The sequence below is a fragment of the Onychostruthus taczanowskii genome, unplaced genomic scaffold (genome assembly GCF_017590055.1).
Source record: "Onychostruthus taczanowskii isolate IOZ18803 unplaced genomic scaffold, ASM1759005v1 scaffold16, whole genome shotgun sequence".
Taxonomy (NCBI): Eukaryota; Metazoa; Chordata; class Aves; order Passeriformes; family Passeridae; genus Onychostruthus; species Onychostruthus taczanowskii.
The window spans coordinates 10,106,345-10,250,523 of NW_024498795.1; the positions used below are offsets into that span (position 1 = coordinate 10,106,345).

At 40.7% G+C, this 144,179-nt stretch overlaps 1 protein-coding gene and 1 long non-coding RNA gene across 3 annotated transcripts; one reads left to right on the plus strand and one right to left on the minus strand.

Moving 5' to 3' along the window:
- The first annotated feature begins 2,593 nt into the window (after positions 1-2,593).
- MIB1 (MIB E3 ubiquitin protein ligase 1) lies at positions 2,594-81,624 on the plus strand. Its single transcript, XM_041399365.1, has 21 exons — positions 2,594-3,105; positions 12,293-12,464; positions 15,123-15,252; positions 17,025-17,129; positions 24,287-24,353; positions 25,152-25,356; positions 26,803-26,986; positions 27,331-27,475; positions 28,610-28,743; positions 29,739-29,846; positions 33,565-33,762; positions 36,154-36,305; positions 55,283-55,415; positions 55,793-55,879; positions 58,585-58,746; positions 63,561-63,742; positions 64,970-65,162; positions 67,389-67,467; positions 69,094-69,207; positions 70,337-70,437; positions 75,170-81,624. Exons 1-21 carry the CDS (start codon positions 2,877-2,879, stop codon positions 75,308-75,310), a joined length of 3,021 nt encoding a protein of 1,006 aa, XP_041255299.1. The 5' UTR covers positions 2,594-2,876; the 3' UTR covers positions 75,311-81,624.
- On the minus strand, positions 37,138-47,748 carry LOC121333213. Of its 2 annotated transcripts, XR_005952253.1 has the most exons (4): positions 47,128-47,748; positions 46,835-47,026; positions 45,200-45,447; positions 37,138-41,068 (listed from the first exon to the last, which is right to left on the minus strand). It is a non-coding gene; the product is annotated as an uncharacterized LOC121333213 (long non-coding RNA). The 2 variants fall into 2 exon arrangements; XR_005952252.1 differs by lacking the exon at positions 37,138-41,068 and having other exon boundaries at positions 41,566-45,447.
- Positions 81,625-144,179: the final 62,555 nt, after the last annotated feature.

A 144,179-nucleotide genomic window follows, 5' to 3' on the forward strand; every position in this document is an offset into this window, starting at 1 on the left:
ATCAAGATAGGACCACTAACTGTCCAACTTAACTTGAAAATCTTTCCCCAAAGCTATATCCTTTTTCTATGCCCTGATGTCACTTTTTAAATCTCCATCTGAAAACATGTGTTTACTTATTTTGAAGGTTAATTCAAATAAAATATTTAAGAGCTAAATATCTTTTTTTCTTTACTAGTTGGTTAAACAGGTGCACAGAATATGGAATATAAAGTATGATTCAAAGAGATAATACAATAAAATATTTGGGATTCTGGAAAACTGAGTCATGTAGCCAATGACAATTTTGCACTTTCCACAACTTTGTGGCCATATAGGAGTAGAAATGACAGGAGGTTAGAGTGCAGAAATCAGTCAGGTACTCATTGGCAAGTGAATGCATCAGACCAGTCTATCCAACCTTTATTTTCTATCACTCAAATAAAGTAGTACATGGCTTTGTATTTTGAGCTGGCAAAGAAATCCCTGTCAGCTGTTGAGGGAACAGTCTCATTCAGTCCAATAGATGCTGGGTTCCATGTGTGTGTTCCATGTTCTTGTTTGTCTAAGACACCTCTGAAATGATCCAGGCATCTTTAGATATTCTTTTTTTTTTTATTGCAAGTTTTTGCAAGTAAATCATCTGATAGAAAAAGCAGGTGAGTAGAAGGAGAGGCAGGGGTTATTGTAATAGACAGAGCATGAGTTGTCAGAAGGATTATTGGGAGAGAAAAAGCTCCAGGATAATATCTACCCACATGCATTGCTGCTGAACTGCAGCAGCAGATTCTCTTTAGGTCTGTAATTTAGGATATAGCTTTTGTGGAAAAATTAATGTAAGGAATGAACTTCTCAGATTCTCTCCAGGAGAACTAATTCTGATCTCAGACTTTATTAGTTATTTCTGGTATACCTTTCCTGATTATAAAAAGCCTTTTTTATCTAACTGTACCAGAGAGTAATAGAAAAACATACTCTGGGTTATCCTCTAGGCATGTGTGAACCTTGTACTTGTCCATAACTATCAATTCACGAAAAAGTAGAATGAGGGAGATGGGCAAATTATTCTCACAAGAGCCCAGCTAGATCCTTTGACATACCAAGAAACCTCCAGAATTTCTGAGAAACTCTGCCATGTACCAATGTAATAAGCTAGTACAAGCTATGGATAGCTTCTGCACAGGGAGAAGCATCTGCCATAAACCCCACACTGCCTGGCAACTGCATGGTATCTGTTGGGCTTTTAAGGTTTTCTCTGCAGGAGCAGAAATCGGACACTGCTTGGGATTGCCCATTGTCTGGACACAACATCATGTTTGAGGTAACGTTCTTTAGCCTTAGCAGGGGTTAAGAAGGAATAAATTATGTGAGGAATGTGGTGGCCTGGTGGTTACATGTTCATGTTATTCTGCTGTGTTATACCTTTTGTAAAAAACTACACAAAAGAAGTCAGGAGATGACCTCATAGACTCTTCTAGCTGTATTAATAACCACAAAGGTGGAAGAAAGCACAGAAACAGTAAAAATACCCAGAACATAAGGTAGCTGGGCTGCCTTTTTTCAGCCATATCCCTGTTGACTAAGAAATAGTTTTCTTTTGTCTGTTTCAGACTTGTCTGTCCTTTAGGATAGATGCTTTAAAAAAGGTATAATAAAAAAAAAAAAAGAAGAGACAAAAGCAATGGAGGACCATTTTTGAAGTGAAGAATCACATTCTATAAAAGATTAGCAAGTTTGTGTGGAATTGAAGGAAACCCATAAGCATCATGAGAGTGCTAATGAAGAGGGTGCTTTATGAAGAATTGCATTGCAGGTATAGGCTCAAAGTTTGAGCAGGTCATCCCCTGTGAAGGATCCTCTGAGGTGGGAAGGGTAGATGGAGGTACTGATTCCTCCCTCTGGCAGACTGGAGCACCTGAACACCAGCTTAAAATGCTCCTGGGTACAAAAGTATGGCCCCACCGACCTCACCTCGCTAGTACACAAGCATCACATCCACAGTTTGAAAAGAAAAATGGGATGTGAGGTCACAAAAGTAAATAAAAAAATGAGAAAAAACAGCACACAGGTTTAGAATCATGGAATTGTAGACTCATAAAATGCCCCATTTGGGGCATTGGAAGTGTTCAAGGTTGCATTGGATGAGGATTTGAACAACCGGGTCTATTGGAAGATGTCCCTGCACATGGCAGGGGGGTTGGAACCAGATGATCATCAAAGAGCTTTCCAACCCAAACCATTCAATAATTCTATGGTTTACCTAAGGTAGATCGCTCATGACTTAGTTGCTACAATTGAATTGATAATGCCTCTGCCACTGAAGCACAGGCGATAGAGCACCCTGTGGATGGACAAGGAGACGGGCGGGTCGGCCACCGCATCATCACCTCAGGGCCGGGCGGGGCGGCGCCACAGCCCTCGGCGGCAGGACGCCGCGATTCCAGAAGGAATAGCCGGCCTGGGGACCCGGAGAAGCCTCAGGCAGCCCTCCCGGCAGGGACGACCAGCCCCGGTTCGCTCCTCCGCTCCCGGCCCTTCCCGCGGGCACCGCCCCGGGGCCGGGCCGGGCCGGGCGCGCATGCGCGCCGCGGCGGGGCGGGGGCGGCCCCGCCGGTCTCCCTGGAACCGGCGCCGTCGCGGCCGCAGGTCCCGGATGTAGCGGCGGGAGCGGGGCCGGCGGTGGGCGCCGCTGGGGCCGGGGAATGGGCGCGTAGGGAACGACTTAGGAAGGAGGGGTGCGAGCGAGCGAGCGAGCAAGCAAGCAAGCAAGCAAGCAAAGAGAAGAGCCGGACGGAGATTCCCGCCCGGCGCCCGAGGTAGCCGCCCCCATCGGGGTCCCCCTCCGCCGCCTGCGGGCTGCGCGCCCGCTCCATCCGCCCCAGGGCTCCGCCGCCGGGATGAGCAGCTCGCGGAACAACCGGGTGATGGTGGAAGGAGTCGGGGCCCGGGTGGTCCGCGGCCCGGACTGGAAGTGGGGGAAGCAGGATGGCGGCGAGGGCCATGTGGGCACCGTGCGCAGCTTCGAGAGCCCCGAGGAGGTGGTCGTGGTGTGGGACAACGGCACCGCCGCCAACTACCGCTGCTCCGGGGCCTACGACCTCCGCATCCTCGACAGCGCGCCCACCGGTGAGCGGGGAGGGAATGGAGGCACCTCCGCCTCCACGGCGCTGGGTCCGGGGGCAGCACCCCGGGGTGCGGGGGGTCCCGTCCCGGGGAGCGGATTGCGCCCTTCCTCCCCCTTTTAGAGGTGCGCCTTTGCCTTGGGTTTGGGCGGGGGGAATCAGGCACCCTCCCCCTCCCCGCGCGTGGGTGTCTGTCTGTGCGGTCCGTGTGTCTGTGTGTGTACACGCAAACTTGGGACAAATCTGCAGCGCGGGGCCGCGGGGACAGAAGTTGTCCCGGGACTGCTGAATTGGGGTAGACAAAGCAGAAGTGGTCTGCCACAGACAGCAGGCTCCTGTTGTGCTGGGGAAGAGGTGGAGGGAGGGAGCCAGGAGGGTGATACATCAAGGTTTAGGTTTGCTTGCACACCCCGATCCCCACTTCTTTAATTCATATTTCAGAGCGGTTTTGTAAAATACTGGCAGTCATCCTAATATAGGGATAATTGCAGAAGAGATGTGTACTACCTTTTTTCTAAAGGTTACACTAAGGGGTTGAAATACTGTGGTTTTGTGCCTATAATCTGCACATTGCCATTTATCTGTATTGCCAGAGCTGCTCTAAAATAGTAGAGGTACTGGGAGGAAAAGAAGTGCATGAGTTCATTCTTTTCGTTACTTAGCTGCTTGATATTTATGCTTTAAATCCTGTCATTTTGGACAATGGAATTTGATCTGTACTGACATTATGCGGCAGTGTTAGTGTTGCAAACACTGCAGGGAAATGTTCATTTTAGCACCTGTTTTTACAGTGAAAACTTACAAAGGAAAATGTAGATATTGTTAAGTTTCATCAGAAATATCATGAGGTGACTTTTGGGCCGGTCAGGATTGCCTCAGTAATGTGGTGTTTGCACTGATTTGTTGAGGCACTTGAGCTGTACTCTTTTGTAATGTGTCTTTCACTGGAACGTGATGGAGAGACCATCTTTGTGCCAGCTACGTGTAGTGTTACAGCAAGGAAAATTATAGCAGTAGTTGAAGCTAAAAGACTTTTGAGGAGACAGAATCCTGGAATTCATTCTAACTAATTACAAAATACTTTGCTAAGGAAGGAACCCCAAATATTGCATGGTTACCCTTTGAGATGGATTTAATTTTTCAGTGACTGGGTATCTTCCTCTCTGCTGGTGTGATGATGATGGTTTTTTTGAAAATCCTTTTGCAATGGACTTTAAAACAAGAAAGAGGAGTCTTTCAAGTTGTCAGTCCTTGTCTCGGAGGTGTTTATGCTTAGAAACTTTTACCTATGTTTGATGTCCTGTAGAAACCAGTGGGACTTGCTTCTGCTTAGAACTGAAGCATATGCATAAATGTTGCATATGAGCCTCGAATGCTCATTGTTCTAGTCCTGCCTGACATATTTGCAAGCAGATGGTGTCCTCTTAACTGTATCTGGAAGCTTAGACTTAATATTCAGTTTTAAAACTGTCATGTTTTTGTTTCCATTTTTTGCTTTATTACTTTTGATTTTAATTTTTGTTTATACTTTTGTATTAAAATTTTAACTTCTGTTTTAGATAAAACTGTGTATATTGTGTCACACACATTGCTGTTGTCAGGCTTAGCAAAATGGTATTTCTCTTCCTGAGGTTTCTGGCAAGCATCATCTTCATCCTCACGGAACTGTAGTGTGGAAGTACCTAGGGTTGCTTTCTGCTAGAGGGAGTTACTTTTGAGGTCTTTATTCCCTGGAGATAGGAAGAGTAGAATTCTGCAAAGCAGTTGTAACAAAAGAGCAAAGTTAATAGAGTTTAAGGTGCTGTCAGTTTGGACTGGAGTCCTCCGTTTACTGCTGACTCACTTTGTAGTCTTGTCTAAGTCACTCCTTTTCTTCACCTTTTGGTAATGATTTGGTTTTTTCATGGTGGTGACTGTGCATTGTTTAGAGTAAGTGACTCTGACTTTGGATCATAGTTTGATGCTTCTCTAGGGACATTAATGTAAGGGGGAATAGGTAACAGGAATTTCTTGTGTTAGCATTAATGATGATGTTGAGCAAGGAAGTGTTATGAAGCATGGAGTGGCTTTTTGTTTGATGATACTTAGTGGAGTGTGTGTCATGGCTCTTATAGTTTAAAATGAAAAAAAATCTCTGGTTCATGAATTTACAGTCACAATGTAAGTTTATGGGGAAAATAAATAAAAAAGTAAAACAGTAAAACTAAAAATTAATTATTGCTGGGAGTTAATTCTATTATGTATTCAAAACCAGTCTTGATTGTAAGTTCTTAGAAGTGGTGCTTGCAGCCGGAGTTGCTCTTTAAGTTTGAGACCTGTGCAGCCAGGAGCAGTAGTGGTACATCAGGAACTTAGAGTGTTGTAAAAGTCATGTTTGAAGGTCATTCTATTAAAAAAAAAAAAAAAAAAAAAAAAAAAGGCAAGTTGAGTTTGATTCATGTATGTGCATATGTGTATGCCACAACTATGCTTCGCAAACTTAAACTGTTCTTGTCTTTCATTGGTTGTAGGCTATTACCAGCATTGTGACACTATGTTAACATCTTAGAAAACTTTAATAACCTTAGTGCTAAGATACTAGGGTGGTCTTCTTAAAATAAAAACTCATTTTCATGAAGAATGTCTTATAAACTCTTTGCTCCAGATGTAATCATCGGGGTTATGAGGAACTTGTGATATGAAGTTTGGGTTGTTTTGGATATGTCTACCAGGCCTGCTGTATTAGCTGCCCTTTGGTGTGGTCATATTTACATTGCCCACATTGCTTTAAGTGAGACAGAGCATTTGAGAGGGATTGGTAAACCAAGGATTTGAAAAGAATCAAAATTTCACATGGAAGTAAAACTTCAGGTAGGTCTTGCGTAGCTGGCTCCTCAGTGGAGAAAGTGGTCAGATGTGATGCATCAGTAGTGCAGTGTGGTTGCTCAATTACTTGCAGATAAATCCTGGTTTTTTTTCTGTGAAGTACACTTTTGTCAGGATCTGTGAGTCTTGAGTGTCCCTCTTTTTTGATAGTGTTCTGGAAAAGAAACAGGAGTCATTTTCTGAGTTGCTGAAGAGAAGCAAGAAAGTTATAAATCCAAGCTTTTTATTTAGAAAGGAAGGCAGCCTTTTACCTGAGCTAAAGGCCAGACAAGTAGCACGTTTGTAGAGAGCACATCTGGCTATGTTCACATAATAGCCATGAGCAGTACAGAAACTTTTTCTGTTTATTCTCTTTCTGAAGATTTGCTTTCTATAGAGCAGAATTCATTTGTCATTCATTTCCTTTTTTATACAGTTGGTTCAAAGTAACAATATCATTTTCCTGCTGAAAGAATTTACCAAATTGTGTTTGAATAAGGGGAGGTGGCGGAGGGGCTGGAGTCAGGAAATGGAAATCTTGATACAGAATTCTCCCCCAGCTGGAGTGTGCATCAGTGCAGTGTGGAAAGCATAATTCTGTGCTGTATTCTGGTAATGCTGAAAATCTGGGTGTTACCTGCGGAAGATGAGTGGCTTTCTGTATTGTATTAATAGGTTTTTGTACCTGAAAAGGGGCATAATTGATCATGAAGTCAAACATGTGAAAGCATTTTAAAAGACAGAGTACCTGTGATTTATCCTGCGTATTTGTTTATTTGTTCTTGCTTTTAGAACATCAAATGTAATTTACGGCAAGTTGTCTTAGTCACAATTTTTTTAGTGGCTGTTTGTAAATACCTACAGGAGCCCTCAGAAATTAAAAAAATTAATGGCTTCCTGAGTAGTAGTACTTGGGAGGCCTGTTTTTTTAAATAAACGTGTTCTTTGTTCTCCCTGCCCTTCCCCCATGTCTCCTACACGATAATCCTCTCCCTTCCTGTGTATCTTGTGATTCCCTTACCAGATAGGACACATGCTTTAGCAAGTCTGGCATTTTGTATCTGTAATAATAATTGGTCAGCTGGCTACTTCCAGATGGTGTATTTAGTAGATGAGTTATTTTTGTGGGAACACTCATTCATGCAGTTTTTCAGAATCTAACTGGTTATCTCTAAGAATTTTTTGTTTCCAATTTACCTGAAGTCTGGCCCTAATGAAAAAATGGTTTGGGGTGAAGGAATAGGAATCACAAAACATTGTTACTGCTTTTTAAATTGGGGTGTATATAAATCAATTTTTAAAGTTGTTTATGGTATCCCTTACCTGATGGTAGTATTGTCATTATGGTATGAAGGGATTTTACTTCATTACAGTTTTGTAGAGAGTAATGACTCCATTGGAAATCAGATTTTGATTGTTCTGAGAAGTGAAATCACTACTGGTGTCTTCTGTTTAACAGTGAGTGAATGTGGATACCCCTTGTACATCTGATTTTACTGTTAAAATCCTTTTATTGGACAGCTGTATATTGCCATCTAATTATCTTCAGTACAAAAAAACCTATTTGTAGCAAATTCAAATAGCAATTTGAGCAACACTGCTTTTATTTCCTTTCACAGCTGTAAGAGTGAGCATGGGTTTCAAAAATTTGTGAAGGCCTGTGAAATTGATGCATAAATGAGTGGTGACAGAGGAATGGTGGGCTAGGTAATCCAGGGAGGATTTGGGAAGAGATGAGAAAAATTAAAATAAGGTATGGCATTAACGTAGAAAACTAGTATGAATTTCAAATAGTAAAAAGCATTAATGACAAGTGGGCATCAGGAATATTGGATTTTATGGTGTACTAAAGGTGAAGGGACATAAGGAAATGGCAGTTATTTGAAGGAAGGTGAAAGTACCCTTCTCATTACCTGGTTTGTTTTGGTTTGTAAAGTGTATATGGCACAAAACCTGTTTCATTTTGAAATAGCCTTGTCCTAGGAAATTTTGAAGAATATTTAGAAGTTTAATTTTTTCATTATCTCAGTTTGGAGAGCTAAAGTGCTCTAGCTCTCTTTTTAGAGAGCTAGAGCTTTTGGTGCACAGCTGGTCAGCTGTAGGCTGCTGTTTGAATTTTGAAGTTTTTATGGCACTTTAATTTATTCCAGTAGTTTAATGAAGGCTTTTTTTTTTCTAATATAAACTTTGCAACATTTGTGTTTCTCAAGCTTTCTTAAACAGCCTTGAAGAGGGGAAGAGTTTATGTTGCAGATTTTGCTTTTGGGTCAGGATTTTAGTTTGGCTCCAGAGCCTACACTTGATGCAGTCTCCTGGTCATTCTTATGTACTGTGCTTTGATTTACATCATGGATGGTTTGGGAGTGCATAAACTGCTTTGCTTTTCAGTAAAAGTAAATTGAAATACATTATATAATCTCAGTGCTGATGAGCCTTCAGTCCACTGGGGTAGAACCAAGCTAGTCTGAAACACTGGACATAATGTCTCCGTCCTTCCCCCTGAGTATCTGTAGTGCCACCGTCAGGTCCCCGGTGCTGAGTTTTGGTGTGTGGATGGTTTACCAGCAGATGGACACCTCAGTGCAGGTTGTCCTTGTGCCACCCTTGGAGGGCCACAGTGGAGCAGGGACCCTCACTGCAGCACATGGGGGAGCCCATGCTCAAAGAGTGTTTTCCTGAAGGAGTAAAGCTTGTGGAGAAGACCCATGATGGGGGAAAAGTATGAGGAGCTGTTGTGGACTGGCCCTCTGTTCCCCATCTGCACCAAAAGGGTTGTCAAGCACTGGAACAGGCAGCCTGGAGGAGTGGTTGAATAACCATCCCTGCAAGTATTTAGAAGATGTGTAGGCATGGTGCTTAGGGACGTGGTTTAGTGGTGATCTGGGTGGTGTTAAGTTAATGGCTGGACTGGAGGGTCTTCAGGGCTTTTACCAACCAAAAAGATTGTGATTTTAATCTGCCCTGGGAAGAAGCAGGGAGATAGAGGAGTTTGGAATGAAGGAATGCAGTTATCTCTGCAAAGACAGTGAAATGTAGGGAGAGGGTGTTTTAGTTTTTGTTTTCCTCACCATCCTCTTTTTTTTTTAATTAGCTATAAATTTTCCCCAAGTCAAATCTCTTTTGCCTGTGATGCTGTTTGGTAAATAATTTCACTTTTAGCTTGACCTAAGCTGTTTCATTTTGTTTTCACTCTTTGTCCTGTAGAGAAGGTAGACTGCTAACGTGGACACCTGGCAACCAGGCAAGGTCAGCCTACTACCCTTGTGCACCTATAATATCTAGTTGAACTTAAATTCTTTCAATCTTCTTTAACATGTATTATTGATCTAAATAATTTTGTTCGTATTGTGACCATGAATCAGAGTTTAGTATCACATTATGTGATCAGTAGTAGCGCCTTGTTTTACCCTTTTTTTTAGAAGATGAAGTTCATGGTCTCTTAGTCCACTGTCACCAGAAGCATACAAATTTGCTTCTTCCTCCAGATCTCTGATGCAGTGGTTAGACATTCTGTAACAGGATTACTTGCCTGCTCCTGCCCTGCCATTCTTTGTTTCTCATGGCAGTAGTGTTGTGCAGCACCTCAAAGAATGGGATTGGGAAACCAGTTCAGCTGAATCTTTTTCCTCCTGGCTGTTTTCCAGCCTGGTATGTTTCTTGATGCAGTTTGCATCCCAGCTTTGCAACAACCTTTTGCTCCCATAATGGAAAGAATGGAGCAGCATGGTCAGGTGAGGCATGCGCCGAAGTGGGTGTTGCTGCTGGAATCATGTGTCAGGGAATGAATGAAGAAAGGCCGTATCTATCAGGGTGGTGTTTAGGGATCTGTGAGGTACAGAAACGTCCCTTTAGATCAGACACTTCAAGTACAGACATGCACTGTTCTTTTTTTAAGTCCCAGACACTGTGGTCAGTAAAATGACTTGAGTCAAATATCTTTGTACAATTTTTTTCTTGATCTTTCATAAGAAATTTTACTGAGCTTTGCATAGCTGCTTTTGCCTCACAGGCAAGAAGTGTTTAGTTTTTGTTTGAGTTTACAGTGAGATGACCTATTCAGTATCACATGATTCCTGATTATACCTCCCTATTGCCGTTTTTCCTGCTGTTTGGTCAAGTGGAAGAATCCTACTGCACCCAATTCCTTAGTCCCTTCACATTTAGAATAAATGTATTTTTTGGCTAAAAGCCTTTCCAAAAGTTCAGCAGGAATTAAAAAAGAATCTAATCAAGAGATGTGTAACTTCTGTTTCTATGTGAAATACAAATTTAGCAATCAGTTAGAAAGAACACCAAAACAAACACTGCCGCTCAACCCCAAGCACTGTAACTAGTTAGTCTTGTATCTCGGTGCTTTTAGTGCATCCACTCTTGAAGACTTCGGCTTTGAAACCAACAGAGTAGTAAAATGCTCTAATACAATCCCTAGAGCAAGAGGTACCTCGTCATAGTGAGATTCAAGTGAAAGGCTGCAAGTACGTTGCAAAGAATCTTAAGGGCGTCTGGTACAGGATGAGAATGAGGTGGCACTCAGTCGGGAGAAGAGAAGGCTCAGGGTGATCTTGAGCGTGTATATAAATACCCGATGAATGTTGTAAAGAGCATGGAGCCAGGCTCTTTTCAGTGCTGTCACGTGATAAGGCAAGAGACAATGGGCACAAATTGAAATACAGGAATTTCCACTGAAACAGAAGAAACTTTTTTTTTTTTTTTTCCTAGGACTGGTTGTGTGTGCTGTGTTGTGGAGTCTGTTCTTGGTGATGCTCAAAACCGTGACTGGATATGGTCCCAGGCAGCCAGCTCTAGCTTTGAGCAGTGGTTGTTGGAAGAGACAATTTCCAAACATTACTTCCAACCTTAGCTATTACGTATTTTTGTGAAAAGATCAAACAAGAAGGCATTTCCTTCAGTTTTGCCTTTCCAACTGTTGATTTTTCTTTGCTACAAATGGCTCAGCTGTTGGGTGTAAGTGACTAATAGCTTTGTAGTGAATTTGGCATTCATTTCTGAAAGCATCCCTGCTGGAGGGAGCAAAATCCGTTCTTTTTCCTCACTTAATTTCAAATTGATCTTGAATTTTTTTAAGGGGAAGTGACTGGGAAAATTCTGTGTCCTGTAGTTTCTTAGTGTAGGGGGATAGAATATAAGAAAATAAAGATAGTGCAGAAAGTAATCTCACCTCTAAGAATTTGCAGCTGGGCCAATTACCAAAGATTAGGAACAGGCCTGACTTTAACAGGCCACAGTTGTGACCAATGAGAAGAAAAGTGCTATAAAAGAGTGAGTCGGCTAGTTGAGAAGGAACTGGAATCAGCTGGCTACTTTATGGAGAAGAAAGAGTTAGTGCTCTGAGGAGCTGCGGGGGAGAAAACACCAAGAAGGTGTGAAACTTTCGTGATAAGGAGACAACAGTATGGAACTTTTGCAATAACATGAGAATGTCTTAGTGCTCATTTCTGTCTAGTGCTACAGACTGAATGCTAGTGCTTCTCTCTTCTATTGCTCAAATTTTTTCCAAACAGCAGAATTTTTTTTTTGTCTTTTTTTTTTTTTTTTTTAATAAACTTGTGTTCACTGTATTTAGAATGGGTGGATGGAAACTTTGTGACTGATCATTTTCACTCTGCTGTAGCTTGGCAGAGCTGTAAGGCTAAAGTCTTGGGATCAGTTTTTGTGGAAGGTTTGGCAGAGCTCATGCTGGTGGGTTACATCTGGTCTGTCTCTGGCACGTTCTTTTTAGAAACAAAACCAGAATAACAGTAAAATGCTTCAAAAATGGTAACAGATTTTCATGAAGCTAGTGGCATCTATCCAAGAGAGCTTAATTTTTTTTTCCTGTATAAAAAAGAATAGAGACAAGCACTTAAATTTTCCAGTGTACAAAATGTCTAAGTCAAACTGGTAATTTTTAGGCTGCCACACACAGTTGAGCACAGTAGCCTTTGTGATATAACGTGTTTTAATACCTGTAGTCCAGAGATAAAATTCTAGATTGCCCTGTGTATTTTGATAAACCCATTTCTGACCCTTTAACTTGTAGTTAAAAGATTTCTCATTTTCTTTCTCTCATTTGTATCAATGGAAGGAAGCAGACATAGCGTTCTCAGCTTTTTAAGCTGAGAGAAGATAATGGACTTTGCCTTGTATCTCCGGTTGGCACTCTGTTCCTGAAATATTCTGTCTTTTCCCCTCAGTGATATAGGCTGATAGGGTATAAGCAGCCCCTTTCTTTATTGTTAAATTTCTAGTATATGGTTTCAAATTATAGTGATGTGCAACAGAAGTCTGTGTAGTGACGCAGCAAAGTTTTTAGTTTTTTTTTTTCTTTTTTTGTTTTCCTTCCACAGGTATCAAGCATGATGGGACTATGTGTGATACTTGTCGACAACAGCCTATCATTGGCATCCGATGGAAATGTGCTGAATGCACAAATTATGACTTGTGCACTGTTTGCTATCATGGGGACAAGCATCACTTGAGGCATCGTTTTTACAGAATTACCACACCGGGAAGTGAAAGGTAAAACATAACTTTTTCCTTGTGAAATCAAGTAGAAACAGGTATTTCTGGTTAACTTTGAAACTGAACATTTGCTTACTGAAATTTGGATTAGGTAAGAGAGTGGCTTGAGGTTAGATTGTGTTTCTGGGAGACTGATAGCTAGGATAAGTCTTTGGATCTTGGAAAACATGGAAATTTTAGGAAGAACAGAGTACAGGAAAAAGTTAGGATATGATTATTCCGTTTTGCTTAATCCCCTTGAGGCTTTCCTAGTTTTTGTGTTCTCATACTGCCTTTACAGTACAAAGGCAATTACGTTTATACTATGTGTAATCACAAAAATATTTGTCAATGAATTCTGAATGCGAAGGTTTTATTAGGTTCAGTGGTGGTGTGGACAGACTAAGGAAAAATACCCTCTTTGAAGGTTATGGAAAACAGAATGATCTGGACTTGGATTTGAACTGCTCACTACAGGAAGCAGACAAAAGATGTTATGAAGGGTTGTTCTACTCTTGCCTCGGTTTTCATGTTCTTAAGAATCTATTGTCATCTCTCAGTGGAGAACTCTGAACAAAATTGCATTTAGGGTGTTCTTATATAGGTGTTCTTGACTTTAAATAACTTGTCTCAGTCCAAAGCCCCTCTTTGTCATGATTTATCTACCAATTAAGTGAGAGCAGTGATATTTGCCTGCTGCTAACTACTTGGAGAGCTATGGAAAAACACTGTGTAAAGGCTACACGCTATGGTGTCACCTCTGTGATGTTTCCTGAATGGTCTTTCATTAAATCCTCACAGTCTTTTTTTTTAGATATGGTACTCTTTGAATGTGACGTGTGTAAGACAACACTTATATCTTCTTGGAGAAGTTAGATTTACAAGTATGCTGTAAATTAGTAGTGTGCTTTAATCAGCTCTTTTACAGTTAAGGGAGGTGGCTGGAGCACACAGCCTGAGGTCTCAAATGAATGTCTTAAGAGTCTGTGTTTACTTTCTCAAGTGCTTGCTTAAAGGTTTTAACTGTGGCTCAGATGCCCAAGTCAGTGGCTTAATCAAAACATAAGAACTTTTTGTTGGTTTTTTTTTTTTTTTTTGGAGGCTCACACCAGTAGCTTTAGGTACCAAATGGGTATCATAAACTTAATCTCAATTGCAATGTTGAATGCAGAACAAGACTTAGAAGTTGGACTTGGAGATGCTGCCTTAATGCAGTTAAAGGAGAATAGGTGACAAAATACATATGTTTTCTATTTATTTGTTTTTTTGAAGTCTTCTTGCTTTTGAGAATGTTTGCCAGACTTTTTTCCTTCTTAAGCTGAGGTTTCCTTTGTACTTTCCAGAGGTAGGTTATGGTGAATACAGTACGAGTTTTAGTTTTGAAGATAGATTGTACACTGTGTAAAATACTGCTGGAAATTTTTTGCATCTTATCATTTTCTTCCTTTCTTTGTTTACTCTCACTGAGCTCTTATCTAGAAAGCAGCTTCTTCTGCCAAGGAGCTGTTTCTATTGGATCAAGCTTAGCTGAGAAAAAATGATGGAAGCTAACTATTTTAGGGAGGAGAAAAGGGCAAAACAGTGCTGTTGAATTTGAGGGATGTCTCACAGGAAAAATGGCAAGAGACCTGTAAGAAAGTTTTGATGGAGGGAAGCATAAGCTCTTACTATTTTATTTTCGGGTCTGGGATATTTTATGGGTGGCATAATAAAGTAATGTATGTGGGTTTTTGTCTCAAATTTGTAGGTGTTGAGAACTTCTTAAGAGGCTTCTCTAAATAAGATGACTTTGTGTTTTTGATAACTTTTATTTTTCTTACAAAAAAAAAGGCCAATATTTTTATGTGCTCTTTGCATTGATTGTAACAGTTGAACTTTTTCCTTGTGTGCCATCTGCTGGATGTTAAAAGTTAGCAGGATGCTGAGAATTTTCCTGAAGTGGTCAGGAAATATTCCAAATGTCAGCTGAAAAATTCTTTTGTCTGGCAACATGTTCCTGGCATGAAGTAAGAAGCCTTGTTACGTGAAAATTGGTGGCTTTTGAGATGATTATTTCTATTATTTCTAGTTAAATAATCGTGAACTGTTCTGTTTAGGCTTATCTACTTCAGTCCTGTTGATGTCAGAAGGAAAAGAAGAGGTTTGCTTTGAAAAAAACACATAATATGACTGAAAAAATGGATGCTACTATATTGGCTTAAATTTGCCAAGACATGCTATAGGAAACATGTAGAAAAACTGAGGGAAGAGGGAAAAGAGATGCTCTTAGTAGCATAATTCTGAATAAAAGTAACAGGGCAGTTGTGGAGCAGAAGTATTGGCTTAGAGTGCATCTAAGAGAAACAGAGATGTGTTTATTTGGCTCTGCATGTACATTAATGATTTTAATAATATAAGTATAGATCTGTGTGTAAGCATTTACAAGATGAATGCTGATAGTAGGAAGTCTGGAGAAAAATTGTTAGAATTAAAAAAACTAATTATAAGCATTCAATAAATCAGATTTTGGAAGTTCGAGGGGCTTTGTCTTGTGTACTGCTTGTGTGATTCATGCATTGAAATCTGCAGTTGTGAGTTGTTTTTGTTTTAAGATGCTCTCCTTCCCATCCCCAAAGATTTGTTTTGGACTTCCTTTATTATGTTGACATTTGTGGGTTCTTCTCTTAATAACTTCAGGGTATTGTTGGAGTCTCGACGTAAATCAAAGAAAATTACAGCAAGAGGAATCTTTGCAGGTGCCAGGGTGGTGCGAGGAGTTGACTGGCAATGGGAAGACCAAGATGGTGGCAATGGGCGTAGAGGAAAGGTAAAAATAAAACTGGTTTAAATAAGAAGCTGCACCTCTTTTTGCTCATGTAATGGCCTCAGTGGCCTTTTTAATTGTAGAGCAAAAATGCAATCATGAAAGCTCCTATTTTAATTGGCTGAGCACTTTTTAATCTTATTTTGTAATACTTAAGCATTTAGAGAGGAGGGGGTGTACACCATAGCCAGTTATTTTACATTTAAATTTGCATTTTTTACAATATCAGCACAAATTTTTTTTAATTATTTTTTTTGTCGTGGCTAAGATTTACTTGTAGCAACATTAAGATCTTGAACATATTTCAGCATTACTAGAGAACTGGTGTAAAACCAGAGCTATCAAGAGTAGCTGTTTCTAGTCATCACTGCATTCTGTAATCTTACTGCCTGTGGCCAGCACATTTGTGTATCTCTTGCTCTTGGTTTTTGGTGCTGGTACCCTAGGGCTTTTGACATGATGATTATAGGGATTTCTCCATTTTAAAATTAAAAAGCCTTGCAAGTTTTGGGTGTGGCTAGTTACGTTACTGGCTTAGGACAGTCTCGGAGTGCTTTTGATGCAGTTTTATAGTAAAAATATTTGTATGGAATGATAAGTTACTAATCATAATATTTGTTTATTTTGCTTTTATAACTCCCATGTACCTTGAGAACTAATGCAGGTTTGTTATAAGTATGAACATACAACAGGCAGTGTAAAATACGTTATGACTTTTATCACCAAATTTGAGAATTGGATGCCCTGATATCTTGGTGACCTGGTGTTATTTGTTGAATTTATTTTTTTATACACTTAAACAGCATTTAAAGGAGAGTGACAAGTTCCTGGCTATGATATTTAGCATATTTTATATTCTTGTTTAGTTTATTTTGTATCCTAGACTTTTATGGAAGCCTCAGGACTTTTGGAGATGTCATTTTGAAATTTACTGAAAGGAAATAGTAAGCTTAAATCTCTTAAAGCAAGGGATATTTAAATGCAGCTTTTTTCATGTCTCTTATTTGCTCCTTCCCATGTCAAGATACATTGAAATCTCTGAAAATTTGCAAAATAAGGGTCTTATCCTGTACAGTCTGCTTTGTGTACTAAGTTTGTATTAGGGAGATTGTTTACCTGTGTGTCTGGAAATATGTATAAATGCATATAAATGTTTTTAAATGTGGAAAGGTAGGTAGTAGCTAGCAGAAACATTGTTTTAATAAATATAAATAAGAGTGAAAGTAAATTCTGTAAGCTGATTTTTTTTTTCCATTTTTTAAATAATGGAAGTGTTTTCAGAATTTGGTGCATGGCCTCCTGATGTCAGAAATGTCAGGGAAAGGCATTTTCAGTCTCCTTTTGTACTGTTGTTAGACATACTGGCTCTGGAAATAAAACTCTTAACATAGTGCACAGCCACCAGGCTAATGCAAGTTAAACCAGATGTATTGAAGCAATTAGAATAGTTTTCATCCTGTTTTTCTTAGTTAAATGCTGCTTCTAGTAAGAACATATCAGTGCAGTTCAGATTTTGTTCTCTGCTTGTGTAGTTAGATAACCTCCAAATATACAAAAGAAAAATAGGCCTACAAAGTATATATTCAGAATGCTGTCTTAACACACCCAGGGAACACTTGCATCAAGCAGGAAACAGCTTCAGAACAAATTTTAACAAGCTGAGTCAAACTACAATATCATTAATTGTTTTGAAGAGATGAATAAATTTTTAAGTTCGAATTGTGCTTCTGAGTCTTTTCTCTAGAAACCATTTTCTTATTTTCACAACTGAATAGGTAACTGAAATCCAAGATTGGAGTGCCTCGAGTCCACATAGCGCAGCATATGTTCTTTGGGACAATGGTGCTAAAAACCTTTACAGAGTTGGCTTCGAGGGCATGGTAAGTATAAAAGAAGACAAAGGGTAAAATGCATGATGGGGGAAGGGCAGTAAGAATAACTTGTGCTTTATGGTCCTGCTTTTGTAATATGCTTTGTCAGTTTGCATGCTGGTAGGCAGGTCATTGTGAATCCAGCTGTAAGGGTCATGCATATGTATTAGTAAGAAAGTCTGATCTGGGAATTTATTAAATGTGGATAACTACAAGTTAAGAGCTGCTTTCTGCCTCAGTAAATATTTGCATCACACACATTTATCTTTCTCTGCTACTGTTGTGTTTAGATTAAAATTCAGAAAAGAACTGCAAGCATAGTTAAAAACTTTTTTAAAAACCCTGTTCTTCAACTTCTGAACTCTTCAGTTGACTTCAAATTTTGGTGTGATTAGTGCAAGATTTGCAGTTTCTTAATTACTGTCAATACTTGGAATGCTATTGAGAGCAATTTTATTTTTGTAAATGGAAAGGTGTTGAATTAAATTATGACCTTAATTTGCTTTAGTGGTAAATTTTTCTGTTTCCTTTTGAAGCTTCTCCAGCAACTTCAGCTTTAGAGAGAAAATGGGTCAGACTTTAGCCTAAGTGCCTTCTGTTGCTGGGTTTTCTTATCCTAATGTGGGTCAAGGAAAGGTTACTTTGATTATCAGCTGCTTAAAATGCTTAAAATTAGCATTTTCTCTGCATGATTTTTGTTTGATTGTGAAGGGGAAAACCATGTTAATTTAACATTGAAGTGTCATCTTGTCAGATGTGTAACAGTAATAAAATGTTAAACAATGACCAGTTACTTTTTGAATGTAAACTATTTGACCTTATAGCCTCAATTACAGTTACTTTTTATACTTAAAATATAAATAAATACCACTTTTGCAAACACATATTTTAGTCTTGTAGTTTAAAAGAGTAAACTAATTTAGTGTAGGTCAGTTTTTCTGATGCTTTAAGATCGTAGGGGTAAAATGAGTCAGTATTAAATTATGTGCCTCATGGTGTCCCCCAGTTCTAAAGAAAATTCTCTATATACTGGCAAAAATGAATGTATGTTGTATTTTGTAGTATAATGTTACATCAATGTTTGGTGTCTTCTCTCTTGTGATACACGGAAAGGTAATAGTTACAAAATCTAGATGGAATGAGATACACATCAACTGATTTTTTTGTTGTTGTGGTTGTTATGACTTCAGTTGCTATGTTAAAATTTTTGGGCTACATAGTAAAAGTGCTGTGGAATCATTGAAGATTCCTTCTGGTCTCATGAAAAAAGTACATTTGAGATAAGTTATATTCTGCTTTGAAATAGTTATTCCATTAATAAAAGAACAATATTATTTTTAAATCAACTACACTGTGTTTCCAAACTTTTGCCACCTTTGAAAGTGTTAAATATTTCTAGAGAACTCCATTATGTACTGTAGCTGTAAATTTGAAGGGGTGATGGTGGCCCTTCATACAAGTTTTGTAAAAATAGAAATATTTGGTGAATTTAAAAAAAAAGCCTGTTAAACTGTGTGTGAGACTACGTATATGGATGTTGTTTTTAGGGTTATAGAGAAACAAATATGTACATGTTGATGTACAGAAAGGATAATTGGAGTCTGTGTAAGTAGCGCTTACCGGATTGTAATCCATTCCTACACTAATTTTATCTTTGGTGTTTTCAAAAAATGCAGTTTTCAGTTCAGACAGAATGGATTCTTGGATATCTATGATAGTCATTTGAATGTAATGCTTGATTTTATAACTGATTAATGATTTATTAAGTGTACAATTCATTATTATTGTTTACTACTATTTACGCACCGTTATATAAAGCTGAGCCTGTCAGAAAGTTCACATAAAGTTGGGGCAAACTTGTTTTGGTACTTGGAAGTTGGTTTAAAAGGTCCAGTGAATGTGGAATCAACAATACTGAAGAGTGTGTAGCCATATAAATACAGCTGGGAAGAGACCCTGACTTGCAAATGGGTAACACTTGACTCATGCTAATGGAGCTGATTAAAGAAACACAGCTCATTATTGTAAGTCAGTGTTGTTGTTTGATAGCTTATAGGCTGCATCTGGTCCTCAAAATTAATCTATTTGGCCTGCCAGCTTTGGAGAGATGAGGTTTGGCTGGTTGGGCAGCAGGTGCTGACTGAAAACATGCATTTATTTCTGGTCAGATACTTGGAGGTTTTATTTGTGTTTCCTGTGTTTACATATGAAGTGGCTGAGAAGTGCATCTTGCCTCTGGGTTTTTTTTTTTTTTTTGGTTTTTTTTTTTTTTTTTTTTTTTTTTTGTGCTGTAAAACATTTAAGTCTGGGGGTTTCTGTTGCTACAGGCCACAAATTCCTGAATTGAAGTCTGTGTTTATGATGTATTAGGTCAGATAAAATGCTTGCTACATCCTCGGTAAGAATGAACTACGGTTGGCTTGTATGGTTCATTATGCTACTGACATTTTTTACTTATATGTATTCAGAGTCCTGAGCCAAACTGAGCTGTCAACCAAATAACCTGCTTTGGGCATTTTTTAATTTCTAACAATGTGTGAACGTAGCCTTTTGCAACAAAGAGAGGTCATATGGAATTAAAAAGTTAGTGGGAAGGTTGTGATTTTGCTTTTGGGACTTGTGGCTGGATTTTATTTCTTTGTATCACATGAGCTGAGGGTGTAAAGCTGGTGACTTCCCTTGGTTTTCAGTGGAAAATAGTTCCAACTACAGGCATGTCCTAAATCAATTTCATCATTTAGGAATCAGTTTCTTTCGGAATTTCTTTTCTCTGTACCGCTTGCCTTGTTTTGCTGCGATTATCCTTTCCTAGTTTCTCATTTTGGAGGATCGTGCTTTACTCTGAAACAAGTAGCTGTAATTATCATCCATCATTGTCACAGTGATGTGTATTCCGTCTGTTTTGGTGTACTTTTTTCCACAAATTCCAAATAGTGCATAATGGAAGTTGAGATTTCCTGCCTCTAGGTGATGGATAATTAATGTCTGTTCATCAACTTTTATTTGGATTACCCCTGAAGTTACTAGTCTTAAAATCCTCTAAAGAATTTTCAAATTTCTTGTTACCGCTTCCTTTTTTAAATAAAAGCAAGGTAAATATCTCAGTATACTAGGCATTGTATGTGAGTGTTACAAAATATATGCCTTCCACTGTAGTTAAAACTGTCAGATCTGTAATGTCAGTCAGATCTTCAGTTCTCTGGTCATTTATCTTGAGTGTTTATTTGCGTTTGTCAGCAGACTTTGTTTTGCTTCTTTTTGATGTAGTCACATTTCTCCTGTAGTCTCAGTCAAGTCAAGTTTTCAATCTTTGTGTTGTGAAGAAAAATATTTCCACTAAGCAGAAATGTATTTTCTGATAATTTTCCAATTTTGTTATAGTATTAACTGACAAGGAGAACTATCTTCCTTTTTTTAAAAGAAGTTACACACGCAAAGCTTTTATAAGTGCCTATAATGAAGAGTAAGATTACAAGCCATTCACCCAGTGTTTGCCTGAGGTCTGGGTTCCTCTGTAAGAAACTCTTATTACTGTTTCTGTGCTTCACACCTTTTTGTTATTTCAATCTCTTTCTCTACCATCTTCTACCTTCTCTATTTATTGCTTCACTTTTCCTAGCTTCTCAAAACCGAGAAGGATTTGAGCATTTCTTATAAACATTTCGCTAAAACACACAGATTTTTCCGGTCTCTTGTTGCCTTAATCTGGTGACAAAGCAGCATGCACTGAACTTTTTTCCATTTGCCTCCAAAGGGCTGATTTCCTTGCCAAAAGCTGTTGTGAGTTTCAAGACTTAAAGTGACCTTTACTGTGTATATCTAGTGCTACCTTGAACAAATGCAGCTATGGCACTCTTCCTGCTGGTGTATCTGTAAGATCAGTATTAATTTCTCCCGTGATATTTGCTGCTGATGTTAGATGCTGCATCAGTGCATCTGGATCAAACATTTGTCTTTTTCTCAGCAGCACAGCTCATTTTCTTACCAAGTCTGTAGATCCTCCCTCCCTGGTGCCTCCATTGAAGGATGGCATTCCATATTGATTGGAATAACTTAAAAGTTATTTCTGTAGTCAGCTGCTCCTTCAGCTTTGTTTTCCTCCTCAAGGTTAGGGATAATGATGCTTTTATACCATCTGGCAGCACTGCTGACTTTGCTCTACATTTTCTCATTCTCTGAAGTTTTATGAAGATGAAATTGTTGCTGTTTATTTCCATTGGTATAATTGGATGGTATGTCAAAGTACATTTACTGTATTTCCTATTTGACTGGGCAAGTTGTGATTTCTATGTAATACAATCACATGCTGCTGGAATGCAGAGTTTTTGGGAGTTCAAGTGTGGGTGCTATAAGAGCAGAGTTCTCCATTGTAGGCAAAGACCATTATTACCCATTGCTCATGTGCATCAGCTGTTACTACTGACCTGCAAGTTGTGCGGTGCAATGTCTGATTTGCATGCTTTTCCTTGAGTTCTGAGTGATTGCCTGCTTAACTGGGCTTTCTGTCTCTAATTGTACACAAATTCTACAAGATCTATAGCTCATTTTTCTGTTTCCTGACAGAATCCTACTTGGGGTTTATCAAATGATTTCTCCATCAAGTCATTGTAGAAAAGCTGATTTGTTCATCTCCACCATGTATTTACATTACACACAGCCTCACAGTTGTTACTTCTTTTTCTGGTGGTGTCACTGTGAGTCTGAAACTTGTATTCTAACATCCCTTGTTTTGGTACTTTCCCCTTTACACTTTTACGTGTCATCTCCAAACAATCTGCTATTTTGATTGATTTTGAAGTCTCAGGATGACTCATAACTTCTAGAAATCCCAGTGTGCTTCTCTGGAGTGCAAAGCCTGGTGCATCCAGGCTCCATCCGTTTGCGGTTTTGTTCCATGTGCACTAGGGGGGCCTCTTGCCATGCAGTCCTCAGAGTAGGGTGACCAGGAGCTTACCATCATCCCTGATTTTTTACTTCAATTCTTATTTTCCTTTTCTGAGAAGTATAACAGCCAAGTGGTAGAAGGAAAATTGTCGTTGCTTACCCAGCTTTTGTGGCACTGAAATACAACTAAGAGCAATTTTCTGCCTTAAAACTGCAGAATCTTGTTTGGGTTTGATTATATTTTAAGGCATTTGCAGGCCTTTATCATGGTGATAGTACTTTTCTTAGTAGTGCTGTTTGCCACGTTGCCAAAGGCACTCTGCTATTATACAGGATATAAGTTTATTTTGTGCTACCTTAATATCTGTCATTGTCATTTCTTTGTGTGTTTTGGGTCCTCCATTATTTTGTTGAACGTTTCTGGGAAAGAAGAAAAGACATGTTCCCTTGCTTTTCTGCTATAGTTAGATCATACTCTTGTTTTATTCTTTAGCAATATAACATTGACTACATCATGTAAGAGAAAGAAAGACAGTTGTGAAGCTGAGGTTGGACACCAATCTACCACTTTGTCTTTCAACCAAGCATATCATTATACTCCAGAAATAACTGTGTGCAGGTCACAGTGCAGGCAGGATAAAATACAAGTGCAGGTTTCTGAGTTTTGGTTTGTTTGTTTTTTTTTTTCTGTAAAATTTAGGGTAGCGTAACAGGCTTCCTAGTAATGTCGGTTGCAAAATAGTAATTAGTCTTTTAATGAACATTTTGTTTCTTCTGCTAGGTTTTAGTCATCAGCCTGCTCAGTGCATTAACACTTCCTGTAACACAAGCAATCTTTCACCCTGATTTTGCCTGGCAGGGAGGAGAGCCTTTGGACTCTCCTGTGCTCTATTCTTAGTGTTCTGAAGAATGTGACAGCAGCTCTTGCATGTGCACCCCTCCTTGTCTCCTTCACAGACAGCTGCTTGTTGCCTGACACGGAGGGTTTGTATTCAGTGGTTGAGAGGCAGTGCTCCCGGGCACATTGACTCTCCCTCGTTCCGGGGAATGAATGAGTTTGCCATCTGGGACGGGCCGCGCAGCCCCTTTGTCTGCGGCCGAGCTAAACCCAGCACCTGCCCACCGGGTGGCAGCATCCTGCCGCAGGCCTGCTGCTGCTGCTGTGCTCAGCAAGCTTGCTCTGCTTCCTCAGGGGATTTGAAGAGCGCCTAAAATCTCATTGCTTTCTTCTGGCTGTCTTCATCGTTTTTCCAAAGTGATGGTACATTCTTCATAGACCGGGACATACGCTGAATTTTGTATTGTTTCTGCTTACCAGTTGCCAAGGGTGGCATTGTGCTCATGAGAGCCTTGATGATTTGGAAGAGTTCAGAGTTTTCATTTTAATCTTTTTGCCGGAGGACAGTCTGTCAGTAAATCTCAGGCAGGGGTAAAAGAATTGTTCAAGTATGTTAAGTTGTGGTTAATTATATTATTACCACCACCTGTCCCCTACTTCCTCCCCCATGCCATAGAATATTCTGACACATTTTGCAGTTTCTGATCTCCTTGCCAACTTATTTTGCACACAAAAATGCCCTTTGTTTAGTGAGAATTATTTTATAAGGAACAATGGCAGATGATAGCTATTTGGAATTAAGCATTACACATAAAGGAAAGGAGAATTATAGAAAATCCGCTGGCTTTATCAATAGGAGTTGGTTGCCACACTTGAAGGTTCTTTCTGATAATATGAAATAGTTTTATGAAGGATGAGCTCTAAAACTTTTCTCTTTAAAAATGACATGTTTAGCTCAGTGTAGTATTTTGTTGGCTTTTTTGAAGTAATACTCTTTTGCATATTCTTAATTAAGAAGTTTTTATTTTACAGAATCTGAGTGGCAAGTTTTCTTCCAAGTTAAACATGGATCTGTCAAAAAGTGTTGGGAAGAGTGGGCAGCACTGGCAGGCATTAAATGATGTTTCCTTGCTTGTGTTCACAGAATTCTTTTTTAAAAGGAAAAATAACTGAATAGAACAATGCAAAGGTGCTTTGTGTTAATTCCTGTCTTTGAACTAAAAATTTCTCATCCTTTATAGCCTCTTATATTTATAAAGGTTATTAAAGTCTTGAGAATGTCAAGGCTGATAGATTGGAAAGTATTTGAGATTATGTGCATTATGGGACATGTTTTTTGTGCACATCATTTTCAGCCTTTCTTAATTAAATATTTCAGTTCTAGTTTCACTGACCTGGAGACTCGGTCACTGAGGACTAAAGTTTTCTCAATCTCTCTCCGTAGTCTGACCTAAAATGTGTTCAAGATGCAAAAGGAGGCTCTTTTTACAGAGACCATTGTCCTGTGTTAGGTAAGCTGAAGTAAATTCATGTTGATTTGTATTAATTATGTTTACTCTGGATTTCCCTTTCCTTACTAAATGTCATCCAAAAGTACTGTCCTTACTAGTGAAATGTAAATAGTAACATTTCTATGTACTTATGATAAATTGTCATGCTTTTCTAAATTGTATTTGGTATCAGTGTGCCAAGGGGATGGCAAGGGAGCTTTTAAGTGTTCATTAAGTTATAAATTGTGTTGTGTGTCCTGTGCAGTGTATTTCTGAAAAGCCAAACATAGCTGTTCATTCTTACAGAACTGGCTTAAATACTAAGAGATGTAATAAATCTAACTCCTTGCACAAAAGCACTGTTGTTTTATTGACACCAGAGCTTTTATGTGTCCAGATGTCTAACACCATATGATAGCTTTTAAGATCCCAGTTAGAGCCCATAGTGGAACTTGTCACAAATATTTAGCATTTGCCAGTGTCACTGCTATTTGCCTTGAAAACTCAACCAGAAACAAACAGTTCTGTTGCCAGAGGTTCCAGAGATTTTTTTTTTTTATGTGTTGGCCACTATGGTTGCAGAGACATTGGTTTGGAGTCATCATCCCTGAAAGTGTTGAAAACATGTCGATAGGGGCTTGGAATAGGGTTCAGTGGTGAACACGGTGGTGGTGCTTGGTTGGTGGTTGGACTTGAAAATCTCCAAGGTCTTTTCCAACCTTAACAATTCTATGGGTCTCAGAAATTGACTTCAGTTCTTCAAATGGCTTGGAAAATTAGTATGGTGATGTAAACTTTTTTTTTCTTACTCCCTGTCAGGTGAGCAAAATGGTAACAGGAACCCTGGTGGGCTGCAAATAGGTGACCTTGTGAACATTGACCTTGACTTGGAAATTGTGCAGTCTTTGCAGCATGGTCATGGAGGATGGACTGATGGCATGTTTGAAACTTTAACAACAACTGGAACTGTGTGTGGCATCGATGAGGACCATGACATTGTAGTACAATATCCAAGTGGCAACAGGTTTGTTCTATAGCCTTGATCATTGCTTCTCACAAACTTCTCTTGCCTTCAGTGATTGTGATTACTTGGTGCCAGAAGCTTTCTCTTCTCATTTTGTGTCTGTTGAGGTTTCCTTTTAGATGTGTAACGAGGACTTCGCTTTGAGGATGCTTTAGTAGGAAAAGGAATTTTGCTGTGCCTCTCACTTGTGAAAATTTATATTCAAAATAAGAAATTACATTCTAGACTATCTTATTTGCAAAATGCAGTGTTTTAAGCAGTAGCTTTCTTTTTAATGAAAAACTATCTATCCCATGGTTTCAAGAGGCAAGGTAATAGCAATTCATTGTGGGTTTTCAGGAAAGTAGTTTAAGAGGACATGTGACAAATTTCGGGGGGATCGTGTCTAAACTAGAGTCACCTTGGCATGGTCCATAGCTAGCCTTTTATTATTCAAAGGAATCTTAATTTATGTAAATACAGACCAAGAATAGGAGGTATTGGGGAAGCCAAAACCACTCCCTGCAAGCAATTTAGGTTTGAATTTTGCTTAGCTGCATCCATGTTAACAAGACTCAAACCCAGCTGTACAGTGAGGTTTGAATCTAATATGGCCACATGGTTTTCTGTTCTCTTGCTCTCAAGTATTGGGCTTATCTTTAAAAAGTAGCAGGTGAATGGAATATCATTTCAGTTGTATATGGAGTTTGACCTGTTCAGTTTGTCCAGAAATAATTAACAGTGTACTGTTCATTCAGAATATCCCTCAAGATATTGTTTGCTAGTATTGCTAAGTAATGCAGAACAAAGCTGTTTTCCCATCTTAAGGGATGCAAGGCTTTTCTTCTGGAAGTCATGTCAGCAGAGTCAATGACAGGAGCTGCTCTGTCCTCTCGTCTCCTCCCTGACTAAACAGTGTAATGCCTCTAAATCAATAAAATTTAAACTACAAATAAGATAGTTTGAAAATTGAGGTATATCTGGGACATCCATTTAATTGAAAAGTATTGTTAAAACTTAATGTTGCATCTTTTGACATGGGGGGAAGGGCCAAAATTCTGTGTTCTTATGTTGTTTCCTGACACTTCAACGCTTGTGAGACAGCTTGGGTCTGCTGCTTTTCAACCAGTTATTTTCTATCCCTGGAAAAATAAAGCAACAGTATAGCTACTTGCAGGACTTCTACATTGTTGTCAGCTTGCTTCCCCTTAGGCAGGATATTTCTTAATTGCTTTTACAAATGTATATCTCTGAAGCTTATCCTTGAAATTAATTAGTGATCCACAATTAACAAATTAATGAGGCAAGTTTATGGAGAAAAAATGGATAACAGCAAATATAGTATCTATTGTATCCAGTCGCAGAAAGTTTGTAGGCATACAAGCAGAAACTTACCCAACAGATAATTTTTAAACATATATTTTGCTTTGTGTATTTCATATTTACTTTAAACAATTCATTGTTTAGGTGGACATTTAATCCAGCTGTTCTCACCAAGGCCAACGTTGTCCGAAGTGGAGATGCTGCTCAAGGTGCAGAAGGAGGAACCTCTCAATTCCAAGTGGGTGACCTCGTTCAAGTATGTTACGACCTGGAGCGAATCAAGCTTCTCCAGAGAGGTCACGGGGAGTGGGCCGAGGCAATGCTTCCAGTGAGTAGCTGTGTGTTTGCATTCATGGAATGGTCAAGCTTGTACAGTATTTCTAGTCATGTACCTGTACATTATTGGTATGTACCTGTATTATTGGTATTGTACCTGTACAGTATTGGTAATGTGCCTGGAGGCTGCAGCAGTCTAGAAGGGATTTTCTTTTAAGTTTTCATCAAACGCAGTGTAATACTTGATCAGGTGCAGCAATCTGCTTACCTAGTGAAACCTATATAAAAGTAGTAGTGATTGTGCTGTTAAACAATGGACTTCATAAAATTTATATCATATTAAAAGATTTAGAAATCTGAATGTTTTATTTACATTTGATGTTTTCTTTGATTCAGACCTTAGGTAAAGTTGGTCGGGTTCAGCAGATCTATTCAGACAGTGACTTAAAGGTAGAGGTTTGTGGGACATCTTGGACCTATAATCCAGCAGCTGTCTCGAAGGTGGCATCAGCAGGATCTGCTATAAGTAATGCATCTGGTGGTAAGTTTGAAGAATAACTAGTAATATTGTCATATGTATAGCAAGTAATTGTGTTAATTAAAACATTGTTATTAGATATTAATACATTGTTTGTAGGCAAGGTTAATAATAGCCTTGGAATTTGGGTAATTCAAGTTTTATATAGGAAAGATAGGAAAAAAGCTTGCAGTCAATATGGAGATGTTATATTGATCAGATGCTTCTGTTTGGTCACAGTGCGGGTGTGTCTTTGGAGGTCTGCTCTAAGGATTTCAAAATGGTTGGAAGGGACATCAGATGGAAATAGGGCCTAAGGCATGGCATGGCAGTTACTGGCAGTAACAAGAAACCTCCTTGTTTAATAGGTGGTTTAAGGTAGCAGGCACAGGTGAGGGATCTGTGGCAGGTGGTTATTTATTATAATTCAAGGTATTTATTTCTTTAAAATTTCTGTCTTAAAATTTAGTCAGACATCCTGTGACTAATGACAGTAGCATTTTTTTGGTGTCTATGTAATCACACTTCAGTTTTGTTGAACATGCTGTCATTTATATCATAACAAGGCAGAAAGACTGTCCAGAGTGTTTTGTGTTCTGTTGGCAGTTTTCAATTGAAACTAGAATTTTTCCTTTTTTTAGTCATAGCTAGTTACTCTTTCTTCTTCACATATTTGCTTTAATGCCAAGAAAACTTTTGCATAGTTTTCTAGATTTTTTCCTAAGGAGGCATAGATGCCATGAGTTTTCTCAATAAAGAATCGAGTACAGTGGCCATAAAACTATCTAGAAGAGTAATACAACTTAGTGTTTCAAATCACAGAAGACAGCCTATACCTGATGTTAGTAAGTCTGTAACAGTAATACACAAGTTCATGTTTTTACCTTGCTCTATCCTTTTGTATTTTGCAGAAGAAAAGCTATTTATGGTTCAATCATCTTTGTTTTGAAGTGGCTAATGTGGCAGTCTCCACTGTCTAAAGGGTACTAGGGTGCAGCTCTTATTTCAAACTCAGTCATTTTACAGCTGCTATTTTATGGTAGTTTGTGTATTACTATGTACATGGCCTTAGAAACAAAACAAATGTAGCTGGGGTTTTTTTCTGTTCTTGTGTAATTAGAATTGTAGTCTTAGTTGTCCTTTGGTTAACAATTACAGAGAGATTGTCCCAGCTATTGAAAAAATTATTTGAAACCCAAGAGTCTGGAGATCTCAATGAAGAATTGGTTAAAGCTGCTGCCAATGGAGATGTTGCTAAAGTGGAAGACCTGCTAAAGAGGCCAGATGTAGATGTGAGTGTTCTGTTTTGGGAGTATCTCTTTTTGGGGCCTCTAGTGTTAAAGGAAGTGCAGCTGTTCTGAATATTCCTTGCCAGTTGGTAGTGTGTAGAAGTAATACAGCTAGTTCCAGTGCCTCTTCTTCCATTTGTTGTCCTGTAAAATGTGTGTGGGCTGTGTGAACACAGAGATGTACATACTTTATTGCTGGAGAGATTTTGTAGTCTTTTGTCTGCTATGAATTAAGATACTTCTCAACCTCTGGCTGCCAGAGTTGGTGCAGAGAACCAAACATTCACAATTACTGAAGGGTCTTCAAATTCTTCTTTTTTCAAGGGGGATGGAGGAAGGAGGGTAGATTTTTCAGGATGCTTTTGCTGCTATTGTGAGTTTGTTTTATTAACTCACAAGGTAGATCATCTAATGTGTTCTCTGTGACATTTCTTTTACCAACTTGTTTAATACTGAAAAGTCTAAAAGAAAGTGCTTGATAATTATAGAAGTTAATTTAGGGAACATGTTTTAAAGTTCTAAAGCAGTAGTAATGCTTGCAGATTAGAGTCTGAACTTCTTTGGTACTGGGCACTGATTTTTAACTTAAGATTTTACAAAACATGTGTTTTTGTTCAGACTCTCCTGTTGTTACCGTAAATTTGGCAAGGAAGTTACATGTACCATTGAGCAGAGGACAGGTGTAAATCTGAGACTTGTTCTCAAAAATGTTTCCTTTACAGGAGTCACCCAAAGATTAATGTTTTTAATTCATGTATCATTAATGTCTTCTAATGTTTGTTGAAAATCTATTTCTTCCTCTTTCCTTCAGTCTAGCTAATATAGAAATGAAATAGAGAAAACCTAGGTCATCTATATACGCTAAGAAGGCATCTTAAAATAGTTCATTTGATTCTGTGTTGTGTGCTGTTGCTTGAAGTTTTTTACTGCTAAACAGCCTCACAGGTGTGTGCAGGTGTGTGTGTCTTGAAACTCACCTGCAAGTGTTGGCATTCCAGGTGAATGGGCAATGTGCTGGACACACAGCTATGCAAGCTGCAAGCCAGAACGGCCACGTTGACATTTTGAAGTTGCTTCTGAAACAGAACGTGGATGTAGAAGCAGAGGTAACCTAAAATTTTCAAAATATGCTTTTTGTGTTCTTAAACTTTGTTACATGCACAACAATTCTACTCGACTTGCCTTCTTTTCATAAATGCCAAAGTGAAAAACTGCTTTTATTACTGTGACGGTGTACCCAAATTAGACTCTTACTAACAATATTATAAAGGGCCAATATCTAATTCTTTAACGCTTCTTGTTAAATGGAATATAACAACTAACATGATAGAGCTATGTAAGCCAGTATGCAATGAAGCCCCTTCTTTTCCTTTGGTTTCATTTCAAAGTAGAATGCAATGGGAACTCTGCCTGTGGCATTGAGGGGAAAAAGATGTTTTTTAGATGCTGCATCTCCAACTTCAGATACTTGCTATGCTTCTTATATATACAAAGTTCAGTTAGGAGAAATATTTCAATTCTTAACTAAAACAAGCAGAAGGTAACAGCAGTATCTTTGGGTAGAAACTGCCAGCTCTGTGTCTTTTTCAGTGCCTTTTTGTTAAACCTCACTAAAAATGGAAGTTTGGGTTTAGGTTTAAACCTCTTGTTTAGGTGTTTTAGAATAATTGTTCTTGACAGTTGTCAGTCAGCATACTGTGATATTGGCATTTTGAATTGTTGTTTACTCAATTATTTGCACAGAATACACTGCTACTGCAGCCATGTCTCATGTTGCACAAGGCAAGAGGCCCAAGAAGCATCTGTCAAATTTGATTTATTAAGAATCAAAACTGAAGACCAGCGAGATGCTGAGAAATTAATTATGCACCCAGTTGTTGTTTGCGTAACAGAAAAATAATTTCATATGCTTGGGCACCTAGCATTATATTGTATTTGATATACAGAAGTTATAGAATGCTAAAGCATTAATGAGGCAATGTTCTTGGAATAAAAATTGTTTTATATTTACAGATACACTATTAATTTATAAAGGTTTCATGCTGGCTTAGATGGATGCAATATATACTTGCTGTGGTCTGATTTCTGTGAAATAACTTCATGTTAGAAGTAGTGCTTTCACTGCAGTACAAAGTAAATACTGTTAAAATCAGGCTGAACTGCTTTTCATCTGTACTGTGATGTTCAGAGCTGCCATGTTAATCTGGTGGACTGAAGGGAGCATTGAAGAGATAGGTAGAAGCACTAGTTAAACAGTTTGAAGACAATACACCTGGTAATCTGATAGCACTAGAATTGTGAAGAGTTTAATATTTGCTCAGGCTTCAGAAGCACCATTACACTAGCATAAAAAATTGTCAGGGATTTTACTCGACTTTTAAAGCCATCTTCACATAACTGTGTTGCTGAAGTGAGGATGGTTTTCCCACTTGATTCTATAATTGCCTTGGTTATTGAAATATTAACAATTTTCATAATATCATTAGATTTGTAATTATATCTTTCAAACTTTAAAAATGTAAGCAATTTATCAATTTTTATATATATGCATATATATAATGTTTATAAATGTAATTGTTCATAAAATGCAAAGGTCAGCAGAGCCATCCCATTAAGTAGAGAGCAGAAATGTAGTCCATTTACTTCACTGTTCTGGGCTGAGGCATGGAAGCAAGCAATGGATAAAAATCCTTACTTTCCTGGCTTTGTAGCTAATTTGGATATTTTTGCACTTACAGTCATTACTTCAGAGTATATACATTCATGATGACATTTTCTGGGAATATCCTCATTGTTGTCTCCTGTCTTTCTTAATGTAGAGTACAAGTGGCCTCTGTTTAGTCAGAGAACAGTTGATTATTGGCATAGCTCAAAAACCCTGTAGATATTGCATAGTAAGAATATGTAACAATCTAGGCTGAAGACATTAATGGTTGTCAGTTATTATATTAACAGTATTATATTATACTCTTGGCATGTATGGAAATGTAGTGTTTTTAATATTTAGATTTATATCTAAATGTAAATGTAAGTCTTAAGGACAGATTATTTACTAGCTGCTAGCTTTTTCTAGATGAATTATTGCTATTGGGTAGGATTTAGTTTCTGAGATGATTTGTTTTGATGCTGAGCTAAAAAAAGGCCTGTGTGATCTTGGACCTCTGCTCATTAAAGTAGGAATTCTGTAAATTAAGACTTAATAAAATCAGGTGATTGTGTCTTAAAGTTGAAATATGGTAGAACTAAAACATTCAATAATTATATGGGGTTTCCTCCATAAATATCTTGGTGTACTTTTCAGACTGCAACTATGAAAAGACAAATTACCATGCCTCTGTGAAACCAAGTACTCTGTAAATACAAGTCTTCTAGCAGTTTAGGACTACTGCCACACTCTTGATTAGGTTTGCCTCATAGTGATCCTTATAACCAGATGAAAAATATAGAGAAGGTCCCCTTTCTGATCCTTTCTCCTTTCCAAATGGGCAAGTTTTGGCTTCTTTTCACTGTTGGTTCATGTTAGATGAGCCTGAGAAGGAATCCTGCAATCTGAGAAGGTAATTTAGTAGCATGAGTTGATTTGGAAGGAATAAAAGTATCTTTCCAAAAAGTTGTTTAAGCTGCTATGTAGTGCCCTGACTATCTTGAAAACCATATCCATTTTTTCAAAAAGATACATTTCATAATTAGGGGATAAGTCTTCTTCCACCATTTTGAATGCTATAACATCTCATTGTGCAAATACAGTTTGTGCGAAGAGCTATTAATTTTTGCATAGGTTTATATTATTTTAGAGATATGCAATACATAATAAAAAATGCTTTAGAAGGATGTTGCTGAAAAAGCAAATTGATGAGAAACCTAAGCTAACTCAGGAGAGACAGTGCACCCTTGATCAGTCATGATTTTATTTTACAATTTTCAGTGTTTCTCTGTTTTCAAAACTGAATCATACAGATGTATGGTTACATTAAACTATGCAGAAATACCCAGCTAGAAACTAGCTTATGAAAATTATTTCATCCTGTAAACTTCCATTTTACTTCTATCTTTTGTATGCTGTCACTAATGCTGAAATCACTTGATTGATATTTTAACATATTCCATGTTGTACAGTCAACTTCTATGAATGTTAAAATAGCCTAAACTGACAAATTTGACTTTCACATTTTAATTCTCAATTTGTGTGAAACTGGAACAAACTGAATCAGAGTTTTAACACTGTGAATCATCAACACAGAATCAAAACTTCTAGTTAATGTCAGTATCAGTCACAAATTTCCTTTGGAAAAGGTTTATTAAGTGAAAACTATGACACATAATAAATCCTCATAAATACTAACCTAATTATACGAACAAGAAAATACTCATGTCTTGCACTGTGGTTTGGAATCTGTAACACTTCCCGGGTTACAGGAACAACTACCCTGGGGATATTAAGTGTAATACTGTTTGGGCATTGGATTTCATCTGTGGGGTTTTTGGTTCTTTTGTTTTGGATATATTCTTGACAGTGGTTGTTTTGTAGTAGGAACCCGAATGAAGCCATTTGAGTTTGATGAACAAACCACACAAAGATTCAGGGCAAGAGTTATATGCTGTAGAATATCATATGTTGTAGAGCATGTGTGTTTATGTATGAAGTGATTCTTCATCCTCTGTTGCTGCAGTTTGAGAAATGATTTAAATAGGTGCTTTAACAGTGTTGTGGTAGTCTTGTTTTTCTTATTGCATCAAATATGGACAGTTGTTAGTTGAAGTAATCCTGTTTAAATGCAAAGGAAATGTGAAATATACCAGGTTAAATGACTGTTTCCACTTTAGGACAAGGATGGAGACAGGGCTGTCCATCATGCTGCCTTCGGTGACGAGGGTGCTGTGATTGAGGTTTTGCACCGAGGCAGCGCAGATCTGAATGCTCGCAACAAGCGCAGGCAGACTCCACTCCACATTGCTGTCAACAAAGGTCATCTGCAAGTTGTCAAGACTTTACTGGACTTTGGCTGCCACCCCAGTCTTCAGGTAAAGTAAATTTTAATGTAGGGTCACTTTTCAGCTACTGAATTGTGTGATTTGCTGCATGTAGGTGATAGAAAAATTATGGTAAGTGGGACTGAAAGGAGCAGAGCTTGTAATGTTGTCTGTCTCAACCTTTACCCAACCATGTGATCACCTGTAACAAAAATGCTGTTAAGTCTGTTTTTCTTGACAGCTAGATAGACACCTCGTTTATTCTATAGTAGATGCTAATTGGTATTTTCACAGTCTGTAGTTATTTCTAGTTGTTAACTTTCCTTCCTGTTTAATTACTCCTATATCGAACCCACAACTCTGTGCTCCTGCAAGCTACAGTTTAGCAGGCTGACGATACTGTGGAATGTTTTGTTGAAAGAAGTCTTTTATTTTTTCTCCAAAATAGATTTATCATTGATAGAACTATCTAGTCCAATTCACTTTCAAATATTCAGCTTTTTATCTAGAAAGCGCTCATGTGTAGGATCTCAAGTACTGTAATTTCATAGGGAATTTCATCTGTAATAAAGGTGATGGAAGCATTGGAATAAGTGCAATGTCCTGTTTAGAAGGTAAAGTGGAAATATGCTTTCAGATAAGCAGATATCCACACTGCTGAAGGCAGCTACATGAACTGTTTTAGGAAATCAAATGAGAATGGTAAATTTGAAGAGATTGACATCAGAAAAAGTTGTAGTGGCCTGGGCAAATCAAGATATGCAGTAACAAGACATTGCCTCCTTGCTTTGCCATGTCAGTAATGAGGTTTTTTTGGGGCTGTATATCCACATAAAATAAATGGGCAAACACTTTTTTGAAATTAATTAGCATAGTGATTGTTTATTTATCATCTCCTACGGGACTCTTAAGGTTCTCTCTTGATCTTGCTGAGCTTGAGCTGTTATATCCATCCAGATCCTGTTTAGTGTTTGTTGAACAGTAGGTATAAAATGGAGCCTGATATGCTGAGACGAGTGAAGGGTGATTGTAAGTCACGTAGGAGCTATGGGTAGCCAAAGTGGATTTGCCTGAGTTTAAATTACAGAATTTTGTTTCAGTTGAAAAAGTCGGTAGAATGGTGCAAGGATGCTCCATCTGGAAAATGTAATTGGCCATTGAAAAAAAATGAACTTTCAGATTCAGCATGTGTGCTGAGGAACTGTGATGTGCAAATGTGAGTAGGTGATTGATTTTGTCAATGAAAGCACAGAGGAGTAAGACTGAGGCATGACTGGGATTTAACTGGCCAGCACCCTACTTCTGTGGCCACTTCACTGTGTAAACAGAAACATATGGTAGTTTGTAAACAGGAAATATGATCATTTAGACCAAATAAAAGATACATGATTTAGTTCAGGCAAATTGGTTCACACTGGTTCAAGTGCCATATTCTGGCACTTTTTGTTTGGCAGGTTTTGATTCTCACTGTAAAGATCTGTTTTCGTACTAGTGTATTGCTAAAATGTTCAGTTTCTGTGTTAGCTTGCAGTTGAGTCAGTGTTGGTGACAAGAAACTTCCTGACTTATATGGTGCAAGAATTTTACTGGAAGCATAAATCTGGAGATTTTGCCTATGTAGCTGCAAATAAGCTTAAATTGATGTGTTTTCTCGCTGTTAGTGTAGGGCATTTCTCTTCAGTCCAACCAAATTGAGTCCTTGAGTAAGTAGTGTACAAAATGCTTCTAGGAGTAAAAAGTATTTTTTCCTCATTTGGGATACTTGAAAAATAAAACATTAAGCTAAAAGTATAAATTCTTTGCCTATTCAATTGTGCTGTCAAGTATTATCATGCACCTTGTGTAATATAAATTTTGTGTTAGCCATAACAAGTTAAAAGTTTAATATTGCTTTATGGCATTGGCTTTTGCTTCATGGAAAATTATATGCTTCAGTTAAAACAACAGATATCCCTACTTTTAGTACCTGGACTACATTTTATTTTGATTTGCCTATGCTTTAATTTCGCATTTTGGTATTGTCTTCTACATGGTTAATTTCTGGCTAAACTTAGCATTTATTACTCAAAATTCCATGCCTCCTTCTGCCTGTCTAGTCTTCCCTCTGTCACATTAGTTTTTGTTGCTGCCCTGTTATTCATAAATTGTAATTTGGGCATCCAACTCCATCTGGATGAGCAGCATAGAGAAGTCATTATCTACTACACTGTCTTCTACAAAGCACAATTCTGGCAGCAGTGTGTCCGTGTAATGGTGGAGCTCAGCGTGGGGATTCCCACTGAAGCAAGATGAGAAGCAGCTTGCTCTGAGCTCTGCAGTATAGTAGCACTCAGGTTTTGAAGAGCTGTTTTGTATTTATGCAGTCAGTTTTCCTAGTGATATTTTAACATCTTTATAATGTAGATGCATGCAAAAATTGACATAAACTGTTTTTGGTTTTAGGATTCTGAAGGAGACACTCCACTTCATGATGCAATAAGTAAAAAGCGTGATGATATCCTTGCTGTACTCTTAGAAGCTGGAGCAGATGTTACTATCACCAACAACAATGGGTTTAATGCTCTTCATCATGCTGCACTAAGAGGAAACCCTAGGTACAGATTTCTTTTTAAAGATTTTTTTTTATTTGTATTTAAAAGGAAAACAAGTACATATGAGGGTGGAACTATGGTATTCTTTCTGAAGATCCTTAAATCTGCATGTAGTTGTATTTCTTAAATGTTGATGTTGCTTAGCTATGCATCTTTCTAATGTTTGGAAGCCCTTACTAGAATGAAGCTAGGAGTCTGCTCAGTTTAATGCCTGTATCCAGATAACTCCAAATTGTATTGTCTTCTACATGGTTAATTTCTGGCTAAACTTAGCATTTATTACTCAAAATTCCATGCCTCCTTCTGCCTGTCTAGTCTTCCCTCTGTCACATTAGTTTTTGTTGCTGCCCTGTTATTCATAAATTGTAATTTGGGCATCCAACTCCATCTGGATGAGCAGCATAGAGAAGTCATTATCTACCACAGTGTCTTCAGTACTATGGGGTACAAAGCACAGTTCTGGCAGCAGTGTGTCTGTGTAATGGTGGAGCTCAGCGTGGGGATTCCCACTGAAGCAAGATGAGAAGCAGCTTGCTCTGAGCTCTGCAGTATAGTAGCACTCAGGTTTTGAAGAGCTGTTTTGTGTTTATGCAGTCAGTTTTCCTAGTGATATTTTAACATCTTTATAATGTAGATGCATGCAAAAATTGACATAAACTGTTTTTGGTTTTAGGATTCTGAAGGAGACACTCCACTTCATGATGCAATAAGTAAAAAGCGTGATGATATCCTTGCTGTACTCTTAGAAGCTGGAGCAGATGTTACTATCACCAACAACAATGGGTTTAATGCTCTTCATCATGCTGCACTAAGAGGAAACCCTAGGTACAGATTTCTTTTTAAAGATTTTTTTTTTATTGTATTTAAAAGGAAAACAAGTACATATGAGGGTAGAACTATGGTATTCTTTCTGAAGATCCTTAAATCTGCATGTAGTTGTATTTCTTAAATGTTCATGTTGCTTAGCTATGCATCTTTCTAATGTTTGGAAGCCCTTACTAGAATGAAGCTAGGAGTCTGCTCAGTTTAATGCCTGTATCCAGATAACTCCAAATTCCTGAGAAATCTCCTGTCATGGCTATAAACTTTTGCCAATAAAAGTTTTGATAAGTAAGTTAGTAAGATCTTGAAGATGGAATCTTGACACAGGATAAAAATAGTAAATACTGCTATATTTCCCTTCTTGAGTATTGGAATTGATAAAGGAATTTGATATTTTTAGAAATACTTATTTGTGGGTAATTATTAAGTAAACCATACAGTTCTAAAGCACTCTTAGGATTATTGCATTAGATTATATTTGTCAGTATTTGAAACAGTTAATTATATTTCCATAGAAGTATATCTGGAAGGAATTTTGTATTTCAGCTTTTGTATAGCAGCTCAACTGAAAAAAAATTTAAGGCAGTTTATTTTATAACTGTACTTTATACATCTACATTCAATTTTCAGTTAAGGGGGCTTTTGAAAACTCCTGTGTAGATAGAACTTCAAAGAAAAGTTGTGTTGGTGGTTCCTTATTACATTGTGGATAAATGGTATTTTTCAAGGCTGTCATGCCAACAAGACTTCAATAATACTTTATCCTCAGGTGAAGTATGTAGTATAGCTTACACATAAGAAGAAATGTCTGTGTTTCCTTGTTTACTACTAAATTTGGCTTTTCAGTTGAGAGAAGTTGGAGAAATAAGGCTGTAAATTTGTATAAATTCCGCCCATTATTAATATATGGGATTAAAATCTAGGTTAGTCTCTTAGAACATAGCTATCAAGATTGATGGTTAAAAAGTAAACATAATTAATTATCTACGTTTGTGGAATGGTATCATTACATGAGGTAAAAGTAGTGGCTGAAAGTGTTGATAAGACAAATAAATGTTTACCATTTTCTTCAGTACTCATAAAAGGTCTTTATGAGAACGTGTCAAGGACCAAGTGAAGGGAGCTTATTTTTGGCATTCAGAAGACAATTCTTTCAAGTCTCATTTGGTAACTTCTTCCTCTAAAGTGAATTCTTCCTACTTCTATAACAGCATTAGCCAGCAGCACAGTTTCCTGTCTTACTCTGGTGGGGTATTTTTTGGTGTTGGTTTTTTTTGGTTTGGTTTTTGTTTAGTTTGTTTTTTTTTTTTTTTTGCAATGCTCTTCCTCGGCTCTTGTGGTAGCTGGTTTGTGTGACCATAATCTCGAGATGTTAGGGAAGGTGTATGGGTGGGAACATGTTTTTCATAGGCATGTGCTGGAGATTTTTCTGTGGGTAAGTATTTTAGAAGTGACAGACCGTTCATTTGATGGAGGGATCTGTGTCGTAGTTCAGACTGGATCAGTTTGATGGTTGGTAGAATGAGAAGTATAGTGCAGTTTTAACCAGAATCCTTCCTCCTTTACAAAAGTTTTTATTAGAAATGTTGGAAAATGTTTTGGGTATTAGGGATTTGAATGCTGTGTGGGTTCCCTCTGTACATGGGGTTTCACTTGTATCTAAAACAGATATTTAATATTCTTTTTTGGTTGCAGTTCCATCTGAGCACTGCTTAAGCATGCAGAAAAGTAATTTTGTCTCCCATCACAGAAGGAGCAATTTCATCTAAAATATCTATGCTATAGATACATATAGTAGTTTCATCTAAAATATCTACAATGCTCAAAGCATTAGATATTTTACCCATCAGCCTGGGAAGAAATAATTGAAAATGAAACCAAAATAAATCTATTTTGATTTCTCCCCCCAGCTAAAAATTGTCATAATAGTTTCATTCATCTAGGAGTTGAGTTTTATATTCCTCAAGACTTCAGTGATCCTCCTTTGTTTCATTGCTGATTTTGTAGTTCTGCCACTTGCCTGTTTCTGAATGAAACCAAAGTTTTTGTGTTTGCCACTTTGTTTTTCTAATCTGATATAGAACAATGGCTACTACTGATCTGTTAAATGCACTAAGCACAAGCTATTTAAGACACTGTTAAAAATAACCCTCTCATCTTTAGCTTGTTATTACTGTGGGTCACAGACAGTATGTAATAAGTTCTGCTTGAAACCTTTCTTTAGACCTGTCTTTCCTCATCTAAGCTTCCTCGCTCCACCTAAACTGGAGTTTTTGTGACTTCAGGATGTGGTGCATAATGTTAATACAATGTATTAAATTCTCCTTATATTCAAATATATGGATACATAATATAATTTCTATATTATTTCATAAAAGTTAAACATGTATTCACATGTGTATATAAATGTGTATGCATTTGTGTGCATAGCTGTAATTCTAAAAATTAAAAATGTGCTATGCATGCAAGAATTAATGAAGTTCACATACATTGTCCTTGTTGGGGATAATAAAATAAATGCATGTGTTAAGTCCATGAGTACCACAATAAATGGAGGTGGATTTCTTTAGTAATTTTTCTAATTATGTTAAATAGGTATTTGGAACCAATTTCATTTTCAGAGCAAAACCTCTTGTTTCTTGAGTTCTGACCTTTATAAATAATAGGGAGATAAATGTCCCAAGAAAAAAAACCTACAACTTATACTGAGAAGAACATTCCAACGTTTTTAATTTTTCATATGAAAACAAATACATTCCATTTTGAATGTTTGAATATTGGATAAATATGATAAGAAAGATGGTGATTTATGTCAAATAGCTTAGATTTTCTCAGCACTTTATCTGCTGAGAAAGTATCTGACTCCACTGCCTGGGAGTCTTCCATGGCAGTTTGGCTGTGTTTTCCACAAGTCAAGGTACAGTGTGTTTCAGAGAGCATCCTATTCTTAGTAGAATATTTCTCCTTTTCATGTTTTGCTTCTCTTTGTACCTTGTGAATTGGTACAGAAAGAGCTTTTGGTTTTTGTGCTGATGTATAATGTTGAAATGTAGAAGGAATGTTAGTTTATGCTGTAGGTATCTTTAAACTTGTGCATGGGAGATAGAGCTAAAAAGAAATTTTAAATTAAGTATGGGGAAGTTAAACTTTTATTTAATACTTGGTTTCTTGTTTGTGATTTTTAACTGAGTCAGTCATATTAAAAGTGCATTTATTTTGGACTTTTTTCAAAGTACTGTGAGCCTCAAAGCTTGGCAGACTTTGCCTCTTCACTGTTAATAAGATTTTTTTTCAGACAGAAAAAAGGAGAGTAAAATTTGAAAATACTGTACAGATTGGTTATTTTTGCCATGTTATCATCTCTTGCTTATGTTTGATCTATTCGCATACCTGTGACTTCAGATTTTGAGCTGAAGACATGACTGTGAAGTGTAGGCGTATTTTATATCCGTTGCCCCAGTTAGTTTTAGATTTGCATTGTATCTTGTGAAGAGAGCTTTATTCACTCTGCAGCTAGCATCTTAAATAGAGGCTGGTCTTGGAGCTGACCTGACTTCACACACGTGGATGGTTAGTTCTTCAGAGTAATAAATTCTGCTGGACTTTAAATCAAAAAATTAAAGTCCTGGAGCAAGGTACAGATTTTAGGTATTGCTGCTCTCCAATAGCAAGAAGTATGTCATCTTTATGTTCATAAACTGGCAAGCAGGAGATTGTGGTTTAAAATAGAATTGTAATTTTCCCCCATGGTTTTCTTATTATTTAGGAGATCTCAACTTTTTTTAATTTGCAGATGGTTTGAACGGGTTGACAGTGAAATTTATAACTGTAGCATAATTGAGAACTGGGGTTTCTCACTTCTACGTAGTGTTAATGAGTGTCTTCAGGAAGTGTCTGCAGGACTCATGGGCTGTGTTGTCATGGAGGTCTCAGAGAGACAAATTCTGAGGAAATGAGAGTGGTACAATTATTTTCTAAACCAGTCAAAGTGGTTTTTTGCTTTTGTATTTGCAGTTCTGACAGTCAATGTAGGTTAAGCTGAGTGCAGAGAGCCTGTTTTTAAAACCTCTTATTAAAGTATTCTGTCAGAAAATGCTTTGGAAGAATACTTTTGTTCAAGTTCGTTTGGAGGAAGAGTATAATCTCCATGAGCAGATCTATTATTAGGTGGCAGATTAGCCTGTAGCTGTTGAGGTCAGTAACAAATTCATTATCTTCAAGTGGTAAATAATGTGCCTGACAGATACAAAATGGCAAATACAGTCCCTGCCCTGTGGAGTTTCCTTCCTTGTACAACATAGAAAAGGGGAGAGGGGTGCCCAGAAAGTAAACCTGCCCTGCCACTACTGTTCATGATTGTTTCTTTTTGGTTTTAGGGTTTTTTTGATCAGTTCTGCTAGAAAGGGCACCAGACTTGAGGAAGAATACAAGAGACAATAAATCATTGGGAAGTGTTTATTTCACTGCTTACCTCTCTTCTTTATAAATGTTGTAAGAGATTATTTTTACTGCATATGGACAAAATGTTAAATACCAGTAGCTATTTATTTACAAATACAAACTTGAAATTTTGGAGTACAGAATTTGCTACACTCCTGGTTACCTTCCATCTTCAGGCTGCCTAGAAGTTGAGCTGGACTGAAGAGAGGACTACATAATTGCTCTGAGCAGGTTTCGTGTCCAGGTTTAACAACATGAGAAATCCTGTAGTGATCAATGCATAGCTACAGCTGGTTGAAGGGGACCAAATCCATTGAACAGTTGATTTGGTTCCATTTTACCAGCTTTAGCAAAGCATTGGAGTGCAGGAAGCTTATAATTCAGTAACACATTTTAAAGCACATGAGCAGTGGACAAAGAACACGCGGCTTTCTTCTGTGTTACACAGTTTGTTTCTTGTCAATGCAAGCTTTTAACTCTTTCCTAATTTGGAGATGGCACAATTAGAAGCCGTATACCAGAAAGGCCTGTACAGATTTGTTCTGTCCTTGAGTATTTCCTTGAGGATCTTTGGATGAATTTCACATCAAATCATAGCTACAGTTTAAACTTTTTCCTGTCTAGTGTAATCAGATTTTAGAATGGGTTAGAAACTGTGGTCTTAAAGTTTTTATCAGAAATAGATAGAGCTCCCCTACTTCTTTATGTTAAACTTTACTGGGGTAGAACGTTTCAGTTTCCTTGTCACCCTCTTCCCCCCCCCTTTCCCTCATTCATTTTCTGGCAGGTTCCCTTTTGCAGCTGCTTTTATGCTGTAGTTGGTTAGCACAAATATAAATGCCAAGTGCTTTCAATTCCATTGCTATATCTCTGGTTAGTATTAACTTTTTAGGAATGATTATATAATATAGCAGGATAAATTTAATTTTTTTACCTTGCTAGCATATGTAAAAATGTTTAATGCCAGAAAAACACAGCTTTTAAAGATTTATCTGGGGTTGCATCTGATTTCTTCTAAACTAAAGTCCTTAATACAAAATTGTGTGAGCTCACAGCTTTTTTTTTTTTTTTATGTCATACTGAATTCTGAGATTTTACTGCAGTGGAAATCGGGACAACTTTAGTTCAAACCATTCTCTAGTAATGAGTATGTCAAGGATAGTCGACATGTGTTTGTTGCATAGTCTGATGATGGTGAGAAGATTTATGTAAATATATTCCCCAACACTATGTATCCTAATAGAAACGTGGCAGGTGTGTCACTTGGACTTAAGCATCAAGATGGCTATAAAATGAGTTTCTATTTTTACCAGTTATAGAGGAACTGTTTCACAGATACAGCTGCTCAAGTGCGCTTTTGGATGGCAATACAGTTTCATGTACTGGCCATATCGGGACAAAAAACGGCTGTGGAAAAAAAGCCGTGTAGCATTTGATAATGTCAGCATCTGTTATCCCTGTCAGTCACACAGTTGAAATGTTTGAGTTACAACTGTGTCAGCAGATGCCCAAAGTTCAACGTGTGCTCGGTTAAAATTGAACAGCTGATCTAAGTGATGGATGTGACATTTTAGAGTGACTGGGTATGTATTCTTAGAGATATGCTAACATGAACTAGCAGGAAGCAATGTCAACATATAATTTTAACTTTTGTATCACTCTGAACTGTCATTTTGTGTCAGAATAACATTGCAATGTTATACAAGGGAGAACACAATATGATAAATTGTTACCAAAAACCTCTCGGATAAATTAAAGCTGTTAAAAAATCTGTCCCATTTTATAGAAGAAGCTAAATCAATAGACGCAGAGTACAGGAACTCATCAGGAAAAGAAGAAAATGCTTAGCAATTAACCCCTAAGTGAAACTGCTAGTTATACCAAATTGCTTCTGTGAGCATGATTGAGTTTAGTAGCCTTGCTTTATTCAGAAAAGCTACTGCAGTTTGATTTGTTTCCCACTATAAACCAGGTTTTAATTTAGATGTTAAGATACTGTAGCCTTCATGTCAAAATATTTGCTCATAAAAGAAAGAGCTTTTAAAAAAATACTGAAACTTTGCTTTCTTAAGCAGGTAAGGTAATATTTCTGCTTGTATATATATTAGTAAGTAGTTTCAAGTGTTAAAAATATCAGGCTGTGTATATTATTAGCTGTTTGAGAATTATGTGAGTATTTAAAAATAAGTCCTCCATCTAAAAATTGTATGTTACCTTTATTTTTCTTGTTTGTTTTGGTTGGAGTTTTTTTCCTCACAGACGTTTTAGTAAGCAAAGGGCTACAGTTAGAATCTTTAACCTGGGCCAAATGTTCCTACTTATCATGGACATATCCTATTTAATAACTGCTTTTAGAAGGCTGCTGTCATGAATAGAAATGGCTGGATTGATGAGTGGGGAGTTTTTTTCCTCACATTTCTCCCTAGTTCCTGGATTTGATGTTGAATATCTTTACTTAGGGATGGTATGCATCAGTGTATTTTAATTAATACCACTTTTAGACCTTGAAACTATTGAGGGACTCTTCCTCATGTAGTTCTTAAAAAATTTTTATGGCAAATTTTCTTAAATTTGGATTTAAAATAAATTCAGCTAATTGGAAAATAGTATTTAAGATAACTTACCTTTTAGGCTGTAGTTGTCATTTGTGTTTTCATTTAGGAATCTGTCAATAGCTTTAATCCGCTGACTAGCAGCTCTGGCCTAGAAATCTCTGTATTGTCACTTTCTGTGCATAAACCTGACACTGCACTTTGTATCGAAGAGCTCAGTGAGCATAATAAGTGCTGATTTGGAGAAAATTCTAACTTAAGTCTTATTAAATTGCAGAAGTTATACTCAGTTATTTTGGCTATCATTTTTTGTAGCTCACACTGTAATTTCTTAGCTGTTAATACTTGTCTCAGTTGCAACCTGTGGATTAAATGTTCTATGGTAGATGCAAATTTAAGTACCACCATCTGAAGTACACAGAACAGGCTGTGATTATTAGAACATTGGCTTGTTTTTATGAGATGCATTCTGATAACTAGGCTTTTGAGTTTAGTTTAAGATCTATGAAGTGAGGAGTACTGGTAAGGATGAATTTTGCAGCTATGCTGCAGTCTTAATTGGTGCATTTCAAGGTTTCGTTTCCAGCCTTGCTTTAATTTCTGTTTGCAGCTAATATTCTGCTTATCAGCTGTTAACAATTCTTCCTACCCACTTTTATAGTCACTTAATTTAATGTTTTGTGATTTGTTACTAACAAGTATGAGTTATTTTGGCAATACCAGCTGACCCTTAGCAAGCCAATTTGTCACATGAATGTCATTCAAACAAGAGGGAAACCTGTTTCTTCCAGCAGCTGTTTAGTTTCCTCTTACTGGTCGTTCCTTGCCTGCCAAAAATACATACTTCTTTACATTCCATAGCATTGTATGTTCATATGGGTACATAAAGAAGTATGTGCTCTGAGCAGGTACACATAGAGTTGCTTGACTGCCTGTCAGATGAACCTAGAAAGTATTTTGCTGCTTTGTTTTGCTGTCATTAGGTGAAACTAGCTGACAGTTGTTTGGAAGGACAACAGTTCTGATAAACTGATGGTAGAAAATAAACTTGCTATCCTAACCGAACTTTGCAATGCAATTTACCTGCACAGTGTCTTAAAGCTGGGCATAGTTCATTGTTTTGGGATGGCACTGATGTTAGAAGTGCTTTTCCATATTTTTGCAGCCTCTTGCTCTTCTAAGTGACCGTGTTTAAGTAGCGAGTTGAATCACTGGTAGGTTTGCAATGTCTTTTCTTAGAATTCATAGTTGTAGTCCACTGTAAAAACTTCAGCTTCCTCACAGGTCTTCTAGCAGATTTTCATGCTGGGGTACAGTTTGCATCTAGTGTCCTAAAGGGAAGCATAGACTGATATAAAATAGCAGCTATAAACTTATTTTCTTACCCCAAATCCCTTTTCTATGCTTTTTTGTATCCCATCCATCATTCTGCAAACTCTTTGCAGGTTTATATTTATTTACATTGTATTTCAGAGTGATTTAAAAAAAAACAAAACAAAAAATAAAGCAAAACAAACAAAAAAAACCCACAAAAAGCCCAACCCAAACACAAAAGCACATGTCACCAGTGATCCTGCTTATCCTAAAGATGATGACATTGAATTAAGAAAACAACCTCTAACTGCTGTGACAGGATTTGGATTGTTAGGCCGAAGGTCACATGTGAAAGCTAATACCTATTCAACACTTCTGCAAGCAGCTTTTCTTGTTTTTTAAAACTGGCACTCACCTTCAGTCAAAGTCTTGTCCACCCTTGAAATTTTTATGACAGCTAAAATAATTAACTAAAAAAAATTAATCCAAACCAAACAAAAAACCCTCATAGAAACAAAGCCCAAGTTTAACCCTGTTTTGTAAGATTTCGTGCAACTTGGTTTGGAATGGTGGTTAAATATTTGATGTGCAGTACAGCTTTGACTTCTGAGGGACTGTCGGATATAGCTCATGGCTGCTTAATATGTATTTCAGGAGTTGGTTTGGGTTACAGTAAAGACTAAGCTTTGTCTCTGTAGCATTAAAAGGTTAATTTGAAAGAAGCTGAATAATTAGTAACTGTAATAGTTGTAAGGAAAGCTGAGAGCAGAGGAAGTAAGAATTTCTGCAGCTCATGACAAAAACCTAGTGCAGCTGATAGAGAGCAAATCAGAGTGTAGCAGTAGCTAGCACAGTAGTACAAGGAGAATCAGCAATGCAGCATTAGAATCACAGCAGTCACATTCTAGTTTTTAAGTAGGCTGTTTTCATGTACGTCTGATACAAAGCACCTTGAAAATTTTGCCGAGACCTATTTGAGAACTCAGCATTACACTACCACACTGTTTATTAGGTTTTCTTTTTCAAGTTTGTACATTTTTAGTTGTGCATAGGAAGATAAGAATATATTTCAATGAAATGAACAACCAGTTAGTGGCATTGCAATTTATTAGTTTATCTTCTTTAAAAAGAATTCTTCCTGCTAAGCAAGTTGGGATTTGGATTTTTTGGCTTCTTCCTTTTTATTTTTGCTATGAAATTTGGACTAACAGTTGTTTTCTTTCAACCTACTCTTTACACTACAAATGCTTGGTACTTTAGCACACTCAAAATTAAGCTGTTCCCAGAGTAGAGGGATTAATACAACAATTAAAAAAACAGTCTAGTAAATAAGATATACATGCAGAAAGTCATAGGCATCCTTTAAACGTGCAGAATAATGCAGGTCTCCTGATGTTCTGTTACCTGTAAGCTTAGTATCATGCAGCATTTGCAGTTGGAAGAGAGGTAATGACCTAGAGACACATCAGCAGCAGCCATCTCATCCTGAGTGCTCTCACTCTATTCGCTGAATCAGCTCTTCGTTACATGGGAGGGGGAGGCAAGGGGGGGCGAATGTCGGTGCATACAGTACCTCACCACCTTAAATAGATAAAACTTAAAAGAAAAAAAAAAGGCATGAAGATGGGTGCCTAATTGGCACCTTCTTCCTTTCTTTTGAATGCTAAAATATGGATGATGTTGTATAGAAATTATACCTTATGTCTGCTGGACTGAGAGTTAAGACTCCAAGGATAGATGCTAGGAAGCCAAGGGAAGGTGAACTTAGCCCACTGTCAGATGAAGATAATCACAGGCAAAAAGAAAAATAAAAACCCAACAAAAGACCAAAACCAAGCCCCCAAAAGTTGGAGTTGCTTCCAAAAAAAAAAAATTGGAAAAAGGCACCAAAAAAATAGCGATCGTCTCCCCCCTCCCCCGGCAAATATTGGTTTCTTCTAGTTCCTTAGATATTGCACTGCATCTTTTCTTGCTTGAGGTTATGTTTCCAGGCTTAACTGTAGGCAGGTCTGTGTTGAAGCTACTTTCCATCTTCAGAGGTCAAGTCTGCTCGCGAGGTCAGGGCTCCCGCACACACACTACAGAAGTCACCAACCGTATTTCCCACTTAGAGGGCACGAGCAAAACTGTTACGGCTTTATAGGCAGCTAAGCATTTGAAACATGCACTCCCAGGCAAACAGGCTCTCTTGTGCCTCTCTCTTCCCTGACCATATTTAGTCAACCATTGCAAAAAATAGTCTCTCAGCTGTCGATTGTCGATCCGGCAGCGAAGGGAGCCTCTATCCGGCTCTCTGCCTATTGATTGTGCAGCCTGCACTTCCACCGCCGCTTAGCCATTTGTCCCCAGGTTTTTTTAGCACTGCCAAATAAAGCTCTCTCTCATGTTTCCAGTTAGATTTCCCAGGTTTTCACTGAGCTTGCGCTGCTACTAGTAAACCCTGATGAGGTTGTCACTATACTTAGAAACGTTTGGGGGGGGGGGGGGGGGGGGGGGGGGGAGGAGGAGTGGGAGAGGGGAAAAAAAAGGCAGCCCTGCTAGTAACAAGGCAGGGACTTCACGCAGATATAGAACAATAAATATCCTGCGCTGCCATGGCAGGTTGTGTAACCTGGTTTCTTGATCACTGAAAAATGCCGTGACTAACGTGTCGATTAACCCAAGGTCTGAGCAGCCTCGGTCTAAGTTTTCAATTGCAAATCATACAGTTATTTTATAAATAAGAAGTCAGTGCCCGTTTGTAGCCCCACATTTCCCTATTCAAATCAAGTTAGAAATTATTTGAAAAAACTTGAATTAGTAAATGCATATCATTCCATACCATTATGTTTAATAATGCCATAGTATTTTGTTTCTAATGCCTATGCATAGAATTGCATCTAAAGAAAATAAATGCATGTGTTAATTAGATGCTACTGTTCTTTTAAAAAGTGAATTGTTTAAAAGAAAAGAAAAAAAGATGAAATCAAGGGAACAGCTCATTGCATTAATCTTTCATGTTTACAAAATTGGCTCATGGCAGGACTAATAACTGCACATTCAAAAATATGAGGAGAGATTTTTCATATTCATGGGGACTATATGCAATGTTTTCTTTAAAAAAGAATAACTGAAATTTAGCATTTAAATACAGCTGTCAGGAACCCAAATACTTCAATATTTTCTCTGTATATTGCAGACAAACGCTTTGCTTGGGAGCAGGAAGGATGAAAAAGGTGAAAATATCTCCATCTAAAATCAAACAAACTTAATAAATCAAAATACCATTCAATTAACATTGATGTGATTAGTAGTTAGAAAGTTCAGTATGGTAAGGTACAGAGTGAATTGCAAAGTCCTGAGCAGACCAGTATCTTGGATTTATACTTCCCTTGGTGCTTCTTTTTGTGTTGATTTTGTCCTGTGCTTGGTAACTGCTTACCCTGTAACTTCTGTTGCTTTCTGCCTCAAGTCACATTTTTTATTTTCTCTTTGTGTTCATAATTATTCACTGAAGACTAAGTGTTGTGCAATACATTCTTGTGAATTCCATGTAAATGTATATACCTCATTGTTTCTTTGGCTACATGTGTCTTGAAATTGATTTTTTGAAAGCAAGAGATGTTTGAAAATCTAAGAAGCAAAAAGAAGGAAACAGCCTCCTACTTAAACTTTTACTAACTAGACCATTGGTCAGAAACTAATTCTGTCTGAAACTCTAAATTCAAGGTACAGTGTGCTCAGTAGTACCAGTCTAAGGTAATAATCTCTTCCTGTTGCTTGTTCCTGAAACATAGATACTTCCTTCTTCATTCTTCCAGTGGTTCTCTCTGTACTGCACAGTGTGCATGCTGTGAATCAGATCAGGGAGCTGATTTGGCTTGAAGTTGAGTGCTGACGTGCACTTACGATCTTATGGTTGCCAAAAATAGCGCTGTCCTGCTCCTGTGTTACTTCTTGCACTATGTTGGTACAAATGTTTCTTTGGCTTCACAGTGAGCAGGCTTGGAGTACTATTCCATATGAGAAATAATCCAGCAGAAGGGGATGACCTTTCAGATGCTGTGTTGGGACCACTTTGTGGGAGCTTTTTTTGAGCAGAGGTGGTAGTCAACAGTACAAGAAAGGGATTTAGTAAAATTTGGTTTTTCTTCTGTTAGGTTGTAAAATGCATGTCGGACTGCACAGTCTTGAAAGAAAACTTTGCCATGGAAGCTCTCTTAAATCTGAGCTGTTCCTTCAACTGCTTGAGGCTCTGACAGGAGGCAGGTGAATGGGTTTAGCTGAGCCAGGGTTAGGAGTCTGGAGAGGAGGAGGTGGAGGTGGTGTGTGTGTGTGTATGTGGAGAATACTTCAAGCCAGGATTACTGTAAAATACATTATGAAACCATGTCACACTGAGACAGTGGAAACCTGAGCTGAGGGAGGAGAAAGGCATGAAAGTAGAAAAACCTGTAATAGAAAGTGCAGTGAATCATTACAACCTGTGGTGATAGGATTGCTGATAAGTTTATGCTGATCTAAGACTTTGCTTCTGGAAAGGGCTGTCTGCCCTCCCTGCAGCTCTGGCTTTGTCATTCCTTTACTCCTATTGCTTCTAGGGATCATGAAGTTGCGGGGTAGGTTGGATTATCTCATTGATCTGTCTGAAAGCAAACTTGCCAAATCAGGAGTCTGGCAGGTTGTTTCACTTGCTAGAAAATGATGTGTCTGTACAGCTAACATAATGTAGGAGCTGAAGTGCAGGGGAAAAAAGTGGGATTGTGTCTTTCAGTAGCAATTTAAGTTAAATGTGCTTATGCAGATTGTGAAGTAGCCTTTCTAATTTTTTCTGCTTAAGTATTTGTTTCTATAAAGCCTTAACAAACAAACCATGAAAGGCCATACAAACAAACCCACCCCACCACTATCCCATGAACCCTCAACCTTCTTCATTTACCTCATTCTGCAGTCAAATTGCAGTTGGTGACAGAGAATCTTCTCTAGTTTTTGTTCATGTTTTTTTAAAACAGGGTGCAAGGATGCTTTTGCAGTTAAGACTGCTAAATCTGGAATTGTTTTTATACAATGAGGTGTTGGCTTCATCTTGTTTACAAGGACTTGTAGATTTTCCAAATAGATCTGTTATTGTATGTTGCATTCTCAGGTAATTCTGATGAGCATCTGTAAAAATTCTGTGAGCAAAGTACTACTTAAAACCCAACATTTTATATGTAGGTCGGTAATGAATAATACACCATATGCTGACTTCTCATTATAAGAATAATATTTTTTTGTATGTCTAATGTTGGTAACTGGTGTTGAAACAAGTGCTCTATGTGGCTAAAAGTAAATTAGTGTGTTGTTCAGATCTGTGACTTATCTTACGTTGCAAATACACAGTTCATGCTGCTGAATTTCCGTGGCAAGGGTTGGAATGAGGTGATCTGTAAGGTCTCTTCTAACCCAAATGATTCTGTGGTCCTATATATGTTAAGCTGTGGTTCCAGATTATCTAAAACCTGAACTAAAAAGAAAAAAAAAAGAAAGTATTATTCATGTGGCAAGATAAAATAAAGATGCATGCAACAGCAGCATTTGCTGTTACTCTTCTACATCTCAAATTAAATGTAGCACCATATTGGTGGATCTTCCTTTGACCAAATCACTTGTAATTATTAGAGTCTGGGCTGTCATTTTATGGAGATGAATTACGTTGGGCAGTGTAATCAGTGTGCTCCCATCAGCTGCACCTGGGAAAGCAGCAGCTACCTCCATCTCAGCCCCCATGCACACATCAGCTTTCTCAGTCCTTTTTGACTGAGCACGTGTTTATCTCCTAAAAAAAGAAGCAAAAGTTTATTTATCCCTATTAAAGTTTTACAGATAACTCCCTCAACAATTCTCACTGGAGTTTTTATCTTCTTGTTCTATTAGAAATTTTCAGAAGTTGCTACAGGGCATCCAGGTAAAAAAGGCCCAAAATCTTTTTATGAGCTTCCCACTAAACTGAAAATACTGCAGACCAACAAATACCAAAGCTTGCCTGTTACAAATTTTTTTTATTGATGATGCTTTAGTAATAATGTACAAATAGTATAGTGATGGCATAAGTTCAGTGTTTCACTTAAGAGTTTTAAGCATTTCATCAGTAATCTTTGCAGCTCCTCAGACAGCCATGTAATCTGTTACAGTTAAATACACTGAAGATAATAGTTTGAAAATTTTTCTTTAGGTATTTTCATGATCAGGATTGCTAATAGTATTGGTGATTTCTCGATCTTTGCAGTATGACTGCAGTGAAAGTAGTCCGTGGTTTGTTTAATGTATACAAGATAAAAGCAAGTTTTTACAACTATGTTGTGGTCTTCAAAACAGAGCAATACAACCCAGCTTCTTCTGTAATACTTCATGGGGAAGAGTGAATCATGAATTGCTGTGTAATTGGCAACATTAATTCTCTAATGTGACTTTTTATGATGTATGCCTGTTCCAGTGAGTGCTGCTCTGAATGGTAGCCACTTAGCTGTCAAAATTTTGGCAGTAGCTCTAGAAAATCCTGTAAAAATTGAAAGAAACTACCTCTCATCTAATGAGGAGGAGGGTGCAGCCACTAAGCTGAGTTTACCATTGTAGCATATTAATATCTTGCAGAATTTTAAGGTGCCATTCCATGAAACAGTCCTAGCCTGCTGTCCCATAATATAGCATGATCTGAAAGAGTTAGTCTTTTTCTGAATAAGAAGAAACAACTGAGTAGTGGTTCCTGGCGCTTCGATAATTTGCTGTGAACAGTAAGAAAAATCTATTCCATAGATATGCTGTTTAATTGTTTTGGTGGTCCTTCTGTTTTTCCAGTAAGACCAATGCACCTTAAAAGCATTCAGAAATATTAACAGGCATCTCATTTCTGTGAAAGCAAGGTACCTCCAAATATTTTTCAGTCAAACCTCAGATAAAAATTTTTGTGGTGTAAGACAGCAAACTAAAGATTTGCAAGAGGATCTGGTAAGGATAACATTCACACAAATATTAAGATGAGTGATTTTTCTTCACAGCATACAAAATGCTGAGTCAGTTGGTATCTTACTTTTTGTTTCAAAGATGAGGTATATTAAAGAAATGTTAGTAGTATTTCTCAAGTACATTTATGTATTGAGGAATCTGATGAAGTGTGTCAATGTACTGTAGATTTTGTTTATCTATAGAATTGGCAATTTTTTTATTTCCTTACTGAAGAAAAGGATACAAAATATCATTGAGTTGGTTAGGACAGTTTCTTGTTTCATTACTAGAGCTACTTTGGAGACATGCTGGCTATAATTAGTATTGATGCCCTTCCATAGTGTTCCTCAAGTTGTAGTTGCAGTTTTAAGAAAAATGTGTTGGTGGTTTGTTTGTTTGTTTTGTTAGGTTATTGTTGCCCCACCTTTTCCGGGTTGCTCACAGTCATATTGCTTCTGTCAGTCATAGGGAATTTTCAGGAATTTTTATTGTGTTTTTTAGACTATCCAAAGTAGAAAAGAGCTTTATGAGGTTTTTAGAAGCACTGAGCCTGGCAGGTGAGGATAAAGAGCTTACATGACATGATGCCCTGTGGGAAGCCACTGTAGAAGGCTTGTTGTGCTGTTGGTACTGTATTGTATCAGCCTAGCATTCTGAAGAGCTGGTGTGATGGTGTGCCCAGATACCAAGCAAACCATAGTGCTCCAGACATGCTCCCCTAAAGCAGCTAAACACAGTTCTGATGGTGCCAAGATTTGAAAATACAGAATCATTGCATTACAAAATAGACTATGTTTATCAGTACAACTGATACTGGTTAATTTTGCCACATTTCATAAAGCTTTGATAACTTGAGTTTTACCAAATTATATCATTAATTTTGAAAAACCCTGCATAAATGAACCTCTCAATGAAGTAATGTTGCCATTGTTCATTTTTTTCTGAAGGATTCTAGTCTTTTCTTCCGAGAACCTGAGAAATCTGTAGAAGGTGTTATGAATAGAAGCTGAGCAGTGGCTCACAATGAGCAATGTACAATCTGTTAAGTGTTGTTGACTTTTATTGCTGTGTTATAAGTGATTTGGACTGTGAGGAAATGAGAAAAGCTATCTGCCAGGAAAACAAAAAATCCTAAAAGGCTGAGAATGGCTTCTGTCCACTCTGAGGAGGACAAACATCCAGAACAGCCTGGCTATGGATGCTCCATGTAGCAGTTGGTTTCCTATGGGTTTGTATGACCTTGTGGCTTGAAAACGCAGTAGGTTAGTTGGGATTCCTTTAGACCCTCTGATTTTCGGGACAAAAAAGTGTCACTTAATACACCATTCTGGCAGCTGCAGCATAAGTGTGAAACCAGAGGTTTATGTTGTGCATTGAGTAGCAGGTGAACATGGAGATGTTTATTAAGCAGAGTCTTTTATGGGAGCATCTGAGCAGTGTGTAGGAAGGATTGCACTTCCTTACTGGTACAGTAGTCTACCTCACAGACTTCTCTTCTTTCAAGGAGGGCTTATTAGGGTGGGCTGTGCCCAGACACAGCTTTTAGGTTTTTTTTTATAGGAAACTCACTGGCTTGTTCTAAAAGAGAGCTTGGGAGTGAATAGCACTTCACCTCAGTGTGGATGTTCAAGGCAACAGATGATTGGAATCAATTGGGATTCAAACCTTCATAATTCATACCTTATGAGGGTATTTTTAAGTAAAAGCTGAGAGGTTCAATTTATGAGGCTTTTTCTGAGGATTATTGAGATCCCACATTTTTGATACCAGAACTCTAATGAGGAGCTGTTTAATTCAGATAGATTATCTGCCTTGCAAGGCACTGTGTGACTGAGTGGTTCCACTTGCATTAGCAAGGATTACTTGGATTTTAAAAGTTTGAATTTTGTGTAGAAGCCCTGTTTCTCCTGTAGATATCATGTTCCTTCAACAGTAGGGAAACATCAGATGACAGAAGAGGTTTCTTGGCACAGGATTGTAGCAGTTTCTGGTTTTGTGTTTGTCTTTTAAAAACTGTCATAAGGGAGCTGCATATGCTGTTTATAAAGATAAGACAATAAGGGGTTTAAGTTTGGTAACTTATGTATTCCAAATGCTAAGTGAAGACATGTAAGCTTAAGAAAACTGTATTTCTCAGAGAATACAAGATTGAGCAATTTGTTTATCTAGTGTTGTATTGTTAATATCCTTGTATTGTTAATATCCTTAACTGAAGGTTAACTTTGGACTTCATGGATTTTAGTCTGCTTTAATACTTGTAGTAATCCAGTTGCTTTTCTTTCACCCTACCCCCTGACTACCAGACACTGCCATGGTATGTTATACTCAACCATTATATGTTAAGAGACTATCCCACTAGTATTCACGTCACAGTTTCAGCATTTATTTTGGCTGTGCTTAAGAGATTTTCCTCCATTTTCTTTCTCAGAAACTGAGTTTTAACTGTTGCAGCCCATGGCATCAGTTTATAAAGTGATGATTTTAAAGAAATCTAATGTAGTGGAACTTGGTCATAAATACTTAAGTAAAGGACGCTATAAAGATTTTGAGGGAGAAAATTCTTTTGTCTACATTTTAGAGTTTGTTTGAATGCTTCTTTAATGTAATTTTTACTGCTAGATAGCATTTTTCTAAAAAAAAACCCTGATCCTCACACTGTTCTAGGCATTGTGTAGTTTGTTTGTGTGCTTTAATGAGAAGAAAGTGAACATGAAATTATTCTGCTTTGAAACTGTTGGTATAGCTTTTCACCCACTCTCTCTGTTTGAAAAAAAAGATAAAAATTATTTTAGCCACTACTGCATAGTTCTGAGAATTAATGTTGTTCTCCTGTTGTCATTCAGCATATGTTGTAGGAGTGTTTATGCCATCTCTGCTTATTTTTTTCAGCGCAATGCGTGTGTTGTTGTCCAAGTTACCACGACCGTGGATTGTTGATGAGAAAAAAGATGATGGTTACACTGCCTTACATCTGGCAGCTCTTAATAATCATGTGGAAGTGGCTGAACTTTTGGTGCATCAGGTAGGACTCTTTTCTCAGAAGGATTTAAATGTCATGCTTTGGTTAACCATCTGATGTGAAAATAGTTGGCTGCTTTACGCCTGCAGTCGCAATGCAGAAGCAGTGGAGGAGGGAAGGACGTGTTGAACTTTAAAGGTCAAATTTGCCTTTGAGATTGTTACAATGGTCTAATGGTGCAGAGGGACTGAAAAATTGGATACCTAGTTTCATTCAACAGATCAACATCTGTACAGTGAATAATTGAAGTATTTAATCACTTCTGTTCTCAAATCCCCTAACTAGGAATTGTGTTCAGGGTCATAGTGTCCTAATGGACTGCCTTGTCTGCAGATAAATTGCTGGGGTGATAATGCTGTAATGTTTTGAATATCTTGCAGGGCAATGCTAACCTGGATATCCAGAATGTTAACCAGCAAACTGCTCTTCATCTTGCTGTTGAACGACAGCATACACAAATTGTTAGGGTAAGTATCTGATTTGCAGTAAGCCATATGGTTAATGGCATTTGACTGAAGCTGATGGTGGCTGTTAAAATATGAATACTTCATGAACATTTAAAAAATTATTTGACAACATATAGTCACTGCATGTTTGTTTGATTGGATTTTGTTTAATTCAGAAGCCTGCCAGCTTGCACAGAAGGTCAGTCAGCAATATGAACGCCACTTGAGGCATACTAAATTTTTGTACATGTACATTATGGTTTCCTCTGTGTGGTTGCCAATTCCAGCATGCCTTCTTGTTTAGTAAGGAAGAATGTGTTTGGCTGTTACTTGTCTGAATCTTGTGGTGCTGGAAGGGGATCTTCAAATAGCATTTCTGATGCCTCCTGCTGTATGAGTAATTGTTCTTGCTCATAGCTTTTGCAAATTGTAGCACAAAACATCTTTTATGACCTAAACTACTTTTCTTTCTCTGAGTGTTTGACATTCCCTGCTCTTAGCTTGGGAGACCTATAAGCAGTGAACAGTAGTACCCTATTGGTGAAAGGAATGCTGTCCTGGTTTTTTGCTTGCATGGTTGCAAAAGTGAATGCTTCAACTTAAAGCTTTTTTGCTAGCACAGGAAGTGTGATGAGTCTGGCATAGCTTGCTGTTTCTGGCCTGTGTGGACTCTCATAGAGGACCTGTGTGACTTTTTGCCTTGCTGCTGTGGGCTTTTGAGGCTCAGAGAGAGCACTCACTGGTCTCAGAGTGAATACATCAACTTGGCCTTGGCCTTTGATGTAATATTTTTTCTTTATAGAGTCATCTTGTATGGAAAACTGTCTCTTATTCAGGCCTACACAGAATTGTCCCCCCTATGCAGACCTGTGTTCTGTTAAGCATTATTTAGCCATAAAGTTTCTCCCTCTCTGAGGGCTGATGGGTGTGATCCCATTACAGTGAAACATGTGATACGGCCCTATATCTGGAACTGCTTGCTACCAGAAGAATGATTTCCTAGAGTCAGTGTCACTTGCATCCTGCAAGCTATTTGGCAGCTGTGTTTGGTGAACTCTTGTGCCCTTCTGGAATTTACACAGTACCTGGGAATACAATATGAATGTAGCAGAAGAGCAGGAAGGTAGGCATGTAGAAGAAATAGCATGTGTGTTTCACTGACATGCTTATAGCTGAGAACGTTTAAGTGAATGACCCTGTAGAGTATCCGTTTTTTCAGAACTGGATTAACTTTAAGAAGTCCTAAAATAGCTCATGTAGCCATGCAAAGAACATGTTGGCTCCATATTTCAGAACTAATTCCTATTGGATACCTTCCAGGGCTGGGTTTGTACCCTCAGGCATTTGTGGAATAGTGGTCAAAGGTAGCATGGTTCTTTTAGAAGTCCTACTGCCATGACAAAGGGCAGTGGTTTGCCTTTTTTTTTTTTTTTAATTATTTTTCTTAAACTTCTGCAAAGACTCTGAAGTTCTGTGGTAGTCAAGGATTCCAGGAGAAGCTCAAAGCAGTAAAGAGCGAGTGGCAGACACAAGATATGAATATGAGAAAATAAATTGGTCCAGAGTAAATCCATTTAGAGAGTGTAAGAAGTTGAGACTAGACTGTGTGAACTATTAGCTGGTTTTCTTGGTTTCACTTGTGGAAGAGAAGGTTGGGGAAAATAATAAGCTGCAAATAATTGCAGGCAGATACTTCCTTGAAAATTAGGCTTTGAATTCCTTTTAGCCTGTTCTGAAGTCTGAGGTTCTTTGGTTCTGAGAAACTGAAACTCCTTGCAAGCCTGTGGGTTCCTAAGAGGGAGATCCCTCTTTGTATTTTCCTGGTTTTAGATTACGCCTTTTGTCTCTACTGCTAATCCCAATTTTGCAGAGTAGCAGAACCTCAAAAACTGAAGTTAAAACCTCAGCTGCTGCCTACAGGGTTCTGAATGGCAACAGTGATGGGGTTTAATTTTTAGGGGCAGTTGGTATTTTTTTTGTCAGCATGTGTTGCTTTGTTTTTTTCAACAGTGTATTTAAGAAATTCTGGTGGGTTGAATTATGGAAGGGCTGTATGCAAAGGCCATAGGAATAGGAGGGCCTGTGCAGCCTTGTGCTTATTTTGTGTCATGTGAACAGGAACGGGTGTCTAAAATTAGCCTTAGAGACAAGTCTTACAGTTCATTACTTTCCAAAGTGTTCTGAGCGTTTTTAATAGTGTCATTGGTTTTTATGTCTTCTCCTGAATTAGGGTAAACAGAAGTACATGCTCAACTACTTAGCTAATGTGAGGACACTGTAAATTAAATTGTAAAGTTTAGTATGATGTGAAAGTGGTGATTTTTGAGGTCATTGAAACATAATAGTAAAGAATATATGCCTATCTCAAGTATTATACATATTGCTGTAATAAATTACATTGTTTGTAGGTTGTCTTATAAGAATTAAAGTCTAAGGAAGTAGAAAGGATCCTCTAAAATTGTCTTTTGTAGCATTCAGAGCACAAGCATTAGCCTTCTGCTGAAATAAGCTTGATATTTGAGACAGATAAATGCTTTGGTTGAGAGCTGAGCTCCAGGCAAGGAAAATAAATTTAAATTAATTCAACTGTGAATTGTAGTAAGATAGGAGTAGCCCTTTTGAACCTCCTCGAGAATCCTAAACCATAATTTTCTGAAATTAATTCCAAAAGGGAGTGTTTTTTGGTTTTTGGGTTTTTTTTAAATTTGGGTTCTCTCTCTTTTCAGCTCTTAGTCCGTGCAGGTGCTAAATTGGATATTCAGGATAAAGATGGGGATACTCCCCTGCATGAAGCCCTGAGACACCACACCCTGTCACAGCTCCGCCAGCTCCAAGACATGCAAGATGTGGGCAAGGTAGATACTGCTTGGGAGCCATCAAAGAACACAGTAAATAAAACACATTTATTTATTCTTTTTTTTCCCCCTGTGTATTTGTCTCTTTGTCTACTTCTGTACTGTTGGACTGTGTTTTGGCAGCATATGTTTATGTAGACATTCTGCATTAAATTGAAGTGTAGGCAGAAATCATATTGTTCCATGTGGCTTTTCACATGAAGTCATTACCTTGTTTGAAGAAAGAGGGTTATGTAGCTCAAAAATATTTCTACGATTTTATCTTCTGTAGTGAACATGTATGGCTGCCAAAAAATCAAAGTAGCTTTTTTGAAAAGAAACTTAAACAGTATTACAGTACAGAATAAGACTGAAGTAGTTTTCTGTGATTCAGCATCTTGCATGTCTTTGTAACTTTAGTTGCTTCTCTAACTTTCTGAAAGTATGTTCTGTTACAACAAGGCAACCTTAATTTTGTATGTTTATTGATATGGATATTTTTGACAAAGTTCACTTCAGAAATTGTGCTGTAGTAAGGAAGTAGTCAAAAAGCATCCAGGTAATAAAAGTCAAAATGTTTTACTGAAAAAAAGAAACTCTCACACCCAAAAAGCTGTGTGAACCCCATATATAGAGGCAAAGTTTACAGTTTACCTGAGAGACAAAGGAGAAATAAAATTATGGAGCAAGTCAGACTGAGATTTGGGGTTTTTTTAGCTATTAAAGATGCACAACATAATGGTGTATCAGATCCGCTGAACCATTAGTTAACAGTATAATGTTTTTTCTAATTTTAACTGAGGGTTGAAATTAGAAATTTTTTTGTTGTTGTTTTTGCATTTCATTAAGAAAAAAACAAATACACCAACTTTATAAAAAGTCTTTGTTCAAAGCAATAATTCCACTGTACAAATTGTTTTTTCAAATTGGTTACCGAATCTCACTGAAATACACTGAAAAAAGCTTTGAAAGAGATTTGAAATATGACAAGCATGTGTTAGAAAATGCATGTATCCTTTTAAATGAGACAAGAAGAGTGGTTACAGTTCAGTTGTTTCTGTGATCTGAAATGGACTCTACGAGAGCTGTCTAGAATACTTTGTGTTCATGTGTTTAACTGTGAAATGAATGGAAGGGAATTTTTTTTCCTCAGATTCGGCATTTCGTAAATTGGTTTCTCTGCCCAGCTTTATTAATGGCCTCCACAATGAAACTAGAATTGTGCATTTTGAGTTTTGAGGGTTTTAACAGAAGAAACAGGTTTTTTTTCCATCACCTTTTAAACTTCTCTTTGGGGAGATTTTATATTTTAGAGACTAAAGTTGTCTCTAGTTTTCTTTGACAAGTATCCTTGGTTTAAAAAAGTGGAATTTAAAAAAAATTTCTATTGAAGTAATAAGATAAAGAGCAGGCAAAAGATATGAGAAACAAATTTAAAAATTCCCTCATTGTGTCTCTGATAACCTAAAAATGTTTTGAAGTTTAAAAAAATCATGATCAACCAATATTTCCTCTCCTTTATTAGCGTGATCAAACTACTGGCCATTTCTTTGTACTTTGTTTAGCTGCAGAGAAAATTTTTGCCCAACTAACAAATTTGGGAGGTTTAAGTGGAGAAGAATAAGTTCTGGCAGAGAAGAGATGAAAACTGGCTTGTTTTTATTTATGTGAAATGTAAAAGATGGAGTAAATATAGCTGAAAATGCTTTAAGATGATCAGCAAATCAAATTATCTTAAAAATTTCTTTTTGTGAAAAACAGAAAATGACAACAATACCTGTACCTATCTACCTTTATTGAAATGGCAGTAAGGTAAAAACTCTGTAAACTAGATTTTACCATTAAACAGTTTTAAATATTAAGCTGCCTTTGGCCCAAAAATGGGTATCAACAAAGTCAGAATTGAAGCTGTGAAAATATGTGCAGGCATCTGGACCTTTAAAGCTATACAAGGACACGTCGGGAATTTGTCTTGTGTGGAATTGCAAATACAGGTGATGGATACTATACAAGATTAATAATTTTGCCTGGGAATCAGTAAGTTTTTCTTTTTGTAAATGTGATGACTTGAGGTTTTGTTTTGAGAGATTTTTTATTCTTCTTCATTAATTTCTTTAAAGGTTGCAAAATGTGTCACATTTCGTTAGGCAATGTGATAGCAACACATCTCTGTAAATATTTAGTTTTTAGAGCTCATTTTTGCTTGGCTAAATTTTAATTAATTTTGGACTGCTGTCTTGGAGATTCCAACCTACTGAGGTCTGTAGGGTGCCTCTTTGTAGTACATACATACATAGTAGAAATAATTATTTCTATTTTTGTTTCAGTTGAGTAAACTGAAAAGAAAACTCTTGCTCGCAGAATTTTAGGGTTTTTTCATACTTGATCAAATTGGTTGGACAGCAACTTGTTGAAATTGTATGATTTGTTACTTTTTACTTTGACCACTGTTTAAAATATGAAACAATACTTTTTACTGATTATCATTCACTTAATTAACAAGTGGAACTAAATTGAATTAATTCTTTACCATTGTGGGGTTTTTTGTTTTTTTAGTAGCTCCTTCTGAATGCCAACATTATGCCTGTTGGAACAGGCTCCCCAGGGAAGTGGTCACACCACCAAGCCTGCCAGAGTTCACAAAACTTTTTTACAATGATCTCAGGCGCCTGGTCTTGGAATCTTGGGGCTGTCCTTTGCAGGGGCAGGAGCTGAACTTGATGATCCTTGTGAATTCCTTCTAAGTCAGGATATTTTATGTTCTACATAAAACAATTTTTGTCAGGTTTCTCCAGTTGATTTTTTGATAGACTGTTTAAAATGCACGAAGTGAGCAATCTTGATAGTACACAAAGCCCTACTCATTTTAGGTACCATTCTGAAAAACATCTCTGTGCTCAAGTGCTATGAGCAGCGAGCCCCATTTCTTTAAATAATTTTTAAGTTTTCCATCCAGAATATTGTGGTGATTGTGCAGCTGAGAGGAGGAGAAATTTTCTGAAGTATAGTCTCCACCACCACAAAAAAGTCATTTGAATTGCTTTATTACACTGCTCTGGCCTAGAGCACTTTTTATCCTAAATAACTCTATTATTCCCAGGGTCATTTTGTGTCATTTATTTTAATATACAAGTGTCTTTAAGGTGTCTTTCTGACCCTTAAAATGCTTTTAAGTGATGTTACTGCCTAAATCTTAAATAGATGAATGGAAAGTGTTTACTGCTTCAAAGTTACAATTACTTAGATGATATTTATACAGTTTTGTGGCTTGCACTGAGACTTCTCCCTCACAGGTGAATTGGCTGGGACTGGCCTGTGTTGATGCGTTTCAGGGCTAGCCCTCTCCAGAGGTGTGCTGCTGCCATACTGGGCATTGAGACATAATGGAGAATATTTTGTGCCTGGCTTGCTTAGTAGTGGTCTCATTCTTTGTGCCTGAAAAGTTGCAAGCTTCCTGAGAAATGTCATAGGATGCAACATTGTCCTGGTGTTTTCAAGTTGTACAGCATGCAGAGGCATTTTGGGACCTAGGGGTTTTGTGACTGATGTGGATGAGTGTTCCACAATGACTCTGCCAACCTGGGAGCCAGTCACATTCACTGGGTGTTGTGCTGCCTTGGCTGGATTTATAATACAGTCCAAAGTACCAGGGCTGAAGCTGGAGCACATCTCTACTTTGCTTCAGCCAGTGCTGTAACTGAAGTGCAGAAAAGTGATCTCAGTTGATAAATGAAAATTTTCTGTTATCTGAACGCCACAAAGCAATTTGTTTCCATAACTTACTGCTTTTCCTGGTATAAAGTCTTTGGAGCTGTACTGTTCTTACCTAATCATGAGGAAGAATGCAGGAGGAGTATCTGAATTCATGAAGTGTCCTTCAAGAGTCTTGTAGCCTTAGTGATACATATTGATATAACAACTTCTAATTTTAAAAAAAACATACCATATAGACTGAGGTTTAAAAAAATGCTCCGTATTGATATAACAACTTCTAATTTAAAAAAAAAAACATACCATATAGACTGAGGTTTAAAAAAATGCTCCCCTAAGCAACTGGGTTTCCTTGAGTTGGAGCTGCCCTAGCTTTGCCAAAGCACTTCCTTTGAATACGGTGTAGTGTAGTTTGCTGAGGGATTCTTAGTGATGCCAGCAGTTCTGTAGTCTTATGTTATACTTAGTGCATTTCATCTGATCAAGCTTTAATACAAAAAGATGTTGGGAGCCCAGAATGCTCTGGGGAATCCACTCCTTGCTGGGCTGTGGCAGTGAGCCTTCTTAGTGTTTCTAGCTGACCCTGTGGTAACACAAGGATACAGTAATAGCTGTAAAAGGGCAGAGCAGCATTATGTGATTAGATAGGGACGGTGAGCAGGTTTTAATCCATCCAGGCTGAGAAAGACGGAAATTCAGTTACTTTCTTGGGCAGGTACTTTATTTGCTGAACTAAAAGTAGGTGCGCATTCACTTCTCTGCTCAGCTGTGATTTCAGCGCAAGTGTGGTGATAGCATTTTGTCTGAATTGAGCAATTTGAGTATATACTGAAGTGTGCTCTGAATATACCCACTGGAACTTTGCCCTTTACAGTGCTTACATAGAAGGACAGCCACTTCACACGTGAGTATAGGTGTACAGGAGATTGAGTGCTTCAGTAGGACTATTCCTTGCTGAATTTTAGTTCCTTAAAGGCAAGCTGAGTATAGCTAACTCAGAATGAAGTATTTGTTTTGATTTTAGTTCTAGAGACGCTTCCTTTGGATTACACATTTGTGTGTATGTGCATGTGTGCATGTCAAGTAGCTTTCCTTTAGCCAGACTATTCTTAACTGTTTGGAGAGTCTTTCTTGCTTACATATTTGTTTTCTTTCAGTTAATAATGGGACTTGGCACTCAAGGAGCAGAAAAGAAGAGTGCTGCATCTATTGCCTGCTTCCTGGCAGCCAATGGGGCTGACCTCGGCATTCGTAACAAGAAGGGTCAGTCCCCTCTCGATCTCTGCCCTGATCCAAGTCTCTGCAAAGCATTGGCTAAATGTCACAAAGAAAAAGTCAGGTTTGTATGTTCATAAAACAAACAGTTTCCAAATGTCTGCTTTCCACAGATTAACTGATTTTTTTTTTTTTTTTTATGTTGAGCCTTTAATAAGCAATATCTAATTAAAACATACAGATCTGAGGGTTTGATGGGCTTTTTGTGTGTGGGGTTTTTTTGGGTTTTTTTTTTCTACTTTTAATTCTTTAGGATTTTATGGTACACTGAATGCTATTCACAAATACATTAATTGAAACTTAGCCAAGTCTTAGAGGTTTTTAATGCATATTAACATGGGAGACAGGAGAATGGGAAGGTGACAATCTTCAGGAGGGGATTGGTAGAACTTCATGAGGCAGTTGGGGGAAAATCCCTGGAAGAATAACTAAGCATTACAAACAGGTTGGCCTGGAAAGTTGTGAAATCTGTCCGTACAACTTTTAATAACTGAAATGGGCAAAGCCTGGTATGAACTAATATGAATTCACTGTTGTTGCTGCTTTGGGATGGTCACCTGTGTGCCTATTAATCTGAACAACCGTATGAGTCTGTGAAAAGAGAAAGCGGGGGTAGGTCTGATGTCTTTAGGAATTACAGTTTCAGTGAAATACCATGTTATCAGGTCCACGCAGTATCAGAGGATTCACCTCGTCCTAGTTACGTTCCGCCCATTGCCGCAAATGATTCTCATCTTTAATTCCTGTATGGAAATCAAAACTGTACTCTTAAAATGTGACAGAGAGGCTGTTGTTATTGATGTTGCCCTGGTAAAGAGTGAGGCGCTAGTCTCCTTTCGCAGTCTGTGTGTGTCCGTGTCCGTGTGTCCGTGCGTGCCGGCCCCAGCCCGTGGCGGGAGCTGGGCGCGCGCGCCCTCTGCGGGCCGGCGCAGCGCGGAGCTCCGGCCCTGCCGGGAGTGCGGACGGGCAGGCCCGCGGGCTGCGTCTGCCCTTCGCAGGGCACGGCTCCGTTAGGAAAGCAGGCTCTTAGGACGAGAGGGAGGGACGTTTTGCGTTCACAGCACGATGTCCTGACTTGTGCGTCCTGTTTCTGTACAATGCCTTATTCGACTGTAACCTTGCACTGCAGTGTCAACTGTACTTCTTGGAGAAGGCAGTTCAGATCGCTGTATGATCGATCATACATTGATGCTTGAGTGCATAGGAGTATATAAGCAGCCAGTTGATACGCGTTTTAAATTGAGTGGGTTTTTTTACTTATTAAAAGCTTGACTGCAAGGTTTCTTTGTAGTGGCCAGGTTGGTTCCCGAAGTCCATCCATGATCAACAATGATTCTGAAACCTTAGAAGAATGTATGGTGTGTTCAGACATGAAGAGAGACACTCTGTTTGGCCCGTGTGGCCACATTGCCACGTGCTCTTTGTGCTCACCACGGGTGAAAAAATGCCTCATCTGTAAAGAACAAGTTCAGTCTAGGACAAAGGTAAATAAAAACATCTGAAATTTATTGGTTCTCTTTCTTTTATAATGGAAAAGTGTAAAAAAGGGAAAAAGAGATATACATCTTCTTTTACGCAGTATTATGCCTTACACGTGCCTCACTGGATAGAATTAATTTTGCGTCATAATGATAGCTTGCTCTTTTCTGTTTGCCTGTCATGCCTACCTTTCCCTGCCTTGCAACGTCTTTATTGTTCAAGCCCTCAGAGTTCCTAATACAGTCACCTGAGGATGCTTTATTGAAATAGACTATTTCCCCTCTGCCCTGGTATCTTTTCTTCATGTTAAGATAAATTGCTGCTTTTTCTGAAGTATAATTTCCCTCAGTAATATTGAGTTCTTCTATTCCTTAGGGCTGTTTGAAAGATGATTTGCCTGTAAACTGAGTTAATATGTGCTTGTTTGTGTAGTTAATAATTACTTTCAGCCTTCACGTTGTTTTTCTTTGGAAACATGAGTTTCATTATACTGTCTTTTTCCTTCAGAGAATCAACTAGTCCCTATTCCGACACCAAGGTTTCTCAAACGGTTACTCACAAGTAGTTTTGACTCTATGGATACCTTCCCATTACTTTTCTGTTTGAGTGTTATTTTATTCTTTGTAATCACCAACTCTTGTCCTGGTTTTTTTTAGCTGTTACAAAAAAATAAGTCATGTTCTGCACCTGGATTTATGTTTGGTTTTAGATTGGCTTTAGGTTTTTTGGGGGTTTCTTTGGTTGGTTTCTTTTTGGAAACCAAACTGTTCATTTTTTGGGGATTTTTTTTAGTTTTTCCAAACACATTTGATTAGTCTGCTTCTGTAGTATGTTGTTTTTTCCTCCATCTCAGAGCAAGCCTAAGAATTGTAAATATAAGGTTGCACTGTTTTTACTACTCACTCTTTTATTCTCCTTATACTGTTCGCTGTTCTGCATTGTGTATGTTCAAAAGCCAAGTGTTAACATAGAGGGAGCTCCTTTTCTCTAGAAGTCCTTATAGTCAGTGAAAGGGTTCTGCCACTGAGTGATTTGGAGCAGCAAAGTGAGGGTTCTGCCCCTACTCATCCATCTAAAGAAGCTAATCTATGGAAATCAGCTTTCCCAGGTAAAAGCTAAGCTTTGTGGATAGCCTTCCTTTGATTTCTTTTGCTGAATTGGTTTGAGAGATTGGAATATCTGGTCAATACTTCTCTTATACTTTTCTGTATAAAAACTTACAGTAATATCTGCAAGGCTAAGAAATGAATGAATCAGGAGAACAGTTCTATGAACTGGAAGAGGTGGTCCAGGCCAGTATAAATGGAATTGTATGTGGTGTCTATGATCATACTGTATATGCCCCATTCCTGGCAGTGTTCAAGGCCAGGTTGGATGGGGCCCTGAGTAACCTCATCTAGTAGAAGGTGTCCCTGCCCATGGCAAGGGTTGGAACTGGAGGATCTCTAAGGTCCTTTCCAACCCATACCATTTGATGATTCCGTCCTATATAGAGCTGTCATGCAAAAGGACTTGAGAAACCCTGATCCAGAATATTAAAATATTTCTGTAAAAGTACCTTTTAAGTGAATTTCTTAGGATCATATAATGTTGGAAGGGGCCTTTAAAATCAGTAATGTGACCGACATCTAATACCATGGAATGAGCAGGGACATCTTCAATGAGATCATGTTGCTCAGAGCCCTGTCCAGCCTGACTGTGAATGTATCCAGGGGTGGATCATCTACCACCACTCTGGGTAACCCATTCCAGTGTTTCATGACCCTCATCATAAAAAATTTCTTTTTTTTAGCAAATTGGCTTTCTTTTAGTCTAAAACTATTACTCCCTGTACTATTGCAACAGGACCAGCAAAAGAATTTGTTCCCATCTTTGTTATAAGGCCCCTTTGAGTACAGAAAGGCTGTAATAACATCTTCCTGGAGACTCTTTTCTTCAGACTGATCAACCCTGATTTAAATGTCTGTGATGGAATAAAGGAGAAAAAAGAAAAAGAAATTTATGGTGTCTAAATGCTTCTCTGTGCCTGTCATTGTACTGAATGTGTAAAAATTGCCGGCAAATACCTGTTCTTAGAAGTTAGTGTGATAACTCATTTAAGTTGCATTTTGAGATGCTGAATTAGTTTAAAACCCTACTAGATGAAGATTATTGACGCCCATGTACCTTGCAAATTAATGTAGAGAACAGGAGATGCACTTTGCTCAAGTGTGTGTGTGTTGTCTTTACAGATTGAAGAATGCGTCGTATGCTCAGACAAAAAGGCAGCAGTGCTCTTCCAGCCTTGTGGTCATATGTGTGCCTGTGAGAGTAAGTAGCTTTACAAAACCTCTTTTGGAAGTAATTGTGAAACAGAATGTTTTTAATCAGACTGCTAAAACCATTAGCAAGTGTGCACGTGTGTGTGTGTTTGTATGTCATGTGTCCTTCTCAACCGTGACAATTCTGATTTGTAATTTGAAATCAGTAATCTGATTTCAGGTTTGATTTACTTGGTAGTCTGGTGTGATTTTCAGAATTTTGGCATTATTTGTCATGCTGGTAATCGGAGGACAAAGTGGAGATTTTCAAATATTTAGAAAGTGTGTGCTCTTTCATCTGAATTATTTAACTGTGAGTAGGCTTTCTCACATTATAGAAGCCTACTGTATATCATTAACGCTTGGTAGTAATTAGAATTAATTTTGTTGTTTTGTTGCAGCTTTTTCAAGGTATTCAGATATGCAAATGGTGTTTTAAAAAATATCATCAATAAATACTTAGTATGCTTCATTACTAATCTACAGATTTGCACAAGGGTGTACTTTGCCCCAAAAGTCACATCATATATCTTTGCAAAGAGCACCAGTTATGGTTCATTTTGATTTATCTTGTGTAATGGTAAAATAGGTAGGCAAGCTCTTGAAATTTTTTGGTTTTGAGTATATGTAGATGAGAATGGAGCTATCACCTTTTCTCCAGACATTTCAGGGTTTTGTTGAAGGCTCATTTCCCTAGAGAAGAGCAGTCTTTATTGATTAGGGTCTACACAAGAGGGAAAGTAATCGTTCCCATGAGTAACTGCTTACTTGGACTTGCTAAAGAAGTCCGATTTCATCCTCTGTTCTGGCTGAGGCAGCTGACATCAAACCACTGACTATAGTTAGCCTGATCTGGACTCTTTCATTGTCTGCAGTTGAAAGATGATGAGAGAAGTTGTTTTGAATCGTTTCCCAGGAAAGAAGACAACAAAAAGATTGATTACTGTGGTGAAGGGTTTCAGCAGCGCAGTACACGTTACCAAGTCTAAGCTGTAACAAGGACAGCAGAAGGTTTAACAGTTGTAGATTATTTCTTTCCAGATTTTTTTCTGGCCATCTTGTTCAAGCAGGATGAGAGAGTCTTCAAATTTGTATGTTTTGTAGGACCCACTCTCTTGATTCACAGTAACCTTTTAGCATTTATGAGACAATAACTTGCCTTTAGTTGAAAAATTACAGCCCCCTTTCTAGAATTATATGAAAAGATGTAGGTTTACTCAAGGGTAAAGAGCTGCATCTCTTTGCCCCTGGAGCATTTGGACAGCGAGATCCTTTGTTCTAAAGTAAAAAGCAGATAGCCGGGACATTCTTGGAAGTTCTGGTCTCAAATGTGTGATTGCCTTTTAACTTCTGTAATTGTTGTGGACTAAACATCCATATGGAGAAAGAGGAACCTGTTCACTTGAAATATCTTAAAAGGAGATAGAGAATAGATTTACTTTGAATCCCAAGCAGTACATTGTTGAGGTGTGATTTGCAGAAAATTATGTGAAGATAAACTCATGTAGTTCTTTGTATTATAAGCATCTGTTAAGTCATTGCTGTATAGGTACTCTGAATAAACAAACCCATGGATAGCAAAAAAGAAAAACGAAGTGGGAAGATTCAGAGTTGATTTATTTCTCTGCTCCTGCAGATTGTGCAAGCTTGATGAAGAAATGTGTACAGTGTCGGGCAGTGGTTGAGCGAAGAGTGCCTTTCATAATGTGCTGCGGAGGGAAAGGTACAGAAGATACCAGTGATGATATTTGTGAGTGACTCCAGAGCCCATACTCTTTCATGTTCCTCCACCAACCTATTCTCATTCTCTTAAATACTTCTCTGCTATCTGAAGAAAAGCTGATGAAAGCAGTGCTAACCCAGGTATCCCTTTGCTGTTTGCACTACTTTCTGCATCAGCAGCAGCAAATGTGGTAACACCACCGGTCATTAATTACACTGGAGAGTTGCTTCTGGCATTTGGAGTAGAATCCAAAACATGTGATGACTTGGCCACTTACTAATACCCTAAGAAGTAAAAGCTGAAGATTTACTGTGATTGTGCAAATGAGCAAATAATTTTATTTTTTTTTATCTCTAATACTCTGAAGTAATGGTAAGTATTTTGTATCTAGGTACAACAGCTTTTCTGAGAGAATGTCTAGTTTTACATCTCCTCCTTTGACTAATTTTTGAACTTGAAAAACACTTGTTGTGACTTGAGTAATTTCTATGAATTATTTGTATTTGCTCTGTGTGTGTCTATTTGGTGCACAGCATTTCAGTTGAATTTATGAGAATTGGAATATTAATATTGTCATCATGTTCTGAAATAGATAAATATAAAAATAGTCATTAAAATCAGGTTTTCCATACTCACACTGGAAATTCAAGACTTGGCAATTTTTCTTTGGTATAATAATATTGCTTCCCAGACCAGTCAAATACAGGAGTATTAATCTGAGCTTGTTCAAATTTTAAATTAACTGCTTCCAAGACACTTGGGCAATTTTGAACACCAAATAGAATCATCTCTGTAGATAAAAAAGTAATTTCCATGTGAAGGAGTTTGGCTTTTTTTTCTTAAACATACGCAAAAATATTTATGTCAGGAACTTTGCTGACAAATAAGAAATCTGAGAACATTAAGGGACAACAAGCATCATTATTATGAAAATACTTGTCAAAGAAGTGTTGCTATTAAACTCAAAGAAGGACCCAAAGAAGTTCTTTGTTGAGCTGCAGTGATGGTGTAGTGAATTTAGTTAGATTATCAAAGACGGTTGACTAACATATTTTTCAGATAATTGAAAAGTTGTAGCTGTGACACTGGAATAATTATTCCTTGTTCATTAGATTGCTGCATAATCACTTATCTTTATTTTCTTTTAATGTTACAGCAAGTGGAAACATTCCAGTTTTGCAGAAGGACAAAGACAACACTAATGTCAATGCAGATGTACAGAAGCTGCAGCAACAGTTGCAAGACATCAAGGAACAGGTAAAAGTGCTGGATAAAATTGTAATAACCATGAAGTGCAAGAACCACTTGATTGAAAAAGCCAATGCATCTTCTATTATTTAAAGCAAAATGACATGTTGAAGTGCCTCAGGTCTTAAACTGTAGTTAGAAGACCAATATTTTTGTGGGATGTGGCTTGTATGTCCTCTATGTACAGGGTTAAAAGAAAAAATGGAGTGGCCGTGCTTGATAATCCATCAATTAGAGCATGTGTGTTGATGTGACTGAGAAAGGATGCTCTTCCCAGTCAGTACATTCTCTTACTGTTAAGCTGACCTGAATGTGTGGGTACAGCAGAAGCTGTTTTCACAGAACAGTAATAAAAGTAGGTCATCTTCACCGTGCTGTAGCTACCTTAATCTTGACTTGTCTGTTCATTAACTGCCTTGGAACAATAGCTGATAGTTATCTGTCTTATGAAGGGTATAGTCAACACACTCTTCAAAAAACTGTGTGGCTGCACGGTTAAAACTTTGAAAATATTATAGATGGAGTTCAAATATTTGGAATTTAAACGTTAAGGCTTATCTTTGTAATTAGGTATAGTGTTTGCAGATCTTTCAGCAGTAAGGGATCTGGAGCATCTGACTACTGAATGAAGTTACTCTCTTAGAACCCTGATAATGTGACTTTTTGTTTCCATGTGTGTAATACAATTGGAAGAAACTTTTCATGGATACAGGAAACTGAGGTGTTCTAGCTTGCCTTTTCCTCAAGCAGGCTTACAGCAGTCCATAATACTTCAGTGACCGCAGTATCACATCTAGCCCTGGTAATTGTTGGATTCAGCTGTTGATGTGCATGAAAGCCTGGGCTAGAACATTTAGATTGCCGGTTTTAGGGCCTGTGTTCTAAATGCCTTAAATTTGTGAGGTGATGTGCTCAGCTGAATGTCTATGATGAGCTCTTCCTGCCATATGTTGACTGGGCCAGCGCTCCAGTAATAGAAATTCAAAGCAGTTTCCTGTGTAGTTTTTATCTGTCAAGAACATGCAAGGTGGAAAATTGTATTTTGAAAGTGCATGTCTGTCTTACTTGGAAACTCCAGATGTTACTGTCATCTCTGGTAGCTTGCATCCACTATGTAGCTTCTGCTTTACTTTTTAGCATTGAATGGAAAAAATAATGTTATTATTTTGGCATTTGAAGTGATACATGCAAAAGATGCCAGATGCATGCTTAAATGCAAGTAATCTGTTTTCTTCAGATGCATTTTTTCAGGGTACTTTAGGAGTTATAGAAGATCAGAGTTCTGTTTGGGTATGCTGATATTCCATGTGTAGGCACATGAAAAGAAAACTACTTTGTTACAGTTTTTCTTCTTGATGAGATGTGATCTCAGGGGTTTTTTGTCAGTTTTCCTTAGGTGCTATTTTATTCTCTCTGATTTTATCTAACCTTTGGGATTTTGCTAGCTAGCAGCCAGAATTGTTCAGTGCCTCTGACTCGAAGGAGATTGTTCTGGTCATTCCTTGTGTGCCTCTTGGCTTGAGGCTCATGTGTTTTCTTCAGTGTCTTTTGTGCTTAGTCTTGTGGCAGGGCAAGTTGTATCATACTTGTGAGTAGCAAGTCAGATTTGATTAAAATTGATCATCTTTTAAATTTGTGCTTGAAGTTAATTTAAGCACAGCATACCACTATAATTGTGTATTTATTTCAATGTATGCTGTAACAGTTCAGTCTTTGTGTTCAGTTGATATTTTTCTACTTAAAATTAATTTGTTCTCTTTCAGCAGGTATAAGCCTTTGTTTCAACTCATACCTTCAATGATAATCTAATATGTTAGTGCAGCAAGCTTTTAAAACTATTTCTGGTGCCAAGCAGAAGTGATGCTGATGTCAACAGAATCTCCCACATCTGATGACCACACCATTCTTCAGGGATTCCCTGAATGTGAACCCTTTTGACTGTAATTGCAATACCTTCACTCCATTTCATACCTAATCATCATCATCCATCTAAAATCTTACGTATGTTCCTTCACCATACTTACATCACCTTCTTCTTCCTTAAAAAATAAATTTATTTTGTCACTGTGCACCTGTATATTGTTGTAAAAATTGTTTTTAATAGTGAGGAATTGATACTTAAAGCAGTTTCAAACACCTTGTTAGTGACAAAAAAATTGAGTTGCAAACCCTGTTATACTTCGAGTGCAGTGGGCACTTTCCCACAGTACTTACCTGAAGAAGTAATTCTCATATAGAACAGGCATAGTGCCTTTTTATGCTATTTGTTTTCCTTCAAAAGACGGGAGTCAAATGTTGCAGGCAGATGAAAAATGGGATTTCATGCAGAGGATGCTCTAACAGTACAGTACAACAGCTACAGATACTTATTTTTCACTCCTTATTTTCAGCTGCTCAGAAGGGGCATAAGGTTTGCAGTCAACTTCTTTCACTGTAAAAATACATGTAAGATGGTGGTTAAATAAGGAATTCTCCTTCAGAGTTGGATAAAACTCAGTTGTTTGGACTTGTATCCCACTGGGAAACTGCTGAACTAATTGTTAAAAGCCTGTCAGAAAAGAACTGTGTAGCAAGCAGGAAGCTTGTTATTCTGCCAGCTGAGTCCTCCTACTGTGTGAAGTAACTTAAGTGTTAAGATAGTGTCATGTTAAGAAATTAAACAGCTAACGTATTTTATGTACCATGCCTCTGTACTAAGCAGGAGAAATAGGACGATTTTCTAATACTGCATGTCTATAAAATGAAAATGTTGGGATTTCTGTCCTTTACTAAATTAAACAGTTCAAAGTAATGGTGTTTCAACAGATTTTATTTTATTATTTCTGTGTCCCTTAATGGATATTTTCATTTTTAAATGGTGGTGTAGCATTTGGAGAGAAACAGACCCTTGTAACTTCAGTAATTCTGATGTTATATTTAGACAGAAAAGCCAATAATTAGCCAAAATATAGAATAAAGGCTACACATTGGGGATTTTCCCAAAGATGAGTGTTTGCTTTGTCAGTGCTTTGTGAAAGGTCATCACACCAGCACTGCCAGGTTATAGACACTTGTCACACAGCTGTGTATTCATTGCACTGGAAATAGCTGCTTCACTGATACCTTTTGTGAGTTACTCAAGGGGGAATACTCTAAAGATCCCATTAATGTGTAGGATGTGAAGGTGATGACTTTGTGTGAATGGAAGAATGAGCAGGACTGACTGACAGTCAGTCTTCTGTAAATTTCTAGTTTGAGAGTGATTTGTTACAGTACTGGCAAAGCTGGATCACATCCCCCTTCAGGGCTTTTTTTAAATATAAAATGACTTAAGGTTTTTCATGAAAGTTTTATTTTCCTGCTAGCCCATTATATATACTAGTATCCTGAAGATTAAAATAGTGATTTGGTCAGATTCCATGCCAATTTAAACTCTTAAGCAGAATTTTGGTGAATTTCTTTGGTCTTAAGTTAAGCTATCTACCCTAGGAAGTAATGCCTATTGATTTCGTAGAAAGTGTGCTTTAGGGTTTTTCTGAATAGGGTACCTTGGTATGGATTCTCTCTTGCAATGAACAAATTGAAGTGAAGCCCCAATGATGAACACAGAAACAAGTCACAGGTGCAAGATGGTGATAAAATGAATTTGTATTTGAAATTTGAGCCTCATCTCATATTTCATGTTATGTATGAGATCAATATGTCAAGTATTTCATGTTATGTATGAGATAAATTTTTAGAATTGTTAGATATATGTAATAAATTCGAGATAAGAGGACATCTTAGATTTGATCTATAGAATGGTCTTAACGATTTTCATCTGTTGAAACATCTATTCATTTACTAACAATTGATAAACTGTTATAAATGAAATCCTAATATGGCTGCAATATGTTTATGGTGAAGGAACATGCCTTATGAAAACTTCAATTTCTGCACATGACAAAAGGTGAAGGACATTGTTCCTTAGTCATTGGTGCAAAATGAATTTTACTGTTGAAGAACTTCGGGCATTGACTATCACTTCGTGTTCAGCAATTAAAACTGATTTTAAAAGTTTGCTGTGCTGCTGTTATGAGTGAAGGTTACAAATTTACTAAACTGTTCTTCATTTGAAACTAGAGGTCGTCTTTTGGTTGAAAATCCAGATAACTTCCACAAAGTATTAAATTTTACGTATCATATTGATTATGCAACATTTTTATTCCTTCTGTGGGTGTTGAGTGCTTGGTGTTTACAGGTAAGTATATGAATGGCTGCCTAGCCTGAGAAGAAGTTTGTAAATCATTACACAAACATTGCATACATCAAGCTGTTTCCTGGAAGATTGCATGATAGAAAGGAGAATGAAACACTCTTCAGAAACAATGTTGCAAGCTCTACATAACTATATTGAAAATATCATGTCAGCCTACTACTGGATTTCTGAAGAGTGTTTCAATGTTGCAAGCTTACATAACTATATTGAAAATATCATGTCAGCCTACTACTGGATTGCCTTAATTGAAGAAATCATATTTAGAAGAAAGCTTCATAGTTGTTTGTGTCATGATGGACTAGGAAAAGCCCATATATTTTAAGTCCATGTGGAATAAAAATGGGATTTAAAAAAACCCCCACAATTTAGCTTAGTGGCTGTGGCAATTATCTGCTATGCTTAGGATGACATATTTATTGTTGAATTTCAGCAGTTGAGATGTTGCATATTCAGTACTGTATAACTACTGCCACTGACAACGTAACCTGTCAAAATCTCTTCCAGACGATGTGTCCTGTCTGTTTGGACCGCCTGAAGAACATGATCTTTCTGTGTGGCCATGGAACGTGCCAGCTCTGTGGAGACCGAATGAGCGAGTGCCCCATATGCCGCAAGGCAATTGAACGGAGGATCCTTTTGTACTAAACAGGGGCCGGGGTTTTTTACTAGCTTGTGAAAGAGTAAGGACATGTTGATGATTTTAAACCTCTGTTAATTTGAAAGGTAGTAAAAGGGTTCTGATGAAAACATTTCTAATACTGTAGCACAGGTTTGTTACATAGTAATTGTTTAAAAGACTGACTGTGAACACACCAAACAGTATTTGAACAGTCAGCTTGTAGCTTTACTCTTAAAAAACGTCTAAGCCTGATGCTAATTGAAAGCAGTCCTTTTTTCGTTTTGTTTCTGTCTTCTTCTTCCCCTTAAAGTTTAAAGGGACAATCTTATTTTGGTTTTGTTCATGTGTATCATGTATGTATCAGATGTCAAGTGATGTAAGGGAATTTTTTTTATATTGTCAGTTACTACCAAACATAAATATTTAGAGGGGTTTTTTTGCTTTGTGCTTTTCTAGAGAGTGACATTTCCTGTGACAGTTCTGATTCACAATGAATTTCTGTCTTGAAATACACAGTCGTGAAAAATCAATACAAAATCTATACACAGTAATAATAGATATACTATTCCCATAAGGTCATGCCACAGAATGCAATGGTAGGGTAATTCTGACTTCATCATGCCCTTTGTTCCTGAGGATGGGCTGTGTAGGAAACAATAAAAAGAAAAATCTGTTTTAGAAGCATTATGTTTCCAAAACTGCACTTTTAGCTAACAGGTTCAAGCTAAATAACTTAAATAGCGAGCTTCATAATTCTGCTAATTACTTGACTTAGTATGGAATTGCTTTTAGCTTGAGTGGAAAGGAGAACATTTGAGCGGTGGGTCAGTTATCCCTTTTAGATGAGTGAATTTGATCCGTTGTGTAGAAACATACATGCAGAGCCGTTTAAAAATTGTGGGTCTGTGGATTCAGAAAAAAGAGATTTTGCAAAATTTCCTTTTTTTTAAAGTAAGTTTTTTTGTCTCCAGGCAAACAGTGTCAACAGCAAAAGACAATATTTAATATTGATTATTCATCTAAGTGGGGTGTTAGCACCAGAACTTGTCTGTGAGCATTACTGAATAATACTGCAAATGAAGATATTGCTGACAGAACAGTGAATTTTGTGAGCTGTGCCTAGTTCAGCTGCATTTTGCTGGAGTTTGTTGTCCCTGATCTGATCAAGTGCTGTTCCTCCTGACCCCCAAAATGCTACTGTTAGAGACTGCAAACTATTAACATTTTGAAAACAAATGTATCCTTTCATCCTTTTTGGTGGTAGAAAATACACTAATTTAAGGATCTCTTGTAGCTAAAAGGAATCTGCTTTAAAAATTAGCTGATTTTTAAATTTAATTTTAATTTAGAAATTAGATTTGTTCATTACTAAATTAATTAATTATTAATTATAAATAAATTGCTAATTAATTTAGAAATTAGCTTGCTCCAAAGTAATTCGACAGTCTTCTGAGTGCATAGTTCATGTAGCCTGTTGCCATTGTGCAGACTTCCTTTGGATGTGCTCTTGCAGAACATTAAAGAAATCCATGCTGGAGTCACTTAGGTGCCTTACTTGCAGCTAAGATGAATTTATCATTGAATTCTCATTGCATATGTCTAAAATGTGGACAAAAGGATAGTTCAGGGAAAGAGCCAAGTAAGGATAATGTTATAATCGTGGTTTTTGCAGATAAATCAATCTCTCTTCTGAAACTTATATTGATATGCCTGAACTGTGCAAATGTTGGCAAATGTCTCAGAAGACTGTTACTAATAAACTGTAAAGACAGACAAACCTTTAAGCAATAAGATTTAAACACTGAGTAAAGTTTTCCAGGAAACAAGTACAGTGATACATTGGAAAAGTGTATGTAGAGAGGCTTTTAACACCATGAGGTGTTGTAATACACAGCCTTACAATAGCCATCTTTAATGCTCATCCAGCATTCCAAATGTTCCTCATTATTTTCAGTGTTCTTTCATTGGGCACAATCACAATCTGGAGTCAGTACAGTAGTCTGGTTTATTTTGTATACTAGTGGTCATTGTTCTCAGATAATCTGTATCTGTATTCTTGACCAAATGAAGCAGGCTTCCCTTTTTTTGCCTCTTGATTCCTGTTCTAAAATACCAAAATTTCAAGGTTTTGGAAAGTTTTTGATGTAAGGCCTTTTTTCAGTTCAGCATTTTGGTATCTCCACTTAACTCTGCGTGCATCTGAGGGTTCATTACAATTTTCATTTGGACAATATGCACATTACTAAGGTTTTTGGTTTGGTTTTTTTTTTGGTAGCATGTTTTACAGCTGAACTTTCTATAGTGGGCTTCAGTTTCTTGTCAGGCTTCCCCTGGAAATACTTCTATAATAGGATGTGCCCTTTGATCCATTCTGAGCTTTAGCCTGTCATACATCAGATTTGTATCTTGATTTCCTCTGTCTCTGGCAGACATATTATGTCCTCTTAACTCTTTAAGGGAACCTCTGCAAACTTGGCTGTGCAGATGCAGGGTGGATCTCTTCTTGATAACGCAGCTCAAAACTGAAACCTCAATGTAGCAGTTTGCATTTTACTGATTCTTTGTTGCTGGAACAAGCCAGAATTACTTGAAAGTGTTCCAGCTTAGCATCAGTTGAATAATTCAGCTGAGTTAGAACAGATCTGAAGCATCCTGGGTAGGAAACTGGATGTAAGATGTAGGTTACTGTTTAACACCCTCAGTGCTTGAATACCATCACAGTCCTATGGAAGTGGAGACAATGACCGAAGGTGTTGCTGTAGGAGCAGCTTTGGTGTCCTATACTGCACTCACAGCAGAGGACTGTGACTGCATAGGAGTTTGTGATTGGACTCATTCAGCAGTGTTGTGTGCCAGTTGAAACTGAACTGTCAGCTTGATGGTGACACAGAAAAACAACTGTTTTGGTGCCAAGAAAAACAACTGAATTAGAAAAACTAGGAAAGCTAACCAAGGTGCTTAAATTATTTATATAGGTCTCTTATTGACAGGAGGAAGAACTGTATCTTGTCTGGAGATGGCAATACAGTTTGCCTTTCAAAAAACTTAATGAGGAAAAATGCTTGCAAATCCAGTATCATTTGTGGAAATAAATATTTATATTCACACCCTCTCTTTTCCTTCAGATGTAGAAGGTGAGCTAGTGTTGTTGAGGGTGCCAGTAAGCTCATTCACTTGATTTTGTGGTTATCTGTGCGCTGTGCACAGACTGCGAATGTTTAATTGGATAGCACATTTTTGAAGGATCAGAAGTTCACTTGAAAGCCAAAGGGGATCATAACAAGTAGTAGTGTTATGGAAATATCACTGTGCATCTGTCTTCAGCAAAAGATTGAAGTCTAAATTTCACCTGAGCAAAGTGAAAATTAGAAAAATCAGTTAGGCATTTATCTCTAAATTTATTTTAAAATCGTAGAATGTAAGGGTTGTAAGGTTTATTATGTCTATTCCCCAGCATTTAATGGCAATTTTGAAATTAAATGGAATGCAGTATCTCCATTTGTTACTTGAAACAAGTAACAAGACGCCTAAAAATATATATTGTTCAGTGTGAGGTGTGCTCAGATGTTTAAGTAAAATACTTTCTTTTCCATTCATTAAGGGGACATAAACAGTCATATCACTATGCAGTGATTTAAAGTGTAAAGGCAACCTAAGAGGTTAACAAAATAAACTTAATAGTTGTAGATTGTTAACTTTTGTATAACTACCTTTGACTTTTTTTTCCCCTCAAAACTTGTATTATCACTTATTGTGGCCCAAGCTTATATGGCACTTGTCGAAATCTGGGCTGCTATTGCCTACTTTCCGTTTGTTGGATTACTCTGTGCATTGGGGTTTGGAGAAATCCCTTTTTCCTGAAATGGATAATAAAAACTACACTGGTGAGATAGCAAACAAGTTCCTTTGTAAATGTGAAAGTTTGATTAGAAGGTGGTGTTCTTAACTTGGATTGGGTGAGAATATAGCAGATTTGCACAAGTACTTGTGCCTTGTTAGCATAATCTTATAATTGGTATTTTAGCTTCTTTTAAAGACCTAAAATGGTCTTTTAAAAATAATTAAGTACTTACTGTGTAGATATTTTCTAGAGATGAAGGTATATGTATGTGTACTTATCTTTAGCAGTATTAATTGCAGTTAATGTAAACATGAAATTGTTTGAAGAAGCTACTTTCAGCTAGTGATCTGAGCTTCCTCTACAAAACTAATTGTCAGAAATTTAATTTTACTCTTCCAGTAGCAGCTGGTGAACCGAAGAGCCTATCCTGTTCTTTGTGCTGCATGGGTCAAGTTTTCACTTAAAAAACCAAACCCCAACAACACTACAGTCTAACCTTTAGCAGTGCTACCTCCTTTTTGTCCAAGTGCTGAATTCTTCTCTAGCTGTTCGATGTCTTTGGGAAGGGATGAGGAATGCATCAGTTTTCTTTCGCTTCATCAGTTTTGTTGTCTGAATATACATTGCAGGGGTTTTTTTACTTTAGAAAATGACTGTGTAAATTTAGTAAAATAGCAGTGTGTGATTTGCCACAAAGTACATTGTATACCTGTGCATAAGTTGCTGGAATTCATACTGTTGTCTTTCTGTGCATTTCATACTTTGGTTGTGTTGACAAAGCTAAACTGTTGTCTGCAGAAGCTTTAGTATGTGCCATTTTTATAGCTAAGCCTGTGGTAAATACGCAAGTTCTGACTCAGGGCTTTTTAACAACTTAAACACATTCACAATATTCTTCAGCACATCTTGGAGAATACTAGAGATTTAATGACTGTACAGTGCCTTGATAGAACTACTGAATGGGCAGCAGCCATAGGGTCTTCACAAGAATGCAAGTATCTTTTCAATCCAGTTAATGAGTTGACGTTAATAAAGTTGTAATGCCCTTGCCATGAATTTATAAACTTGTATATATTTTCTGTAAAGGAAAATTGGCAAATTTAGATATTGTTAAGCTTTCTGAAAGCTGTTTAATTGTTGCACTGGTCATGAGGACCTGAAGGGCATAATATTCAAATTTACAGAAGCAGCTTCTGTGTCAAAGACAGCTGAGAAAATTTTCTGTACGTGACATTTTTAGTGTGAGGGAGAGGTCATTGTATAACATGTAGAAGTACCTGCTTTACTCTGATCTACTAAATCTGTAAGTGAGAGAGAAATAACCAACAACAAATCAGTATGTTTGCATGCCATTTCATAGTTAGAAAACTTTGTGTCATTTTGAGCTTCTGGGAAATACTTAATTTGTCCCAGCCTTAGTGTCTTTATGAATTCAAACTATTCATGTTAGGAAAGAGGTTTTACTGAATCACAACAAACATTTTTGCTTTTGTTAAAACTAACTTTGTATTTTCTGTAAACTGTAGATTTTGACATGACTGTTTATTGGAGAAATTTAAGGTTTCCTGTGTGAATGTAGTGTATTTCTGTATGCAGATAGCATTATATTATTGCTTACGTTAAAACTGCTTAGCAAGGTCTAAGCTTTTCAAAGGAAATGCTGATGTACTGTATGGTTAGTAAAACTTGTCATATAAGATGTATACTGACTTTTTCAAGAGCTTTGATTTAAAAGTATAGTTGGACTGAATTAATACTGATTTTTTGCACACAACATTGAAAAAGGGGTGGTGGCTCATTTGTCTTCCTCCTTAGTTGTAATGATGTTAGATGTCACCATGGAATTTGAAAATTGGATACCTGAAAAAGTATTTGCAAGCTTAGTTACTTGTTGGCATGCAATGTTTAAAAGAGCACCAGACTTTGTTGAGAAATTTTGCAGTCCAAAGTTCTTAAAAAACCTGGTTCTTTTATGATATGTTCCTGGAGAATGAATTTGTGGAAGTATCAGAAGTGCTACGTGCCTTTGAATCTCCAAGGTACTCAAACATTGTTAAAGCAGCACAGTCAAAGTTTGAAGGGTGGATTATGTTGTAACAACAGAAAGGTTGATTTAAAATTATCTCTGGATTATGTGCAAATTTTTCTGTAAATATGCAGTTCATAGTACTGTTCTACTGACCCGAGTTGCTGTTAAGTGTTTGTTAGACTCTGTGTTTACTTGTAATTGAATGGCCTTTACCGATCTGGCTACGTGAATGTGATCGTTTAAACATCTCCTGCCAGATACAGTAACTTCCATATTCTGAGACAACAGATGCTGCATCATGGTTTGTACTTTTAGGATTCAATTTAATGGATGAATTTGTAAAAAAAAAAAAAAGTCTATGTAATCAAAGGCAACAAAACCAACCAAACTTACACGGCTTAGTGTTTTTATTTGTCTTAGTGTACAGATGAAAAAAGGAACTGACAGAATAAAAAGTTTGTTGCTCTCTTTCTCAGTTTCTTTTCATTTTTCAAGTTTCTTCAGCCTTGGTTTATATGACAGGTCTGTATGAAAACAGTGCTTTCAAATACTTTTGAAAAAACTCTACTTTAAAATAATTTATGCAAATTGTTGAAATACATTTGAAGTAGCCACTTATTATTTGCTTTGGGATTTACGAGCTGTTCACGTATTTCTCCTTACATGTTCATTGGATATGATGGGAGCAGTGCTGGCATTGATTAAATACTTCATCTCTGTGGTCTCAAGGGTTTCAGCCCCTGCTGTTGATTGTAGTGGAAGCTGCAGGTTTTGCTAGTGTTTGGTATTGATGGGTTTAGATTTTGAGAAGGCTGTTTCCTACTGTACAATATAAATAATAATAATAATTTTATAAGTACTGCATAATGCAGTTAATTTTTGTGTAGTGCACTTTGCTGTTCTAAGTCATTCCAGCTATATACCATATACAGTCATCTGTTTTTGATGGGAGTGGTGAAAGTGCATGGAGATTTCCTTTGGATTTGACATTAATTAAATGCAGAGTCCTTCGTAGGTGTACTCTGTTTCATTTAGGTAGTAAAGATTAGTGTAGTATTGGAATAAAAAAGCATTAACTTACCTTTTCAGACTTGATTTTCCACCATAAGGAAAGGAAATACAAGTTGTCAGAAATAAAATTGTTGAAGTTCTTGTGCTTTTCGCAGCCCTGCTCAAAGCCCTGATGTTGACATGCATTGGAAAACTTTTGCTTTCCAAGAATGAATCATACCAACTTTTCTTGATACTTAAGGTTTTGGCTGAAAAAAACTTGAGGGTTTTAAATGGGTTGTTCCCTTTTCAGCAGAGTGGTATGTCCTTGCTTTCCAGGAGATATTAAGGTAGGGGTTTTTTGCAGTCTTTAGAAGTGATGCTATGATGGATTAAAATAGTCTATATTAAAAACCGAGAACTGTACCAACTGGCAATGTATAAATTTTAATCTTCAACAGTGCAAGACTTTGTTATGGGAAAGTTATTGCAATGTCTACTACAATTAGAATTTATTGACACTTATGTGACTGCCCTAGAGAAGCTAATAAACCTAATTTCTAAAATTTTTAAAATACACTTGTGAGACTGTAGTGACTTCTTGCAACACTAACGCTGTTTCACTGAATTTTCCTTAGAAATAAATCTGTGGGAGGTAAGGAGACAAACTTAACTCTGAGCTGATTTCCACATTGACATGTCTGCATCCTAAAATGTGTGAGTATTTCTCCCACAAGGGGTCAGTAGCACCCTCCATTTGGCACCACTTTTTATTACAATATAAGCAGAAAGCAAACAAGGGAGAAGGATAATGATGATTGCATTAATATGTGGGTGGACCAGACCTAACTTGTCTCCTTCTTCAAGCAGGCTAAGTATAATTAGGTTATTTGCTGACTTCAGTAAGCACCATATTCTGTCCTCTGACTCTCATGTGACATGAACATTGCTACTATTGATTAGGGCAAAGTTCCAGTGGAGTGTTTGCCTTTAGCTCTAGTTGAAAGTATTCATTTAGTCAAGCTTTTTTTCAAAAGCATGCAGTTGGAGCAGATAAACTATATGAAAGAGCTTGTCCAGCGGGCAGGGGAAAAGAATTCTTGTATGAGTGTCCCACATATTCTTAATGATAACCGCAGTCTCCCTAGATGGCTAGAGCTGATTAATATTTTCCACTCTATAGTAACACAGCTTATAGTTAAATATGCTTTGAAGCCTATCAGGCTGCTCAGTGGAAGGAATGTCCAGTTTCTCAAGGCTTCCCTGAGTATGCAAGTTACTTGAAGGCCAGAAGTTTGAAGTTGAAGTAACTCATAATCTCTCCCAAGAGGCTGAACAGAGCAGAGAGCTATTCCTTCAACAAAAGTTTCCATCCCCTGTAGCAAAGTCATGTTTCACAAATGGGAATCTTGGGATGCTCAATGTCATTCAGGCACAGGTTCTTATGCGCGTTGAATTTAACAAGGGGCCTTCCTTACCGTCATGTTTGCAACTCTTGTTATTCTCTCTGTCACATCTCTTGTGGGGTTTGTACTTCTGTCCCTGCTACTAAAATCCTCCATTTCAATTCTTTCTTTGTCCGTATTTTTGATAGCAGAACTGACAGTCCCTGCCTTCTTGCTATGTCCCTTCTGAATATCCTAATATTTTCTTTTACACTTGAGGTTGGCATAAGCGTAGTGGAGCCCTGTCCTTGTGTCCCTAATTCCACTGTGAATTTCTGTACTGACAGGAATAATTATTGAATTTGGTCTTGGCATAATTTCACATTAATTTTATTGACATTCCTTATTTCTCCCCATTGGTGGCATAAGAAAAAAAATTTGTCTACCACCTGAGGAAAGGATAGGGCCACTTCTGATCTCAACCGTATGAGGAAATTCAGAAACAAGTACATGTTTCAAGGTTGTTTGGCTTCGGTGATCTCTTTTTGTCCTATAGGCCACCTGTAATTTTCATTCTTACTGTATCCTGGGTTTGATTTTTGGTGGCAGTCTAAGGGTTGCTTTTCAAAGAAATCTACTTACAAGCAACTAGAAGAGAGAAGCTTCCATCTAGAGTGTCTTGTGCACTTATGTTGCCTGGAGAAAGTTCAGCAGGATTGCTTTCAAAGAGAAGGGGTCTGGTTTTGGACTTGCCTCCATAAAGAATTAGGGAAAGAGTTCCATCTCTTTGAACAAAGTAAATCTGAAACAATGTTCCAAGTATTTCTTTTTTGCTAAGATTTCATAATCCCTACTGTGTACATACTTTACAGTTGTAAGGTAGCATGAGGTTCTGTATGAAAGCTATATAAACTAACTGCCAATTATATAGCATTCATTTCCCAATGGCCTTAGGTTGTTGGCTTTGAAATACAGTACTGTTATTCCTTCTCTTTTCTTCTGTGATGAGACCTGTAAAATAAAGATGACTTCAGGTCTATCCAGATGAGGTGGCTTTTCCTAACACAGAGCCCTAGTTAAGCTGTTTGTGGTACAGTCATACAACATGTTCAAGTTTTTTGTCTTTTTCTGATGTATAGCACGTGGCACTTAAAGCACCTAATTTATATTGGGTTTTGGTCAAGTGATTCTGATTCTGTGTAAGCCTGAGGAAGTCTTCATATTGTTGTTGTCCTCTGAAACTGCATTCTCCCACCATTTCATGTAGAGGACATAGAGCCTGGAAGCACCATACTTTTTTGTTGAGATAGAAAAGTGTGCTAGAGTAAAGGTATAGGGAAGCTTAAAGCTAAAATACAGTCATAGACCTAGTTCTTTTGGTGTTTATGAGGTGAGAAACTCAGGTGGCAAATTTGACAGAGAGAAAAGTGGTCTACTAAAATTGAGTTTTAAATTCCTCTGTACCCTCTCTGGAGAGCCTGTAACATGGACACATTGAGTCCTGCTGGAACCCTGCCATGTCCTGCATGTCCCACCACCCTGGATAGGTCCCTCCACACCAACTCTCCATGGAGGAATATGTCTGATAATTATAATGAAACTATTCCACCCATGGAGAAGGAAGGCATGGGAGTTACAAGCCAGTCCCTAGTGCAAAAGCTGTGGATTTGCTGTTTTATTTAGCACAGCTCTCTTCCCACACTGCACACTGAGGATGTAAAGGAGTAAGTGATCTTGACTTGGATTTTCTGTGTGCTGTGGCTGTCTGCACCCAGGCAGCAGCATAAAGGAGCTGCTGCAAATCAACTGCTCAGCAACGAGCTGTGTGAGGTGCTTGCCCTGCAGCAAGCAGAAGTTGGGAGCCACTTACACTTTTAAAGTGCTGCAGCCAAGTAGGGTTGAGTGGGCCAAGCCCTCTGGGCATCTACTTATCCTGAGCTGACATTACTTTATTGGTAAGTGGCATGGAAGTGAAATAGATTTGAAAAGCATATCTTCATTAACAAGATTGGGATACCAGACATTTAATTTCAGGCTTTATCTGCTGTGCTGAATCAAATGGTGACACCAAGATTTGTCAAGCAGTTGTTGAGCACTCCAGGAAAGGTTAGTTATTGGCTTTTGTAGCAGTTTCTCAACTTTGAGGACGTAGTCAAATAATCCTCAGGAAAGAAAAAACCCAACTAGCTAGCAAGAGTGTTTCAGAAGAAAGTTTTGGGGTTTTTGTTGGTTGGTTGGCTGGCTCTTGGTGTGTTTTGTTGTTTTCTTTTTTTTTTTTTTCTTCTCACCCTCTACTGGATGGCGACTGTGCCTGGTTTTTAATTTTTCTTGCCAATTTTCATTTAGCCAAAAATGCTGCCGTAACCACCACTTGACATCTGGACTTGCCAAAATCAAACATATATCTGTTCCAGCCATTCCTGACCATCATATGACCTCTCCCCAGAACAACCTTCCAAGGGTATGATTGTGTGTTTGTGGGGTTATAGGAGAGCTAGTGTTATCCTCTGTAACTTTCCAGAACAAGGAAAGGAATTAACTGTTGATTTGGTCTGATCTTTTTCTTTCTGACCATCTTCAGTTATCAAATGTTGAGATGCCTTTTTTTCATGTGTCATTTAATTTTGAGAGGAAGTCAATGAGGGCATAATTGCTCTGCCTGGATTTCTTGGATTTGGTCTGTCCTTTCCTACAAGAATTAGGCCTGTTGGCCTAAGATTGGTTGTTTTATGAGGTACAGGTATTTAAACACTAAGCTAGCCAGCACTGCTCATAGGAATATTAATAGAGATGGGCTGGAGCTAGCAGGATTTTCTAGGGAAGATAAGGAAGGGCTTAGCACATCCTAGGTGAAGCTCCTCCCTGTCACAGCTGAATGCTAAATGCTGTGTGACCTGCAGTGTCTGAAGGGTAGATGGAGATTAAGGCACCTTCATGGCACAGTGCTGTGTCCATAGGAGCTAGCAGTGAGGGAAGTGCAATCCATCCATGATAACATGATATTTTTCATGAGTTGGTACATCTGGATTTTCTGGAAGGGTAGGTAGCCTGAGGTGAGGTCAGTAGGTACCCTAGGGAACCTGGAGACAGAGCATTGGGTGGTGCTTGGTACTCGTAGCAAAACTCTAGGACAAGTTTGCTCGTGTATCTGTGGATTGGCTGTCAGTGAATTAGAAACAAGAGAATCTATAAGGCACCAGCTTTCCATGTTTGCATGAAGTGTCCTTCCCTGTGCTTTATTAATTTGCCTTCTCCTGATATGGAAAGAACACAGGAAGCTAACAAGCTTAGCTTGTTTTGCTGTGAACTGTGTATACGCAGCATTGAACATCTCCTTAGATAGCTTTGAATGTGGACAGGCAAAGAAAAAAAAAGGGAGAGGGGGGAGGACAGAGAGGTCTTTAATGATGTGTTACATTATTGATGGAATTTCTAACCCGGAGAACTGCCTGCCTGGGAGCTGTGGGCAGTGTTACCCACAGTTACTGCTTGCTTGTGCATAGTTCATTTTTGTTTTATTGTTCAGGGAAGATAAAGTGGTGTCTCTGCTAAGCGTGGTGACTGGCTGGGAAGAGCAGCCTGGTTCTGCTGAGCACAGCTGCCAAAACTGGAGCAAGCCAAGGGAGAGCAGTTCTTTTGTCAGGGACAGAAATGTGGTCTGACACAGCTTTCTTATCAAAGGGAAGGATTTTTCACTTCAGGAGGAAGTTTGGCTGGGAAGGCATTGGATAACTTACTTTTTTTTTTTCCAGCTCTGCGGGAAGTCCTGTATAAATGTGTTTTCCATGAATGTAATAGTTCTGCTTCTGACTCTCTGGGGAGAACATTAGTGCCGTGTATGCGGGAAATAACACAAGGGTGACTAAAATATTTTTAATCTGAGTAAGTCAGCAAACATACCTTGTGTGCTCACAGCCCGGAGCCATTTGCTCTTGGCTTATGCCATGGAGCAGGCAAAAAGTAGGTCTCTTTTTTTTCTAATTTTTTATTCTAAGTATTTCTGAAATTTCCCTTGATCTGTTCCAAGCCATCATGTTGTAGTTAAATTAAAACTCAGCCTTTTCTTCTGGTAAATACCTTGTGTAACAGGAGTGATTTGTTTGTGTTTCAGCTTAAACTTGAATAATTTTGTTTAAACATTAAGAGCCTACATGTATATAATATAGAGAAGTTTCTCTAATACAGTTGAAGAAACAAGTTATCCTCTGACTGAGGCCATTAGATTGTGATTTGTTACATTTGATTTCCGTGGTTTTCCTGTGAGTCTTTACGCGAGTCACTTAGTTTTGTGTTTCCTCTCTTTCTTAAGTGTGAAATGAGAAATTACTGCTTGGGAGTATGAAAAGAAATCTGCTGGTGTATGCAGGGACTCCTATAACATCTGTAATGAGTTCCTGAGTAGATAAGATGCCTCCCCTGCCAGCCAGTCACACTGTGGTGTACCAGCTCAGTTCGGTGTTTTCCTGATGGAAAAACTGAAACCAGGTTCTAGTGCTACTACTGCAATCTTGCCACAGAGCAAATAGGCATAAAATGAACTAATACCTTCCACCACCCAAGCAATGGGAGTTATTAATTAACTAGCAATTATATACAAATGTGTATTTTATTATGCTTAACAAGTAACTGTTGATCATTATTTCCTTATTAAATCTGTTAATGAGAAAGAGCTGTATTCAATACAGGTACTGAGTTATAACTAAGTGAGCTGACAAAATGCCAGCTTTTGGGGTGACAATATTTCTCTGAGGTTCTCTCTCTGTGATCTTGTCAGTGCACTGAAGCATTTTAATAAGTGCTCTCTGGAACTCCACCTCCCACAGCCAGTGGGTGTCACTGCAAGCATTGCAGTGAGGGAAAAACGATTTTGGGGAGAAAGAATAAAAGTTCAAGTGTATGCTGTATTTTTTTTTTTTTTTAGTTAGAAATAATTGCAGAGGAACAATTAAATCCTAATTTAACAACCTAGCAATTTGCATAGATGTTTCTTGGGGATGCCTGAAGGTTTGAAATACTTACTAAAAAAACCCCCAAAATTTAAGTGTCCTAGATGGCCAAGGCTGACGGAAGTCATGTCACTGGCAACTTCCACTTCAGCATTTGGGACCATGCTGGTCCCAAATGCTGACTTGCTTCCTAGTGCTGAATGCTATGCACCTCAGAGATGACGGTGGTTTAAAAAAAACACCAACAGCAAAACAGCCAAAGAACAAACACCAAAGAACCCCCAAAAAGCCTTTCCTTGAATTCTTTAAGACCACTTATATGGAATTCTTGCTGTTTGCAGATCTGAGTGCTAAAGGCCACTCTGACTCAAAGCCCCCATCTTCCCTGGAGAGCTGGCCATCCCCAAAGCCACATGAACTGACGCAGGTGCTCTTCCAAGGCAGTGCTGGGAGAAGACATGGTTGTAGCATCCCAGGCAGCCCTGCAGGCTGGGGACTGCCCAGAGCACAGACCTTGCCCAGCAGTGGGAAGGGTGGCCCCTTCGGGAGGGGCCTCCCTCGCACAGGTCGTTGCTAAGGCCCGCGTTGTCTCTGCCTGTGTTATCGTGAGGATGACAGTTTAAACAGGCCTTATCACTGTGTATTCAATCAAGGTTTATGAGGCCTGATAAAGATGTCACCTAGTTGCTTTGTGTGTTCATTAAAACCCTATTCCCCAGTAGGACTTTGCTGTGTTGTGTTTTTCTTTTTTTCTTTCTTCACTAAATTTTAGGTGTCTTCTGAAGAAAGAGGTGCGTGTTGGAAGGAAAGGCGTAATGCTTACTTGAGTGTCCCTAATATTGCTGTGGGAAAACCCAAAGCCCAAATTTAGTAGTTTGGTTGACACAACTCTATCTGTATTTAATATCTTACATTGTCATAACTGCTTATTTAATAGTTCAGTAAAGTTTCCTAAATGTAGCCTGTGCAGGGCAGTAAAGTGACTTGTGTGTGCTTCCCTGCTCTGTTGTGTTGGTGCTGAAGGTGGCTTGGGAGGGGCTTGGTGTTACTCAGTTATGATACAGGATGCTGTAGGTTGAGTTCCCATTGAGACTTTTCCTCATGGAGAGAGACTGCATGTTTCCAACACAGAAATGTAAGCCTTGTTCACTTATTGTTCTGGTTGTATGTCAAAGCTGAAGAAACGTTTGCAATAAATAGGTAGTCATATAAAATGCATCTGTAATTTTCATGTCATTTGTCTGTGAACAGTAATAGAAAGTAGGCAAGGATTAAGTCTGTCTTGTCCTGTAAATGTCTTCATTTCGAAGTGATTTTTTTCCCCTCAACCCATGTCCTCCTAGCTAAAATTTAAAACAAATACATTGTCTTAATTGTATCTGATGTCATGTCCAATTCTGCCAGTCTTCAGAAAAATCTTATTTCTACAGTGAGCAGAAGTTGCTCAGTTGCATTTTTGTTGGTTAAGTAAAATTTGTTTTAAAACAAAACATATACAAAACCATAATGAAATATGATTAGTTGCAGCTGCTTGCTGTGTTATAAAAGAGAAAAATGTTAGGGGAGTCTATTGGCTAAAAAGATTTGAAAATATGTAACAGACTCAAGACCTTAGTTCAGGCACAAATCAATTGAGATTAAGCATGTGTGTTCAGGCTCTTTTAAAAACTGGAAAGAAATTTAATACTCAATTGATTCCATAGATCCCCAGGTCATAGTAAATTCCTGTTATTTACACTTTAGCATATTGGCTCTCTGCGTCCTCCAAACTTTGTGAATACTAATGGCTGTTGGCATTTCAGAAATGATTCTTTCACTTTGTTTACAGTTTTGCTGCTGCTGGCAAGCATTGGACTATCAAAGGCTTTAATGCTGTGCATGTGCATTTCATAATAGAATGTTATTCTATGAGGATAATAACACTTACTAGAGATCAGTAATAAAATGAAAAACAGAGCCTCTCCACCATCACTTGTTAACACTTCTAATGATTGTTTGCCTGTTAACACTAATTGGTTATATGCTTCCATTCTAGCCCTGTGCAGGCTGGCATAAGCATGAGGCATTCGTGTATGTACAGTACTTATGAATAGCTGTGCTGGCCTACTGATCTCTGCAATAAAAGTTACTGTACCATGATCTGGCTCTGCTTTTTTTAAAAATGTTTTATATCAGAACCACTTGTTGACCTCTGCCTTATCAATTCACTCTATCTGTTTGCCTTTAAACAGTAGTCGCGGTATTCTCCAGAATATTTGCCTGGTACAGTGGTGTCCATTTAGCCTTGACCATGGAATACTCTGTGGTCATCCAGTAGTACAATATCTTTTGAAGCTTGCCTTAAACCTAGAATGTGTTGTTAAACCTTTGTTTGACTTTAAACAGTTGACTGTGGGCGCTCTAAAACCATAATTGGTTTGCCTTCTGATGTTCCTGGAGCTGAGGTAGAAAGTGTCATGGTTGCAGCCAGTTGCTGGGTTCAGGAAATCACCTTCACTCAGTGAGCGCTTTCGGCAGGGTGAGGAAGGGGAATCTGAAGCATGGCAATGAAGGGTACCTTTGGAAGCTGAAGTCTCACTCCAGACACGTGTGCTAACAGGCTGAATTGCCAGAACATGGTTGCCATCCAAAAGCTTGTCTGGCTTCAAATGTATATTGATTTCTGTTTCCTCATTTAAATCCAGAAAGCTCATAACAACAGAATATTAGGCTGAAAATCTGGGGATAATTTGGTACAGAAAAATGAAGTGGTTCAAATATTAACAATTGCAAGAGATCCCTTTGCTGTTTAGCCAGCTGAATGGGAAAGCATTCTCAGCGCAGAGTAATTGGCTTTCCCTTCTGTTCATGTTTGGATGGGGCAATATATTCAGTTGTATCCACACAGGGATTGTTTCAGCCATACCTTGTGGTAGTTCACCTGTGCTATCCAAGCTTAGACATTGAGCTGAACAAAAACTACACTTCAGTACAGTTATTGGCATCAGCAGTTTTCTTCACAGATCTTAGGCTGCTATCACCAGCCTTTGGAGTAGTGTCAGAGTCAGTCACTTCTCCGCTTCCATACTGAGAGGGGAATTGTGGTAAATCAGGAGCAGAAGAGGGCCCTGTTCTGGGAAGAGCTGTGAATAAAGGTGTTTGCCAGTGCCACCCAGAGCACGCTGCGGCCTCGTGAAGGGAGGCAGAGCGTGCAGCGCCGATAAAGGACGGCGATGGTGCCAGTGGTGCCATGGCTGTGCTGCGGTGTGTTGTGCCGTAGCCATGGCACCTGCTGATTGATGAATGGCTGTGGGCTGGTGCTGTGCTGAGCTATGATTAGATATTTGTTGCTAGTCCACGCTAGTCCAGTCTGGGAGATGACTTGAGGCCTCTGCAGGTCTGTTGGGAAGACTTGCTCTCAAGCTGAGGCATCTCATGTATACACCTACTGTATGTAGGTCAGTGTTTATGGACACCTGAGTGCTTACCAGCAGTCAGCCTGGTTAATCCAGCTCCTATGGAGAGGTCAGTAGCTCCATGCACTGGGAGATTGCCAGCCCCTGTCCATGAGGATGTGGTAACTGATTTTCTCAGTTGAGTAAAAAGAGCAAAAAATCCTCTCCATGTGTCATTCTGATGCATTTGCTCACAATATCATATGATTTGTTCTGTTGTGCCCACCAGCATTACTCAGGGACATACAGTGAATGTAAGTTTAGGAAATAGGCTTGTTTCTTCTTGAGGTACATTTGATTTATCTTCAAAGCAGACCTCAAAGGCTAATGATTTAAAACCATTTCTCTAGAGAGTAGAATGGCTAAATCCAATCAAAGGGTGAATCCCACAGGTATTTGTGTACCTCCCTCAAATCAGTCGATAGGACTGATTTATTAACTAGAAACTTCATTTTTTCTAATTAGTGAAATTACAATGCAGGCCAGCCACAAAGTTTTGTTGTTGTAACCCTCACCCACCTTCCCTGCAATGTTGCTTCTTCTTGTGCTAATCTAAATGTAAATTGTAAGCTCTGTGGCACAGGGTCTGTCCCTTACATTCTCTCCCTTCCTTTTCTATTTATTTCTATTTCTTCCTTTTGTATTTAATTTACTTTTATTTTTTATTTTACATTTGAACATAATCCTCAGGGCAGAGTAGCTGTTGCTTGCCTTATGTGCTCCTTGATGATTCCTAAATTCATGTCTTTAATCGAGTCCACTCATGGCCTCTCTTTTCCACCATGAATCAGAGTATCTGCAATAAACCAGCAGCACAGAGCGTATTTTAAGATCTTAACAGCTCCCACTGGAGCCTCCTCACTTCCCCTATGACCAGGAAAAATGAATTGCCTGTGTGAGATGCTTGATCAACTAACTAGAATTGTTTGGGAAAAGAAAAAGAAATGGATGTGAGGAAGGAGTTACAAAAAGCCAGAGAACACCCTGTGGTTTCTTCTCCCTCTCTCACAAATGGGGATCCTGCTCCTGCACAGCTGTGGTGGCGGAGCCCAGGCTGGGAGAAGGCTTTGGGATGTGTAGGCCCCCAGCCACAGAGGGGGTTTATGGGTCAAAATCAATACCTGCATGTTAGTCCATATAAATAAATCACATGCCTGTAAAATACATGCTGTAGTTTGCTGCTGGGCCCTGCGGGAGCAGGAAAATAATTTAGCACAGCTGGATGCTTGTTCGTCTTCCAAACTGTTTTTATGGTCTAAGAGAACAGCTTCCTAAATCGCCGTCTCATGGAAAAGCGGGGTGTGGGGCTGCACCAGAGTGCAAAGGCGCTGCTGTCATTTTAATTAAAAAATCTGCTCCCTCACCTTCCAAAACACCCCTGTTCCCTCTAACCAAGGAATTTCTACCTAATCCGAGCGAGCAGCTGTTGTCTGCCAAATGGTCTGCTGTGCTGCTGGCGGAGCTGGCTGGGTGAGCAGCGTTCCCCCTCTCCCGCGCTGAGCAGCTGTTGTCTGCCAAATGGCCAGTCTGTGCTGCTGGCGGAGCTGGCTGGGTGAGCAGCGTTCCCCCTCTCCCGCGCTGCCGAGGGCTCTGTGTGAAACCTCTTCCCTCAACTTGAACTCCAGTGAGGAGTCCCTGCGGCTCGTGGAGACTGAACCAGTCCTTGTAGCAATAAAGGCTCCCAAAGACCCTGTAAGGCCCAACACCACTGAAGCTGAGGGCCCATTGGAGATGTTGGGATGCCAAGAAATGATGTTTGATGCTAACCTCTGTGCGTAATGGACCGAGTAATTTCCTCGCTACCCTTGTCAATGAAAAACCAGGCTTTTGTGAGCCCAGTGGAAACTATAGGAATTATTTGAGGGGCTTTGAAGACCACAAGGGTGGAATCGGTGCTAGCTACAGAGGTGCTTCCTTGCTTTGCTGCCTGCAATCCATATGAGGGAAGAACCTGGCACAGGTTTCCATGTCCTTAGAAACCGTGGTGAATGGGCTGTAAATATCTTCGCGTTCATCTCAGGTCTCTGAGGAAAAGTGGGAAGCCAGTTCTGGTGTTTGATCTGCATGGCTGGCAGCACCCAGCAGTTGCTCTCAGCTGAAAGATGGAGGAATGCCTGCTGGCCCAACAAAATGCTGTGTGAGCAGCAGCAGTGCCAAAGTTTTGGTTTCTCCTCAATTTCTGGTCTATAAAATGCTCTGGTAAGTTCTGTCAGTGGGGAGTTGGGAGGAAATGGTGTGGCCCAGGGTACATGGAGAACGTGGGCCCTCATCAGATATATGTCCCCTTTTAAAAATGCAAATTGATAAATAAACACTGAAACAATAGGGCAGTGCTAATCCTTTTACAAAGGGTAAATTGCTAATCTAACTCCCCAGCCAGGATGGCTGCTTCACCTTAACAATAGCTGCATTTATACCTTATGTTTTACTTGTAAACTGACATGTAGTGAATTGGAAAGGGTTTCAGCTCACCTGCTTGCCGGGGGAGGGCGGCTAATCCTTTCATGCCCTTCACACTCGGTGAGCAATGCTGCCATTTGATCACGCTGAAGCAAAAAGGCCAGCCAGATTTTCAGCCAGTTTAGACTTGGTTGTGCTTGTGCTCTAACAATGCTGCCAGTGTCTCCAGTGAGGGCAGAGAAAGGTCTATTCATGTCTTCACCTAGCGAGTACCCGAGGGCCTGATCTTCAAAGGCACTGGGCACCCCCAAGAAAGGATGCTGAGCTCGTTGACGTTCAGTGACCCCAGTTTTCCTCACTTTTCAAGCATGTTGAGTCCTTGTTAATGGATATTGGCAGCAAGGAGTGCGTGTACCCATCTTCAGTGGCCTGCTCCTGGCTGATGAAGCCATCATGGAAAGCCGGCTGGAAGGGAGAAGGCTCAGAGCATCCTGGTCCCTCACACTGCTGTGACAGGGGACTGGGAGCTTGAAACAGGGGTGGGCGGTGTGGTGGGTTACCAGGGAGGTGGAGTGGTGCCAATGAGTTGATTGAAAGGTTGTGTGTGTCTTTGCCTTGCCTGGCATTCATGCAGATTTTATAAGTTTAACAGAATTGCTTGTGGTCATGTTGGATAAGTCCTGCCTCGGAGTTTTGTCCTCAGCTGCTGCAGCTTCTTGTCCTCTCCTACCACTTGGGGTTTTGTTTGCTTTTTTTTTTTTTTTTAAGCTTTTCTTCTGTGTTAGTCTCCAGCATAAGATCTGATCCAAAGAGATGGAAATAAGATTTTTCTTGCTGCATTTGTTCACTAAGGTGTCTACAAACCCTTGAGCCTGTTTGGGAATGAAGGAAACATGGACACTTCATAGCTGTAGAGTCACAAATTCAGGGCAATTTGATTCAGAATAAGTATTGAATGAAATATTTTGGTAGATGAGACCTATGGGGTTCTATCTTCCATGTAACCAGATTTATATGAACACAGAAGAGGAAAATCAGGATGATTTCTATTTTTTTATCCCTGGAGGAAATATAATCTCCCAATGTCATGTGAGATTAACATCAACATGCATTTTTCCCAAGATAAATAGTATCAGGCATCTGGCAAAGCAATTCATGTCACTTGTATTTAAGGGATTCTTTAGAGAGAGAGGCAGAAGCAGTCATGGACCAAACATGCCAGAAAAGTTGTGTGGAAGACTTGGAGAATCTGGGTTTGACTTTGCTGGCCTGGGGTCTTCTCACTGCCAGGAGAGGAGTGTTAATGCAACATCAGCTCCAAGGTGAGTCTAGCCCAGTAAGGGATGCTGCAGCAGATTAAATTAAAGACTGTGGGAAATGGATAATTAGAACTTAAAACCTACTAGCTCATAAAGACCTAAAAGTTTCATTTTTTTTTTAATATTAATTTTTACCACATTTAGCTCGAATTAAGGCTGCTCATTCTTTTTGCTTTGGTTAACGAAGGCAGAGCTAGCCCAAGTAACACCAATGGAAGAGTTACAGAACAGAAAACGCTCTTTCATCTCCATTTCAGTCTCACAAAGCTAAGAAAAATTCACATTATCGGTCATGGTTTTTATTTGAACTCTGACTCAAACTATTGGCATTGAGAATTCAATGTGTGGTTAATAGACAACAAATTTAAGTGACTTACCTGTTAAAAAGATATATTTGAGGCAGTTTTCTTGGCAGAGTTCCATAAAATTGAATTTGGCTACTAAGTTGCATTAATATTTTCACCAAGCGTCAGTGTAGGAGTATGCTGATGACCTGGACTTGGGAAGTATTTTACATAAAGAGTGGAATTTAGATCTCCACAAGGAGAACAGAATAATCAGATAGCAGAAGAGGTGTGAAATTTAATGCTGCAGGAGATAAGATCTCATAGTATTTAGGGGAAAATAATGAACATTTTGGCAATGAACTGGAGCCGGAGGGTTCAGAGAAGGTGAAAACCAGGGTGCTGTAGTGAGTCACAGGAAGTGTAAGTGGGATGCAGTGTCAGTGCAAGTCTTTCCAGGGAAGAGGGGAGCATTGTAGCTGTACTGCTGAGCCAGGTGCTGAGGAGAGACCTTCTGTGAAATGCTGCGTATGGCTCTGGGCAGCTGCCTTTGCAGGAAGAACGGGAAAAAAGAAACAGACCATGCTAAAAGTATTGGGCTAGCAGAACAACCGGGAGGCTGGAAACCTTTGCCTTGTGAGAGAGTAAACCAGCTTCACTCACAAGCTACAGAGTGGGAAAGGTACAAAGAAGAAGAACTGGAACTGGGGGACAGTGACTATAAAGAGTATACACAAGTTAAAAACAGTAGAGAGAACAGTTAAGTGTAGATTTAAGAATAAAGGCTGCAGGTTTAAGAGGAGATTCCCACAGTTTGAGCTGTGAGATTCTGGGTGAGCCTTCCAAGATGAGCAGCTTGAAAAACCTGGTGAGTGTGTTCAGTATGTGCATTGACAGATTGGCAAAGACAGATGATCAAGCCAGCAGCAGGGAGGGCATTATTCATTATAATACTGGCCTAGTGTGAGGGATCTGTAGGAAAGAAGGGCAGGGACACTCCTCAGCCAAGCAAACCATGCTGGAAAGACAGAAAAGTTGCAGAGGCTTTAGATCAAATTACACTGTCCTAGGTCTTGTCTTCTCTGCAAATGCAATGGTATTAGGCATCTCAGAATAAATGTATTCAGTTTTGGTAGATGGTAACCGCTTAACCTGGTGGTGGAGAGTAGACTCATGTGGATGTGGGAAGTGATGAAGGAAGACAATGGATTTTCTTTCTATATTCTTTCTATATTATTTTGTACACACACACACACTGACATATATGTAGGTGCCATGAAAGGCTGGAAGGAAGGTATTCTTGCTTCAGTATGCTGCCTTAAATTTCTTGTAACCATCCTTGCTTATGGTAGGCAGGGGCAGGAATGAGCTCTTTGAGTTAATGAGAACAGCAGCCCCTGTACAGTCTGCTGGAAGGTGTGTAAATCTCTGTGGGGAGTAAGGTGACCAAGCAGTGTTTGAGCCTGAGACTTCCAATCTGCCCAGCTAAGTCCCCTTTCAGACTGGAAGCACAACTGTGTTGAAACCTGCTGTGAGACCCTCAAGACTCTTGTTTAAAAAGCAACTGGACAAAGGTCAAACCCAGAAAGGGAGAAAAAAAATCCCCAAACCAAGAAACTAAAACCTATGGGAACAATCATGGAAGGAGAGGAAGGAAGAATGTTTCCTGGAAAATAAAGAACCTCAGTGAACTTTAAATCTAGCCCAGACTCCCAGAGTCAGCCCAGTTATGTCGGAAAAGCTTAATCCAGCAGAAACAGGGAAGGAAAAGAAAAGAAGTTAAAACGCTGGAGAAGTGAATGATAAACAAGTTGCCCTTGTGTCATGGTCCTTCATATCCTGGCTGTACTGCATACCACAGAGGGATGTTTTGTGCATCCCTGTGCTCAGGCTGCTTTGTTACTAGAAAGAAGAAAGAAGGGAAATGGGTGCAGGGAGACAGTGCCATGTTCTGGATCATCCAGAAGAGGAGGAATGTCCCTGTGGACACAGCTCAAAGCAGCATACAAAACGCTGCACAGCAGAACCCCTGCTCTGCGGCCCTAAGCACACACTGCGCAAAAGTTAAAAGCAATCACAAGAGAGTTTTAATGCCATATTAAATGTTGATTCATGTGTGGCTGGAGCCACAGTGACCTGGAGGGCTGGTGCTTGATCCAGCCCCAAAGTGATAAATTGGTCTGTAATTGATGCCAGTTTCCGTGCGTGGCAAACTCTCTGATAGGGACCTGTGGTGAAGGGTGTGAGCTGGAGCTGGAGCCAGGAGCTGTGTCCTCCTGGAGTGGGTGTGCACCTGGCAGGCTGAGCCACCAACTGCCTTTGGGAATAGCCCTCTGCACAGCAATGTTACCATCACCTGATAAATGATAAGATTCCCTCCCCTGCCGAAGCAGACCCCGGTAGCATCACTGGTGCCTCACTGCCCAGATTCAGGTGCATCGTGTTCTGTTTCTTCCGCTCGAGAAAGGAGCAGCTGAAGGGGTTTAGCAAGGAAGTGCTCCCAATCTGGTCCACACCAATGGTAAACAGCTTTTCTCCCGATCACAAATGGCATCCAAAAAAGACTACCCTATTGCCTTTTTTACTGTTATCGTTTGGTTTTGATCACTCAAAATAAAAAAAGACTATTTTTTAGGAAATAGATGGAATTTTAAATATATATCAGATGTTTAGGCCAGATGCTTATTAAGTCAATGAATCATTCACAATTGAGAAATATTTGCTGTCTCCACATGTTACTGACATGAGGAGTGCTTTTTTTACGGTGCATATGGAGGAACAAGTTGCTCTCTGATTAAGGGAGTGAACTGAATCAGATTTTCATCAGCTTTCACTGGAGCAGATTCTCTGAGCTCCGGCTGTTCTGTGAGTGAGCCATGCTGCTTTCTCTGGGTCTCACTCTCTCTCCCCCTCCCTCCCACTTGTTCTTCCCTTTTATGCAGTTGTCTGTTTTTCTCAGGCTTTGTTGAAGTTCAGTTTGTGAAATTTGGTTTGCCCAAGGTTTGGTTCCATAGAATGCTGAGCTAAATGCAAACTGGTTTAAATCTGGCAGCCAATTTGTGATCACTCTAGACAAATAAAGGGAATTGTCTTGAAGTGTGTGAACACTGATGAAAATTGGGACATCTGTGTCATCTTCTCACCAGCAACAGTGTTTGTGAGTATCCAATAATCATTGTCTGCCTTGTTTTCCCATAACTCTGAATCAAAGGGAGGATCTACAGAAACTGCAAGCTCTACTATAAAATACCTTCAGGCAGAAGCTATAGTTCATGAGTGTGTTATTGTTCTAGCCAGGGTTGCAGAGAAAAACAACAGTTTTGGAAAGATGCAGAAAGTGGCATTTGCCACAAATTAATGCTGGATATTGAAAAGGTAAAAAGTCTTAACACTTGTGGAGTTTAATGGGCTATCCACATAGGTTTGAAATGCCACCATTCCTGTGAGAAGCAAATAGACTTATGTGCTGCATCCTGGATGATATATCATTTTACTTCTTTATTTTAATTAACCTGTTGATTGGTATTTTGTGTGTGTGTGTATATGGTGTATATGTGTATATTTTATATATATATGGTTGTATATTGATGGGCTTTGGAAGTCATTAGTCCCTGCTCTATTGTGTCACCTACCTAACTGAAATGAGCTGTAAAGTTTTCTGGCCAAAATATGTGTTTGGATTACCAAGAATACAACAGCCTTTAGGACTCTGGCAGGGAAGAGAGGAACAAGCATCACATTTATCTAAGCTTGCTTATTAATTCTGTGCATAGTTCCTTGATGCTATTTGGGCAGCAGGTCATATAACTGTTTCCCCAGAGCTGTCTGTCCAACAGGAAACCATGAAAGCATTAGACATGTGCCAGCTGAAAATGCCCTTGCTGAAACACTGTCGATTTTGCTATATTTCTGCAGTAGGTGCTTTTCTCTGAGCTCACGCACAAACAAACCTCCCAGACTGGAGCTGAACCAGAAAGGAGAAGCTAGACAATGTGGCAAAGTTGACGTTTTGAAACTATTTCCACTTATTTAAACAAATCTATTACCTGTTTGAATACCTGGAAGTACTCCAGGACTTCAACAGTTTATAATTTTCTCTTGTCTGGTTCCCCTGGTTTATTTTCCCAGGCCTAGTAGCTGCTGTCTCAAAATGTTCTCACTAAGGAGGCAGAGAGGTCCCTGTTTTCACACTGTCTTCGTCCCTGCAATTGCAGGAGTCTGTGTTGCAGTGCTGCTGCATTTAGCCTCCTTCCCAAAAACCTCACAACGTTCAGGATTCAGATCTGCAGGGTAGCAACAAAGGCTCTGGGCTAGTGGTGAGCAGTGGTAAGGTTCCTTGCCTTGAGGAAAGGCTTTCAAATCCGACTACAGTGGGTGGCTATCACCACCAGGGACTGCAGGAGCTGGGCTGCCTTTCCTGGAACATAGGAATAAGGAGCTGTTTGAGAGGTCTCACTCCTGGCTTTCAGAATGGATAAAACCCAAGGCTTTTCCTAAGCAGTGTCTGGACAGACTAAGGTTTTGGTCACAGGGGGAAACTGCCAAGGCCTGTGGTGCTTAGAGGGATTTAAAAGCAGCTCAATCTAAACACACAAGTGCTCTGTGGCATAAGCAGCAGTATTGGTCTAATGTGTTCAAAAAAATAACAAACCACTGCAGGGTTGACAGTTTCCCTTCCTTCAGGCTATAAACCAATTTCTTGTTGTACTTTTAATTCCTCTCCTCTCTCAATAAAAAGTGATCTTGTTGGCCAGGTGCAGTGTCAGAAAGTAGTCCCTGTCAAGCAAAGGCATTGGCCAGTTTCCTTGGGACTTTATTAAATAATGGAGTACCACAGCAAAATATGACAGAAGTCCAGCATTAGTGACCACAAATAAATAAAACACCAGTCTTTGACCATGGGGGAAAAGTCAACTTATTTTGCACACAAATCTCTGGCCCTTGAAGAGGCTGGGGGAAGGGAAATTCAGTTCCTTTCATAATGTTAACCAGACCTACTTCCTAGTCAGAGCTGAGATTGCCATTTTCTCTGTCTGGAGTGCTTTTCCTAAAAGTGGGAAGTAGGAATCCAGCTGCATGGATTTGCTCCCTTTTCAATGGAGCAGGTCAGGAAACACTTTGTTTTCACTCTTCAGTATATAAGGTTTGTTCCGTTTTCCCCTTTGCTCGTTTGCTGCCTATACTGGTCATACCTTCAGAGCAAAGCTCAGCATCAGAATCCTGTACCCTGTCTTTCCTAGTCTCTCTGGACTAATACCATTACTTCTGACAGGCTTTCTTGCTCTAGTCACTTTACCAGTGATGTCTCTCATATCTTCTACCGGGTGAGAATGGCTTTGTCACTTTTAGTTTTCTTGGCTCTTCAGGGTTTTTTTGTTTTCAAAGAAGGAATCGTGTGTGTGGGCAGATGTTTCCAAAGAAGGCAGTGGACTGGAGTAGATCTTTACTAAGAGACCAGGGCAGGCATTTTACAACAGATTATTCAGCTGAATACATGGGGGTGGCAGAGGTGCTTCAATGGGCTCTGATGAAATTAAGAACCTGAATCACCACCTACTTTTGAATGAGGACTGTAGGAGAATGGCTGAATTATGCTGTTGGAAGTCCTAATTCCCACTCTGCCTTCACCTCCATCTCACACTGATTTCTGGTGCTTTTTGCACCTACACATATTCTGTAGTTTGTGTTTGTGAGTTTGCACCTTGCAGTGACAGAGGAAGACCAATATCTGCCTCAGGGACACTTTCTTATTGTGTCTTAGCTTGTCATTCCTCATCTCAGCATGCTCTTTCACCTAGTTTAGGTGAGGAATGAGGAGACACATTCCTGCAGAGGAACATCTTCCTCTGCAGATTGAGCCATACCTGTAGGATGGACACCCATCACCCATCACTCAGTGTGAGCACAGCTCCATTCAGGTGATATTGGCAGACCAATACAGCTATTTTCTTTCCATTGGTCATAGCTGGATCCCACACTATGATGCTATAATCCAAATCTCATCCATGCTTCTGATGTGCTTGCCTACCCCACTTTGCTAGTCCCTGATTTCACAGTCCTTGAAGAATGGCAGTCACCATTTGTCACTGTAAATGTAGCCCCTGTGGATCCATGTTCCTTGATGTCCATCTGTATTCTTGCTCTTTATTTAGGATAAAATATTCTTTATCACATGTCCTTTACCCACATCAGAGGCAGAGAGAAGTTTCTTGATGCATGAGATGTGTGAAAGGAGTTAACTGCTTGCAAAATACGTGGAGACCTTCCAGCAGAAGCAAAAAAAAAAAAAAGAAAAAAAAAAAAAAAGTTATTGGCAATCAGAGTTTGATTTTCCTACTTAGAACTCCATTCCCTTTCCTTCCTAAGCCACTTGGCTGTAGCTCTTGAGCTTCCCTTCCTGACCAGTCACTGTAGAACTCATAAAGGTTTGTAGAGGCCACACTGGAGAAGAAATTGTGTACTGTTTGAAAGCCACTTTTATTTGCATTTTCTTTTGAATGGTATGTAGAAAATTAGTCAGTCATGTGTGAGCAGAAAAGCTGACATCCCTGGTAACCAAGCAGTTGAATGCTCTGTATACCTAGGTAAGCAGGCTGTAGAAGCTGCAATTAATTGCCTCTGACTGTATAGTAACTTCAAATTTTCAGCTTTGATGGCCACTCGTTGGTGTTTGCAGAGCATTCCTGTGGCATATGGTAACCTTTAGCCCAGCACAGACCTTCAGGAGTAAGTGCAAAACCTCTGTCATTCCTGTATGGGGCATATGGTTAATATTAGAGAATGGCTTAGCTCTGGTTTGTTTGTTTGTTTGTTTTTGCTTTGAGTACATCTGAGTCCATCAGCTCCCATTCAATATCACCTCTCTGCTTGAAAGATTAGGTCGATGCTAAAATACGAAGCATCTCATTTGCAAGACAGTCATAGAGAGGCACGAAGCAATCCTGAGGTGACTCGAGTGACACGACACAGCTGACAACAGATGAGAGCAGGGACAGAACCCAGCAGTCCTGGGCTGTGTTGCCTCTCTCACCCACTATGTTCCCAGGGCAGATTGTCATTTTACAGATGTTTGTGAAACATCTGCATGCATAAAAGAACAAATCACAAACCAGTTGTAGTTCTCTGCTTTTCTTTTCTGTCAGAAACATTGTTTTAGAACCAAAGAAGAGAGACAGAAAGATTTGTTAAGCAACATCCCACAAGAAATATAAATCTCCTGAGAAAATAATGCAGCTTCTTCATTCTATCTGATTTCTGAAAGGCTTTCTTCCCTTGTAGGACACTATACGCTTGGTGTCCCAACATATTCCCGAGGAGAAATGCTGTGCTGGGCAGGCGGCAGAGCCCAGCTGGGATTCTGGCAGAGCATGAGAGGGGGGGTGAAAGACAGTGGGTGTCCTAGCTGGCTTTCTAGAGTTTGGACACTGTCACTTCTTTTCCTGCAGCTTAAAAGAGAGAAGAGCAGCCGCAGGAGAAGTTAAGGTTCTCTCTCACGTCCTTAGCCTTGAAGGGATGTGCTGCCCTAACTGCGCCTCCCCGTTTAAATTGTTGGCAAGCAGCAGAGATGGCAGCCAGGGTGTCTGCCCCACCCATCTCACCCAGGGGCAGAGACCGGGCTGTACCTCAGTCAAAGCAGTTCACAGCTGGTTGTATGGGGGCAGCCTCCTTTTGTCAGCAGCTGGAGCCAGCGGGGGTGTTCTGGGATGGGAGAGCTCATGTTCTCCTGTGCAAGAGAGCTCATGGTGTCCTGTGTAGGAGAGCTCATGGTGTCCTGTGCAAGAACCCGGCAACATCTGGCACAGGGGAGGTGGCAGCAGCAGATGGTTGTGCCCTGAAATGCGATTTATCTGCTCAAATACTCGGACAGGACCTTCTGTCTGCAGGTCTCTTGGATCCTTGGGAGCACTCGTGACCTAATGCCCATGGAATTCCCACAGACCTGACACAAGTGGGAGCTCTGGGCACCTCAGAGAGCAGAAGCCACACGCTTTCAAAATTCTGCTCCCAAACGGCGAATGACCCAGGTTTAAAAGCCTCTTTTGAAAAATCTCATTTCTTACAACACTCCCCACATTTACAGTGAACTCCCCACATTTACAGTGGGAGAGTCACCCTGCTCAGTGGTGCCTGAAAACAGGTGGTTGCATGAGCAGGGGAAAAGTCAATCCCTTCAATCTACGATAACTTAAGCGTTGAAAAATTGACTGGTTATGAAAATACGTGTCCAAAAATGTTTCATGCAGGGATGCCAGCTCTTCGAGTGCAGATTGAAGAACTATTGGGAGAGGAACTACAAAAAATCAGGCCATCTTCTTTCCCTCTCCTCCCTTCCAGCCTCTGTTTAGGTTAGGATAAAAGCTGAGTCCACATTACCTTTTCTGGGACATTTTTCTGTGAAGACATAGATATGAGAGAGGGGTAAATAATGGAAAAGTACATAATCTGAGAGATTGCTGAAGGGGCCGAGGTGTGGGGACATGAAGGAAGACAAACTGTCACTGACTGATGAATTTTTTGTAGTTTCTTTGAAGTCACGGGGAGCACAAAGGTTTTCCTGATTATGACTGCACTAATTTAAAACATTAAAATGACTTATTAAAAAATTGGTGCCTGAAATTAAACCCCCCCAGAGTTAAGCATTTAAGTAGAGAGGCTTCTGGATTCTGTGGCAGAAGACCCCTTTTGTGCAGTGCATTTAGTGGAATTTTGCTGGACTTTTGCAAAAGCTCTGAGCATCTGGCAGCTACTGCTGAAGTCCCACTTAAAATATATTTCCATTTCCTTAAAGTGCTGAATTATGGACTTAAAAACCCAACTCTAGGCACCATTTTTCTCTGTGTGAATGATCTGGTTACAAGTATAATATAATAAATTGTAATACAACAGATTTATGGCCTTTTTTTTTCCCTTTTTTTGCTAGTGAATAGATGGAAAAAATCAGATTTTTTTTTTATGTTTCTCCGTCAGTAGGGATTGTACTGGGAATTGTGCTAGGAGTTCTTGCCTCCCAAGCTATTCTCTAAACAAGGCTGTTTTGCCTCAACTGGCTGAGCTGGTGGGCCCACTCAGGCATGGGCACTTCTGGCTCTGAGCACACACCAGGGCTGCACAGGAGCCTGGTGCTCTGTGCCAGCAGGAAGTGGTAACGAGCCACCCCAGCCCTCTGAGATGAAGGACAAGTTGAAATCTCCCTCCTCACATCTTCTTTTCAGTTTTCAATATTTCCCATCTGAATTGTGCCTGGAGTGCCTCAGCTTTGCCCGCAATGAATACCACTTGAGAAAAAAAAAAAAAAATTCCATGGCCATGGCAGATCTGTGAAATCTTAAGGAGAGTTTTCTGACAGCAAAACTTCTGCAGCTTCAGCAACTGGACTTCTGCAACAACTGCAACTGGTCCCTCTGGCTGGAGAGCCACGTTGTGCTATTTCTAATTAATAGCAAGTCGAGGGGCGGGTCACCCAGTGGGTACCAAAGTGCTTCTTCTCCCGACGCATCCCCCCACTCCCCGCTTTCTCCTGCCTGCCACTTTGTCCCACCTTTTGTCACCATCTGTACATGGTTAGCTGCAGAATGTTTATTATATAATTTAGTTAACTTTCGAGCTGCGAGCCTGCCCGTTTGATGTGCCCTCCTGTTAATGCAAAGCACACCATTACTAGTTAATGATCATGAACTGTCATCACAGTCACTTTGAAAAGGTGACAGTGATGAATGGAGCCGGTGGCTCCCAGGGAGGTTGATCACTGAATGGACAGTAAAGTTTATTTAAGCCCTGGCCTGATAATGGCTCTGCATATTTCAGATGGGTTGTTTCCACTCAGTTCTGGGATAGCAGACATTCCCGAAATGATGCGTGCCGCTGCCGCCCCTGCCCCCTGCATTCTGCTCTCTTATGGCAAGAGAAAATCTCCCCCTGCTTTTGCATCTGCTGCCCTAACTGCTTCCCGCTCCACACTGCAGCTCTCTAGCCAAAAGAGAGGAAACCCTTGGACAAAATTTCCTCCAAGTTTTGATGAAAGGAAAAGCCCCTCTCGGAGCTGTTTCCTGAGTGAATGCCCACAGCTGCTCCACAGGCCGGGGAAGGGGCTCACACTCCAATCTAACCTGCCAGGGCTTTTCTCGCACGATCGCGGCCACTTGCCCGCGGTGAGGCTGGGGGATGGGACTAAAAATAAAATCTGCCTCTCACTGGGCGATCCTAATGGGGGCTGGCAGCCAGCACTAGCAGGCCTTGGAGCTGGGAGTCAACCCGGTGCTTTCAGGTTGGGAGGTTCGAGGTCCCAAGATAAACAAATCTTCTGGTGAGAGTGACCAGCGTTAGGTCAGGCTAAGGGTCGCCCGAAGGTCATGCCGCCCTGCAGCTTGGATATTTTGGTTGTGTATTTACCTTCCCAAAATGCATGTGCGCTGGAAGGCTCGCCGCTCCGGGTCGTGGAGCTGGGATCAATCTGCCAGTCGGTCCCGGGAGGGGACATACCTGGGATGAGCAGGGGCTTGGTGGTGTGATGGAGAGAGGGCCTCTGGAGGGCTTGGGGTAGGAAAAGCCTCTGTGAGCAGGCAGAAGGTGCACGGGGTGATTTGTGTCAGCGTAGCCTCTTGGCTTTCATTTTAACATAGGCTGTGTGGGAAACACCGGTGGTAAAAACCAGGTACTGGTGAAACCTGGATCTTCATCGCCTGACAGGCTGGCAGATTGCACTGCCAGAGACTCACTGTTTTGTCAAGCTGTGTGAAACCTGGATCTTCATCGCCTGACAGGCTGGCAGATTGCACTGCCAGAGACTCACACGTGCTGCAATCAGGCCTGTCTTAAGGAGCTGGAGACTCGTGTAAGCCTGAAGAGACGAAAACCCAGTGAAGACACTCTTCATTGTTCTCTTTCTGGCTTTTGAATCTTTGGTAGGTCTGTCCGTCAAGGTTTGCTGTGCAGCCAGGAATGCTAGAAATGCCTTTTTTCTTTTTCCTAAGGCAAGAAAGTAGAGATACTTGTTTAAAATACTCTGATAAAAGTTTCAGGGAAGTTCACAATTCAGGACCTTTTCTTATTGTCAGAAGGATGAGAAGGAGCCTGTCATCTAACAGTAGCTTCCAGATGACCTGCTGCTGCATAGGATTTCTATGGCATTATCAAAACCAGAGGTGTCTCAGCTGCATGAGAAAATCATATCAATTTACATAAGTATTGGTTAGCCTACAGTTCAAATCATATCAAGCTTTACTGTCAAAGCAAAATGAGGACACTGCCACAAGGGAGCCGCTTGACCAGCCTCTTTATAAACTGACATGGCTTTTCCTGGTAGACAAGTCTATAAACCATTTGCTGGTACCTCAAACGGCCAGTTATCATGCACATTTAGGGGATAACAATGGGCTTTTAGGAAAAATAAATCAATGGGTGGAATTAATAATCGCTTTCTTTGTCAAAGTAAATGTTTTACGTGAGCCGCAGAAAGGGAGGCAAATTATTCTCACGAAGTTCTGAGGTTTTTGGGCGATGCCAGGGAGCTGCTGGTGGCAGGGGGCTGTCTTTGCAGCAGAATTGCGGAGCGGAGCCACGTCCTTGGGAGAAAGAGCTCCCTGTCGGCGCAGGTCGCGGGAGGCGGGAGGCCGAGCAGCAGCAGGAGCGCGGAGATCCCCGCCTGGAGCCGCCTTCCCGCGGCCTTCCCGCGGCCTTCCCGCGGCCTTCCGCGGCCTTCCCAGCGCAGGGGCAGGGATGAGGGAAAGGCACTCTCCTCTCCCCGCTGCCTCTCCCGCCCCACGCACGGCGGGGAGGTGACTGTCCTTATAAATTTGGGTTGAGACATTTTACCCGAGCGTCTGCAAACATTTAGACACAGAGCTGCTGCTGCGAACTGCCAGCCCATTGTCTGCCGGTGACACTTTTCTCTGAAAGTCACTTACCAGGGGGCGAATGTTGATTGAGCAAATGAACACAAAGCGCTGAAGCCGCTGGCTGCGAATTGTGCTGCTGTTAGTTTAAACAACTGGCAGAGAAATGCCATTATCCGGGTGATTGAGGGAGCCGGCTGGAACATTCACAGCGAGAAAACTTGCCGGCAGTGACTAGCACAGCGAGATGGATGGAGCGCTTGGCCTTGACTGACATGTCACCCTGGGTCCAGCTTATTGTACCCGCACTCCACTCCTTCCAGAGGGATGGAATCCGAGGCTTCTCCCTCACTGTCTCCCCCCAGCAGAATTGAACCTGTGCTCCCTGGTACTGGCGCAGCCCAGCCAAAGCACACACAGCCAGTGGATCTGCTCTAGTCCCAGCCTGTACATTCCCAGCCCTCCATGTTCTGCCTGTACATTCCCAGCCGTCCATGTTCTGCCTGTTTATTCCCCTCTCTGCTCTGTGGGTTGGTTTATACCTTCTGTGGTTGGTGTGCAGGCTGGCACAGCTGACTGGTCAGAGGAGCTTGCTGGGCTCTTGCAGAGCTGGAGCTCCAGCTCAAATGTGGCTAGGGGGAGGGCGTTGGAGGGCAGTGTGTTAACACCAAAAAAATTGCCTTCAAGCTGGGGATCAAAGGGTCTCTCCTCCAAGCAGAGCACTCAATGAATCCCTCTAGCTGATGGAAGGGCGTTGGGAATGCCACAGCTTGTCCTCTGACATGGCACAGGGGACAGGTAAGAGGTGTAAGAGAAGTCTCCAGGGTCTGACTCACTATGCCATTAGCGTTACAGAGGTCATGCAAGAGCAGCTCCGCCTTGGCTGTGTTTGCCACATCCTTTTCCAGCCTCTGTCACCACACCCACTGCCATGCGTCAGCATCATCCTTGGGCAGAGAAATCTGTCCCCACGAGGGGTACAGACGTGACTCAGAGAGAATGGCTGTGCCTGGATTGGGTGAGCTCTTTGGTGACAAAGCGGAAGAGGAATGAAAGCCCTGAGCATTCCAAAAGGTGGGGAAACAGTGAACTGAATGAAAGATGTGGATGTTGTCTGATCCAACAACAGAGAAATGAACACTTAAGAGAGATGAAACACCTGATAAATTAACATTTGTGTTAAATGGGATCTGGTCTGATTGCCAGGGCTGGGTAATCTGTGAGTGTGAGGCATTGCAGCTGTAGATTGAGGTGAGTAGGACACATTATTCAGATTATTTTCTCACTTGAATTTGCTCAGGAGACGGGGGATCTTCCTGCTTTGCAGCCTCATGGGAGTAGCAGTGTCGGGTGCCTGGTGTCTGAGTTTCACAGGGAGCAGGATATTTGATTACTGGAGGCAGATGTTGGTTGCTGATGGTATTCGTGCTCTTCTCCCAAGCTGGTGTGAATGCAGTAAAGAAAATACAGTATAAAAGTGAAAGTCTTCAGTCCTTCCCAGCTGGAGGGCACATCAATTGGGCTTGCTTTGAGAGGAATGTACCATCCCACCGTTTGTAGCTCCATACCAGCAGTAACAGGAGCTGCTGGGCTCCTTGTAGAGGCAAGAAGTGAGTTGTACCTCATGCAAAGTAAGGTCTAGCCACCAAGACCCTCATGCCCTGGTTTTAATTAATTTCTCCCACCACACTCTTTGCTCTGCCATCCACAGACCCACACCAAAGCCAGATTTTCAGTGAGCAGTTGGAGTACTGGAGTAAGGGAGTCAGAAATATCTTTGTCTTCCTCTTCATGGGCACAGTTGTGCAGCCTCAACCTCCATGCAGAGCAGGTCTGCTCACCAGGTGGGGTGGGGAGAAGAAATTCTCCATTCTGGGATAACAGATGTCACCAGGAACACCTCGTAAGCCCCCTGGGGTGCTCAGGGAGACTGCCATTTGTTCCAGCAGCACAGCTAGCTAACCACAGGGCACAGCCTGCTGAGGCTTCATGCGAGTCCAGGTAAAATGCTGCTGCCTTGTAACACCTCCCTGCCAAGTATCAGCACCAGCCCTGAAACCAGGGGGTTGCCATTCTTCAGGGGTGTGTGCTGCCCCTCTGCTTGCTCTGAGCCCAATTCCTCCCACAGCACGGTCCCAATGCCCAGCTGATGGGAGGGACTCTGACCCTCTGCCTTGCACCAAAGCAGTTTACCAGACTAAGCTGATCTTTCCAACACCTTGTCTCTTGTGGCTGCTGCAGTGAGGGATCAGGGCAGCAGAGACTGTGTGAATGGCAGTGGTCTTGTTCTTTGGCTGGTGACTCTGGATGTAGAAAGCATCAGTTCAGGGCAGTTCAGGACACCTCCAGACTGGGCTGTTTCCCACACACAAAGAATCAAAAACGCAAGAAGATTCCATGTCATCATCCACATCTTTGTCCATAAATTAAATTAGGCCAGGATGTAGCTGCTCTGTATCACTAAATTGTTTGCACAAGTACCTGCATGAGCTTGGCCCATGCCAGTTACTGCCACCCTGAGATTTGGTTGCTAAGCTGCTCTCCTTGAAAAATTCTTTCTCTCCTTGAAAAATCTCCTTTCTCTCCTTGAAAAATCATGGGAGGTGCCCAGTGATTAGAGAAAAGCCAGTGTTACTCCCATCTTCAAAAAGGGCAAGAAGGAGGACGCATGAAACTACTGGACAGTCAGCCTCACATCCATCCCTGGAAAGGTGACAGAACAGATTATTCTGGAGGTCATCACCAAGCATGTAGAAGTAAAGTTAATCAGGAGTAATAAGCATGGAATTGTGAAGGGAAAATCATGCTTGATCATTCTAAGGATTGGTCATCCCAACCAAGATGGTGTGGCAGGGTGGGATAACAAGAGGAGAGCAGTAGATGTTGTCTACCTCAATTTCAGCAAGGCTTTTGACATGTCTCCCAGAACATCCTTGTAGGTAAGGTCAGGAAATGTGGATTAGATGAATGCACAGTGAGGTGGATTAAGAGCTGGCTGAATGGCAGAGCCCAGAGGGCTGTGATCAGGGGAGCTGAAAGTGGAGGCCTGTAGTCAGTGGCATTTCCCAGGGATCAATTCTTATTCTACTTGTTAATTACTTTTTTATAATTATTTACCTGGATAAAAGTAAATAATTATGGACTGAACTGTACCCTCAGCAAGGTTGCTGATGACACAAATCTGGAGGCAGTGGCTGATACGACTGGAGGCTCTGCTGCCATTCAGTGGGACCTTGATAACCTGGAGGGTTGGGTGGAAAGGAATCTGATGAGGTTCAACAAGAGCAAATGCTGGGTCCTGCACCTGGGGAAGAATAACCTCAAGTAAGAGCATGGGCTGGGGGCTGACCTGCTGGAGAGCAACTCTGTAGAGAAGGACCTGGGAGTCTCAGTGGATGACAAGCTGACCATGAGCTGGCAGGTCATGTGCTCAGGAGGGCCAGTGGTATTCCAAGGTGCTTTGGGAAGAGTGTGGCCAACCCTAATAATTCTGGGATTCTGTGGTTTGAGTGTTTCAGGTATTTGCAGCAGCTGTGACTACCGAGAACATTAGTTGTGACAAGTCTGTTTTTAGAGGCATGTTAACTGGCCACATGTGTGTGAACTGCACTGGGCTAGCAGGCTTTGAGACCAGGGGACATCCCTGCAGGATTTTATTCTCTTAGAGAGGTGTAACTACACTTCCCTGCTGCAACTTGCATTTGGTGCTAGCACAGCTTGGTCCCTGGGGTGATCCTGCAGCAGGTAGACTGGAAGAGAGCCCTGGCTTCAGGAAAACTCTTTTGGGCTCCACACCCTTTAGTTTTGCACTGTGCTGTGCATTGCCCCTTTGCTGCTTCATCGTTTTCCCAGAGCAGTCCTTCCCTCTCTGCACAGTTCTGTGCTGCCCACATCCTGGAAGCTGGTCCTCAACTCTTCCAGCGCCTGTGCTCCCCTCTCCTGCATCCCACACCTCATCCTTCTCCTGACTGACTGTCCGCACCTACTCTTGTATCACCTCTTTATGAAAACACATCCCCTGCACTTCTTTTCTGCTCACGAGAGCCACACACGGAGTCATGTCTTCGCATGTGTTGGCTGGCACCACCACACTGACTTCTGGGGCAGGGGACACCCACTGTCATGGAGGTGTCACCCTTCACCACCCACACTGGCACCGAGATGGACAATGCAAAGTGAACTTAATGCTGTTTTCGTAGCAAGGTCTTCATTTACACCTCAGCTGGTATAAATGACGACAGATTTTAGCAGTCAATTTAATCCTTTTACTTCTGGCGTGAAAGAATGTGTGCTGGATGGCTGGGACTGCCCCACACAGACCCATCCTCAGCCTCCTCCTTTTCCCCTGGAGGTAAAAAGTTCAGCTGGACCCTGTGTTGAAAGGTTTTCAGCATACCCAGCCCTCCAGGGCAGCGATCAGCGAGCAGCGTGCGGCAGAGCATCCTTGGGCACAGGGATGCGAGCGCGTCTGCCCGGGCTGGGCGGGCACGGGCTATACATAGCTCAGCTCGGGCCGGCAGACAAAGGGAGCCTGTAAGGCTGCTGGGATTTGCGGTTATCAGCGGCCAGGGCAGGAAACGTCCCACACCACAATAACCTCAACTCCACCTTATGTCAGCAAGCCCTACAAACAGAAGGACCCAGCCGCGGGCTTTTGCTCAGGCTGGTACTGTACACCGGAGCTGGCTTCCACGGGGAACGGACGGAAAAACAACAGGACTGGGCTGTTCTGATGGCAGGCAGATAAAACCTCGCTCCACTCAGACGGGTATTGTTTCCTTCCCACAGGCCTCCTCGCTGCCACCGCCGAGCACACGATAAAGCCCTGGCTTTTTATAGGGCTTCTGTTTGAGTTTGTGCTGATTTCAATGCAGTCATTCAAAGTGAACATGCTTGGTGAATTGTTAATTCAAGTGTCCTGGAACACAGCAGTTTGGAAAAAATGGAAGGATTGTTATTAACCAGTTAATTCTGGACCAAAATTCCCTACCTCTACTTGCAGTAGAGCTTTCTTCAGCTTTACATAGCAGTTGACTTTGGCACCAGGGCTGGCAAGGACAGGAGGAAATACGTGCATATGTCAAGAGCTGTGCCACAATTTTGGTCAAACTCTGCCAATATTGCTGTTTCCCTGTCTGCCACCTGAGGTGGCTGGAGTCGTTGCTGCAACCTGGATTCCAGCAGAAATAAAACCAGGTGTTCATATAGGTTCTGTCAGCTACTACATCCCAGCACATCCACACATGGCTAGAGACAGGAAAGACCTATAGGGTCTTTTAGACCTGCATCCTCGTGTTTCTTGTTCTGGAAAGTACTGACAATGAATCCAGATATTCTGTTGGATACTTGATGAGTTACAGCAGCACCTTGGGATCCCTGTCCTGGGCCATCTGCTGATATCCTTTCCCCATGCTGCAGCACCCAGCTGGCAACCACACACCCAGGCACACTCAGGCAGGAAGGGAAGGTGGGAAAACACCCAGCACACTTGAGCAGAAGCTTTTTAACTGCACAGTTTAACACAACAACCTTTGGGAGAAAACCTAGTGGAGGTAGCTGCTGACAGCCCATCTCCTTGCACTGCAGGAGTGTGGGCATCTGTCTCAATCGGTGCTTCCTACACTATTTTAAGGATGAATGCTCTTTCAGGAAAAATAAATGGATAGCAGGCCCTTTGCAACACAAGCATGTCTTATTAAATGCTCCTCTCACATGTGCAGCTCATCCACAGCCATTTCCCTTGCTATGCTCTCCATGCCCTTGCCCTCACAGACTAGAAAACCTTGTCTCCATTTAAATATTTTGTGAGACAATTGACTTCTGTCTCTGCCATGGTAAATGGTACTTACCAGCCATTACCAACTGGCTGTGTGCACCTAGAAGGATGTGACTCTCTAATCCTTCAAACTGGTTTGGGTTTTCTTCTTTCATATACTGCACAGGATGTTTCATCTTTTTTTCCAGCTCAGGTAGCTCTCTGCAGCTGGCCCGTGGTTTTGTTTGTGTTTTTTTTTTTGTTTCTTTTTTTTTTTTGGGGGGGGTTTTTTTTTTTTTTGGGGGGGGTTTTTTTTTTTTTTGGGGGGGGTTTTTTTTTTTTTTGGGGGTTTTTTTTGGTTTTTTGGGGTTTTTTTTTGTATTGGATTATCTGCAGCAGTTTGTTGATTCCTCTGTGACTTGATTTGTTTCTTCTCTATTCCTCCTTGCCACATCGACCACACTTACTGTAATCCTACCTGCACTGAATCTTCATCTCCCATGAAGAAGTTAATTTTGCTTACTCTGAAATATGCAGTGGGAACATGGGAGAATCTCCCATATCCTTGCAAGTCATGTGTTTCTCCTCTCTTCCAAAGCCAAACAATACAACACAATTGGACAAGGCTCAACACCCTGGGCTCTGATGAGCTACGAAGACTTTGGTTGCTTCTGCTGCTCCTGCTGCCACTGCTTGGAGTGGGGGAAACAACCAGACAACTTAACTGCCCTGGGAATATGCAAAATCCCAGTGAGAAGAACTCCCTGGCCTGAGAAACTTGCAGTCCTGTTAGACAAGACTGATAGTGGCAGGGACAGGAGGCATGGGAAGATGGGTGCTGGAACAAGGACTAATTAAACCAGGTTCCTGCTCAGGAAGGGCTCTTCAGGGCTCGAAGTCGCCCACCAAATTTTACAGCCCCTTTTACTTGATCAGTGAATATTCTGATCTTTATGACTTTTATATCATTCTGTGTATTTCTGGTAAATTGGAGTTTTTTGTTTGGGTTTTGATGTTTGTTTCCTTTGCCTTTTTTTTTTTTTTTTTTTTTTTTTTTTTTTTTTTTTTTTTCCTGCAACACTAACTCAATAAGCAGGTAATTTCAAGGTGATCTGATGTCTGCTGTTGTAAGGTCGTTCTTTGGACACACTGTGATCCTCCTGAGGGATGGCTTTTGCCTGGTGTCATCTGCAGCTCTCAGGCTGGCGTATGCAGCTTGTGAAAGATGCCTACAGTCTTTTTCTTAAGAGACTAATAAAATTAAACACTGTGGCAATTTCTGCGGTCAGGGCAACATCTGCTTCCTCTGACATATCACAAGTGTGGAACATACCAGGCCAGAAGGGACAGAACTGGGAGAGAAAAGCATCTTAAAAAATTAAAAAGAAAATACCCTTCAGCAGCTGCAGCGCGTCAGTGCTATGTCCTGGCACCGAGGCTGGCCCAGCATGGTACATCCATGCTCCAGGAATGCCATCCTGGCTGGCACTGAGCTTCCCAGGAGCCACATGTGGTGCTTGTGGTCCCAGTTGCTGCCTTGTGTCCTTACCCCTGTGCAGGGTCTCCCCAGGCTGGTGGGGCAGAAGAAACCCTGGCCAAGGAGAGGCACCTTGTCCCTCGGGTCCTCCACTGTCATACAAACCTCATGGATGTGTGTGGCAGGACCCGAAGCACGGGGCTATGACCAGCAGTAAAAAACCCTGGGATTATATTTGTTATGGCCATATGGACAAATAAATACTGATAAAAGGACATGCAGGCTCCAGTCTCTGGTTGGATTAACTCCTTACAGTAAGGTTGGGTCCTCTGGATACTTCTGTATCTCTTGCAGTTTTGTTCCCTGCCACAAGAGGCACACAGTGATTCCAGTCCTCGTGCATCTCCAATCCTTCCCCATGCCGCAGGAAAGAAACATTTGGAAAAGTTTTCGGACAGATCCTCCTCCTCCTCCTTGTTAAATTTAGCACAAGCCTGTAAAGCCACCAGGAACAGCAATTAGGGAGCTGCACGTTTTGGTTCATGGTTATCTGCAAGGTCAGAGAGAAGTACAGGCTGTGTTAGTGAAGGTTTGTCAGTTCTCATACAGTTTAAACAGAGGTAAATGTTAAAAAAAAGAAGAAAAGCAAAGTGGGTTAGTCAGTCCTGACTCTCAAAAACCTAAGCCCCTTCCTTACTGCTCCCCCCCTGAGCTGCTCCTTCCATTTGCAATATTGATAAAACACAACCAGCTATATTTAATGAAAGCCAGCTTTGTTGAAGGCCAGGAAAGTCAATGAACTATTGGTCACTGTGTAGGGTTCCCAAAATAGGGATCTGCCCAAGGATCTTCTAGCTAATGGCAGCCCTCTTGACAGAGAATGAGGCCAGAGGATCTTCTTGCTAAGAATGCTTTACCATCCCTTGTTCTTTTTAAACTCTTTTTAATTTTTTATTGTCCTCTCCCTTTCTCCTGTCACCCACCCAGCATCACCCACCCTTCGCTTTTAGTCCTTCTCCATGCTCTGTACCCACTTCTCACCCAACTTTTTTCTTTCCTTTCCCTCCTTTTCCACACTAGACTGCCTTCATCCTGTCAGTCTAGGCTCCATTCGGTCTCTTGGGTTCCCTCCTGCCCTCTCACCCTGGTCCCTCTCTCCCTTATGCCATGTCCCTGCCTGTTCTCAGCACTGCTGGGGGACATCCCAGTGGGTGCTCCCTCTTTTCCTGCCATGCTGGTGGCATCACACAGGAAGTACAACAAGGACAAACATTTTCTGCAATGGGATGGGACAACAATGATGTCACTCGGCACCCCCAGGGACAACCGATTCCTCCTTCAGGCTCAGCCTGGCTTTAACTTGGTGTGGGCAGCACTCCAGCCTTCATGCCACCTCATTCTCCCTGTCTCCCCTTCCCTTTCTCTCTTCCCCTGCCTCATTCCACGTCATTTCCATTGCAACCAGAATATGCTCGCTCTTTCTTTTCTCTAATGAGCCCGGTCTGAAATGTGTCTGAGGGGTATTTTTAGTGCAAGCTTGGCAGCCTGGCAGTCCTGGGCGTTTTGCCACCTTGAGCAAAAAATGTGCCTCAGCCCGATAAGGATTACAATGAATGGTGTTCTGGGGGCTGCAGGCGGGGCTGTCCTTGTGGCTGCCTACCTGCTCTGTGGGGCTGCCCCCAACCCATCCTGCGCCCTGCCTGCGTCCCACACCGGCCCCTAAAATATGTTCAAAGGAATAAAAGCAGGGGTTGCTGGGAAAGCTATGGGAGTTAAGTGGAGGAAAGCCATTGTATGGCTGGAATAGGGGTATTTTCTGGCCGCTGTGTTTCTGCAGGTGATGTGCACACAGCACCTTGTCCCAAAAAATTGCCTTGAGAATGTAGCAGCCAAGTAATGACGGGCACAGGCACAGCTCCCAGCATCATAGCCTTAGGGTTGCTCCTTTTCTTCTGCTTTGTCCTTTTGGCAGTGCCATGGCTCAGGATGAGGTGCTGGCCCCCTCACAGGCACAGGGTGAGCTCTGGGAGCAGGCACTGTTTGTCCCAGGGCTGTGGCTGGCACAGCTTGCTTGGAGCTGTTGTTCCCTGACGTGTCAGGCAAAGTATTTGCAAGTGGGAATAGCCTGCCGGGTTGACTTCCAGCTGCAATCAATAAAGAACTGTGCTGTGGGTTTTTAATTTGAAAAATAAATATCATGTCCAGATAATATTTTCTAATATCTAGTTTCCCCCCTCACAGTTCAAGGGCCTAGATCTTACTTAGAGAAATGACAACAGTGTGATTAAGTGTTCTGTGAAATGTATGCAAAAATGCCACTTTTTGCAAGCAGGACATTTTGGGGAAGAGAGAGATCATGTAAGCCAATGCACCAAGTTTTCTTATCTAGCCTCCTGATCATCTTAGCTACCTCTACAGTTGAGGAGGGGAGAGAAATTCCCTCAGGAAGTATTTTCAGGGGTAACACAGATGCTCTAAATACTCTTCAAATAGGCCTATCTCTCCTATCGACACCCCAGGGAAGAGCTGGCTGGTCAGTCAGGGACCCTCAGCTGTGACAAACTCTTCCAATCCACACCACTCTGGCCACACCTGCACAGACTGGTCGAGGCAAGGGTGATCTCCGACTCCAGACAAATGGCTTCATAGTCCTTCGGTGCCAAGTGGAATAATTTCAAAGGGAACTGTGCCTCAAGGCTGGTGGTGAGGATGTTTATTTGGTGCTGGATATGTATGGATGAGTGCCTACCTGCAAGTGAGGGATCCCATGCCTTGTGCACAGAAATGGATGGAGGGATTGGAAGGAGTCTCCAAAAGTTTGTCTCTGCCCAAGAAGAGACCAACTATATACACACAGTATTGTGAAAGGTTTTCTTACATCATTCTTCAGGGTCTCCCTTACCATTAGAAAGGTTCTTCTCCCTGTTCACTAAGAACAGGGGAGCAGACATTTCCCTTCTTCATCTCTGAGCTGTTTTATGTAGCTGAGGATTACTACTGCATCCCCCTCAGCTGTTTGTTTTTGACCCAAGCCAGCAGGTTCTTTCACCTCTCTTCTGCAAGACAATTTCCCCAGACTTCTGGTGTTCCTGGATTCTCCCCAAAAGGCCAACATCTTTCCTGAAATGCATTGCACAAAACTGGCCACCCTATAAGAGCAGTAGCATAGCACATCTGCACTGAACAAAAGGGCCATTTCTTTGTGCAGGCAGTACTGCTTGTTATTCTTTCCAACATGACATTTGCTTTATTGGTTTTGGTTTTTGGTTTTGGTAATTGTGTGATTTAGAGTATTTTCCACAGAACTGCTTCTTAACCAGCCATTTCTGCCTGGTTATTTCTGCCTGATTGTAGTTCCTTGCACTCCCATCTGCTGAGTTTTGTCATGTGCTTTCTCTAAATTGTCAAAACAATGTCTCTTTCCCCCATTTTTCCTCATTTTAAAATTTTTTAATTCTGGTCCTCTCTGCCAGGTTTGCCATCACAGTTTGTGCTCCCCTGTGCTCTGAGAGATGATGCCAGGCAGAGCTGGGTACAAACCTCCTCCACCCACCCCTCTGTATCTCTCCCCTTTTTGACAACAACCACCACCAGCTGCTCCTTGGACTGCATTATCCAACCAGTTTTGTATCGAAGCTGTGTTTTCCTGATTTACCTGAAGGCACAGCACCAGCCCCGTGCCCAGACAGTGCTCAGAAGAGAAGATGCTGCTGGCAAGACAGCCGGGAGGACACCGTGGCGCAGACACCTGTGGGTTTCAGGCGTTTTGCCACTTAGCTTGGCCATGTTTTAAGAAGCCAGGTACATCCCAGATGTCTGAAGGCACCTGAGCAGAGAAGTTTAGGACCAGTCTTTTGTACTCAGGTGCCTCTGGGACCACTGAGGTTTGGTTTAGGCACCTCTGCCTAAACCAAGCTGGCTCCAGCTCTTTCAGCTCAGCTCCCTGCTAGGCCAAAGGGCACAAACGCACGTCAAACTGTAATGTCACGTGTTTGGAGGTGGTGTTCTGTCTGAAAAAGACTCCCTGTGTTCATTTGGAAAACTTCTCTGTCTGGGAAAATCGTGGATACTAGGAATTTCTACCCCAGCTTACCAAGGAGAAACATCCAGGTGCTGGTGAGGGCTACAGCCTACAAGACCCCAGCTCTCAAGCAGCTGCTGGGATTTGGTTACCACTAGTGCCTTGTATTAAAAGCCAGGAGTTGCTCCATGAACCAGGGGGTTGAGGTACAGTGAAACCTGCATTGTGCCTTCCCCTCACCCCTTCCTGGCATTAAAACCTTGAAGAGCTGCAGTGCACACAACAAAGGAGAAAGCAATAAGAGAGCAGCAAGGTCACACATCTGCTGCTTTCCACACTTTCTTATCTCTGACATCACGGGCCTCAAGGTCTTTCTTCTCATTAAAACAGCTGAATAATTGCAAACTGTACACAAACTGACTAAACCTGTGGCCTTCTGCCGTAGTCATAATATGGGATGTCTGGCTAGGGAGGATGTTTCTTGGTGAGGGAGGGTGAAGGGACTGCAGAAATGAGCAGCTCTGTGCAAACGCAGCAGGAAGCTGCTGCCGCTGTCCCTTGGGCTGACAAGCGGCTGACATCCAGCCAGGTGAGTGTGGTACTGAAAGCACCGGGATGTGACCCCACCTCACCCTGAGGAAATGCAGGGCCAGCACCACAGACTTTGTGGAGGGCTGATTTGCAATGACCCATCCCGCCAGCGCTGCCTCTGCTTGAGGTTTACTTTGTTAGCAGTGGAGAGAGAAATAATAGGCCAGGGGTGGGAAGGGGAACTATGAACTGAAAGAACTGTGGAAAATCAAGGGATAAGACATGTTGTGGATGTCAGAGACATTAAAAAATGACAGCATGAAAGGTAAAAAGAGTTCCTAAATCATCAAGTCTTTTGTACAGCCTGGATTTGTTCAAGAGATACCAGCCTAAGCTGACCTCAGGCCCCTCTGTCTCTTGCATCTCTTCACATCTCCGTGGTTTGGACAGTCACTTCTCAAGTGTGACCATTGCACACACTCCTGCTGATGCCTCTGTGGCTGCTGTACCTCGAACAGCTGCCACTGGGATTTCTGAAAACCACACCTGCATCCCCGCCCTGCTAGTCCCGATGAAATTCATTAATGGCAAGTCATTTGTCATGACCTAACGTGGGATGTAAAAGATCTATTCCTGGTGGTTGCACATGCCTCCCTGCTTGGTGATTAGTGTTTAGCATCTGGGAGTGCAACAATCTGGGAAAGCTAAGGCATTAGCAAGTGAATGGGGGTGGTCTGCTCTGGGAAAAATTATATGTGTACTGAAGTAAGTGGATAAAGATGCTTTTGAGGCTCCAAACATTTTCCTACAGGAATAGAAATGATTGTGAAAGACGAAAATCAGGAAAAATTGTGTAACAGGTGGCTACTGACATCAGCAGCTAAACACAAGTGTTAGTGGTTTTAGTCTTTCCAGTGTTATTTGTGAAGGTTTGAAGGTGCCAGAGCACAGCTCTGTGGGTCTCCCACACAATGCCTGTTTATCCCTGAAGTTTGTCCCCCTGGTGAGCCCAGCAGCTTTCTGGCATTCTGCTCATGCTTCACTGCAAAGAATGTAGTTGTAAGTTCTCACATCAGTTTACATTTTGTTTTGTTTTGTTTTTTAAATCTGGCTTCAAATTCCACTTCTTTGTACTGTGTCTTTCTCTACCAAAAGTGAGTGGGGTTTGCTATGTGACACTTTCCTTCTGAATGGATTTGTACCACTAGCAAGCCAACTCAGCCTTCTTTTAAAAAGCTGGACACTGATTGAGAGATGCTGCCTCTGATCTGTATTTTCCTGCACATTCTCCACTGTTTTGGTGGTTTTGGAAGTGTTGACCCCAGAACAAGAGCCACAGTCCACTAGTGCTGTCTTGACTTCCCTGAGACTTGGTGAGACCACATTACAACCTTCTCATCCTACAAAAGCAGTAGGAGCAAAGGCAGAGATCTCTCCTGTAACAAGAATGCACAATTCTACAGGTACATTATGGGTTTATTTTTACAATTTTTTTTCTTTAAGTGCTGGATCTTTGCTGCTGCTGGGAGGAAAGTCTCAAACAGATTGAGTTTTCCTTGGAAATGAGCTATCTAGCAAATCTTCTCTTTGTGACAGGTTCTTAGATCAACATGCTGCTTATCTGATAAAACTCTTATCAGAGACAATTTGTGGCATGTTGCCCCAGTACCATGGCACAGTCCTTTTAGTTTTACTCAACTGCATGAAGACAACAGAAGATGACACTGCAAATAGTAAAGAGCAAATGCTCCCTGTGTGTAGGTATCTTCAGACTATCACTCCATGGTTTGAACAAACAGTCAAATATCTATGGACAAACAAGCAAAAGTTGGCAGGAATTAATGGTCCTCTGGAATAACATTGTGCTGTGGGAGTACTGTTATGCATCCTGAGTTGGACAACTGTGGCAAAATTTATGGTTTCTCCTACAAGAAATAGTTTATTCATGGATTACTGACTCTTTTAAATTATCTTCCTCTGGGCCCTGCCTCTTGGCTAATGCCCCCAGGCAAAGTACAAAGAGAATAAAAAATACGCAAACCAGCAACCGTGATGCTTGGTATAACTGCAGGATATATTAAAGCCTGAGTGGAACAGTTATTCCTTTTGAAATTTCTAACCATTTTATACAAAAAGAATTCCAGTTCTGATGTGACCAAATATATTGAAACAAGTCATTAAGACTTCTGGATTTCATGTAGAGGATGAAATTAAAATCTATTATTTCAACATTTTACTCTAAGTAAATGATTCAACTAATTAATCATCATCTTCAGCAAAGTGAAGCTACCTGGAATTATCCCAACAAACCCCTCCTGAATACCAATTTTCTAATTTAAAATTAGGTAGTAATTCAAGTTAATACTTTGGTGTCAAAATGGAAAAAAAAAAAGTGTAATGGTAAAATAATCTTCAGAATAGAAATTACCATTCCTAACCATGACTAATGAGAAAGAAAAATAATTCAAGACTATGAGCTGTTGCACACAGAATATCCTTTAGCTAGCCCTATGGCTAATGTATATCTGCTGATATGGGCGCAGACACATCCCTCTTACATATGTATAGCTTCAAACCCATGGAGGAAAAGCCACCCAAGAGATAGAAAAATACAGCCAGGTCAAGCATGATAATGTCAGGGATAAATGACATTAGGAAGTACAAACATACTGGTAGGTCTTCCCTAATGATCAAGGTGGGACTTCCACAAAATTTTGAAAGGTATCCCCATGCTCAGGCCATTCATGTTTGACAGCATTTCCTCAGCATCTGTCCTGAAGCACTCAGCCTGAATGCACTGCCCTCCCACCCCCAGACACTTGTCCTCCACTAACAAAGAATGACCAGCATTTATTACAATGTTGTCCATAATGAATTTCAGCTGCTGGTGTCCCAGGGAAGCAGGACTCCATGGTCCCTTTCTCCTCCCCTTGTCAGGATCGTTCATGTTGCTGCAGTACCTTGGGATTTGGGGATCTGTTGGTCTTGCTCTCACACCCATCCACCCACACACCCACACCCACACACAAAAGAAGGCAACATCGTGGCCTCTGGGACACTTATCTAAGCAGATACCATAGCACAGAGGCAAGGGAGTTTATGTGAATTCCACATGGCATGCTGGATGTAGAGGTGAGCAATGGAACCAGAGTCTGCACTATCCCATGCCAGCGTTCTGGGTCACTGGGCCCAGCATTCCCATCCTTGGTGCCTTCCTAACGCCCTTCCTCCATATGCGCTCAGTGTGATCTGGAAGAGCAGGCATCACTCCTGGGAGACCTGATCTCTTAGTTGCTTCCTCCTCTGGAAGTGGCATTCAGATCTTCCCCTCTTAGCATTGCCTGAAACGTTTGTAACTGGACTCACCTTTCAGGGGGCATCAAACACTGCCTGAAACAGAGATCGTGTTCACCCTCTGCCCCAGTGTCAGCCCTTCTCACCTCTCCCTCAATACTGTGCGCAGCTTTTCAATGACCGCGGCTGAAAGTGGCCCAGTGCAAAAGGAGCTGGGGGTCTGGTTGACAGCCAGCTGAACAAGAGCCAGTTGTGCCCAGGTGGCCAAGAAGGCCAATGGCATCCTGGCCTGGATCAGCAATAGTGTGGCCAGCAGGACCAGGGCAGTGATTGTCCCCTTGTGCTCAGCACTGTGAGGCCACACCTCAAGTGCTGTGTCCGGTTCCGGGCCCCTCAATTCAGGAAGGACATTGAGGAGCTGGAGCATGTCCAGAGAAGGGCAACAGAGCTGTGGAAGGGTCTAGAGCGTAAGTCCCATAAGAAACAGCTGAAGAAGCGGAGGTTGTTTGGCCTTGGGAAAAGAGGCTCATGGATGACCTTATCACTCTCTATAACCACCTGAAAGGAGACTGTAGCCAGGTGGGGGTCGATCCCTTCTCCCAGGCAATAAGTGGAAGGATAAGAGGACATGTTCTCAAGCTGCATCTGGGGAGGTTCAAGTTGCACATGGGGATGATTTTTCTCACAGAAAGGGTTGCTAAGCATTGAAACAGGCTGCCCAGGGAGATGGTGGAGTCACTATGCGTAGCGGTGTTCAGGAAAATGGCTGGATGTGGCACTTGGTACCATGGTCTAGTTGACAAAATGGTGTTTAGTCAAAGGTTAGGCTCAATGATCTCAGAGGTCTTTTCCAAACTACTTGAATTTGCAATTTTGTGATATATTCCTGATCCTAGAGTTCATCTATGGAGTCTCAGGACATCAATTGGTGCAGTATTTACATTCTTCCAAAGAGAACTGGACCCTAAAGTGGAACTCTAAACTGCTGTGACTTGATTCTAATTTAATTGCAGCATTTTCTACTAACCTTATGTTTCATTTTATACTGATTTAAACTGAGAAAGTAGCTCTGAGTACATCAGGACCATGCTACTAACGCAGTCCAAGTCTAGGCATCTTTAGCAGGGGTTGTCACCTTGGACCCAAGGTGACTTGAGCTCCTCCTGCAGTCAAGTGGTTCTTGTCTGCCAGCTGTGGAATTTCTGCTCTGCAGTCTCCTGTGCTTTGGGGTCTAAGTCTGGAAGTCACTACATCTGGGATGTAAAATCTAAATTTTACATCTAAATTTAAATACAGGCTACGTTGAGGCATTTCTATGCAGGAGATTTTTTCAGAGCAAAATATTCCTGATGAACTCATCAGCTTAGAGAACAGGAGATCCTTTTATAAATTCATGTAATCTGCTTTAGAGCTGACCTAGAGGTTTCCTGCATACAGTGCCTCATCTTCAAGAATGACCACAGAGGAGCCTTAATTAGGTGTGATTTTAATTATTTATTTATTCAGAGCACACATTCATTCACATTGTATTCACCAAGCTTTGGTCAAATCCCAAGTCATTGTCTGGCTGCACACAAGTATTTACCCAAAGGTATGGGTTTAAGCTGATTAACTCACTCTGGAGCAAAGGCCTGTGTAGGCACTGATATTGGCTTAATACCTCACTCAGAAGTACTCTGAAGTTCCCTGAGGTCTTGTACAGATCCTCTTCTTTGAGAGTGAAGTGTTTGCACAGGGGCAGGACTCGGCTTTACTGGGTTGTACAATGGCTGGGCTGAGCTGATCCCAGGCTGACTGGGGTGCACGGAAGCAGCGTGTCTGGAATCGGGCTGCTGGAAATCTGGAGATGGAGGACCTCAGCTGCATTCCTGGTGGTGGAGACTGACTTTGTTCTTTCAGAGTTTCCAACAAGATAACGCTGTTTTAGATCAAGGTGAGCAAAGGCTCCCTGTACCTTCCCCTGGAATGATGTGTCCTTGCCCTGTCCCACAGCAAACTCATTTGCTTTGCAAAGTGCTCACAGATGCCTGGAAGTGGAAAGGGGTACAAACCCACCCCTTCTGACCCAGCTCCAGGGCTGATTAACCACACACACATTTTCTGCCACGGGGGCTGCCTTCTTACTTAGGTGCTTCCTCCTGACTAGTCTAATCCTCCTCATGCAAAAGAGAGACGAGAGCAGCAGAAGAAGCACCCAGCTTTATCAGCCCCATTTCTTCTTTCAGCTTATCAAAAATGAGCTCCCAGTTGGCTTTGTTTGACTTCTAGGGTTTATTGGATTTGTTGCTTCCCTTCTTCATTTTCATATTAAAGGGTAAGGTTGGGCTGTGATCCTGCTGCTGTAGCCTCCAGCTCCTGAGCTGATCCTACCAGCTCTAATTGCTCAGCTGCCTGATGTAATCACCAGAAGGTATATTGTGTGTGTGGCTACAGGCACTTCATATTTTCTACCCAGCCAGATGAAAAAAAAATAGAAAAGAAGAAAAAAAAGTCAATTGGCTCTAGGTCTGTCAATAGTGACTAATCAGGTGCTGTACAATTAATTATGAAGGGGTGTCATTTTAAAACAATTCTGAGGTGGGAAAGAACAGGCCTGGGCCCTTTACCTGCTGGCACTGTTTGTGTTGCTAAGCCAATCCAGGCTGCGTCCTCTATTTCATTTACCTTTTAAACTATTGCCCCCGCATAAGTAAACACTTTCTATAAAGTGTGTGTGTGTGCATGCATGTGTGTAAGTGGGTGGAGGGTGATCTGGGAAGCTCTCCACCCTAGAAAAGAAATTAATGATGGGGAGGGGAAAAAAGAGAGCAGCATAATTTGGCAGTAATTTCTCAAGAACGGCAGGAGATAATAGCAGGTGGATGAAGCAGGAATAGGATGAAACAGTCTGGGGCTGAATCCCAGTAATCAAAACTGCTGTGAGATACAGAGATGGAGGTGAGAGGTGTCCCTGCAATGCAAATGGCCCTGAGCAAGGAGCCTGGGCTCCTCAGCAGTCACTTGCCAGCACGTGTCAAGGGGGCAAATCCCTGTCCCACCTGAACTGGCTCTCCCAGGCTCTGCTCCCAGCAGTGGCCAACACCTCCCACCCACTCCCCTGGGGATGTGGCTGTAGAGAGCAGGATGGTGTTCCTGCTCTTTACTCTACTGGCAAAACAGGATTGTCCCTTGCAAAGCAAAACTCATTTTTCAAGGAGGATGGCAAGGGAGCTGCTGCTGTCCAGAGCCAGGCTTAGGACGCTGACTGGGGAAATCGTGTGTGTGGAGGGGAAAGAAGGGCAGTCATGGAATGACAGAACAGCTTTGTGGAAACAAAGTGACAATGCTAAATTACTGAGCTTCTTGGAGGGAACTGTCAGTCACTGAGACTGTGATGACACTGTGTCTGCTGCCTAGAGTGGTAGAAGATGGGCTGGGAATGTAGAATAAAGGATGCTGGGAGAAAGCCTCTGATGGGACCACCTCCCTGAAGATGCTGACTTCAAGAGATCTTCTGGAATGTGGCAAGGGGCAAATGTCATGGTGTCTAATAGAAAAAATTAGAAATACCCTGTTCAACCATGTAGCTTGCTAATGCAAAAACTCTGAATGGCCCTTTGGTCAAAAATTCTGCCTGCAGCACTTGCAATTCTATACCATGGACAAAAATTGGGGTAAATTCCTCTGTGTGAGAGAGTGTATAACTGCTGACATTGCTTTTTGCTATAATAATTGTAGAATTAGATGGATTATTCTGGATAACAATTTATTAACAAATGTGCTTTAGGAACAAAATGTCAAGGCACAAGAAACCCTGTTTTGAACTTTTCAAAATCAAGCATGACTTTGTTCCCCCAAAATTAATTTTCTTCATTTTACTGGTTAATATTTTAAATGACAACAAGCATTAAAGATAAAGCAAAGTATTTGATCAAAATGCACATTTATTTAATCTAATTGGAAGACTTCTAAAACCTTACTCAAAGTTAGTTTCAGGGCTTAGTGTGTATTTCAGTATCATTGCTGGCAGAGTCCCCAGTCTTCAAAAAACCATGTTAGGTTGGCTTTGTTAACAGTGAAATATTTAGTACTCTCAACCTCTCTTCCTGTCAGCATTTTGATGACAACAGCTACTGGATGCCAGCCACAGCATTTCCTTGCCCTGTGTCAGAGGACTTTGAAATACAATGTGAGGAGGTTCAGTCTGTTGGGGCTGTACAAGGTAGGGGTTGCCAGCCTGCTTTAGGTCAGGAGTCTGGTCAATCCTTTCTCCTGGTTTTGAAGCCTCAGCAAGTCTTGCACCAAGAGCATGGAGATGCATTGCCCAGAGAAAGAGCTTTACCCTGAATCATCCCAGAGCCAAGTCAGTGCCTGTAGAAGGGCACCATGGCTCTGAGCAGTGCCTAACCTGGGGTTACACAGCACAGCAAAATTAACAGATGTAAAAGTGGAGGTTACAACATAAACATGTGCTCAGACACTGGTGTAATGAACGTAGTATAAATATTTAGATGTATTCCTACATCTAATTCTTATACTCATCATTCTTATGTCAAACGGTTTACAGAAGACAAAACTATAGTTCAGTTACAGGCACGGCTTCATAATTCTTCAAGTTAATTAAGGCATTTAAATGTGCTTAATGTATGCCTCCTCTACTTTGTAAATGGCACATACCTGTGGGGAATAAATGCTTGTCATATCGGTGACAGTAATGGCAGCCTAGGTGTCCAGCCTCAGAGAAAAGCAGCAGCTATGAGTGTCATTTGTACATCTCCAATAAACAGATTGTTGCTTGCATCGTGTGTGCAGACATCATGTAGGGAAAGAATCAATTGTGGTTTGGGATCTCTTTATGCTGAGTGTGAGAGTCCTGTTGCTAGTGTAGGTGCTGAGTGGTGCCCCACGGATGGGCTGTTGTGCTGCTGGGTGCCCAGGGGCACAGGGATGCCTCTGCCAGCTGTGGTGTCAGAGCAAGGGGCCTGTGGGTGCCACCTGCCCAATATAGCTGCAGTACTGTGCTGTTTGTGTTGGCCCAGAGCACCTCTCGTCGCTCCGTTTCTTTCTCTGTCTGTGCCTTTTTGCATAAACTATAACTGGCTGCACAGGCAAGGGAGGAAAGCGTGGCCTGTCTCCAGCTGGGGCGTCCCCTTGCAAAGGAGACAGGGCGAGCAGGTGACACGGTGCCACCCACAGCAGAGATCCCCCCAGGGGCCTGAGGATGGGCTGCCTGTGGTGGTCCCAGAGCCTCACTGGCAACTGAGATCTGCTTGGTGCCAGGTGGGGAATCTCCCTTTGCCAGGGGAATCCCTACCCGGCCACTTCATAGTGTTTTTAAGGACAGCAAGGAGCCTTATCACGTTTCCACATCTGCTCCAGATGCTTTGCATTCCAGCAATGCTCCACAAAGGTGCTGAACCCTACAACATCTCTCCAAAGAGGACTCACTTCTTGCCACCTCGGCAGCTGTCAGCTTCCTGCACGCAATCCAAGGGGAAGGGAGCAGCCGTGCTCTCAAGGATGTCCCCGCAGAGCTGACAGCAGGTGACACAGCCCTGCCCCTAGCCCGTGTCAGCAGGACCATGTGTGGCAGTGGGAGCTGTGTGTGCAGGAAGGCTGGGCTGCCTGCAGCCAAAGTTCAGGCAAACAGTGGAGAGCAGGAATGGTTTCCGACCCAGTGGCACCAAGGCCGCTTTGGCCACTTTTGGGTTTCACCTTGAAGCGCAGCCAGAGCACGAGGTGCTGCTGGCACTGGTGTCTGCGCAGCGGGGTACGGCTCTCGGGGAGTGCTCTGTTCCCAGAAGAGGGAATAATTAATAAATATCTCTCACAACATTTTCCAAAGTGCTAATACCCATCAGTCCCTAGCTGAACCCCAGAGCTCTGCCATCTCATTGCTGTGGCAGGTACCAGCATCCCCTGTCCTCCATCTCTCTCCCTCTATCTCCCAAGTCTGTGCTGTTTCAGGGCTTCTTTCTCTTTAAGAGGAAACTCGGCGGAAGCCTAGCTATTCAATATTGTTTCATATTATTTGGTTGTGAAACAATTTAATTTGTTTATGGCTCTAAAGGTCAGATTTGACTATTGCCCAAATTTCTAAAGAATAAAGAATGCATCAGGGACTGAATGGAACTTCATGGCATGAGCAACTGGAGAAAAAGAAGGGGGCTAGTGAGAATATTTAACTGGAACAGCAAGACAAACTTACCTTCAGCTCAGGTTTAAAAGCCTAGTCAATCATTACACGTTTTTTATTATTTACCTGGTACAAAATCCCCCTAGGTGAAGAAGTAGAAAAACTCACAGGCCACACTTTTTCAAATTTTTAGTAGCTTGCTCAGCATTTTTTTCCCTCTGTCTCAGGACAGTTGAAATGGTATGGGCTGTGATGGTGCCTGTGGATAGATGAGAAACAAAGTGGAAGCACATTGTGGTTGTAGCTCCAAGCAGGGGTGTTTGTATCAGTAAGAGAGCAGGGCCAGCCAGGGACTTTGAGAAGGAAGGTAATTCTCACACAGTCATCAGAAGACAAAGGTTGCATTTACACCTGGCCAGAAGGTTTAATCATCTACTATTTCCAAACATTGCAGGCTCACAATCTGTTGTGTCTGAGATCATAAAACATAATCACAAACTGGAGACAAGAGACCTGGGACTTGATTGACCAGACCTTTTCTTTTTCTTCGTTCTTATTTTTCACTCAGTTTTCTGCCTTTTTTGGGGGGGAACTAAAAAAGATCCTTTGGAAAGAACTTGCTTTGGTCAGAAAATTCTTCATGCAAAAAAAGTCTGAAAACCAAGGATTAATGGGCAATTTTCATTCTTGTCTCACTTATGTCAAGAGCACTTGGGAGACAGATTACCTGCTTGCTAAAATCTGCCTCCCAGGCTTTCAGGGAACAGAAATTGTGGTAAAGGGACCAAAGAGAGAGAAGTATTCAAAGAGAACCAGGTACAAACCTCTCACAGCTTAGTTTTCCAGGTCCTACCACAAAAACAACTAACATTCAACCACCTGAAACACTGGGTGTAGGTGGCTTTCATCTGTCTTTGGGGGAAGGGTAAAATTATGGTAACATTGAAAGATAATCTGGCAGCGATGGGAGGGTTTCTGGGTAATGTTAGCTACATTTTTGCAGTTTGACACTGTTATTGGTTTCCTCTGTACCTGTGAGGTTGGTGATGAGGTTTATCAAGCATGACCAGGGTCTCCTATAGCATAGAAAATTTGGGGCAGCATTACTTCTGCTCGCCTCCCCCCGCTGCCTCTGCAGGGTCACGGCTCTTTGCTGCCTGCCCAGGGCCAGGCTTGCAGAGAGGAGCCAGGCGTTTCTCACCTGATACTCCTGACGTTTATAGGAGAAAGGGTGGAAGGGCAGTGTCCCAGCCCCGGCTCCAGCCTGGCTCCAAAGCCTTGTGTCGGCATCAGGGAGGGACCCTGGAAGCGTGGATGTTGCTTTGCACCTCGTTTGGGTGTTACTGTGCGGATTCATCAAAGCGCTCAGGGCTGGGAGGAAGAGCTGGCCCTGTTGAGATGAAGGGCTGCCCTTGCTGACTTCAAAGGGGGCTGAATTTAACCCTTTCACTTCAGTGGGGTTTGAGCTCCTGGCTGCAGTTAAGCACGTGCTGTTTCTGGATTGGGACCTTCCTCTCCTTGTTTGAAAGGGGAAATAAATAACCCAGTTAATTTGCAGTAAATCATCATCTAACTGATGATGGCTCTGTGTGTTTTATGACTGGCAGCTCTGTAACTTCCTTGCTTAAAAAAAAAAAAAAAAAAAAAAAAAAAAAAAAAAATAGAGTGGGAGCAATAAGAGCTTCCCCAGGCTAAGTTCATTAAACGAGGCAGGCTGGAGAGCCATCTGCCCCTGGCACTGCCCGGTGCCTTCACGGTGTCCCTCACCTGGCTAGGGCTGCCTGCCACCTGATGAGAGTGGCATCTTTGATGTCGTCTAGGGCAGCAGCCATACCCAATTGCATAATCAAGGTCACTGGAAAATTACACAAAACTTTGCCCAGGTCTATTGGAAAAAAAAAAAAAAAAAAAAAAAAAAAGTGAAGCAAAAAAACCCCAACCCCCCCCCAAACTTCTGTTCATGCCACCAACTTGCTACTCTGTGTGAATACACATACAGAGCCAAGCTGCCCCCTTACACTGCCCTGCAAGCATTGACCAAAAAAAAAAAAAAATATTATCCACATTAAGGCAATTGCAAATTTTCCCTGGTAGCCACATGAATTCATCCCTGTGGTTTTCCCCATCTTTCATTCAGCTACAGTTTCAAGTAGATAACAAAGATGTGCAAATGCAAGAAGTAATAGTCTCACGCTTTGCATTGCTGAATGTTGACCTTCTGAGGATTTTTAAGAATCAGCGTTGTGAGTTTGGTTTCACATGCCCTTAGGAGCTATCAAGTCTTTCCGAGACTTGATAGAGAAAACGGTCAGCTTGAAACTCTATAAATGAAAATAAAGGAAAAAAAATTTCAGAATTAATCTCCAGAAAAAGAGAATTATTGGAGAATTTTCTGTTATTCCTCCAAAATTTTTCCACTTCAATTTGTGAGGAAAAGAAAGGCATGGACATGGCATAAAGAGGAAGAACTTGTAGCTTGAAAGAAGCCAAGGCTAAAAAATGGAGGAAGAAAAAAGTCCTGAAAATCTGAAGGATTTTTTTTTCTCTTGCCAAAAAAAACTAGGGGAAAAAAAAAAGCTACTGAATGCCTTGCTGGGCAGGTGCTCTCTGTTGGAGAAGGTGCAGGTCCAGCCCTGTTTGCCCAGCTGAACTAGCAAGGGCCATGTTTCCCAGTTCCTGCCTGTTGTCCATTCAGTGGGGAAATCCTGCTGGCACTACACCACCAAAATATGTCACAAAGGTCCAGGCGCTGCTGGGCAAGGCACTGTGATGCCCCTTTGAAAATCTTACACCTTTAACTCTGAATTTACATTTCTGACCAGCCCCCTCTTGCAGCCAAGTCATGTCTGGGTAATTTGAGTTTGTCTCCTCCAGTTTCTGTCCAGTGAAAGCTCTTCTTCTTCAAGCTTTTCCCAGCTTCCTGAGGAGGGTTGGATAACTGTCAGTATTTCTGGTCACAAGAATATTGGGGCATAAGTTTCAAGTTTCTCTTTCCACAGACCCAGGTAAGGGAGTGATATGAAATATCTGTTGTTTCCTAACTTCTGGAGTTCAGGTATGCTAGAAACAAAGCCATCTTTCTGCCCCACAGCAGAAGGGCCTCTGTCTTTCCATCCTTCACATCATACAACAATTTGTACAATACACAATCATTTGAGTCTGTCATCTTTAAAAGTTTGAAAGTTTAATCAACTCTTTATCCTATTTTTATTTGTGAGGAAGCTGTTAGTAAACATCCCCGTGGCTTTCCAAGCTAATATCACGTCCTCTAAAACAAAAATCCGCCTCCTTCATCACATCCTTAAGCCAGAGGACTTAATTGCAGTATAGGAGCTGAAGGGAGAGAACAGTGGGTAAAGATCCTTATATTCAGGACACTGACATTTGTAGGGTTGTACTGCTCATATTATCTCTGATGGACACTTTGTTATGTCTTAAGTTGTTTTAAATTTCCATCATCTAATTTCATGCTGGAAAAAGAAAAAAAAAATTATATCCATCCTGGAGAGCTCCTAAATGCCTGTGGGCACCTTCCCACAGATGACTGGTGTGCAGCCAGGCATTCCACTTGATGTCAGCTACCAGCTCCTCTGTCATCACAACAGAGTCACTTTCCAGTTTATTAAGGAATAAGACTTACATTACAACTGACAAAGCATGTAGTAAATCAATCTCCCCAAGAACTTTTGGTTCCTTGCTCAAGAATGAGATGAAAGTTAAATGCTGGGGTTGGAAAGCACACACAGGAGCTAGCACATGGAGATCTTGTTCTCCCTTTATTAAGAGAAACTGTGGCAGGCCCAAGGAAGTGCCTTGTTTAGCAATTGTTTCCTCCAAGGGCTGTTACTCATGGCTTAGATCTTTAAGGCTTTCCTCTGCATTCCAAGGAATCACCCAGCCCCCATGAAAAGGGGTGGTTTTGGGGCTGGGTGGTTGAGAGCTACACAGAACCAGCAATGTCTCCATGTGCCCGTTCCAGCTATGCGGTGGAAACTTGGTGGGAATTTACAGGAATCTGGCTAAACCCATGCCTGGCCTGCTGGAGTAGTGGGATGGCTCTGGGGCCATGGGCAGGGCAGGGGTCTGGAAAGCAAATAAATCCAGGAACTCTGCTTGCTTGGCTGCTTAATGCAGAGATGTAACAGTACCAGCTGGGACATAGCCCTCTCGCACATACCTCGAGCGTTTACTGTCACCCCCAGAACATTTCCTGGATTAGCAGAACGGCTCTTCAGCTATAATTTTTGTTGAAATATCTTGCTTTAAACCTAGAGAGCACCAATGAAGGCCTCAAATCTGTAAATCAGCTGCACTTTGGAAAACAAATCATTGCAGTGGAGTTTTGCCAAGTCAATTTTCTGTGCTCATTCATTATGTAGTTTTCATTTTATGAGCTGATTTAAACCGACCATGCTCCAACTGTACCAGTTGCATCCAAGATAGGAGCCTGATTTACACTTTGAAAATGTTAACTGTTCCATGGGTTGCACTTCCAGGAGGAAGAAATGCTACAAAGAGAGGTCGTTTGGCAGCACCCATAGGCCTCATAGACAAGAGATTGCAGGCTGCCTCTGCTAGCCTGCTTGAGCTGGTGAGGTGTTATTAGTGAAGGGAAAGCTGTGATGTTTCCATGTGCTGCAGAAAGAGGGATGTCTTCCAGGGAGAAAATGACAAAACAGCTCCAACTGTAGCTGCCCAGTGGGAAAGTAGAAGATAAAAAGGTAGAGTGGAAGAAGCATGTATGAAAGTAAAGGGGCACGTGGAAAAAGGGATAGCAGAGGAGAGAAAATGGAGATGTGGCATTAACATCTGCAGTCTGTGAAATGGACAGGAAGCATCCATGGCCTATGAGAAGAAGTGGAAGAAAATAATGGAAAATTTTATACTTATTTAAGTGGCCACATGAAACTCAGCTCAACAAATCTGTGCCTTCACCCAGGATGTCTGCAGGGGCACTGTGAGATTGTGTGTCTTCAACAGCACTGTAACAGCCATTAGGGAGGTTGGAGAGCCATGGTTTTTCTTCTTGCCTTTGAAGGGTTCTGTAGTTCTGAGGTTTCCTATGGTAAAGTGAGAAAAATTTGGTAAAAAATTGCTTGACTCAAACACTTAACTAGCACTGCTAATAAATGTTATTAACCTTAGCTATTTGTTTTTTGGAAGTTAACCTGTAAGAAAAACTTTCTCTCTCATTTTCAGCCTTCCCAACATTTTTTTCCCCTGGTGACCATGTGAGATCAGAACTTTTTTATTGTGGTAGTTGGACTGAGCTTCACCTAAAGTAACTTTGTTCCAGTTACAAGCAAGGCAAATATGAAAGTGGAGTTGCTGTCATATATTGCAGTTCCCACACCATTTTTGTAGTTCCTGTTGATCTGTGTAGTTACACAGACTTTGAGATGAACCCTACATTTTCCTTCCTTGCTCATGGAAAAGCCTTTCAGGCTTGTTGAAGGTCATTATAATAGTGCTATATTGGCACGCTAAGAAATACTCATAATTTCTAAGAACACACAATTATTTATATCTATCATAAAGCTTATTTCAAAAGAAGAACTTTCTTCACAGGGAAAATGGGCTGCCTTGTTATTAGTATCACAGCATCCTTGTTTTCTTATCTTGGTGAGCAAAAAATATTAATGTGCAGGGCATAGGCTTACATACAGAAATATGAAATCCAGCACTGGTATATGTGCATGACTGAAAAAAAAGAAGCTGGGTCTGTAAAATTCTCTGATTTCACATTTGTCCACTCATAGGATTAAGGAGATTTTAAACAGTTGAACAGATTCACATAAGAACAATTGTTATAGCCTCTATAAAAACAGTACTATTGATATCCTCTTTGAAATGCTTTATGCTGCCAGAAGCAGAATGAAGAAGCCTTTGTGTAAAATCCCACTGAGTCACCTGTGCTAAGCCTGTGTAAAGTGCTTGGAAGGGCAGCGGCTGGAGATGCTGGAACTCTGTGTTTTCCAGCTCCTGTGAAATTTCTCCTAATGGTGAATAACAAGAATAGGCCCCCTTGACAAGCTCTTTTATGTGGATAGCAGTTAGGAATGACAATTACTGTACTTGTTAATCTGAGTAACATTTACATTGGCCCATCTCTGATGTTCCTCCTGGTACTGCAATTCCCTTTCATGTAGTCCGAAGTATGTATCCCATCATCATCTTTCTAGGGAGGTCATCACAATCCCTCACTTTGGGTATGTCCTTCCTTCAGGTGCATCCCTTAAGAGATTGTTATCTACATTTCAATGCCTTCTTCTCCCCTGCAGCTGTAAGCATCTTGAGCCACATCTTCCTAGCATCTTCCTTGCTTTTAGTATTTCCAAGAAGTCATCCTGGTGGGATATCGAGGAATTGAATGTGGTGCCAGGGGTGTTGAGCATTCCCCAGTAAGAAGGCCAACTGCATTTTACAAGAGAACGGTTGTGCAAGGATGGGCAGGACAGTTGGCTGAACCTGCAGAACGAGTTTCAGCCATAAATGCTCTGAACACCGTAAACGTTCGGTGGCTTTTCTTTTTTTTCTTTTTGAAAGCTGAAATATATTTGGGAAGTACTTGTTCAAACTACAGACTCGGTGAAATATTAACAAGTGGAAACTGAGCGGGGGGAAAAAAGATACTTTGAAGGGCTCAAGCATGTGTGGGTTCTTGCTGTATTTGCCTAACTATAATCACAGGGGCCACACTTGCGACAGGCTGAAATGTTGCTGTGAATAGAAAGTATACACTAAGGGTTCTCAAATATGAAAGTGGGGCTGGAACAAAGAGCAGGCACCAGACAGACTTCCCCTGTTAAGGATTGCTGGCCTGTCACCCTGGTGCCAGCAGTCTCAGAGATCCCGTCGGGAGCGGGCGTCACTATCTCGCCCAGTGTGACGTGACAGGGCTGCTTTGAATCCCTGCCCACAGCCTCGCTATTCCCTGCTACCGCCTCGTCCCGGGGGAATGAACACTATCTCTGCGCTTTTAAGAGTGTTTGCTTTAAAGATGATTTACCACACTTGACAATTACCGAATTTCCTAAATTCAGCCTGAGGTATTGTTGTTGTTGTGTATCTTGCGCCGTGCAAAGCAGCGCCTCCGCCGCAGCACACAAAAGGTCGCCGTGGCTCAGTGTGCAGCAGGTTGCTCTCAACATAGGCCCAAGGTCCTCCAAGGCTGTTTCCCTCTGCAGTGCCATGGCTCAGGATGTCAGTGGAGACATGGAAACCTTCTGACTGAAGGGCAGGAGAAAACAAAGATGTAACCCAGTCCCACAGGAGCACCAGTGCACCACTGAGTAAGGACTCCTCTCGCTGGTGTAGCAGGGACAAACACACGGCTGAAAACTCTCCATAAAGAGTCTTCAACATTTTCTTTTCCCTTGCATTATTTTTTTAAAAATCATATTTTGATCCTGGTAATCAATGGGGTAGCATCTCCAAAACAATACCTACAGATCAGTAATGAATGTGATCCATTTGGTGCTAATCTGATTTTCTTTATGTTGTTGCAGACTCAAGTGCTACAAGAATGCTCTTCCTCCACTCAAATGTGAAGCAATACAAGGAGTTATTGTTTCATTTGTATTTTGTTGGGAAAACTACCAAAACCTTTATGTTAGAATATTTGACTACAGTGTTAACAACATTTCCCTGGACTGCTGCTTAATATACTTTTAATATTTGTTTTCCATATGTTGGTTCTTTTAATCTGTTCTTATTAAAGTCTTCCATGTTTCAGTAATTTTGCCCCTGTGTTTCTTTTGAAGAAGGCAAGTGTGTGTACTGAAAGATTAGATTATCCTGTTAAAAAAAAAAAGAGAGAGAAAAGGGAGAAATGTCTTCAAAATGAAGCACATCAAAAGTAAAAGTAGGTGACAAATGTTAATATTTGCAAAGTGCTTCTGCTTTGATCCTGCATTTCTATTTTTTTAAGAGCTTGACAAATGTGTCCTGTGGTTTGGTTCAAACCTCTTTGCCTAGTGCTTTACTTGACCCACAATCCATTTGATCTTCCACTTGTTTTTCCTTCTGTCCAGGAGGCCTCTGGACTTGATAAAAGCTGGTTCTTATCCTCCACTTGCTGCTGTTCAGGGAAATAATTTTTAATTTTTGGTTGGATTATGTTATTGTGTTTATCTATTTACTTAGGCAGTTTCTAAAGAGATATTCGCTTTGCTGTTATTTGGGAAGGTTCCCTTCCCATTTCCATGCCAGTAACAGCTATATCAGATCAGCATCTGGTTTGGCTGATTGACTCTGGCACCAGATGTGAGGAAGACAAGGATGCTGGAGTGCCTGACTTAGATGGCAGGCTGCCGCTTTGTTTCTACAGTACACTTTCCAGGTGTGCTGCATCCAGTACCTGAGCCTGCAAGTATTTCATATACCAGACACTTTCAGGGGCTCTGGACTGGCTACAGCTGAGTAAAATGCACACGTTTCTACAGTCCCCAAACATCCATCCCAGTCTACCTGCTGGGATCCCAACCCCAGTATTGTCTACAGGGTGTCTGATCTGCTTCCACAGTGCTGCTTGCACAATCCCAATATTGCCCAGCTCAGCAAGAGCCATCCTACAGCCCAACAGCCTGAGCAATCTGGAAGATGCTTCTACAAGTACGAACGTTGGCCATAAAAGTTGACATGTGATTTACAGCCTGTTTTATGGCATCAGCTCCCTTATTCCCCCTCAGGAGCCCCTCCTCCCAAGAAACCATAAGCCACAAACCACAACTGAGGGAAGCCTGGAGTTTTGAGCTGCCATTTCAGCCAAGTAGGCGAGGAGGTGCAGCATCTTCCAGCCATCCTCCCTGCAGACCACTCCACCAGCTTCAGGCACAAGGGCACCTCTCCATGTCTCTTCCTCAGGAGCTTTGTCCTGTCCTTAAACCAATGGAGAATAAACCATAAATTGAAGGAGAAGATGCCTGCTTATGTGTGACCCTACAACTGAGTGTGCCCCCATGGTAGTGCCCCCCCAGGACCTTGGGCGCTGACAGTGAGGTTGATGTTATTTATGCTGCTCCTAGGTTTCAGGAGAGAGTGCCTCTGTCAGGGCCCCCATGTGCTGTGCATTTGCTTTCTGGAGACACGTTTAGGATATCATTCCCATTGCAGATGTGTGGCTCCATTGCACTCAGCTTCTGTCCCCATAAAAAGCTATTGACAGAGTAAGATCAAGTCCACTGCCATTGCAAGAGACATGTATGTTTTAAGTAAGTGTGAATGTGAGGGATGAAGGGAAGCCCACTTTTGGGAGCAACAATTACAATGCCTTGCTTAATTGGAGTGGTCAGGCAGGATGTTATAACAGATGAAAACCTTTGCAGACACATTTCTTGTCTTTAGTGGCAGTATGACACCTGCCAGCTCTCCAGCTGTTTCCCTCTCCTGCAGAATGCATGCCTTCAAGTGAATGAAGAAGAGAAGGTATGCAGCAGAGCAGATCAAGGTTCAGATTTTCACAGGTACAATTGTCTGCCAATTAAAACAAACAAACAAACAAAGAAAGCACATAAAAAATTCTGAGAATGAGGAAAATTGTGATGATGGCACTCAGAGATTCAGAAAGAGCCTTGCTAGGTAAACACTTCAACACCATAGTGACCTCCTTCGTGTTTGTCTATCCCTTTCCATTCACTCATTTTTCAAGCAGACTTATTTCCTTTTGCACTTAGAATTATGTGACTCCTTTGCCTGTCAACTTTTTATCTTCTCATACTTTACCCATAATAAGGCACTCTGCCTTTCCTGAGGTGGCAGAATACTTTTCTTCTGGTGAGAGCTATTTTGTTTTCTTTAAAAAAAACACCAAAAAACAATTTTTAAAAAATCACTCCAAAAAAAATGGCACCAGGATTTTGCACCTTTCTTATTTCAGGGAATATCTGCAGCCAGATCAGCTATTACTTTCCAAAACTGTTTTCACAGGCATTTCCTGAAGACAGACTACCAGACAAAGTGCTGACTTTAGCCTTTTCTTTATCCTCTGCCTAGGGTTTTATTTTATTGCTCTTGTTTTTACAGTTTCTCTTTCTGGGTTTTGCTGAAAACACTTTTGCCAGTACATGCTCTCCTGCCAGTACAGGAGTTCTGGTCCACTGTCAAAGAAGCTGTGTACATCTCTGCTGGATAGGTGCCTGAAATTGCTTTATGAATTATAGCCAAACTAAGTTAAACCGATAATCACAATTAAAGAATGAATTTGTTGGGGTTTTTTTAGTGGGTTTATTTTTTGTTTTGTTTTGTTTTGTTTTGTTTTGTTTTGTTTTGTTTTTAAGACAGTCTTTGCAAGGATTCCTCTGCTTGGCGGATGTCTCTGATGGACAAAGGCTGCTGTAATATCTCTTATTCCACCTTTCAGTCTGCAGGAATGCAAGTGGAGAGTGGAAATAAGTAATTCTTGGTGCTGTGCTGGGGTCCTCTCCATCAGCTTGTCAGCCTTGGAATGTCAGAAATATTGTCACTCTACCTCTGAGCAGGTCCAGTCAATATTTAACTATTTGGTTGCTTCTGAGGCTGCAGGTCTGCAGCTTTTCCACAATAGTTATCATCAACTGAATGCAAGAGGATGTACAAAATTACTCCTTAAACACAATGCTGCTTGGTGTGGAGTAAAACACCCAAAAAATGACCCAAACCATGCAAAAGGGAGGATGTAGAATAATACATTATAATATTAAATATTTTTGAAACAGTACAGTTTCTCACCTCCCCAGTAGCTTTCTCTTATGCTTTCTCCACACACTGTTAGGTTGATAAGCAAATTTTTTGCATTTCCTGAAGAGTAGACCAAGCATAATCATTGTGCCAGGCTACTGCTTCAGTCAGTAATAATTGCTTGATTTGCATGAAGATAAAACCATTGCTAAAGGGAAGAATGCACATGAGGTTGAGAGTCCCAAAATGCAGCCTCTCCAAGGAGCTCCTCTTTTTCAGGACGAATGACCTGCTGCATTGTGCCTCTGAGCTACAAATGACAAAATGTGTCATATGGGATATGAGAAATTTTGAACAACATCTAAGCATCTGGGTCCCAAGGGAGAGAGTTCATTCCACTTGCTTGAAATCTAGATGTTTAATTTCAGCTAATTGTCCTAATTAGTTTATGGCCACAGAGATTGAATAGCAAGGAGTGATTTAAACTAGTTTAGTCTGGATGCTAATAAGAGGCAGAACAGGCCAGTGAGGAATGCAGTGAGAGGAAGAGTATCAGGCATCTCTCTGAAGATCACCCTCTGAAGTGCTTGTGCTCTGCATGTGTGCATTACTCCTTCTACTTAGCACTGGTATTTGTTACCTCATCCACAACCAAACTGGCATCCCAACACTTCAAATTCAGTCCTGATTTCTTAGTTCTAGCAATGATGTTGCTTGTGTAAGTTCTGTAAGTGCATGTGGGGGTTGACCCCTCCACAGAGAAGAGCTAAGTGGTTAGTGTGTGAGAAGAACTCCTGTGCCTCTGTGTGGTTATTTTTCTCCTCTGGGTCTTCTATTTCAGCCCAAGCACAGCCCTGCTTGGTGGGGAGATTCCCAGCACCATGCCTCAGACAGAGCCTATCCCAGAGGGACAATGCCAGCTGTGGCCACCACAGAGGACCCCCGAGGCTGGGCTCACGTTCACTGGCTCCTCTAGACACTGTGCAAGATGGGGAAAGTCTGTCTTTGGCTTTTGTACTTGCAGAAGTGTGAGTGGCTTTTTGCCTTGGCACAAGCAGAGCCAGGAAGCCTCCAGGGAGGATGGAATAGCAAGAAAAGTCTGTGCAGCAGTTTGTAGAATGGAAAGTTTTATAAGTTGAGGTGGTTCAGCGTTGTTATAACACCTGTCAAGGGTAGGAAGCAATACCTTGACCCTTCCCTAGTGCTGCTCAGTCAGGTGCTGATACAGTGATGGATGTTACTTACACAGGGATAAGGGGGAGACAGGAGGAGGGGCTCATTCTTTCCAGTGAAACATGTTACAAAAAAGGTTCAGATTTAGCAGGTCTGGAAATGCTGAGCAAGAGAAGGAAAGGATAAGCATGTTAAGAGGAGGAAAATGAGTACAGCTCAAAAATAAGCCAGTAAGCAGAGTTAATCTAAAAGCCCAGACTCGAACCAAGCTCCAATTGGTTTTCATTTTGTTTTTAGCGTTTTTTTTTTGTTGTTTTGTTTTATCTTGAAATTAGTGTGTGCATAGATATCTTACATAAAATATTTTCCATTTTAAGGAAGGAGGGCATTGCTGGATCTGACCAGAATTGGCTTGCAAGGTGTAGCACTGTGAAATGTTCAGGCAGGATTTGTAGCCTGCCTTGAGAGGGGAAGTACTAGAAATCACATGAGAACTTGTAATTTTTAGTTCCATTAAGTTCCATTTTGGAGATGCAAGAGATTTTATCTTGGTCCAGCAAGACAAGTAGCTGTGTCTGCCTTTTACATGTATGAGTAGCTGTTTTATTTTTGAGCAGTAAATGTTACGCAGGGGGAGAGATACCCCACAAAATCCTTCCTTTGTGAGACCCCATTAGGTACCCAGGTGTTTGTGAAACATCCAGAGTGAGGTGAATGTCACCATCTTGTGAAGTCTGTTTTCACCTCACGCTGCCTGGGTTCGATCTTTTGTCTAATAAGATGTCACCCATACAAGTTATGCAGGTAAAATAAATAATTTTAATTTAATACTAGCCTCTCATGTAAAGCCTGTTATTGCCTTCATGCAATTAACTGGTAACCAGCAGGGCTACCTGAACCTTGTGCATTATTTGAGGTACCTGCACATTAGCATTAATCATACACTGCTCAAGACAAATCTTTAAAGGGATGGTTAAAGATGTAATCTGCCTGTCCCTTCTGATATTAGAGTTTATCTTTCTGTTTGATGTCAAAGACAGGAGGCTTGTTGTGCATTGTTTTCCCCTACAGATGACTGACATAGGCAGTGTCCATCACCAGCAGAGCCATCTATTATGCTCTTGCCCTTCCTGAAATTTGCCAAAGTGGTGGCATGCAGGGGAGGAAGTCGGCTGTTGGGTTCACAAAGTGGACTCATGTTGTGCCCTGGCATTTCTCTTTGCTTCCTCATCTTCCATTTGCTGCTTGCTGTTACATTTGGAGCCAAGCAGCTCAAGCCACCTTAATTTCCCCAATCTGAGTTTTAAAACTTATGTCTTCCAGTTGACTGTCTCCTCAGACTAAGCAAACCAGTTCTGCCAAAGGGCAAGTGGTGGAGGCTATAAGTGGAGGTCCTAGGTAATCTGTGACTTTTATTCAAGGCTCCTGTAACCCCACCAGGAAAATGGCATTTATTTCAGTCATTAGTGTGGCCATAGCCAAAATCCAGTTTTCCATAGATCTTTGTGATTTGGGTATGGGAGCTCTGGGAGCCTGATATTCTGCCTTGCTTGGCTCTCCTGTGCTCTTAAACAACAACATAATATTTCAAGAAAAAATGGAGGGTTTTTTTCTTTTTTTTCCCCCCCCAGGATAAATGGTCTTCCATGAAACATGTCTGAAAATTTCCAGTAAGCCCTGTTGTTTTTAACCCATCACACCCTACAGAGTTTTTCTACTGAGAAAAGACCCAGAGTTTTTCTACTGAGAGCAGCTACGGGGGTTTTCTGTCTGTTTTGCTTCTCTCCTGCCTTCCCCCACATCCTCCATTTTCCCTCTTGTATTATTACCTTAAACAATGCCTTTTTGGAAAGCATACCCTTTTGAGAGGTGCTTTGTTAAAAAGCAAAACAAAAACACAAACCCAACAGCAAATAACAAACTTCCCCGAAATTCCCACAGAAACAAATAAGACAGCTTTGAAACTGTAAAGCACTGGCACACGCTGGGTGCCACTGAGCCCAGATGTTACAGCCCTAGTAAACCACAGCTGCCCTCCAGGTGCCCTCCTGACTTATTTTTCAACTTCCATTTGATGCTCTTCCATCGAGCCCCAAGGTTTCCAGGCTCAAGTTCCAGCACCCACAGAGACCCGAGAGTGTACAGAGATCATGTTCCCTCTGCTTCCTCCCTCCCTCCATGTCATGGCATCTAAAAGGGTTCCCAAGGGATGTGGCTGCAATGGGAAAGGTGCATTAGACACTATGTGCTCCTAAGTGTGTGGACAAAGGAAAACTCAGACAGGCCCTGCTGAGCTGGAGCAGCTGGCACATATGAGGACTGAAGGATTTTTTTCTGTAAACCAGGAGCTGCTCCCTCAACCCTCATGACCTTTCTGGGAAGAGACAGAGTAGGTGTCCCACCTGCACAGTGCCACATGCCCTTAGTTAACCCTCAAACCTTTTTGCAGGCAGAGAACAGCTGAGCTCTTCCATTCCAGGCAGGAACATGGAACTCCCTCTCTCCCTGTGTCTTGACTACCAGATATGTATTTTGTGGTGGGTGCATCAAAATAACCATGCTAGGAAAAATTGTCCTCTTTGCACTGCTCAGTGTTCATGAAGAACAGACAGATGAGGGGCAGGGGAAAAAAGACTCCATGTAGTCCTTTCTCATTTCCTTTAAAAATTGCTCATGACTCTTAATGTTACAACCTGATTGGAGACTGTGTTTATAATCTAACTTTTGGAAGGACCTTAGGACTACTGTATTCATCATATCACTGCTTCTAGAGGAATTTCTGTATATTAAGCTATCCTCAGGGCCCAGGGCTGTATAAAGTGTTCAAACACTTTCATTGCATTCAGTTAGTGTGAGTATGTATTGGGGTTTTTTAATGTCCTGTCACATCTGTGGTGTTGATATCACAGAACTGATTTCTCCTGCCAGATACTCCTGGGTAAAGCAGCTTGTGTGAGTATCTTGCAGCACACACAATTTTTGTGGAGGGAATTGTAGGTGACCTTCTTTGCATTGTCCTACTAATGACCCCTTCTGTAATCAGGCAGAAATCCTGCTCCTGAAGAGTGGGAGGTATGACTGCTTCCATGCTGGTCTGTTCCTGGCCCCCGCCGCACAGACATTGCCAACAGTAACAAATTGCTCTGAGTTATGTGCGGCGCTTTAGTGATGTGGACCAGTTATTTATTAGAGAGGGAGCTGAGACATCAGCAAAGGGCAAAAGAGTGAATAAAAGAAAAACCCCCAATCGAATGAAATGAAACTGCCTCATCAGGCAGGCTTCTTGCAAAACTGCTCTCTCTTCTGGATCACACCTTCTTTATCTAATAGGGGGATCACATTCAGAGTTTTGAAAGTAAGTCCCTTAAAATAAAGGAATGTCCCCAAAGGCTGTGGATAAAGGTGACAGAGTTG

Coding starts and splice junctions, on each gene's coding strand:
- MIB1 (XM_041399365.1), top strand. CDS start 2,877: ATGAGCAGCTCGCGGAACAACCGGGTGATGGTGGAAGGAGTCGGGGCC. Junction 26,987..27,330: donor GGGCCGAGGCAATGCTTCCA/GTGAGTAGCTGT, acceptor TCTTTGATTCAG/ACCTTAGGTAAAGTTGGTCG. Junction 33,763..36,153: donor GCTGCCACCCCAGTCTTCAG/GTAAAGTAAATT, acceptor TTTTGGTTTTAG/GATTCTGAAGGAGACACTCC.